The sequence below is a fragment of the Xyrauchen texanus genome, chromosome 38 (assembly GCF_025860055.1).
Source record: "Xyrauchen texanus isolate HMW12.3.18 chromosome 38, RBS_HiC_50CHRs, whole genome shotgun sequence".
NCBI lineage: Eukaryota > Metazoa > Chordata > Actinopteri > Cypriniformes > Catostomidae > Xyrauchen > Xyrauchen texanus.
The window spans coordinates 9,901,488-10,045,666 of record NC_068313.1 but is presented as its reverse complement, the minus strand read 5'-3'; the positions used below and the strand labels follow the sequence as shown (position 1 = coordinate 10,045,666).

At 40.3% G+C, this 144,179-nt stretch overlaps 1 protein-coding gene across 1 annotated transcript; it reads left to right on the top strand.

Moving 5' to 3' along the window:
- Nucleotides 1-39,121: 39,121 nt before the first annotated feature.
- arrb1 (arrestin, beta 1) lies at nt 39,122-121,288 on the top strand. The gene is made up of 16 exons (XM_052109621.1): nt 39,122-39,435; nt 100,190-100,220; nt 100,822-100,882; nt 103,869-103,913; nt 103,998-104,194; nt 104,311-104,370; nt 104,471-104,538; nt 106,096-106,231; nt 107,026-107,110; nt 107,207-107,279; nt 107,362-107,499; nt 107,614-107,697; nt 108,723-108,746; nt 109,120-109,190; nt 119,619-119,670; nt 120,656-121,288. Exons 1-16 carry the CDS (start codon nt 39,416-39,418, stop codon nt 120,765-120,767), a joined length of 1,257 nt encoding a protein of 418 aa, XP_051965581.1. The 5' UTR covers nt 39,122-39,415; the 3' UTR covers nt 120,768-121,288.
- Nucleotides 121,289-144,179: the final 22,891 nt, after the last annotated feature.

Below are 144,179 nucleotides of genomic sequence, written 5' to 3'. Positions count from 1 at the left end.
TGATTTCAAAATTCAATAGTATCAAAAGAAAGTTATATATTTAATTAGAGTGACATTCCCTAATAAAAGGTAACCATGGTTTTACTACAGTAACTATAGATCAACCATGGTATTTGTAGTAAAACCATGTAACCATTAATTTAATCATGGTTACTACATTTGATATTAAAACCATGTGTTGTGGATACTACTCTATTATTGTTTTAAAGCCATGGTTGCTCTATGGATACCACAGTATTACTATAGTAAAACCACATTTACTACAGCCATGGTTATTAGGATATTATTATAGTAAAACCATACTTTCCAGAAAAAAAGCTACAAAATGTAATTAATTCATATTTTATACTTGATATACTGTGCACTAATAAACTAGAAAACACCCTATATAACTAAATATACTGAAAAACAGCAGCAATTTACTAACTATTTGGCTTCATAAAAGCATGGATGCAATTTAAGCAAAAGGTGACTGTGGCTAACTGTAACATTTTTAGGAATGAGAGGATCTATGTGCAAGGTTATTTAATTAAAACTCAGAGAAATAAACAAAGAACTCAAAACATAATCATAGAACAAACAGTTACATCCATACAGGTTAACAACTGACAAAGACAGAGAACAGGAGGGCAATATATACACAACATGGGTAACAAGAAACTGCTGGGTTGACAGTCAGGGAAGGAAATAGGAACAGAGACACAAGAAGGAATACACAACTTCAAACTAAAAGTCTTAGTTCTCCTAGTGACCTCTAGTGGCCACTAAGGCAAATATCCCAAGTGTTAGAGATCCATGTCTGTATTCCCCAGGTCAGCGACGTGCACACAAGAAGTGCCTCTTCAGGGCAGGGTGACGTCATTGGACCTCTGCCCCAACCACAGGCATTTGCTCAGATGGTTCGGGGATGACATCCTGCAGCTGGTGGACCTGAGACAGAGCAACGACAGGGTGCCCTTCAGATAGAACTCCTCAAACCCACAACTGAGACAGGGTTAGCTACAGGTGGCAGTGCCATTTTACTGTGTATATCACTGACAGATCTGAAATAGCACATTATAGGAGCAAGGTTAGGTCCTTGTCCTAGTCGGTTGCCAAAAACTTGCTATAGACATTATGGGGAGACCGGGGCTGGTTTTCACAAAAACCAGATATTGGGGCATGGATTCACAAAAGGTCAGTGTGTGTTCAATAAACTGTATTTGTTTTTGTTTTTGCTGGGCTAAAACAGTGAAAATGTTTATGGTATGTGGCTATGCAAAATATGACTTTCAAAAATAAACCTACTCTGAGAAATATTCACTGGAGTAAAAAGTGTGACAACTAGCCACTGTCTCTGTTATATATTAATGGTTGACCTATAACAGCAGAAGTCTAATATCTAGTGAGCAGGTGGTCAATGTAATGCTTATATATTAAGCCCCAATCACACTGTGCTTGAGCATGCAAAATTATTTCGTACATCGCTACAAACCAGGATATGATGTCACACCCGAGGGCTTCTGGTTTTAATAAACAAAAAACCACAAATAAAAAATATTATATTCAAAATGATAGAATATACTTCTACTCACTTTCCAACAGCAATAAAAACACGTAACTTTGAAATATGTATTCTTTGAATTGAGCCGAGAGGTCAGTGTGTGATGATTCAATCTTCTACTGGTCACACATCTTCTCGTCATCCAGATTTGCAGGTCAGAGTTTGCTAACCTTGAACATTCCTCTTTGGTGCAGTGCAAAACTTCTTCACAAGCTTGTGTTTCCAGTCTCTTATGTTAGGATGCACTTGAATGGGAGTTAATCGAGTAAGAAGTGTAGTCTGGCCACCACTTAATACTGTGATATTGCACACTGAGACAGATGATGTCTCAAATATTTATATATATAAATATATATATATATATATATATATATATATATATATTGAACCATGCATTGAATATTCGAGTTAAGGATCCCACAACTGTGGCAACCACAATGATAACATAATATCTTCTTTCAGTATTTCTGTTTTAAAGCAAGTAAAACTGCAATAACAAGAAAGCTACTTATACAGACAGAGCATGGCCATGAAACGATGTACAGTATAAATACACATTTAGTTTTGTTGTTTATTTAGAAATGTTTCAGGGCAGAGGGCTTCAAATGTGGAAGTGACTGCATCAAGGCCATCTTCAGGTGAGTGAAATAAAACAGGTTGCTATGACCTGTCACTAACCATTCATCAAGATCAGGTTTTTTCACTACTGTCTGTATTGTAATAGGACATGCCAAATCTTATTTGAGATGGCATGTGGTGTAATGCTTATAATCCCTGAAACATACCGCTGTACTCTTGAATGCACCTGGCATCTAAAGCAACCCTCTAGTGTCTCACTGTCTTGACTTTTTTCTCTCGGTCTATGAAGAGGTAATGTAGACTTAAACAGAGATGGAAAATACAATATTGCGATTGTAATGTATGGTGAAAGGCTGTGACACTCACTTTACTCAATGTAAAGACAGCTGGCGAGATGGATTTTATTGGATACTCTTGCTTTCCAGAGTCTCAACAAGTGTAACATCTTGTTTGGTCATGTCTTGTTATCAAATGCTCACAGTGGGTAAGACTCCAAAAATTTTGTAAAGTTTTTTTTTTTACCCATTGGCAAATTTTTGTTTTTTTCTTGTTTTAAGCCTAAATGTAACAATTTTGTTTGGCTTATGCTTAAACAAGAAGAAAAAAACAGTTTGTTAGTTGAATAAAGAAAGGTAAAATTTCTTCAGAGCAAAAAAGGTAGATGAATATTAGGGGAGTAACACTTTTGCCATGATTTAGCAGCATGTTCTCTGATTGGTGGATCTCTCGTCAGAATTATAGGTATAGTTCTTCACCAAGATTGTGATACTTCAACTTAACCACATCTGAGTTCATGGTAGTTCTGTCCTGAAAGGTTTATGCATTTATGTTAAAAAGATTGCACTCTGTTTTGCAGAGAGAATATTTGCTTCAGTTCGCGAGCTGACCACCTCGCTTCAACTGTGTCCTCTCCACCACCGTACCAGTGCTGGATGTGCCAATTCTATGCTCAGAGGTACAGAATTGTCTCGCCAAAGGTGTTATTGAGAGCGTACTGACAGGTGAAGAACAGAAATGGTTTTACAAAATTTGGGGAAAAAGAAGATTTTCTGATCGCCAAAAAGAGTTGTGTGTTGCGACCCATACTGGACTTGAGACCATTGATCAAACACTCAGCAAGTCTCTGTTTAGAATGGTGACTCAGAGACAGATCTTGTCTCATGTCTGGCTTCTGGACTGGTTTATATCAATCGATCTGAAAGATGCATAGTTTCATGTGCTGATTGCCCCTCGACACAGGCCATTCTTGAGATTCCCATTCGAGGGGACTACATTCCAGTTCCTGGTCCTGCTCTTCAGGTTGTCCCTGGCTCCTCACACATTCATGTGTTGATGGGGCACTCGCTCCACTGAAACTGAACGGCATTTGCATATTGGACTACATTGATGATTGGCTACTGCTAGCTCAATCAGAGGCACAGGCATGTAAGCACAGGGATCTGTTGCTTGCACATTTGGAGTAGTTGGGGATCAGGGTCAATTGGAAAAAGTGCATGTTGGTGCCCAGGCGGCAAGTTTCCTATCTAGGGATGAAACTCAACTAGGTAGGTGTCTCATGAGCGTGCACTCTGAAGGAATTTATTGGCTGCAGTGGGTGCTGAAGTGTTATGCCATAATTATATTTACATTTGCATTTAACAACGTCAACTCAGATTTTGGTTAAGCTTTTCCATGGACTGTTTTCACAAAATTCTCAATGGCTACAGACCAGTATAATGCACATTTTAGACGTTTGTTGGAAGGTAAACGTGTTGTGAAATTCGAGAACTTGTAGATTTCAAACTGAGAACATGTATATTAAATATTTGTACAAGCAAGTTACACACATTATGCAATTAAAAGTTTGTTTTTCAAACTTTTAATTGCATAATGCAAGTCACACACATTATGCAATTAAAAGTTTAGACAGTGGTGGCTCAGTGGTTGAGGCTCAGGGTTACTGACTAGAAGGTCGGGAGTTCAAGCCCCAGGACCACCAAGATGCCACTGTTGGGCCCTTGAGCAAGGCACTTAACTCCATGTCGCTCCGGGGGGATTGTCCCTGTAATAGGTGCACTGTAAGTCGCTTTGGATAAAAGCGTCTGCCAAATGCATAAATGTAAATGTAAATGTTTTTGCTTTGTTTTGCGTATTGTGTATCCAAAGGCGAGGTCCACGTATTCCATTTTCATAGAATTTTTTTTTTAATATACCTTCTGTTATTTATAACTGGTGATCAAATAGTTAAAAAGAAACATTAATTCTTTTTTTTTTTTTTTAATTCTTTTTTTTTTTACAAAACAGAACAAAACATGACCAGAGAGCAAGAACAACATATCAAAAGAATATTAAGACAGATGTAAATCAGTATACCTATCCCACTTATTCCAAAGTCTTTCAAATTTGTCAAGTTGTAAATGTAGTCCGAATGTGATTTTTTCCATTTTCCTTATGTCCATAATAAGGTCTACCCATTCCTTGATTTGTAATGGCCTTTTTCCCTGCAGCCAGGAGTATACTCCAGAGATATCCATTGGCTGTGTCCATGGCAGGAGTTTTAAGGCCCAGGTACATAGTTCTGAAATCCAGTAGGATGGGGATATCAAATACAATTTGCAGCGCTTTGTTGATTTCGAACCAGTATTTTTGAATCACCAAACAGTCCCAGAACACATGATAATGATGTGCCTCCTGACAACCACACTTTCTCCAACACTCAGGACTTCCCTGTGCAAAATGAGCGCTTTGACAAGGTGTTATGAAGAAACGAGATAGATATTTCCAACTAAATTCTTTCCAGACATGTGATTTTGTGGTTCTCCACTGTGTTATACTTATATTCTCCCATTCCTCATCAGTCAAAGTGAAATTGCCTTCTCTTTCCCATTTATTTATAATATATTGAGACGAATGTTTTCCCAAATTGTTAAGACATTTATATATTTTTGATATTATTCCCCTTGAAAGTTCTGATTTATATGCCTTAATAAAGATTTCGATCAGAGGATTATAATGGTCATCCTTTTGTTTAATTTCTTGGTTATAGTAACTCCTTGTCTGTAAGTACCTGTAAAAGTCCTGTTTTTCCAAGCCAAAGGATTCCCTCAGCTCATCAAAGCTTTTCATTTGGTTTTCTTTTTCAATTTGGTAAAAAATCTTTATACCCTTTGTGACCCAGACCTTAAATCTCCGGTCGGTTCGGTTCGGTACAAAACCTTGGTCATAAGCCAACCAGTTTAAGATTTTAACATCTTTGTTTAGTTTGTATGTTTTGATCAGCTCTTTCCAGGTTGTAAGTACGGATTTTACACATGGGTTCTCAATTTCATCCAAATGACTCAACCGTTTATCATCTGCCAATAAGGCCTGAACAGGGACCTCCTGTAAAACACTACACTCAGTGTTTTTCCATTGAGCTTCGTATTTTGAATCACACCAGTACAGCAATGCTCTGATTTGGGCTGAGATAAAGTAATCTTTCAGACAAGGTAAACCCCATCCACCTTTTTCTTTTGTAAGTTGTAAAGTTTTAAATCGGATGCAAGGTTTTTGCCTTGCCATATAAACCTTGAGATTGTTTTATTACACTCATCAAATAAGCGATTGGGAATGGAAACTGGGAGAGTCTGGAACAAATAGAGGAATCTGGGCAAAACATTCATTTTAATTGTTTCAATCCTTTGACTTAGATTTAAGTATGGAATAAGAGTCCATTTTTCAAGGTCTTTCTTAATATTGGAAAAAAGAGGGGTATAGTTTTTCTTTAGAATTGTTGATAAATCTTTATGGAGAATTACACCTAAATATTTGAGAGATTCTGCTTGCCATTTAAATGGGTATATCTTTCTAAAAATCAGCGGAAGTCTCCAGTAGGAAAGAATTTCAGTCTTCTGCATATTCAATTTGTATCCAGACATTGGACCAATATCTTTGATTAAATTCATCACATTAGGTGTAGAAATTTCCGGTTTAGTCAAGAACAATAGGACATCATCTGCATAGCATGCAATTTTATGTTCTATCCCATCGATTGTAACACCATGGATAGTGTTTGATTGTCTAATATATTGGGCCAATGGTTCCAAGTATAAGGCAAACAGTAGGGGGGACCAGGCACAGCCCTGCCTCAACCCTCTTTCCAGATTCATTGAATCCATTAAGTGGCCGTTAATTTTGATTCTTGAAGTTGGACCCTCGTAGAGAGCCTCTATATTTCTAATTATTTGGTCATCTATTTGGAATTTGTTTAATACTTTGAATAGATAGAGCCAGTTAATGGAGTCAAAGGCTTTCTCAGCGTCCAAACTGATTATGACAGCTTCATTTTGTTGTTTTTGTACATAGTTCATTATGTGCAGAGATCGTCTTATGTTGTTCTGAGTTTGTCTATTGTTAATAAACCAGAGGGGTTACCAGGATATCATGTTTGGGGGGGCATTTGGCTTGTTTGGGGGGCAACATAAACAATTGAAAAAATCGGCGCAAAATTAAGCTATACTACACACAATCTGTTTTAGTGCATATCTTTTTCTAAGCCAGGAACCCAGAGATAGGCACAGGGCCCCTATTAGACTATAGGGCTTAAACTGGATTTTTGTTGTGTCAGACCTCACTCATCTGCTAGCGATGGAAAAATATGCACAAAACAATCCACTTTTAAATTGTAATTTATCATCAGATGCAGAGGCGTTTCCAGCATTGAAGGACATCCGGGGCTTAGCCCAGACAATTTTATTTTCACACTAGCAACCACTTCTCTGTAGTCCAAAGCTGGTGAGAGGGTATTCTTTGAGTTTTGCTCTGGCTGGGCCTGTTTTACAGTTCCTAAATCTTCCACTCTAGTACTATCCTCAACACCCTCTCTCCTCCCTGAATCATCTGTGATGCAAAAGAACAGATACAGCAATCAGCTTCAAACAACTAATTCATCAAGTGCTACATATGTCAAATTGTAGACCAATACCATTGAAGAAAATGTATTGGGAAGAGCAGATCAGTGGGATTGCCCTAATATCTATCATGATTCTTGAATTTTCATGTACATTAACATAAAGTCATCACAAAAGAGTTATATTATAGTAAGTAAAGTGAGGTAAAAAAAATATTGAATATAAATAATTTATATTTTTTGACATAAATAGTCAAAATGATGTATAAGATCCTAAGTTAAAGCAATACATGAATGACTTTAGTCTAAGTTCATTGACACACTATGGCATCGAACTGTATATAATTCTCATCATCTCTATGAGAATAATTCATCTGTCAAAATCCTTTCATTACGATCATTGAGATAAACAATGTTTCACTTTTAACTTTCTCTAAAGTAAAGTGACTGATTAATTGTTAGCAGTTTCCATGCCTGATTCTGGCACAGCTGCTGCTGCTGCTCCTCAGTCTGTAGCTCATCTTTGCTACACTCTACAAAACCATTTAATCAAATCAAAGTGTATATTTCCTATAAACTAATATCACAAAACAAGTCACACATACATTTTCTGTTAATGCTTATTGTTTATCCTTAGCGAAAACAACACCTGATAAACAAGTAATGTACACTCCGAACGGGGCTCAAACCGCGGTCTCCGGCGTGAGAGGCGACTGCGTTAACTCGGAGCTACTGTGAATTCTTACCCACTGACTTCTTTCGGAAAAATCCCCAAAGCCTCGTTTGCTTAATTTTTGCTGTCTTTCCTGCTAATTGCCATTAACTCGCCACTAAGTAACGTTAGTTGATGTCAACGACTGTGCAAGCTCCTCCTCTACCTGCTGCATATTCAACAGAGAGGAAGAAACGGAGTCGCCCATAGGCTACCGACAGCAAAGGAACTTATTCTATAGGCTAGATTATGCCTATGTCTATTTTTACAGGCTGTATGCAGTATGTGCAAAGCCAAAGCACAATGAAATAAGGCAACTTATGATTTCGGGGTTTACATAGGCTTTTGTCCGGTTTCATATTTGTCAGTCAACTATTCAAAATACATTCGGGGCTACACTCAAAACAACAGATGGACAGATTATTTCTCAAATTCTCAGGGGAGGCAGAGCTTATCCTAGGGGAGGCACTGCCTCCCCCAGCCTCCCCCTAGACAAGCCCCTGTAATAAACCCTGTTTGATCGTTATGTATTAAAGTTGGGAGTATTTGTTCCATTCTTTTGGACATAATTGAGGTGTATATACGATAATCCACATTCAGAATCGAAATTGGTCTATAAGATGCACAGTCGAGTCGGTCTTTCCCTTCTTTGGGTATTAGAGAAACGATGGCTTCTTTCCAACTTGGGGGGATCTGGGCATTCTTAAGTGCCCAATTAAAGGTTGTTAAAAGCAGGGGAGTAAGTGTTTCTTTTAATGCTTTATACCATTCAGAGGTGAACCCATCACTCCCTGGGGACTTATTGTTTTTTAATCTCTTGATTGCATTCTGTATTTCCAGAGCAGTAATTTCAGACCCCAGTTTTTTATTTTGTTCTTCCGTCATAACAGGCAGTTTAAGAGTTTCCAGAAAGGAATCTATTTCATCTTCCTTATCTATTAAAATTCTAGAGAAAAGCTTTTTATAAAAAGATTCAAATATTGATTGAATTTGGTCTTGTTTTGTTAAAATTACACCATTCTGACCTTCTCAGTATTTTAAAGATTGCTCTTTCAGCTTGTTGTTTTCTAATTTTCCATGCTAGTAGTTTAGTAAATTTTGATCCAGATTCATAATATCTTTGTTTGGTAAAGAGCATTTTCTTGATTATTTCCTGTGTGGTCAGCTCATTAATGTCGTCTCTTATCTTTTTAATTTCCTGTAGCAACTGGGGATTTCTATTCTTTGCATGACTGATCTCTAATTGTTTTAGTCTGTCCTGCAGATCATTCAGTTTTTTTGTCTTTGTTTCTTCTTGGATGAGGCTGATGGCGATAATTTTACCCCTCAAAACTGCCTTAGCCGCATCCCAGAGGACGGGTGGAGAAGTTTCACCATTATCATTTTCCTCTAAGTAAATTTTGACGTCATCTGATAGTTTTTTCTTCATCTGAGGATCATTAAGCAGACTAGTATTAAACCGCCAGAGAGTATTTTTACGTTTTTCCTCCAATTCTATAGTAATGTAGATGGGGGCGTGGTCACTCAGGTCTATTGTACCTATGTCCACCTCATAAATTTTTGATCTGTCCTTATTGAAAACAAAAAAGTAGTCTATTCTAGTATATATTGTATGTGGGTTAGAAAAGTGGGTGTATTGGCGGACATTGGGATTCATCTCTCTCCAGATGTCAATTAGTCCTATGTTTTTTATCAATTTGCGGAATTTGTTGTTTATTGTTTTTCCTAAGTTTTTTGAATTTGACACATCCAGTGTAGGCTGGAGGTGAAGATTCCAATCTCGCCACAGATAAGAGTTCCTCTGAGGGGTTTACAATCAAGTCTATAATATGAGTATAGAAAATGAAATCGCTCATAGGAGGAGCATATGCATTTAGAAAAGTAAACACCTCTCCATTAATAGCACCCTTAACGAGTATTAATCTGCCCTCTTTATCTTTATACTCAAGGCTCTGTTCGAAAGTTATTCGGCTTGAAATCAATATTGCAACTCCCCTCTTATGTCTACCCTTGAACGAGGAAAAATACAGTTTATTATAACCGAGTTTAGTTAGTTTTTGATGTTCTGAATCATTTAAATGGGTTTCTTGCAAGTATATAATGTCTATTTTTTCTTTCCTCATTTTCGTTAGTATTCTTGACCGTTTGATTGGGTTTAATATGCCGTTAACATTAAAGGATGCTACTCTTAACTAATCAGATGTCATTGTTTCCCTTGATTTGAATTCACCACCATTAAAACAACGATATGGTAAAGCTCTCTGGTCAGACAGAACACAATAGAACAAGAACAGCAAAAGAAAAGGATTCGTACAAAAAAAAGGTGACGATTCCAAAACCTGATCAACTAAAAGATCAGAACTTGGAGGCGGAGCCATCTCTAAATGAGGGCCCTCCATACCCGGACTTCTGGTGTTCATCCAGTCCATGATAACATAAGTATGCCTCTATGCTCTGCTGCCTTCATTAGTAATATATTAAATTTCCTCAAGCCCAACCCTCCACTTTTATGTATATAACCCGTATATATTTGTTGACACATAGCCCGGCGAAAGAATTATAATTACTTAGCCAATAATAGGGTATTGGATTATAAGTGACCAGTTCCAAAAAAAGTCTGGTAGACCCAAACTCACATACCCCCCATTGGCGGATCTCTTTCAGTCCATCTGCTCAGTCCTGATGCGTTGCTTTGTTGCATTTTTTTCAGGAGGCTCTCAGCTTCCGTTGGCGATTTAAACACGTATTTCTTTCCTTCGTATGTCAGCAGCAATGTTGCGGGGAAGGCGAAACCATGCCTTAGTTTCCTTCTTCTGAATTCCTCGCAGGCCTGTTGGAATTCTGCTCGCTGTTGACAAATGGGATATGGTAAATCCTGGGCAAAGTAGATCTTCTTCCCCTTGTACTGGGTGTTTTTCTTAAGCTTGGCGGCGCGTATGACTCGCTCCTTATCCTGGAAATTCATGAATCTCATTATGAAGCCACACATACATTTTCTGTTAATGCTTATTGTTTATCCTTAGCGAAAACAACACATGATAAACAAGTAAAGTACACTCCGAACGGGGCTCAAACCGCGGTCTCCAGCGTGAGAGGCGACTGCGTTAACTCGGAGCTACTGTGAATTCTTACCCACTGACTTCTTTCGGAAAAATCCCCAAAGCCTCGTTTGCTTAATTTTTGCTGTCTTTCCTGCTAATTGCCATGAACTCGCCACTAAGTAACGTTAGTTGATGTCAACGACTGTGCAAGCTCCTCCTCTACCTGCTGCATATTCAACAGAGAGGAAGAAACGGAGTCGCCCATAGGCTACCGACAGCAAAGGAACTTATTCTATAGGCTAGATTATGCCTATGTCTATTTTTACAGGCTGTATGCAGTATGTGCAAAGCCAAAGCACAATGAAATAAGGCAACTTATGATTTCGGGGGTTTACATAGGCTTTTGTCCGGTTTCATATTTGTCAGTCAACTATTCAAAATACATTCGGGGCTACACTCAAAACAACAGATGGACAGATTATTTCTCAAATTCTCAGGGGAGGCAGAGCTTATCCTAGGGGAGGCACTGCCTCCCCCAGCCTCCCCCTAGACACGCCCCTGTAATAAACGCTGTTTGATCGTTATGTATTAAAGTTGGGAGTATTTGTTCCATTCTTTTGGACATAATTGAGGTGTATATACGATAATCCACATTCAGAATCGAAATTGGTCTATAAGATGCACAGTCGAGTCGGTCTTTCCCTTCTTTGGGTATTAGAGAAATGATGGCTTCTTTCCAACTTGGGGGGATCTGGGCATTCTTAAGTGCCCAATTAAAGGTTGTTAAAAGCAGGGGAGTAAGTGTTTCTTTTAATGCTTTATACCATTCAGAGGTGAACCCATCACTCCCTGGGGACTTATTGTTTTTTAATCTCTTGATTGCATTCTGTATTTCCAGAGCAGTAATTTCAGACCCCAGTTTTTTATTTTGTTCTTCCGTCATAACAGGCAGTTTAAGAGTTTCCAGAAAGGAATCTATTTCATCTTCCTTATCTATTAAAATTCTAGAGAAAAGCTTTTTATAAAAAGATTCAAATATTGATTGAATTTGGTCTTGTTTTGTTAAAATTACACCATTCTGACCTTCTCGTATTTTAAAGATTGCTCTTTCAGCTTGTTGTTTTCTAATTTTCCATGCTAGTAGTTTAGTAAATTTTGATCCAGATTCATAATATCTTTGTTTGGTAAAGAGCATTTTCTTGATTATTTCCTGTGTGGTCAGCTCATTAATGTCGTCTCTTATCTTTTTAATTTCCTGTAGCAACTGGGGATTTCTATTCTTTGCATGATTGATCTCTAATTGTTTTAGTCTGTCCTGCAGATCATTCAGTTTTTTTTGTCTTTGTTTCTTCTTGGATGAGGCGATGGCGATAATTTTACCCCTCAAAACTGCCTTAGCCGCATCCCAGAGGACGGGTGGAGAAGTTTCACCATTATCATTTTCCTCTAAGTAAATTTTGACGTCATCTGATAGTTTTTTCTTCATCTGAGGATCATTAAGCAGACTAGTATTAAACCGCCAGAGAGTATTTTTTATGTTTTTCCTCCAATTCTATAGTAATGTAGATGGGGGCGTGGTCACTCAGGTCTATTGTACCTATGTCCACCTCATAAATTTTTGATCTGTCCTTATTGAAAACAAAAAAGTAGTCTATTCTAGTATATATTGTATGTGGGTTAGAAAAGTGGGTGTATTGGCGGACATTGGGATTCATCTCGCTCCAGATGTCAATTAGTCCTATGTTTTTTATCAATTTGCGGAATTTGTTGTTTATCGTTTTTCCTAAGTTTTTTGAATTTGACACATCCAGTGTAGGCTGGAGGTGAAGATTCCAATCTCCGCCACAGATAAGAGTTCCCTCTGAGGGGTTTACAATCAAGTCTATAATATGAGTATAGAAAATGAAATCGCTCATAGGAGGAGCATATGCATTTAGAAAAGTAAACACCTCTCCGTTAATAGCACCCTTAACGAGTATTAATCTGCCCTCTTTATCTTTATACTCAAGGCTCTGTTCGAAAGTTATTCGGCTTGAAATCAATATTGCAACTCCCCTCTTATGTCTACCCTTGAACGAGGAAAAATACAGTTTATTATAACCGAGTTTAGTTAGTTTTTGATGTTCTGAATCATTTAAATGGGTTTCTTGCAAGTATATAATGTCTATTTTTTCTTTCCTCATTTTCGTTAGTATTCTTGACCGTTTGATTGGGTTTAATATGCCGTTAACATTAAAGGATGCTACTCTTAACTAATCAGATGTCATTGTTTCCCTTGATTTGAATTCACCACCATTAAAACAACGATATGGTAAAGCTCTCTGGTCAAACAGAACACAATAGAACAAGAACAGCAACAACAGTTAACATAGTAAAGAAAACAGCAAAGAAAGTTCGTACAAAAAAGGTGACGATTCCAAAACCTGATCAACTAAAAGATCAGAACTTGGAGGCGGAGCCATCTCTAAATGAGGGCCCTCCATACCCGGACTTCTGGTGTTCATCCAGTCCATGATAACATAAGTATGCCTCTATGCTCTGCTGCCTTCATTAGTAATATATTAAATTTCCTCAAGCCCAACCCTCCACTTTTATGTATATAACCCGTATATATTTGCTGACACATAGCCCGGCGAAAGAATTATAATTACTTAGCCAATAATAGGGTATTGGATTATAAGTGACCAGTTCCAAAAAAAGTCTGGTAGACCCAAACTCACATACCCCCCATTGGCGGATCTCTTTCAGTCCATCTGCTCAGTCCTGATGCGTTGCTTTGTTGCATTTTTTTCAGGAGGCTCTCAGCTTCCGTTGGCGATTTAAACACGGATTTCTTTCCTTTGTATGTCAGCAGCAATGTTGCGGGGAAGGCGAAACCATGCCTTAGTTTCCTTCTTCTGAATTCCTCGCAGGCCTGTTGGAATTCTGCTCGCTGTTGACAAATGGGATATGGTAAATCCTGGGCAAAGTAGATCTTCTTCCCCTTGTACTGGATGTTTTTCTTAAGCTTGGCGGCGCGTATGACTCGCTCCTTATCCTGGAAATTCATGAATCTCATTATGAAGCCGCGCGGAGGATCCGCGTCTCCTCTTCTCGCGCCAAGCCTGTGCGCCCGTTCTATTGTCACCTGTGGAACCTCTACCAGCTCCTGGATCAACAATTCGAGGAAACCCTCTACCTCTGTTGGTTCTTCTCCCTCCGGAATTCCCACGAGTCTGAGATTCTTTCTGCGTCCCCGTGACTCGAGATCAATGAGCTTTCTTTTTATAGTCGAGTTTTCAGCCTTCAACTGAGCGTTTTCCTCACGTATCTGAGCCACCTCCGATTTCAAGGCCTTTAGCTCTCTTAACTCGGGGAGTTCGTCTTCTGTATCGCTGATGCGGGCTTCTGCGGTCTGGATACGCCTCTCTACTCCTCCCAGGTCAGTCCTCAGAGCGACAATCTCAGCCCTCATGTCAGCTCTCCATCTCTCCACACTACGGCACACATCATCCAGCTTCTCAATTACCCTTTCGAGTGTGTTGTCTTTTCGGGCATCCTCAGTCTCTGCCCTCGTCAGCCTAGCAGCGCTAGCTTGGGCCGCCACGTTCCTGGGAGAGGCACAATCCGTTATTTTAGATTGCTTACTTGTTGAGGATTTGCCCGAGCCGGAGTTCTTTGACTGTTTGGACATCTTTCACCGTGTCACAAACGCTTTCGAGAGCACCTCCGCGGTCGGCCACCGGAGATCCGACTCACCTGAGTTTTAATTACCCACATACCGGGCTTTATCAATCCACAGCTGATTCCCATTTCATCTCCCTCTATTTAAGCTACACGCAGTCACACACTCAGGGCGAAGTCTTGTTTGTTCCGGCTACACTACTGAGCGTTCTACTACCATTCCTGTTTGATTATCTGCCTACCGACCTTGCTTTCCCTGTTGACTACGATAGATTACTGCCTGCCTACCTAAACCTTGCCTGTCTCTTCGTGATTGCCCTTGCTGCCTGCCCTGACATCCTGCTTCCCTCACAACGCTCTTGCTCTGCCTACGTTTGCCCTGATTCCCCATTGCTTGACCATTGCTTGCATATATCTGTGAGTTTCAATAAAACACTGCTTATGGATCCCAGCCTACCTGAGTCTTTGTTACAGAAGACTTCGCCAAACATCGATCCAGCGGTGATATCACGTATGGCTGAAGAGCTCACCACCCAAGCGAATCAGCTATCTGCACAACACCATCAACTCGGCCGCCTGACGACCGCCGTGGATGAAATTATGCGGGCTGTACAAGCTCTCAGCCAGCCAGCACCGGCGCCACCGCGCCCAGCCAGCCCAGCGGCTGACGCCGTTCCTCACTACCAACCGATCACCGGCCCTCGCCTCGCACATCCCGAGAAGTTTGATGGTACGCCCTCGAAGTGCAAAGGCTTCTTCATGCAATGCACGGTCTTCCTCTCTCAACAACCGGCACTTTACCCCACCAATGAGAGTAAGATCCTCTTTGTATGTTCCGTGCTCACTGGGCCGAGCTCTCGATTGGGCTACCGCGATCTGGACCAACCAGGGTTTCGCCCAGTCAACCTACGAATCCTTCATGGGCAGCCTGACCACAGTCTTCGATCACCCCGAGAGTGGCAAGAGACCAGGTGAACAGCTGATAGCCCTGCGTCAAGGTAATCGCATGGCAGCGGACTACGCGCTTTCCTTCCGCACTCTCGCTACGCAGACCGGCTGGCCGGAAAGCCCCCTCAAGCTCCACTTTCGACAAGGGCTGAGTGCCGAGCTTCAGTCTGAACTGGCCTGCCGCGATGAAGGTATGTCTCTTGATCAATTCATCACTCTCTTCATACGCCTTGACAACCTCATCTGCTCCAGGCGGTCAACCCGGTGGTTCGCGCCGGCAGCTCCGACTCGCTCATTCCACGAGGAACCCGAACCTATGCAGGTTGGTCGGACCCATCTCTCTCACGAAGAGAAGGAACGCCGCCTCTCGCACAACCTCTGCCTCTACTGCGGTCAAGCAGGGCATCTATGTGCCAACTGCCCGCGACGCCCCCCACAGTCCGAGAGTCCATCCAGAGAGACCAGCCCTCCGCCCTCGAGGTTGACCCCAGTGCCGACCAGGTCCTCGCTTCAGGAGCCGCTCATAGGAGGGGGGTTCTGTCACAAACGCTTTCGAGAGCACCTCCGCGGTCGGCCACCGGAGATCCGACTCACCTGAGTTTTAATTACCCACATACCGGGCTTTATCAATCCACAGCTGATTCCCATTTCATCGCCCTCTATTTAAGCTACACGCATTCACACACTCAGGGCGAAGTCTTGTTTGTTCCGGCTACACTAATGAGCGTTCTACTAACATTCCTGTTTGATTATCTGCCTACCGACCTTGCTTTCCCTGTTGACTACGATTGATTACTGCCTGCCTACCTGAACCTTGCCTATCTCTTCGTGATTGCCCTTGCTGCCTGCCCTGACATCCTGCTTCCCTCACAACGCTCTTGCTCTGCCTACGTTTGCCCTGATTCCCCATTGCTTGACCATTGCTTGCATATATCTGTGAGTTTCAATAAAACACTGCTTATGGATCCCAGCCTACCTGAGTCTTTGTTACACACCGCATCTATTTTCTTCGTATTTAGCGTTTATGTTTGGCTTAAATTTGGCAGAGAGACCGAGTTATGTGACTTGTCACATCCTCTCCAACCGCAGTCTCCAGAAACATTAATTCTAATCATATATTGCACATATGAGGGGGAAAAAAATATACATTTCTCTTTATTGTGTGCTGCGTTCTTTCCACCGTAAACATTTGCACTCTGAGCTGCCAGTTCTCTATAAGAGACAGTACCATTTAGTGCTTGTTATACATATCACTGTAAACTCAATGTAAATCACACATACAGAATGTGTAACAAAATGTAGTAATATAGTAAGTGTAATAAATGTGTAAATACATAAATATTTAAAGGCGTATGCATATTTTATGAAACATTAAAACACTGTAATTCTTAAATAATTTAACGAATAGGCTTGTGCCACATCTATGCAAGGGTTAGGTTGTTGTCTGTCTTGTTTTTGCATAATGCTTTTGATATAATAGCATTTAAATTCTTTATTTTGTTTTATAATTATTAAATAATTGTTATATATGCCGTTCTATTTTTCATTATTAGGTTCCTTGTGAATATTTTGTTAAAAATGTATATGACATTTTAAACAGTGACAACAGCTTGTATCATTATAAAAAGTGCAATTTCATGACATCATATAAATTGAGAGAGTGTGTAATTTGTAAATTTTTACACAAGCTAAAATGTGATTAAATTGATCAAAAGCAAAATCCTGCTCTGTCTGCCCTCGGGGCACATCTTCAAAAAATCACATCTTCGCTGGCCATGCCAGAACACTGACATTCCTGTCTTGCAGGAAATCATGCACAGAACGAGCAGTATGGCTGGTGGCATTGTCATGCTGGAGGGTCATGTCAGGATGAGCCTGCAGGAAGGGTACCACATGAGGGAGGAGTATGTCTTCCCTGTAATGCACAGTGTTGAGATTGCCTGCAATGACAACAAGCTCAGTCTGATGATGCAGTGACACACCGCCCCAGACCATGACAGATCCTCCAAATCGATCCCGCTCCAGAGTACAGGTCTCGGTGTAACGCTCATTCCTTCAATGATAAACGCGAGTCTGACCATCACCCCTGATGAGCACTTTTTGCCAGTCCTGTCTGGTCCAGCGAATGTAGGTTTGTGCCCATAGGCAACACTGTTGATGCTGCTTTACAACAGGCCTACATGCCCTCAGTCCAGCTTTTCTCATCCTATTGCAGACAGTCTGAGCACTGATGGAGGGATTGTGCATTCCTGGTGTAACTTGGGCAGTTGTTGTTGCCATCCTGTACCTGTCCCGCAGGTGTGATATTCGAATGTACCGATCCTGTGCAGGTGTTGTTTCACGTGGTCTGCCACTGCGAGGACGATCAGCTGTCCTTCCTGTTTCCCTGTAGTGCTTTCTTAGGCATCTCACAGTACGGACATGGCAATTGCCACATCTGCAGTCCTCATGACTCCATGCACCATGCCTGAGGCATGTTGACGCAGATGATTAGGGACTCTTTTGGTGTTTTTCAGAGTCAGTAGAAAGGTCTCTTTAGTGTCCTAAGTTTTTATAACTGTGACCTTAATTGCCTACCGTCTGTAAGCTGTTAGTGTCTTAATGACCGTTTCACATGTGCATGTTCGTTAATTGTTTATGGTTCATTGAACAAGCATGGAAAACATTGTTTAAACCTTTTACAATTAAAATCTGTAAAGTTATTTGGATTATTACAAAATTATCTTTAAAATACACTATCCTGAAAAAGGGGCATTTCTTTTTGTTGAGTTTTATATTGTGTGAAGTCATATATATGAGTACTAATGTATATATATATATATATATATATATATATATATATATATATTTTTTTTTTAATATACCCTCTTCTCGGTTTGCTTTATATTTTTTCCTGTTTGCGGTTTACGCTTACATGTAGTCAAAAATCTGGCAAAAAAAAAATTTGCTAGCAATGTTGATTCTTTCTCCAATATGTCTGCTGAGGGTTGTACTCTTAACTATAATATTGTTGCAGCAGATAGTTATATTTCAATTTTTGTCTGCATGTAATATTGTGTTTACGTTTTGATTGAGAATACCATCAGTGTACCAGTGGACAGATAGCTGCGATTTACCTAATTAAGTGGGTATTCCCCTTGCTGAACAAAACAATGCACAAAATTAGATAAGAGTGTAAGGAAAGCTAACAAAGTTGGCAAATATAATAACTACTCTGCGATCAGCTACATAGGACACTGGCGTTTGTCTCTAGCGTTACTGGCTGATTTCAATGCCAAAGTTAGTTAGCTGGCTGGTCGGTGTCTGAGCAATTGTTGCTCCGTTCACTTCAACTTTTGCTTAGGTCCTTCTTTTGGTCTCTGTACTCTCTGAAGTTTTTTTTTATGATTTGGGTAATCATTGAAGCTGATTATTTCTTGCCGGATCTCTATGTAGACTCTTTTTGTAGATCTCTCTAATTTATTTCGGAACTCCGTAGAAGGTTATATTGCAAGTAGAGTGCTCTTTTAATTTGCGTTTCTTGAACACTTTTGAGGTCTGACATTTTTGTGGGTTTTTTATTTTTGCTGTTCTAGAGTAAAGAAGTACTCCTGCTGCAGACGGTAGCTGCCGTTGTTTTTTGGAAAGCTTTAATTGGTGACAAAATATTATCTCGCCCTCTGCCCCCTGACATAATTAGTTGCTGCGTAGAGATCAGCAAGCCTTAAAGGGCCGGTAGAGAGCCAAATTTTCCACCCATGTTGAAAACACGCGGAACAGTTCGAGAATTTGCACTTGCCCAGGATCCCATCCCCAAACCATCTCGGTGGAAAAAGGCTACTATTGCATCAGTTCCAGAAAACGCTGGGTTTGATGGGCGCTGCAGTCACCATCATCCCGCTAGGCTTGCTACGGTTGAGCCTCTCCAGTGCAGCATTAGCCTGAGGGTGACACGTAGTTGGTTAGCTAGAAGAATTGAGGAACACATTTTTATCTGAAAGGTGTATCACTTGCAAAGATGGGCAAATGCAAAGTTGTCACCACACACATGTCCAGCACAGGCTAGGGAGCCCTTTGCATTGGACATCCAGCATTTAGTATGAGTCATGTCTCCTATCTATTCTTGCAACGCACGTCCCCGGCCATCTAAACAGTGGAGCAGATTTATCTTGCATCAGGTTGTCAGGATGGGTGGGGATGGATATAAAATAATTGCAAAATAATTGCATAGGACCACAAAACTGGTGCGATTTTACTTTTTGCAACAATTTTTTGAAAATAAATGTCCTAATAGGGGCTCTTACGATTGCATTGCCAAAATAGACTAGTTTTGTATGCATTTACAGAAAAGGTCTTTGCAAGTGGGAAAATACGCTGCTTAATTTTTTTCTCCCCTTTTCAGAATTCCCAATTCCCTATGCAATCTTAAGTCCTCATGGTGGTGTAGTGACTCGCCTCAGTCCGGGTGGCGGAGGACGAATCTCAGTTGCCTCTACGTCTGAGATCGTCAATCTGCGCATCTTATCATGTGGCTTGTTGAGCATATTACACCGGAGACACGCTCTTATCCGCAGCATCCACGTACAACTCATCACGTGCCCCACCGAGAGCGTGAACCACATAATAGCGACCACAAGGAGGTTACCCCATGTAACTCTACCCTCCCTAGCAACCAGGCCAATTTGGTTGCTTAGGAGACCTGGCTGGAGTCACTCAGCATGCCCTGGTTTCGAACTCACGACTCTAGGGGTGGTAGTCAGCATCTTTACTCGCTGAGCTTCCCAGGCCCCCTGGAAATATGCTGTATTAAAGAAACAAATAGGGTCTTTGAAATTCCAGCCTAAGATGTTGTGCTTTGTTTTAGATGGATTTTTCAAAATGTACAAATCATAGAGTGCTAACAACTTTTATATAAAATTTTGTGAACTCTTTGCATAGCTTTGCTCTTGCATTGTCTCTGCATTGTTGGAAAGTAACATGCTCCTTATGATGCAAGATGAGAAATTAGTATTACAGATACATTTTAGTGCCTCCTGTATATACTGACTCCCTGCATTGGCATACAGTTTCCATGGAGACAGCTAGTCCAGAATGCACAATGGCTTTAATGTTGTTTTTCACGGCTGGATCTGGCATGAGCACTTGAAAGGGGAGAGAGAGCCACGAACAGTAACCTAATGGTCACTTCATCATTTATCAAGGCCTTCCCCCTTCAAAATTTCCCCTTGTGCCAGTGTTATAACTCAACATTTTCCCTATTTGCCCACCCTAGCCATGGACTGGATGCTAAAAACAGTCCACTGCCAATAAGAAACAGTGGATATCACCCAGTCAAATGGCTCACATAGTTGTACAATAGTCATTACACTGTTGTGGCAGGGCGGAGGGCGGGGGGTGGGGCCAGGTTGTGATTATACACACCCGGTCCCTTATCAGGTTAATTAAGCCTCCGAGAGGGGCCCCGCCCTCCACCCTGCCACAACTGTAAAAAGTGAAATGTTCTATTGTTACCTCAAGGAACTATTTCTACCTGATCTGATCCTTAAAAATGACTTGTGTTTGTTTAAACCTGGTGTAACTAATGTAGTCATATAGTTTAAGTAACTTTAAACAACGTTTTCAATATGTTGTCATGTACAAAGCCAAATTAAACAAAACATTTTTTACTAAAAATAAAGAAAATTAATATAGATTTTACCAGAATGCACATGATTTGAAGTATTGAAGAAGATATATACACAGTCAACATTTCTCTCGACACTGTCTGCCATTTTGGATCCTTTTTCTGACTGAGCTCATTACAATGCATTCAGGGATTGCCTTAAATACGAAGAATACATGCAATGCTGCCTTGAAATTTGTCCAAAATTAGGTATCTTGGAATGCAGCATAATCCACGTCTTCACATTTGGAGTAAGCCTACACCCTGATAGCACACATCACCCAGACGTTTATTTGATGTGTGTGTTTACATCTGGAAGACCTATATATTGTTAGATTGTTTGCTCATCTGCGATAGGTCTATAAGCTGTTTCCTCACAGTTGTCAATAAGACGTCCATCAGATGTCTTTGAGATGTTTATGATTGTGAATGTTTGTACATTTGATGAATTTAAGATGTTTATACAGTATGATGTTAAATAGAATGCATTTCTTTTCAGATGAAAGATCTAAAATAGACATCTCTGGGATGTACTGTATGTTTGCTATCAGGGTATGGTCCCTAAAAATGCTGTCTAGGTCGGCAGGCTATGGATCTGGCCTTGAATATCATGTACTGGTCTCAAATTGCCATCAAATCAGATCACTTGCCAGAGGGATCTAGATGGTAAGAGAATCTGTTCAGAAAGACACACATTTGAGTCTCTAGTTATCAGTCAAAAGGTTTTCTTTCTATTCCAGTCTGGCTGGCAGTTACCTGGGAGCTGGTTCTGCAGACGGTGCCATATATATATGAAGTGTGAAAAAAGGAAACTTGGAAAAACCGCTTCCTGGCATGCACAGGTAACTCCTCAGCGTAATAGTAATTCCTTTGTTCTTTCTGTATGCAAATGTTGGCAGCTTGTTTTTTTTTTAACGTATTTTAGTTAATGACTATGGTGGGACTATTACCCTGCCTGTTGATTTAACATGTATTTATTTATTTGCATTTGAAAATTACTCTTTTATATTGTATAGATAACCACCATGGTTACCAACAGATGGTTGCTGCACTTCAAAAACACCATTCTCTTACTCAGATTTTTATTTTGATTGTCTACAGAGTGGTGGTGGCGTAGTGGGCTAAAGCACTAAACTGTTAAGTAGAAGGTCACTGGTTCGATCCCCAAAGCCACCACCATTGTTTCCTTGAGCAAGGCACTTAACTCCAGGTTGCTCCGGGGGCATTGTCCCTGTAATAAGTGCTCTGTAAGTCGCTTTGGATATGATTTTTTTTTTTTAGATTAATCACTACATTTAAGCATTTTTATGAATAAAAGTGCATTATACTAACAAAAAGTACTATAGTTCTACTATGTTGACTTTTGTACATAGTACATTTTTGTTATTTTATTTTTGTACATTTTTGGACATGTAGTACAAATGGAATTATTTTTTTTTACCTCGGAGTAGAATTCACTGGTACATGATTATGGTAATTATTCAGTAACATGGTATATATCAAAGTATCATGGTATTACTACTTGATACTATCACTGAACTACAGTATGGTACTGCAGTACTTAGCCTCTGAAGTATAACTTAAGTTATTTAACTCTTCTTCTTACAGTTCTCCAATAAGTGCAGTGGCTTGATCATTGTCAGGCAAATATGTTGTAAGTGTGGACAAGAGCCGTCGAGCTGTGCTCTGGAGTGACATCTGAGACCAAACACAACAACAGAACATATCAACTTAAGTCACTCCTGGAAATACACTCAGGGATGTCATCAAAACAGCCTCTTTGGGTGGGAAACCTCACAATCCACACTCAATAATAACAAGATCCTTACAGTGTTGTGACAGTCTTTGTTGCTAAGAAGCCTTGTCATTCATAAGCACAAACAGATGTCTGGCAGCAGTGGCATGGAGGTGTCTGGGTTTTGTTATGAAACCTCGTAACAAAAGAATTACTGACGCAGATGGTGGCGAAGCATTTGTAGGTCTTCATTTTGCTTGACTTTTATGTACTGTAATTGTTAGCAACTTTGGAATTTGACCACTCGTTGAACTCTATTTTAAACCATGTCACCAGATATTTCTTCATCTGGGACTCACTACCAAAGGGAAACATGAACTACATGGAGCCAACCGTTTTTAAGACCATTACAGCACACTTATGAATATATGGAAACTCAATCCTGGCACATATCAGCACTATTTTTAGAGAACAAAACCTGAAACTTAATTCTTAATGCCTGCTAAAAGAAAAAAAAATTGTATACTGTAACATTGAAATAACACTGACTCTTTAATGCCCCTCTATATATAAATTATATAGGAATTTAAACAACATTAGGTTCTCTTACGAGAGGTTCTCTCGTATTGCGTAAGCTAGCTTACGCTACAGGAAAGATTCATCTTTTCTGAGATATTGAAGCCAAAAAATTATCCTTAATTTTGTATCCATTGTCAACGCAGTGCGGCAGCTGCAGACCTTGAGCGGGCTAGCTAGTGAGCTCATTGGTTGCTCTGCGGCAACTGCTGCAGCCTATAGACGAGCTTGGGCGAACTCGCATCCAATGAGAGGCGTCCAGCGCTCACTGCATCAAAGCCCGCCAAAAGGGCATGACTAGAGTGCATATAAGCGTAGTTCGTAGGCTGGAACCCTGATTTTCATCTCTTCAGCGAAGCTCTTCGCATCACTGAACCGGAAGCCGTCGCCGCTCGAGGGGCATCAAGCAAGCGTGGACAGCGCCGAAGAAGCCGGCCGTCTTCGCCACCTTCAGCCGTCCTGCGAAGCTACGCCATCCGGGCGACGTATCCTTTTAAAAGCAAGCTAGTTCTTAAAGAACTTCACAAAAGAGTACGAAGCGTCTTTTTAAGATGCCTCGCTCCACTTGCGCCTCATGCCGCGCTCCTCTCAGCACCGGAGACCGCCACATCATCTGGCGCCTCTGCCTGGGATTGGGGCATGCAGAGCTCGCCCGCCGGGCGGATGCGATCTCTGCGAGGAGCTGCCGATGTCGACCCTGCGGGCTCGACTCAAAGCGCCAGGACCGGCCGCCACGCCTTCCGCTCAGCCACAGAGAAAAAGCGCCGCCTCAAAGGCTGCCGGAAACAGTGGTAGAAGCGATTGCCTCGCCGAGCCCATCCCTCGAAAGCATCGCCTTCAACCTCCCCACCCACCCGGACGCCAGCGTTGCCGCCGAGCGGCTGCTCTGCTGCCATCTCGGACTAAGAAGCGGAGGATAAGGGCTGTTCCATCATGGCTTCGACAGCGCAGGAGTGGTCAGGCTCACACGCCCTCCTCGCCCAGGAATCCAGCAGGACCCGCGCCGAGTCGAGCGGGAACTAACACGCCTCTCACACAGGCCGCCGACCGCCTCGGGCTCGAGTGGTCACCGCCCTTGAGCAGGCACCCAACAGACTTGACGGCTGCTTTCTACAGAGCCGCCGCAGCAGCACCCGCTACCCGGCCGCTCCCTTCCTGCCGAACTCCACGCCGAGCTTTCCAAATCATGGAACGCCGCTTCTCGGCCAGGGTCCGATCCCACGCCTCCACCTCTCTTGCTTCGTGGACGGCGCCACTGAGAAGGGCTACGCCCATCCCTCCGGTCGAGGATGCGGTAGCAGCACACCTTTGCCCGCCTCCGCGAGATGGCGGTCTAAACCAGTGCTCCCGCCTAAGGCCTGCAGAACAACTTCCACCTGTGTTGGTCACGCTTATTCCGCCGCGCCAAGCTGCATCTGCTCTGCACTCTATGGCCGGCCCTACAGATCCTCCAAGCTGACCTTCTGCGGAGTGGGATGAGGAAAGCAGGCATCCAGAGGCGGTTGCAGACATACGGAGTGCTACGGACCTCGCCTCGCGCTACCAAAGCTGCAGCCCAAGCTATAGGGAAGTGCATGGTCACGCTGACTGTGACCGAGAGACATCTGTGGCTAACGCTAGCCGACATGGGAGAAGCAGAGCTTCACGCTCCTCAACGCACCGCCTTCCATCCGGTCTCTTCGCCCGCTGTGAGTGGTATCATTGACCGGTTTTCAGAGGTCCAAAAGCCACACAAGCCATGAATCTCTTTCTGCCTCGTCACGCTAGCTCCTCTGCAGGCCGCCCACGTGAGCCTCCTGCACGAGCCTCTTCACAGCCCAGCTCAACAAAGCCAGACTTCTCAGCGCCGACAGGGCGGCCGCCTCGATCAGGCTCAGACAGCCGCCGCGAGACCGCCGCCTCGGGCCTCGGACTAGAATTGCGCTTGAAACCTGAACAACCGAAGTCCTCCTAGCTTTGTTGACAAAACGACGGATCAGTCCCGCTGCGCCGGACCACCGCCAAAGCTTCGCCCCTGTCAGTCCCCTTCCTTCAGGCTACTACAGTGGTAGATTCAGCAGCCAACAAGCCGGTGTTAACGCCGCTTGCTCTGCGCTCAAACGCCGCTTTCACGGCGACCCAAATAAATCTGGTAAAGAGCAAGCATGCCATATGTGTAGAAAATGTGCCCACAACCCAGTGTTCACCTCTACACACAAGCATTACACATCCCGTGTCCATACCAGAGAGCAAACATGTCTTATGTGTAGAAAATGTGCCCACAATCCAGTGTTCACCCCTACACACAAGCATTACACATCCCGTGGCTCTATCACGGCACACTCACATAAAGCGGTTACTGAACCGCCGAGTGTTAGGGTTAATAAACGCATCCACCTAATCCGTCGCGGCGCTCCATTCTCTGGCCAGCTCTGTCACACCGACCAGCCTTATGTGTAGAAAATGTGCCCACAATCCAGTGTTCACCTCTACACACAAGCATTACACGCCCGTGTCCCCATCAGAGCACACTCAAAAGCGGTTACTGAACCACTCGAAGTGTTAGAGTCAATAAATGCGCTCACGAATACGCAGCGCTGCTCATTCTCTGCCCGCTCTGTCACACGGCCAGCAAACACTTCTCTGTATGTAAGTCCCGCGCCTGTGACTATGCTTGCGTGATCACTTAACAGACGTGACTCTTTCCCCATTCACCTCAATCGGAAGTCACTCACAGAACAGCTTGTCCATGCTGTCTGCGAGCAGTCCAGCATAAGCACAGTAAGCCGCCACACATTCTGTTCAGCTGCTGTGTGCGCAATCAGAGCGATTTGGCCACTCACCCTCTAACATTACGCTTCAAAGCGTGGGAAGATATTCCAGGGATATCCGAATGGGTGTTAAGCACAATAAAACAGGGCTATTTGCTACAGTTCGATCGCCGCCCTCCTCGCTTCAGAGCTGCTCGAAACTACTGTGAACACGGAAGCAGCGTGCATGCTTCGCTCAGAAATAGCAAACCTTCTGTGCAAAAGGGCCATAGAGAGAGTGCCGCCTCCCTGAGCGAAGTCAGGGTTTTACAGCCGCTATTTTCTTGTCCCCAAGAAAGACGGCGGCCTCAGACCAATATTAGATCTCAGGGTTTTGAACAAAGCGCTTGCAAAAAGACCGCTCAAAATGCTTACAACCAGCAAACTCCTCGCATGATGTGCCAGGGGACTGGTTTATTTCTCTCGATCTGAAAGATGCATACTTTCAGATTCAGATAAATCCCCGCCACAGGCCATTCTTGAGATTCGCCGACGGCCAGGTTTATCAATACACCGCCCTTCCGCTCGCCTGTCCTTAGCACCCGTACTTTCACGAGCGCATGGACGCTGGCGCCGCACTCCCGCGGAGTCAGGGTTTGCGAATTCTGAACTATTTGGACGATTGGCTGATTTTGGCACAATCACATACGGAGCTTCTGTCTCACAGGACAGTTCTCCTCAGTCATCTGAACAGTTTGGGCCTTGCAGTCAATTGGACCAAGAGCTCACTACAGCCCAGTCAGACAATTTCCTTCCTTGGAATAGAACTAGACTCAGTGGCAATGACGGCTCGCTTATCTACACAGCGGCTGCGGTGCAGCTGACTAGTCAGCGCCATTTCAGATGAACAGCCTCACACCTCTGAAGAAGTTTCAGAGAGTGCTAGGCTACATGGCCTCAGCCGCAGCAGTACTTCAACTGGGTTTACTGCGATGCTCGCTTCAGCATTGGCTAAACACCACGCGCCTCGCCGGGCTTGGGCCACAGGCCGCCAGCCAATCAGAGTGACTCAGACCTGTATTTCAGCTCTGCAGCCCTGGACAGTGGCCGAGTGGTATCAGCGGGAGTGATGATGGGAGCTGTATCTCGCCGAAAGTCATCTCGACAGACGCTGCCCAACACGGGTTGGGGCGCGTCTCGCGAGGGCTCTCCGTTTTTGGCCTATGGTCAGTTCAGGAAAAGCTCCTTCACATAAATTGTCTGGAAATGATAGCGGTCGAGCACGCCGCGGCGCTTCCTCCCGATCATTCAGGGTCACCACGCCCTGGTCCGCCGACAACAGGTCTGTGGTATCCTATCTAAACCGCCAGGGCGGTGTCAGATCCAGGAACCTCTTCCATCTGACCTAAACGCATACTGAGTTGGTCCCAGCGCCACCTGCGCCGCTGAGGGCGACGCGACGTGCCAGGCCACCTGAACGACGGCCCAGACAGACTGTCCAGAGACAATATTCCCCAGGGAATGGTCCCTGCACGCCAAACAGTCCAGACGCTATGGCGATATTCGCAGAGCAGAGATAGACCTCTTTGCGCCAGAAGAGAACTCTCACTGCCCAATATTTTTCTCGAAAGCGAGGACGCCGCTGGCCCAGGACTGGCCCAACCGCCCGCTTTACGCTTTCCCTCCCGCCTCGCTATTGCCACAGGTAATGCAGAGGATCAGGGAACGCCACCGGTGCTCCTCATAGCCCCGCTGGGAGAATCAAACATGGTTCCCGGAGCTTACGCAGCTGTCACTGACAGCCGCGGGCCCATCCCAGTGAGAGCAGATCTCCTCTCGCAAGCTCGCGGAACGATCTGGCATCCCCACCCAGAGCGCTGGGCGCTACACGCTGGGTGATCAACGACTACCCGCCGCTTTGCCAGAAGGAGTAATAAACACCATCATACACGCTAGAGCCCTCCACGAGAAGACTCTATGCGCCAAAATGGTCTGTGTTTTCAAAATGGTGCACCGACAGAGACCTGACCCACGGACATGTGGGTGTCGCCGCTGCTCGTGTTTTTACAAGAGCTGCTGGATAAGGGCAGATCCCCATCCACGCCAAAGTGATGCGGGCGGCCGCCGCGGCGCTCGCTGAACCCCTGCACGCCAGTCACAGGGTAAAAACGAGCTGGTCATCCGCTTCCTCAGGGGAGCTAGAAGGATGAACCCTCCGCTCTCCATCGGTTCCTATCTGGGACCTTTCTATAGTTCTCGGCTATGAAAGCCCCCTTTCGAACCGCTTCAATCCGTGGATGTGAAACACCTCTCACTTAAAACCGCTTTTCTAACTGCCCTATCATCAGTTAAACGGGTGGGAGACCTTCACGCTGCCATCTGTCAGCCATGCGTGTCTTGAGTTTGGACCAAGTGACTCCAAGGTCATTTTAAAGCCTAGACACGGCTACGCCCCCAAGGTGGTCGGTACTCCTTTCAGAGCACAGATCATTTCCTTGTCGGCGCTACCAGCATCTGATAGCTGAACGCGACGCCAATCTCCTTTGCCCAGTCAGAGCACTGAGATTAGTATACTGCGCGCCTCGCGATCTTTCAGAAGCTCCGAGCAGCTTTTCGCTTGCTCGAGGGCGCACCAAAGGTCTCGCCACCTAAACAGACACTGTCCAGATGGATAGTGGACGCTATTGCTGCCGCAGACGCCAAAAGACCTACCATGCCCGCTAGGCATTAAGGCTCACTCCACTAGAGGCATGGCCTCCTCGTGGGCATGGTCCAGCTGGATTTCCATTCACGACATATGTGTGGCAGCGGGCTGGGCTTCCTCCACCTTTGTCAGATTTTACAATCTGGAAGTACCCGCTCTGCAGGCTAAACTGCTAGCTGTTTACACGCTACAGCTCCCCTGGTGAGCTGCATTAATGGGACACAGTCCACACAGACCGCACCGCCGCCTGTCTATGTGCTTATGTACTACACACACACTGGCCCGCGACTCTTGCCGGCCAAATATTAATTCCCCACTCACAAGGGCTCCCCCCGGGCCCCCCTTAATTCCCTGGGGCTCATGCAGTGGATGCTTGGTGCGCACGGCGTTGACAAAGGGTTCCCGAACCACAGACTCGAAGATAGTGTTGAACCCGGAGGTATAGTTTATTGCAGGGAAAAGGGGAGTAGGAGAAACTGAGTGCACAATGACGTGCAACGGAGTGAGTATCAGAGGAGGTTGATGAAGGGGCGATGAAGTAATGAGCCTTGACACACCTGAGTGTTGGAGTGGAGAACTTGGTAGTAAGTCACTGGGATGAATGAGCGAGGAGCCCGGAATGGCGATCACTGGAACGTAATGCAGAGGCACTTGACAATGGAGCGTTGAAACACGCCGGAGCGTTGGAGAGGAGAATATCGTCGAACGTAACTGGAACGAAGGAGCAATGAGCGTTAGAAGGAAGCCAGGAAACGTCTTGGAGAAGGAGCAGGTAAGTGAGTCTATGTTTCACGTATGAGATCAGACAAAGTGTGAATGGAGAGTGGAGCTTTTATGTTGTGACGCAGATTGATGAGGGAACAGGTTTCAGGTGCGGGTGATTAGTACTCTGGAGAGAGGGAACGTGGAGTGAAAGTGCTGGGAGTGTCAGGCTGAACTGTTACATAAGGAACATTTCTATAGTGAATATACATTTTCTAGTTTTCCTCTTCTGCAAAGTAAAAATTGCTCGCAAGCCAAAGTCATTTCTGATTTGTGAACAATTTTTTCTTGGAAACCAGTGAACTTGTGAAAACGGTACTCAAATCGGTCTAAATGATTCAAATTTGTGAACTGGTCTGAATCAAAAAAAAAAAAAAAAATATATATATATATATATAAACATCCAGCAATCTCAAATGACAGTAAAGGTCATGGAAAAGTCATGGAATTTCATTAGTCAAATGGTGGGAACCCTGGATATCATGATAGAATTCACAGCCCGCGGACGGGCCCTTAAATGTACAAAATAAAAGTATGCGATAAACAAAACTGCTGTGTGTTACATTGGTACACATGCCACATATCTTTGGAAAGCTACATTTCTTGATTTTCTATTGATATGAACCATTTTAAGATACAATCACAACAGCAGGTACAATCTATATCTTTGTCAGACCACCAACATATAAACAACCAATAACAAAATTTAGGCAACTCACCTATGCAGCATCATAGTATTCCACTGATCCATAACTTCCCGACAAAAACGGTGTTGTTTCATTGTCAAATGTCCAAATGATCAAATCAAGTAAAATGTTTAGTCCAAATCACATTATTACATCAATAAATATCCACAGACTCTTGTTGCATCATTTCAAAGCACCTGGCAGCTGTACCTAAACTTTCACATATTATCGGTAATAACTTCAGTTCAGATGTAAACATTTCCTATATCCGGTATCAAAATGGAAGCACGCACTCTGACCTTTCGATTGACACCTCATTTGACCCAATAGGAGCTTCCATGTCCTGTCCAAAGCCTTCAATACCCAACCACAGTCTATGTCGAATGTAAGGGCATACCCACTTTCCTTTGTTTACTGATCAAACCAATCACATCGAAGAGTGGAAATGACTGACGCATCGTATAGCCAATGAAATTCTGAAAACAGTGATATGCGGCTTTAGTGGGACGATTAGAGCACGGTTCTGAAATGTGTGTGCGCAATGTTGCCTTGCCATTACTCAGTGTTTTGTGCGTCCGTGCGTAAAACCATTGGAGTGTTGTTTTGGAACTGTTTACACATTTGGCGATTTAAATATGGTGAAACGGACGCGAAAAACAGGATTTTCACCCCAGGATGTGATTTAAGAAGGCATTCATTGTGAAAATTCTGAGTTTGGAGATGAAATTTCTGAAAACAATACGGATGATTCGGAGGCAGAGGAAATGTTTATGGAGAGATGAGACATTGCTCTGGACAAGTAAGTGTTTTCTTGTGTTTTATAACATATATTACTGTATATTCTGCATAAATAAGCTTTAGTTTGAATAATGAATACACATTTTGTAATTACCCTTTGTCGTGTGTTTCCTCAGTGAGTGTTTGAACCGTTTGTGCGTGTGTGAGGTTTTAGTTTATTGTTTGTTTCAGATCTATTGACATGCTATATAGATGTTTTGTATATTTACTGTAAATATATATTTATATATATAAATGGACGCGAATATATATATATATATATAAATAAATCAATAAATATAAGTTGAAAATAAGAATATATGTTGTGTTTGAGAGTCTATTTGTTACAATGCTGAATTCATGGGGGGAGGTGTAGGCCCATCTATTTGTTCCATAGTACATTGGCAAAGTATACAGTATTTACAGTAAATATACATACAATAATACATATTTACACACTCGAAAAGAAAAACTATATATATATATATATATATATATATATATATATATATATATATATATATATATATATATATATATATATACAACATTTAGTTTCAAGAAGGGAAAAGGCACTCTAATGCGTTTATGCATCAGTTACTCTGTGTCAGCAAAACTAATAGTGGATCTGGATATGGAATATGATAGCTCTAAGTGTCATCTTTCATTAGAGCCCATAATTATGACTATACGTTGAAGCGTTCAAAAGTAGGAGCCTTTTTGTCCTAGGTTACCAAAGGGTCCTTTTGGAGTATCCAAAAGGCACTTTTGTAAAACGCCTGGGTGTACCCTTAGAAAAACATGTGTAAAATATTCATTTTTTATGGTATTGTTATAAAATTTGAACTTGGACTAGGTAAGGCTTCATGCTGTGATCCCATTGTGTTCTCAAGCTAATAGCTACAAGTTATAGTCATCTGCAGGCATCTGTATGCAAAAAAAAATTCCAGGCGGAAAAACAAACTTCTATTTCATTGTGTTCAAACTTCTATCACTCAAAATCAGTAGCACTTACAGTAATTCTGACTACTGGGGAAAAAACTTCAGAGTGTCCCCTTTCAAATGTGACCAAAACCATGCATGTACTCAAAAAGGTTCAAGAACAGCTTTAACTTTACTTTGGGTATGCCTTGATTAGGCGTTTTAGGCTAATAGGCTAATTTTACAGGATTGGGAAGAGGATATACAATTCGATTAGTTTGAATAGCAAAATTGTGTACCAGGAAATTATAGGATGCCATAGCACTACAGATTAAGGAACAAAACCAGTGAGTTTGACAAAGTATTTAGGAATGCAAAAAATTTAAACAAACAGTGCCTGTTGTTGTTGTAAAAGGCACTTTCCAAGAATAAGGTACACAATATGGCCTGATATTCTTCCTTTAAAAATGAAATAATTTCATTTTCAATGAATGGTCAGTGAAAGTTGTTGTCAACCTTAGGGAGGTCAAACTAAGTTGATTTATTTTCTTTTCACCTCTTACAACCCTATTACCAAAATTCTGGACAAGCCTAAATAGAATTTAAACCCCAGATTTGTTTGATTAAATGTATTTACTAGCAATAAAAAATTAAATAGACGCCATTTATGAAAAAAGAAACATGTCAGAAATGTGACAGTGTGTTTGAAACAGGCTACTTTTCACGCTACATTAATTTTATGTCATTACACGTCTCTCTGGATTTCTTGATTCTGATTGGTCAATGGGCCATCTAGCTGTCTGATATATCTGATTTACAACCACACGTCCACATATCAGACCAAACATCCTGGTATTGTGTGCCATCTTTTCTACTTCTCGGATCACTGCGACTGCTACAAGTAAGCTTATAAAATAATTTAAACACAAATCAATATTTCATGTCCATTTATTGATTTATTTTCCGAGTTTTGAAATAGTTTGGAAACTAAGGAGTGAGACAGTCATTTGCACAGAATAAACACCAACAGAACTCTGGTGCAAACCAGAGGTGGATTTCAGCTGTTCAAGGATTTATTTTTTCTCACATAATTACATAATATCAACACAAATCAATATTTTATGCCCATGTGATTATTTATTTTGTTATTAGCAATGTAATAAGCGGGATAATATACAGTCAGCTGGTTGTTATTGCAAAATAAACCCTTCAGGGTTTGATCAAACTGCTGACTGTACATTGTCCCTTATTTCATTGATAGTTTACCTCAAACATATCTAATATTTCAAAATAGCTCAAAACATAACATATGGGATATGCCTTATGTTTTAAGGAAAAAGTAACAGGACAACCTAAATTAAGCTCTTACTCAGTTGGGGATAACTTGTTGGGGACCAAATGTTGGTATGTAGTTACTGATAAGGTCACATTTCCCATAAATTAAAGATAAATATTTGCTTGAACATTTATTCTTGCAAAACCTTGGTAACAGGGTAGATTGGTTGCACTTCATGAATGCAGTCAACATAAAAATATGTGTAAAACTTAAAGGTCAGCAGGTGTTTAAAACAGGCTGCTTTTCATGCATTTCCTTTTAGAATTAATTAAGAACATGTATTAACATGTCTTTTTGACAGACTTCAGTTTTAGTGTTACAATTTTAGTGTTAAATATGTTTTGCCATAACAGTCGGAGGTAATGATGCTATGGTATTGCTGTCCAAATGTGTTATCATATGTGATTTTTAAACGCAGTACAAGAATCCTGATGCCACCATCTTTTAAAAATGACATGATAAAAACACTAAAAAAGCATCAGGGATGCTTTTCCAAATTAGTAAAACCATGCCATCCATGCTTCATGCTGTCGAATATTGATTTATTATGTCCATAGTTAATTTGGAACTGAAATGTGTATTATATATTTATGGCCAATGCACTGAAAGTGCGGAGACCCTTTTGTACATCTAAGGATTATTTATTAGGGCCCAAACACTGAAATAAAATGGTCTGCACTTATATAGAGCTTTTTTCAACCTTAGAGGTTACCAAAGCGCTTTACACTGTGTCAAATTGCTTGACATAAGAGAGGGGGACATCTACAGGGAGTCGAATTTTGTTGAATGAATTTTGGATCAAGGCATAGATATAATGGGGTCAGAGACAAATAATAAAATATTATCTGCATAAACCAAAAGCTAATGTGCCATACCTCCTGCCATCACCCCTGGAAAATCATCCTCCTTTCTTATCACATCTGCTAATTGTTCCAACTTAATCCATTCAATAAGTAGTTCCAAACCTGTATATTTCCAAAATCTTAGAAAGATAATCCCATTCTACCATATCATATGCCTTTTCAGCGTCATGTGAGATGGCAACGACCAGAGTCTGATCATTCGCCACTGGCCACTTGATATTGATGAAATGCCTAATGTTATCTGAAGAGCTGTGGCCCCGAATAAATCCCAACTAATAGATATGTATGAGAGATGTCATAAATTAAACGATTAGCCAAAATTTTAACATCTAGCTGAATCAGGGAAATTAGATGGTAACTATTAGACATGCTTGGATCTTTGTTCTTTGTGAAGACTGATCCAGGCTTGTGTCATGGTTGGCAGAAGCTTTCCATTCTTTAATGATTCTGTAGCATAAGATTTTAAAAAAATCAGCAGCAAAGCCTTCTGGCCCTGGAGCTGTGTCTGAAGTTAAATCTTGAATTACCTCATCAAGCTCCTCCAAAGTTATCTCAGAATCAAGATAATTTTTTTGCTCAGTTGTCAGTTTAGGGGGATCTAATGATTCCACAATGTTTCTAATATTTTCATCAGTTGACGAAGATGTGGAACTATAAAGATCAAGATAGAATTCTTTAAAAGCATTATTAGTATCAATGACCGAGGTATATATAAATATTTCACCACTAGCAGTTTTCACTGAGGGAATGGTAGAAAAAACTCTCTCTGCTTTATATATCTAGCCAAAAGCTTCCCTGCTTTATCCCCCGACTCAAAGTAATACCGTCTTGCCCTGAGTAGCCAAAACTCCACCTTCCGTGTCAAAATAGTATTATATCTGTATTTCAGTTGGGTAAGTTCTCTGAGGCCATCAGATGACATTGGGCACTTCAGCTCTGCCTTGGCATTTTAATATTCCTTTCCAACTTCACCAGTTCTTATGCTTTGGATTGTTTGATGAATAAGGCATACCGTATGATCCGACCCCTAAGACGTGCTTCCCAAGCCACGCTCACAGAGGATACTGAGGACCAGTTGGTCTCCATATACATATTGGTTCCAGCCTTAACATTTGTTGGAATTCATGATTTTGCAAATGGTATACATTAAAGTGCCAACTATATGATTTATTTCTCTCCATATGTGGCAACACCTCTAAACTCACCAGGGCGTGATCTGAGATTAAGGTGTTTCCAATTGAGCAATCAACAACAGATGAAATGTGAGACAAAAATAAAATCTTATCTAGAGTAAATATTTTGGACTGATAGTCCATAAAATTATGGAATGATACGCAGAATAAACACAAAGAACGTGTAGATTAATTCACAAAACTGTCCCGAAGGTGAGTTCCTACACAAAACAAACTCCATCCACTAGCGGAACCAGCACACACACACAAAAAATATATATAAATAAAAACAATCTGTTCAGTTTCCTTGAACAGTCAAACGAATGTTCAGTGAGCCAGCTGTTCATGAGTGCAGCAGATGACCTAATCCTTCCAATGTCCTACCAAAAATACTCCACAAAACAAACTCCAGCCAATAGGAGGCATAAGCACAAAGAACAAGCAGAGTCATCCACAACTGTCCAAAAGGAGTATTATTCCACAAAACACACTCCAGCCGCTTGGCGGAACCAGCACAAAAAGAAACACGAAAGGCGCCCAGCTTCCTCAGACAGTTGGAAACATCAGCGATCCCCTGTCGATGTTAGAGTTCCTTGAAGGAGTTTTACTACACAAAAAAACTCCAACCGCTAAGAGGAACCAACACAAAAAGAAACAAAAAGGCACCCAGCTTCCTCAGACAGTCAAGTGTATGTTTAGCGAGACAAGCTCACTTGGGGGGGTGGGGACAAGCAATGTCTCTATGAAAGACATTGCTTGCTGTGGGCATGTAAATATTTTGCAGCCATCCTTAGGATCTATTCTCAATTTGGCTGGAAACATCAGACCAAAAATCAATTCCTTTGATGTACAAGTTTTTTGCATTCCTTGAATCGATCACATTTCTCTCTTTTCGAATTCACAAAGTCTGGGAACAAGAAAATGTTGTGTGTCTTCCAAGAAAGATTTCCTTTACTCCTCGCCTCACGTAACACAAGATCTTTATCAGACGATCTCAGAAATCAGAATTGATTGAGGCATGGCACCATGTGACTCACTCACAGTGGTGAGTTTAACAACACTCAACACATGCAACAACAGCATCAGCAGATGTCAAGCTATCCATTGTCCAGCTTGTCAGTGCATCCATGTTTAAGTTTGTCTGTGTATAGTTCAGTAACACTTTTCCAAAACATGAACCAGCAAATTTTAGGTGAGTGCATTTTATTGCATCATATTCAATCAAATGTATTATGCTAATGTGCAGTCAAAACTACAGGCTTAAAAAAAATGTCAAAGCTGTTACACAAGTGATGTCAATTGTAGTGCCGCCTAGAAGATGGCCATGTTTGGGGGGCTCTGTAGCACATTCCTTTCGAACAAATTTACCACTGACAGTCATAAGCTCAGAAAGTTGGCCATTTTGGATTGTTTGAAAAATTCATGCTCTGGAATTTGAAATTCTTCTCCTAGGGGTTTCATGTGTGAGGTACCAAATGTGGGCGACATCATGCCAAGACACTAACAATGCTAAATTTCGAACAGTGTTGCCATGGTGACGCGATTACATAAAAAAATGGGGAAAAGTACGTGTCTCATATCTTCATTGTGTGATTTACATAAAAATGTAACCAAATGTTTTGCCTTGTGGGCTGATCACACTGATGTGGCTATTGTGGGTCACAGTTGTAGCTCCACCAACTGGCGGAAGGAGGTGTGGCACTTTTAACAGACTTTGACATATCCCTCTTATGTTTAACTGAATTGATTCAATTTTTTTTTATGATGTCAAGACAGTACATATTTTTAATTCTGAAGGGATTCTTGATACCTCAAATAGTGTTGCCAAGGCAATGCATTAAATGTCATATTCCTTTTTATATATATTCAAATGTTTTTGAGGTACTTTGATTCTTCTACGGTCACCAATCTTGCTACTTGTTCTCATCAAGCCAGACAACTTTCAACATTACAGTCATTAGCTCTGCCCAACAGAAAGTCTGCCATTTTGGATCAAATGTGCATTTTTGTTTAAAAATTGCAGTCCCTGAACGTTTGAATACTCCTCCTAGGGAATTAATGTGATTATCACCAAATTTAGGCAATATTATGCAAATACATTGAAGATGCTAAATTGTGTACAGATTTTTTAAATATTGAATGGTGTTGCCATGGTGAGGCAATAAATTAAGGGCAAAAATGAGAAACAGGAAGTTCCTTATATCATCTGTGTGCATTGTATGATTTTGATGAAAATTTATCAAAATTGTATATTTGGTAATGGAGGTTGATCACATTTATGTGGCTATTATGTATCATGGTCATAGCGCCACCAACTGGCAGCAGGAAGTACAGCTATTTTAACAGATTTTGAAATAGACTTCTTATGTTTACATGCATTGCTTCAAAATTCTATAGAATAATGTCAAGATACTGCTGATGTAAAATTGTAGAGGAATATTTTATATCTTCAATACAGTAGCCATGGCAATGCATTAATTGTTATTATTCCTTTCTTCCTAAATTAGGGTGTTTTTGAGGCACTTGGCATGCTTAAAATTTCATGAAATTTTGCACACACATCAGAGTCGTTGGCCATTTGGGCTAGACAAAAAGTTACGGGGGTGGGGTAGCTCTGCAGTGCCCCTTTAAAATGGGCATGTAAGATGGCCTCTGTAGCACCACATTTTCACCTAGTCATCAAAATTGGTACATATATAGTTCTCGTCAAGCCGGACAACTTTCATAATTATAGTCATTATGTCCGCCTAGTAGGAAATCGCTAATTTTGGATTTTTTTGTAGTCTCTGAACTTTTAAATACGCCTCCTAGGTGATTCCTGACATTGTCATTATATTTAGACAACATTTTGCCAAGATATTGAAGATGCTAAATTGTGAATCCATTTTGATATATATCGAACGGTGTTGCCATGGCGAGACATTTAATTAATACAAAAATGGGAAACAGGAAGTGTCTTATATCTTCTGTGTGCAATGTATGATTTAGATCAAAATTGAGATGTATGTTTAGTCTTGGGAGCTAATCACATGGATGTGACTATTTTGGATTACAGTCATAGCACCAAAAGCACCACCACCTGGCTCTTACAACCGAATTTAAAATAGTCCTCTTATATTTACTCAAATTGCTTAAAAATTGTTAAGAATAATGTCAAATGCCAAATGCATGTATCCTTGCAATGCAAGGTTGCATATGTAACCTTGCATTGTTTTCCGAAAGCCACCAGGTGGAAATGGACCAGTTGTGCTTGGGCACGTCATCGCTGCTTGCAGTGATATTACATTATTGTTATTGTCTCTCCAAATGTGGAATGTTTTCCAAGCAGCACAGTTATCAAGGGGAACAGCTGCATATTTTTTAAAAACACACCCACTTTTTAAAAAATAATCCATAATTCTTTTATCCATTTTTTTTTTCCATTTCTTTGTTGAATGGATATAAGTATTGATTTATTGTGACGTTAGGTAGTTTGGAACTGAAATGTGACACCACTTTAATGATGTCAGTGTTAAGATGTAAATAATGCTCCATCCATCACAGATAATGTGTGTTTGCTCATTTCATGGCCCCTGAGAATGATGACGAGCAGAGAATATTTGCTCAGCGATGGAGAATATCACCCACTCACCTCTCCTGCACACATACCCTCACACATCCAGAGAGGAGAGAAGAGAGAGAGAGACAGGGAGAGGGAAAGACAGCAGAAGGGAGGGTGGTTGATCTGGTATACAGACAGTGTGAGGCAGTGCTTCTCACTGGATAGCAAACGGAAGCTATCGCCACTATAGGATTTTCCCAACAGCCTTTAATTTTCATACGTTCCATCTGAAGGACACTTTATTAAACCGGTGCAAGGCAGCCAAGGAAGACAACAAAGAATAACAGTCTATTGCTTGTTTTATTTGGGAAACGGGGGGTTTACCTTTTGGCAAGCGGCCGTGGAGATGCTCCTGTAATTGGATCCACTGGAAAGCGCTCAAACCTCTAGGAGAGCTGCTTAAGTTACAGCGGATCTCTTTAGAACACAGACTGAGAACATAGTAAATAATTTTTCTCTCTCTCTCCATTTTCCTTGGCTCTACCTTCCTTTCTTTAACTCGGCAACCCTTCTCCTAGAAGAGTTTTTGTGGAACGTCTGTCACAGGCGGATCTTCGCAATGGGTGATAAAGGCACAAGGTAAGCAATGTGTTTCAGATGGATTCGCTTGTGCAGGAGAACTGGAGGGCTTTGCAATATTTTGATCTGTGATGGCTCTTCATTTTCTGTAGCTTGCTGTATTAATAAGAAATGCAACTGGCCATTTAACAGCACTGAGACTCAACGCAGTGAGTATTGCATTCCAGTGCGCATCAGTGTGCATAGCAGCTTTGAGAGTCCCAGACTACGTTTTGTTTTACTGTTATTGGTGTCCACTAGATAACTATATTGTAGTTCTACATGTCTGTCATTTTATATGTAATTTTCTTTTTTATTTATGACAACATAAATTCAACATGGCTAACGAAAGTGGTGATGCACCTCTGGAAGTACCTCTGTGATATATACTATCTGCTATTGCAGTGGGCATATGTGTAACTCTCTCTCATAAAAAATATTGGGAATGATTATGTAGTATCTTGAGAGTTTTTGTCTTGTTTTCCAGTAAAAATATCTGAACATTAATTTGAGAAGCAAAAGACACAAAGTTTTGTCATGTTTTCAGGGAAATCTAACAAAATGTGGTAACATTTATGCTCACATCAGTAAAAAATATTTTCCAATTGGGTGAAAAATAAAAAAGTATACTTGAATGTTTTTTTTTTCTTAATTTAAAGGGAGAACAAGTTTATTTTTATTACCCCTTGTTTTAAGCACACACACCCCACCAAATGTAGTTATTACTCTGAAAACAAGACTTAATATCTCATCGTTCTGCTTCTCTTGTAATTAATCAGTTTCTTACAAAAAATACTCTGGAAGAAAATAATAATATTCATTCTAGCTTTTTTAGTATTTTATTGATGGGCTTTGTGTGTTTAATTGAAATTATGGTATAATTGGATAGAAAAGTGGAGAAAGTAAGTGAATGGGATTAGGACATGGCACAGGCAGAATTTAAACTTGTTTCCCCTTGAGCGCAGGTATTGCTGATTACTCCATGACTCTTACTTAGAGTTCACCTTTAGATCAGTGGTTCACATGTGGTTTTGCTTCAGGATCCCGATCCAACTTTACACCATTGCGCAACACTGTACCAAAATAGTTTTTTATACAAAAGTAAAACCTGGTCTTATAGAATAATGTTACTATACTTTTGTGAATTCATTTTTACACATCTCATTGTATATATTGCGGCAGGTTATTGGTGAAATTAACTCTAGAGACACTACAACAACAATTACTTTTATTTGCTGAAATGTAAATCACAAGTAATCGACAGATTCTTTGTTCATAAACACGTATTTATCAACTTGTAAGGTGATAAATTGTAATGTTTGCATAATGAACAACATTTACAAGCTTGTTTGAGTGCAATCAAATGATGTGTTATTCCTGAAAAGCACACCGACATGCGAGCTGAACATTTTATTGAAGCACTATAAATTGACATGGGTGTTTGAGCAAATTTTTCATCTCACATTTGCTTTTATGACACTATTGGTTAGGTTTAAGGTTTAGGGAAGGAGGTAGGTAGGTTTTGTTGATTTCAAACTTATTACAGCATTAAGCTACATTAACACTGAGATAAGCCAAACCTCATCTGTTTTTCATCTCACATTTGCTTTTATCGATTAGGATTAAGGTTTAGGGGAGAGAGATAGAGCATTAACCTTTAAAACCTCATCTGTTTGAGAGAACAATTAACTCCTTTTAAGTGCCACATTACACCTTGGAACTGTCATGATACGTGTAATGAACCACGTAATGTCATTTTGCTAAAAATAAAGTCTCCACAGTCTTGTCATTTTTATGAGATCAGGCTGCATTTTTGGCTTCTGTCTAATTCAGCTTGCTTCTACCAGGTGATAGATAAATTTAGCCAAAATACCGTAGAGTTTGGACACACTCTCTTTGACATATAAAAAAATATATATTGGATCCATGTTATCTCTTTATTAAGTTAATACAGCTATTTATTTTACTTTTCTTTTTTTTTATTTTTATTTTTTTTTATTAACAGACAGACATACAAACCAAAATAGTGCATTAACGAACAATATAGTAATTCCATAATTCCAGAAGTGAAAATAACTGTGTGTGTGTGTGTGTGTGTGTGTGTGCATAAGCAAAATAACCATTTATTATTTATTACCATCATCATTACCATCACCACATAAATATATTACCATCATATTTATTTTACTTTTCTAACTATGCATGTTATTTGATCTCCTACAAATATTGTGACAATGGCAACACTTTCACAAATTGATATTACATTCATCCTCACATTTATCATGGCAGTTCTGAGGTGAAATATCCTTGGCATGGTGCAAAAAACTAACGAAATGTTCTCCTAAACAGATTTTAATCCAAAAGTTTTTATTGGTTTTCAGTGACAGTACAAAATAAGACATCATAAACAGTGGACAGTAAAATATTGTCCATTCTTAATCCCTTACATGATCTCCCCCCCCCCTCAATCCAATAGCTCAAAAAAAAAAAAAAAAAAAAAAAAAATATATATATATATATATATATAATAATTACATTCTCCCTACAAAGATCCTTCTGATAAGCGAAAATTATGTACCAGTGCCAGTTACAGGTGCACAGGGTAAACCCTTAATGTAATTTAAAAAGGGATCCCAAGTCTTGTAAAAGGATTTAAGTGAACCAGAGAGTGAGTATCTTAACTTTTCAAGTCCAATACAGTAGAAAATGTCCTGTATCCACCTGTCATGTGTTGGAGGAGAAGCATGCCTCCACTTAAGAAGGATGGCCCGTCTGGCCAGGACTGTAGTAAAAGCGATGACTTTACGATCTCGGGCAACCAAATCAGGCATAGAGGAGACCCCAAATAAGGCTATAATTGGATCAGGGTCAATATTAGTGTTGAGAGCTTTATTAAGCGTCTGGAATACATTAGACCAAAAGGTTACCAGCTGCGGGCAAGTCCAAAACATGTGTAGATGGTTGGCAGGTGATTGTTTACAACGATTACAGGCAGCACTCTTGTCTGGAAACATTTTTGCCAATTTGGCGTTGGTTAAGTGCGCTCGGAATAGTATTTTACATTGAATTAAGCCATAGGTCGGCAACATGCGGCTCTAGAGCCACATGCGGCTCTTAAGCGCCGCCCTAGCGGCTCCCTGGTGCTTTATCAAAAATATTAAAATGGAAAAAAAAATGTTTTAATAGAATTTCTGCAGGAGGAAAAACATGACAAACATTCTTAAAGTTTTTCAACGTTGTAAAAATGTGTGTAATAAATATTTAATTTCAACATTTCTGTCAACGAAGAATTTACGTCATAGACTGCGACACACATTTCTGTCAGATCGGCGTGACAAACAAACAAACAAACCGGCGGGTGTGTCATGGGCCATGGATCCCAAGGGAAAAAAGAGAAAGATAGCTGAGGAGAACAGAGGATTCAACAGTTCTTGGACCGAATCATTTGCTTTCATTGCCAATGCGGAGGGATTGCCTACATGTTTGCTTTGTAATGAGAAGTTGTCAAATAACAAAAAGAGTAATGTGGAAAGAATGCTACATTTGCAGTCAAGTACCCAGTTGGGAGTGAGAGAAAAGTGCGATTGCATTACTTCTGGAGAAATTAGAGGAGCGCAAAGATAAATTTAAGAAGTGGATTGCATCGCCAAACTCCACTACTGCTGCTAGTTTTGTTGCAACCCGGGAGATAATAAAGCGTGGGAAACCGTTCACAGATGGTGACTACATGAAGGATTCATTCATTAAAATATCAGAGCACCTATTTTCAGACTTCAAAAACAAAACCGAGATAATACAGAAAATTAAAGACATGCCTCTCTCCGCAAAGACAGTGAAGGAAAGGGCCATTAAAATGGCAGGCAACATTACCAATCAGCAAATCCTGCGTGAAGATTAAAGTTTCTTACATGCCCGATGTTGAGAAGCTGTCCAGTGATGTCCAAAAACAGAAGTCACATTAAACGGGTTAGCTAGCACATAATTAGTAACAAAGTGGCTTTTTTATAAAGTGATTTCTTATTTTTGTCAGCATATTTGGAATGACACATAGGGATATTATTGTGTTTTGTTGCTCAGGTCCGAGGATGGCTGCATTATTGTGCGTGTCAAAAGGGAAGAGGATGATGCTGCATTTTACCCTTGCACTTACGTGGCATTTGCTAAAGAGATGGGGACAATGCACAGAAATGGAAGTTAGACTGTATTATTTTTGTCAAGGGCATGACTGGGCTGCTTTTATGTTTTTAGTGCGTTGTTGTTTCGAATACTAAAGTAAAAATGACATCAAAAAATCTGATTTCTTTATTGTATTTCTTTAATTTCATAAATGCAAGGAAACATAAAACATTAAAATTATAATGGAAGTGAAACTTAAAGCACCACCGTACAGTAGATTAGTCACGTGGTGCGTCATTCTTCCAGGATGCGCTGCAGGAACATAAACATTTAATCATGAATGCTCATTATGTATTTGTAGCCTACTTATCATTTTGATACTAGGTGGCAAACAAAGCTAATATAACACTTACAGCATGCGTTGCATTCATTATAAGGGTTATATAAGTCTTTTAATTTTTTGCGGCTCCAGACAGATTTTCTTTCTTTTTTTTTTGTCCAATATGGCTCTTTCAACGTTTTGGGTTGCCGACCACTGAATTAAGCCATGCCTGGCACATATAGAAGAGGTATGTACCTGGCTCAAGATGTTATGCCATAGATCCTCTGTAATAGTAACACCAAGGTCTTGCTCCCAGGTATCTTTGAGAGTGTCATTAAGGTCTGAATTCATAGAATTTATTAAATTATAAATGACTGAGATTAAATGCCTGTGGCTGGCCTTTAAAGCAAGAAAGTGATAAATTTTTGTTTCAGGGGGACGATTGGGAAAGTAGGGGAACGGCTTCTGTATGAAGTGTCTGATTTGAAAGAACCAAAATAGGTGATGACTGGGTAGGTTATACTTTTTAGATAAAGAGGAGAAAGAGACAAATACACCCTCCTCATAGAGGTCACCAATCTTGAGAAGGCCATTAGATGACCAGAGGCGAAATGCAGGGTCTGAACTAGATGGGGGAAAAGAATAATTATTGAGGATGGGCATATAAGTGGAGCCTCTATTTAAACCGTAATGTTTCCTAAATTGGACCCAAATTTTAAGGGAGCTAGTGACTACTGGATTATCTGAAACTCTGTTTACAACTAAGGGAAGCTGAGAACAGACGACCGAATAGAGAGAGCTTTTCATTGATGACGTTTCCGTATGCACCCAGGGAGGACTGTCGGAGTGGATATCTTTGTTCCAAAAAAGAAGCTTGTTGATGTTACAGGCCCAATAATACTGTTGAAAGTTGGGAAGTGCAAGGCCTCCTTTAGCTTTAGGAAGTTGTAGAATTGATTTCTTAAGGTGAGCGGGTTTATTCCCCCATAGAAATGAACGCAAAAGACTGTCGAAGCCAGTAAAGAAAGATTTACCAATACAAATTGGTAAGTGTTGAAAGAGGTACATACATTTGGGCAGAATAACCATTTTGACCAAGTTTATGTGACCTACAAGGGATAAAGGGAGAGAGGCCCACCTGGACATATCTAGTTTAGACTTGTCCACAAGCGGTTGAAAATTTTTTGCAAATAGATTATTATATGTATTTGAAAAGAAGACCCCCCAAGTATTTGAAACCGTCAGGCGCAATCTTGAAGGGTACGAGTGATAGTGGAAGTTTTTTAGCTTCAGAGTTAACAAAAAAAACTTAACTTTTTTGTAAATTTATCTTGTAGCCAGATAATTTACTAAATCTGTCTAGGATATCTAAAACTGGGGGAAGAGAGGAAGCAGGGTTTGAGACATACAATAAAAGGTCGTCAGCATAAAGAGAGAGCTTGTGAACTAAACCCTGGCGAGAAATTCCCTCAAAGCCATTGTGGCTGCGGAGCCAGATTGCTAAAGGTTCTATGGCTAGATTAAAAATCAAGGGAGAAAGGGGGCATCCCTGTCGTGTCCCACGCTGAAGCGAGAAATAGGGTGATCGTATGCCATTAGTATGTACTGATGCCATAGGAGAGGAGTATAGAAGTCGGATCCAGGAGATAAAATTAGAATTGAACCCAAACTTTTCAAAAATAAAAAACAGGTAACCCAATTCCACCCTATCGAAGGCCTTCTCAGCATCCAGATACACAATAATTTCGGGTAAATCTGATGGGCGGGAAAAGAGAATGTTGAGAAGCCTTCTAGTGTTAAAGAAAGAGTGTCTTCCTGGTGTGAAGCCTGTCTGGTCATGAAAAATTAAACATGGTAATACCCGTTCAAGGCGAAAACATAAAACTTTAGCCAGAATTTTAAAATCTACGTTCAGAAGTGATATTGGTCTATAACTACCACAAGAGGTGGGATCTTTATCCTTTTTAAGGAGCAAAGAAATAGAGGCCTCGGATAAAGTAGGAGGGAGGCAGCCCACTTTAAAGGAGTCATTGAAAAGCTTTGCTAAAGTAGGAACTAAAAGGGGAGCAAAAGCTTTATAAAACTCAACAGTAAAGCCATCAGGGCCAGGAGATTTTCCCGGTTTCATAGAATTAATTGCTACCTGTATCTCTGATTCTGTGATTGGGTCACCTAGATTCTTAGCAGAGTTTTCATCAATTGTGGGGTATTCAAGCGAGTTGAGAAGATCTAAGTTTGTACTATTATTGGGAGGGCTTTCTGAAGTGTACAGTCTAGCATAATAGTCTGAGAAAACCAGGTTAATTTCAGCCGGTTCCATTACCAATTCAGCTGTTGGGGATCTGATACCAGAAATCCACCTTGAAGTGCTAGCCGATCGAGCCTGGTAGGCCAAGAGTTTACCAGCCTTGTCTCCATGCTCAAAAAAAAGCTGTCTACATTGCCTAAGCTGTCTCTCTGTTAGGTCTGTCAACTGAAGGTTGAATTCTGAATGTAACTGAACTCTTTTAGCATAGAGGGCAGGCGAAAGTGAAGAGGCATAGGAGACATCTAACTTAGACAGTTCGTCGGCTATTGTAGCTAGTCTAAGTTTTTTGGCTTTCCCCACATGTGAGGAATATGAAATTACCTGGCCACGAATGAATGCTTTGAAAGCCTCCCACAAGGTGTGACTGCTAATGCCTGGAGTCTGATTGAGTTCGAAGTAAAAATGTATCTGCGAGGAAAGGAAATCTTTGAATGCGCTATCTGAGTCTAGAAGAGTTGAATCTCCAGGGTGGGGGCGACGGTCTGTTAGGTGGCAAAGTTATGTCAATAGATACTGGGGCATGATCAGAGACCACTAATGTGTGATAAGTGCACGTTGTAATAGAGTGTAACAATTTATTGTCTACCAAAAAGAAATCAATTCTAGAAAATGTATGATGAACATGAGAAAAGAATGAATAAGCCTTGCCTTGAGGGTTTTTAAATCTCCAAGGATCCGAGAGTCCCAGTTGTGAGGCGTTGTTAGCACCACATTGGCTGATTTTGTTAGAGTAGACTGTTTAGAGGAAGACCTGTCCATGGATACATCTTGAACCAAGTTAAAATCCCCTCCGATAATTATATGATGTTCATCTACTTTGGGTAAGCTTGAAAAAAACTTAACGAAAAACTCATCATTGTCCCAGTTGGGGGCGTATATGGAAGCTAAAATTACTGGTATGTTACGGAGCTTGCCCGAGACCGTAACAAAACGGCCATTTGGATCTATAATAGTCTCAGTGTGTTCAAACATAACTCTTTTATGAATAATGATAGCAGCCCCACGAGCTCTCTGAGAGAATTTAGAGTGAAACAGGTGACCCATCCATGATCTCTTGATATGGAGTATATCTGCCGTTTGCAGGTGCGTTTCTTGTAGAAACATAATATCTGCCTTAAGATCCCGTAAATGCGGTAAAATTTTACTAGCTTTGATGGCACTGTTCATCCCCTTGGTGTTCCAGGATACTAGGCGCAGGTTCCCATCCCCTAACATGTTGGTATTAACCATTCTGAGAGGTTAACGAAACAGGACAGCACTGAACTGGTAGAAAGCATCCTGGATCCAAACATAGGAGAGAAAATGAAAAAGAAAAAAAAAGAAAAGAAAAAATAAATACAGAAAAAAAAAAAAACATTTAAAAAATGAAAAGGGAGACCAAATTCCCCAACACCCCCCGTCCCACAACTAACCACCCCCCACCCACCTTCAACATCTGACTTGCCTGAGCACTTAGTCTCGACTTCCGCTACCACTTCTATCCTTCTGGATCTCATTCCGCAGTTCCAATAGTAAGCCCTATAAAACTTGAACAGATTCAAAACATAACTTTTTATAGCATAAAAGTACAAAAGAGAAGAGCCCCAACACACCAAAATAAATAAATAAAAATAACTTGAATAAAATAATTCTATATAAGAAAATAATAATAATAGTTTTTAAGGAGCAATTGCCAGCTACGAAGCAACCAAGTTATTTTGCAATAGGATAGTATGAAAAAAAAAAAAAAAAACCTGAAGATAAATAAATAGGCTAGTCTCAGCATACACGTGGACATATAAAAGTTGGCCCTCAACTAATTCCAGAGAGTAAAAGAGACGAATGTAAAATGATATAGTTTAACCTGAAAACAGAACAACAAAACTATCAAAACTGTGAAAAATAATAACAATGCATCTGTATATTCAGGCTTGCATGCATAAATACGGCAAGTCATCGGAGTAATCAATGCAATTTGCATGTCTTCAGCCAAAACGTCAAACAGACAGTTACCAATAGTTGGACCTATTGGGCGGTTAGAAGAACTAGTATGCTTTCCGACTCTCTGGTGTGACCGAGAGAAGGAAAAAAATTAAATAAATACAATACAATACAAAGGGGAAACAATTGAAATAGTTCCTGCAACTTGCATCGATTTAACCGCTAGAAAACTGCCAACAGCAATATTAACCCTGGCCACCGGCTGGTTGATTGTCGGACAAGTTATGGCACATGATCCGAGGAGCGAGCAGCTGCAACAAAGTTCTCAGCCTCCGTCACCGAAGATAACATCTTCTTACCTCCGTCTTTGGTCCAGATAGAGAGCCGTGCAGGGAAAAACAAAGTTGGTTTATATCCAAGGTTATATAGTTCTGCCATTACGGACCGGTATTTACCGCGTTCAGTGACCACTTCAGGCGCGTAATCCTCGTAGATGGCAACTGGGTTGCCTTGGTAAACCAGTTTGCCTCTTTTGGCTCGAGCCTCACGGACGATCAACTCTTTTTGACGGTAGCGGTGGAGCCGGATGATGACTGGCCTTGGTTTCTTCCCGGTCGATGGTTTACTAACGAGAACTCTGTGTGCCCGGACATTTTACGAGAAGGTAAAATGTCTTGTCCCAGAATGTCGGCGAGTACTTGTGCGAAAAAAACTGAAGGACGCGGCCCTTCGAGCGATTCCGGTAAGCCCACGATCCGAATATTGTTTCGGCGGCTGCGTGACTCAAGGTCCACAACTTTATCTTGTAACTTCGCGTTACACTCAGCCATTGTGGCACAGGTCGTTTCCAATGCCCGCACCCGTTCGTCTAGATTGTTGGCACTCGATTCGAGCGAGGCAATTTTATGTTTGTGATCCGACAGCGTGGTCTGAATGCGATCAATCTTCTCCTCGAGTGTCGAGATTGCTGTTTTGAATTCGCCCGATAAAGCCATGTTAAGCTCGCTAGCAGCGTCATCTGCAGAGTCCGTTTTCGTTTCTTTTTTGCTCTGCTTAGCCGATTTAGAAGTCATGTTTAGACAAAATTATAGCGTGCGTGATAGATTTGTTCGTTTTGAAACTAAATAAACGATCAAATGGGATTAGAATGTTGGGTTAAACTGAAAGGTACGGGAGCAAGAGACAACAAGTCTACTCCATTAGCCCTTTAACCGGAAGTCCCCAAACAGATTTTAAAGATTACTGCCTGGTTGATTTAAAACTCTACCTGGTTTTAAATAAAAAAACAAGTCTTAAGCACATAATATTTTTAACAAAAACATTGTCTTAAGATGGTTATTTATATCTTTAGCTATAGTGTGTCAATAGGTAATATACATGTTAGACTCCCAAACATTCCTTCTGCAAATAGAATAGAAGAACATGTAGCCCTGTAACAGATGGCATGGTCCCACAGAGACCCCCAATGAACATCAAGTCAGTCTGGGATTACATGAAGAGTCAGATGCAATTGAGACAGCCTAAATATATTGAAGAATTGTGGTGAATTCTTCAAGAAGCTTGGAACATCCTATCTGTCAACAACCAAGAAAAACTGTATCCAGGTGTCCCTAGTAGAATTGGTGCTGTTTTGAAGGCAATCTTGGTCACACCAAATATTGATTAAGCTATTTTTATGTATACTAGACTTTGGATGATGTTAATTGAAAAATGAAAATTAATTATGTCACTATTTTTGAAAAGAATCCTCAATATGCAAATTGTTTTACAAGTACCTAAAACTTTTGCACAGTACTATACCTCCATACCTTAAACCTTAGACCTAACGCTCATGGATAATGTCATAAAAGAAAATGTAAGATTAAAAACACAACTGCTGAAGCAACCGTGTCATTTTGTGGCACTCTTGATAGTTTCTGCTCATGCGTGGGACATACCTTGGGACATTGCGTTGCAAGAAAGGTTTTTATAGTTAACTGAACTGAAACTAAAACTGAAACAAAATTCCAAAAAACAACCTAGAAATTTAAATTACAACTAAAATTTTTGAAACTGTCATGCATTGCTTAAATACCAACTATAACCAAATGATCATGAAATATTTTGTTTTCGTTTTTAATACTTTGACTTGTGCATGTAACAAAATTGTTTGTTTCTTTAAACGTCAAAATGTGTGCTCACATTTTGTGTTCTCAGTGATTTTGTATTTCTGTAATTGCTGATCTCTTGGGATTGTCATGCACAACAGTCTCTAGAATCTTTCTCAGAATGGTGGCAAAAACAAAAAACATCCAGTGAGCGGTAGTTCTGAGGAAGGAAACTTCTTGTTGATGAGAGAGGTCAACAGAAGCTTTCTGTTCTTGGCTGACAGAAGTGGAGCCCGACAAGGTTTTCAAGAGTCGGTGTGTTGTCCATTCCACAGAACTGTAGCTGCTGAAATCCCAGAACATCATAAATTACAGAAATGCTCAAGCCAGCCCGCCTGGCACCAAAAATCATGCCATGGTAGAGATCACAGAGATAATTATTTCCCCATTCTGATGGTTGATGTGAATGAATTAAAGATTCTGATGCATATCTGCATGATTTTATGCATTGCACTGCTGCCACACAATTAGCTGATTAGATAATTGCATGAATATGTAGGTGTACAGGTGTACCTAATAAAGTGGTCTGTGAGTGTATCTCCACATTTGTGAGTCCATTTACTCAGCTGTGTTAACTGAAATAGAAATACAAATAAAAACTAAAATATATTGATAGACTAAAATAAAAAAACACAGTTGTTAAAATAACTGAAACTGAACTAAATAATATTTTGAAATTGAAAACTAAATAAAAACTATAATAATCTTTCAAGTGCAAAACTGTATCAGTTGAGCTACAACACAATTTGATCACACCCAAATAAGCTTGAACAGTAAATGTAGTTGATTATGTAATACAAATGCTAAAATTTATCACTAAACTACTTTTCAAAAAGTTTAAATGCAACACATTTTTTGACTCTACCTTTTAAATGTGACTTGAAGGTGCTGTCATTAGACAGACCTTGCATATGCTAATCACACAAAATACGCATGACATTTTGCTAAGTCAATATTGTGACCCTGAGGTCAAAAACATCTGCTCTGCACTAACTGTTATTTTTCCACAATGAATTTGCATAGGACCTGCTTTTGACTATTTTGCTATTGTCCATAAAGGGCCCTGTTTTAAGTGTGCTAATTTAAGTCATACACAGTCAGTGGGCATGGCCATGAAGTTTTGGTATTTTCGTTCAAGCATGCACTAAGTCTTACAAACAAGTGGGTTTGGTGAAATTGTGTGCACAAAGCGCTAATGGGCTTGGTCAAGTGCAATTTAATTCTGAGGTTTTCTTTGGTTATTGCACGTCTGCATCCGATTATATAGTCCATTCCCTCAACTTCACAAGAAGTTGGTAGTGTAAATGGACTAAATGCAATTAATTCAATGAAAAGAAATATGGACTTACGTTCTTTTGTGCATTAACTGTGTCGTTTGAATGTCAGGCATATTTTGTTGACAGTGACATGCTCCTTTTATATGCACAGAAAATGTGGTTCATGAACATGAAGGGAAATTTGGTTGTATTAATTTCCTTCTTTAAGAGACTATTAAATCTGATCCTCCACACTGACCAAAAGTTTGTTAAAAAGAGCTAATAAATTGTTGAGAAAAATGTTTATCTTAGAAGGAACACTAATCTCTATGATGGTGACTTCACTATAAACACTAAACAGCATGGGTACCACTAAAATGAACGGTAAGCACAAGTACAACCCTAACCACAACAACAACTATTTATGCTCCACATAAGCCCCAATACCGGCCCCTTACATAGACTCTATTTAATAGATTGAATTGCATAAGGTGAACCCTTGCATCTCTAGATGCAGGCTTGATGTTATTTAGAATTGTAGCCCACACTCCCTCCTCAGAGTAATACTCTGATGTCTCATGACCTCTTCCAAAAGCAGTAATCACCACCCCAAGAGTATCTGCCACTTTAGGGGGGTGTAAACTACTCCCAAAAACAGTGGTGAGAAGGTGGCGCAGCTGTAAATCCTTACAGAACTGAGATCTGGGAATCCCAAAATGTTGAACCAAATTTTGAAAGGATCTCAAAACTCCACTCTCATATAGGTCACCGAGAGTAGTAACCCCCCTCACAATCCACTCTGACAAGTAAAAATGTGACTTGCTGATACATAATTTGGGGTTCAGCCATATGCTTGGGGCAACATTTAAATAAATGTCAGAATTAAACAATCTGGACACTGTTGTCCACACCGAGTGCAAATGCGAGACAACAGGGTGCAACTTAACTTCTCCGGTTAGTTTGATAGAAAGGTTTTGCAATGGCAATATAGGAGCCAGAACTTCCTGTTCAATATAAAACCAGGGAGGGCACTCTCAGGAGGAAGAGACCAATGAGCCATATGTCTGAGACCGAATGCATAATAATAAAACATGTCAATCGGCATGTATAATTTATTGAAAAGTAATCTGGGACCCTTACCATTCCAAAACTACGCTATGCTATCAAATTGCTTGTATGTATTGAAGCCCACCTGCCCACATTGCACGAAAACCTTTTTATTAAGGGGTCAAAATTTATGAAATTAAACAAATTCGCTGGGAATAAAATGCCCAAATACTTAATGCCCTGTTTGGGCCACGGAGCGCCCGGCTGAAAAGCTGTTACTCTTACGCTGTCAGAGCCAAAGCTTCAGATTTAGACCAATTTACTCTTTATCCTTTATCTTTAGAAAAGGAATTAATATTTATGTGGAGGCAAGGCATAGATCTAGTGGGGTCGGAGACAAATAATAAAATATCATCAGCATAAGGCAAAAGCTTATGAGCCACACCTCCCGCTGCCAACCCTGTAAAATCATATTCCCTTCTTATGGTTGCTGCTAATGGTTCCAATGCAATACAGAACATTAATGGGGAAAGAGGGCAACCCTGCTAGGTGCCCCTATCCAGATAAAAATGATCTGAAATGAATCCATTTGTTTGTACTGTGCTGCCGTGTGTATATAAAATAATTTAATCCATCCAATAAATGTATTCCCGAACCTGTACATTTCCAAAATCTTATAAAGATAATATTGCCTTTTCAGCATCAGTTGGGATGGCAGCAACCAGAGTCTGATCATCAATCTGGTCAATTCACTGAGGCCATCAGACGACATCCGGCGCTTCAGCTCTGCCCCGGCACTTTTAATATTCCTTTCCAACTCCACGAGTTCTCGTGCTTTTGACTTTTTGATGAATAAGGCATACTGTATGATCAGACCCCTAAGAACTGCCTTAAGTGCCTCCCAAGCCATACCCACAGAGGATACTGAGGACCAGTTGGTCTCCATATACACACTGATTTCAGCCTTTAACATTTGTTGGAATTCAAGATTTTGCAAAAGGTATGCATTAAAGCACTAAATATATGATTTATTTTTCTCCATATGTGGCAACATGCATGATCTGAGACTAAATGTTTCCTACTGAGCAATCCACAACAGATGAAATGAGCGACTTAGATATTTAAAAAAAATCTATTCTAGAATATATTTTATGGACTGATGAAAACATTTTATAGTTCCTACCAAATGGTTCAAAAGTCTCCAAATATCTTTTTTTTTTTTACACATTCTGTGAAGTGTCAATGTTGCTCTAGGGGGCTTACACATGCTTGATTATTGCTTCACTATGATCAAGGACTGAGTCAATCAATAGATTAAAGTATCCTCCAAATACTATATCATGAGGGGTGCCAGCAGCTTACAACATCCCTTCATGATCTATAATAGATAATTAGATACTTACTTATCAGTGTAATGACTCGCCTGCTCTTAATTGAGCCAACACTAAAGAAAACATGTCCACCCCATATCTTCCCACATTTTAAGCTTCCTGCAGGGAAAGATGCATTTCTTGAAGAAACACTATATCATATTTTTTAAGTTTAAGAAGAGAAATAACTTTCCTTCTATTTATGGGGTGCCCCAACCCATTCACATTCCACATGGAGAGAGACAATACACTCAGATTAACATTTGACATTTTGACATATTAAAAAAAAACTTTTGATTGTTGGTCAAAAACAAGATTATAAAGACCACTTTCCAACATTAGTGCAACAATCAAACCTCTAACCTCCTTCAGCACCAAACAAACAGAAAAAAGAAAAACGTGCGCATTAACCCCGCCAACAGGCATCCATCACTCTAAACTTAAAAAGTTAATGTACGCCTACGAGAGTCCCTGTGACAACTTTGCCATTGGATCGCTCAAGTCCATTGCATCTATACAACTTTTGTGAGCCAGAATTACATAACAGAACAAAATCTATAAAACAAACTCCAGCCAATAGGCAGAATAAACTCAAAGAAAATGTAGATTAATCCGTATACTGTCCCAAAGGTGTGTTCCTCCCCAAAACAAGCTCCAGCCTCTAGCAGACTTAACACACACACACACACACACACACACACACACACACACACACACACACACACACACACACACACACACACACACACACACACACACACACACACAAAGCAGATGACCTAATGACCTAATCCTTCCTAATCCTTCCAATGTCCTGCAAAAAAATATTCCACAAAACACACTCCATCCAATAGGAGGCATGAGCACAAAGAACAAGCAGATTCATCCACAACTGTCCCGAAGGACAGTTCATCCAGACTCTAAGTGGAACATCACAAGCAGAAACAAAAAAAGTTTCATCATAGCTTGGCCTTCCTTGTTCTCAGGAATTCCAACAATACGGACATTGTTTCGGCGATTGCAATTCTCAAGGTCTTCCAATTTTTTCTAGACACTACAAATCTGCCTTGGTTGCTAGCAGATTAGCAGCTAATTCCCTCTCCGATGACTCCAGATAATCGATCATTTCTCAACGTCCAACAATCTTGTAAACAACACAATTTTGTCTCCATCGCCATAATCGATCGACGTATTACAGCAAGATCCTCCAAGTCTGCTACGACCTTCGTCAACATCACAGATATTGAAAGTTGAAAGTTGACGTTGAATTTCTCACACTGCACCATCCAAATTAAGTCCCTGGTCTGCGCCTTGTCAGGGGTATCAGCTTGAGCACGCAAGTGTCTTTTAATGTCTCCAGATCCCGAGGATTTTGGATTCTTTGACATGTTGTCTTCATTGAACAGTTATGAAACAGAGTGTATCGAATCTCACCGGTTTAGGACACAAAAATAATTAAAAACTAGCAAAGTGCACAGACCTCGCCATTCACACATCCGACCCTCGCATGGCATCACGTGACTCAATCTTTTTTAATTAACTTTAAATCATTTAAATTAGTATGTTAAAAGGTCAGAGAATACATTTTAAAACACTGTATTATTATTGAGTATAAAAAATGTAATGTATAAAATGAGCAAAATTTGATAACATGCAATTTACTAAGGTCCAAATTATCTTATTTTTCAGTGTGGTAAAAATGTTTCTGTTCTTCAATGATTTAAGGACCCTATGATTGTGTATCTGCTCGTTTTAACCTCCTGGAAATGTATCTAGTGGGGTACCTTTGGACTTGCACTCCAATCAGTCCAGAAGCTACTCCTCAAGCCAGACTGGCAGTTGAATTCTCTTTAAACTCAGAGTTGATTTCTGAGTTGCAGTGCATTTAGCATGTTTTTACCTTATTTTCTGTCTTTAATAGTTTATGGTAACTATCCATAGCTCCAAAGACTTCATTTCTATTTTGCTGTTATGTATTTACTGTGCACTGATTTCATGATTGCCATCCATTGTCGCACACTATACCTAAAATAGATTGTAACAGAGTTCAATGGAGAGGAGACGGGAACCGGATGAAGAAATGTTTTTACTAAACTTAAACACAAAGACACACAAACTTAAATGCATACAGGGCAGCTGTCTGTAGCTCTCTCTCTCCCGAACTGCTGCATCTCGTTGCACTTATCCCTCTCCTCGGCTGTTTAGCCCGGTTGGGAGTTGGGCATGCGTAGTCACTGTAGGCCCCGCCCTCCTCCTTTTCACAAAGATTTAAAATGCTCTCCAATTCATTCATAATTTGTAATGATTTTATGCTATTGCATTTGGCTGAGTGTCTTTGTGTGGGGCTCTTTAGTGCCATTTGCACTACTGTCATCTCCCCTGCCAATCTGATGCATATGAGATGTGCCACTTGAATTCCAGTTTCATTGTTAAGAAGGAGTTCTCTTTTGTCCGTGATCTGTTAAGAGATAGCTGCAATCAAATTACATTGAATACAATAATAAACAGCAATTGTATTTAATCCCACAAAGCTTTGGTTTGATTCCATTTACTGTAGATAAAAGTTCCTCTCTCTAATATGGCAGAATTAACCGTTCATGTTGCCTTCTCATTACCTGACAATTCTTAGTGTTGACTTTGAAACCTTAATTTTTAGACTTTGATTCTACCTAGTGGCACACTTGCCTTGATAAGCAAATTGAAATGAATGCGTCCAGACATGTAAGCTTTAACCCTATCCTAACCATGGACAAGTGATAAAAAGTTATCTGATTTATGTTAATATATCATATCATATGTCCTAATCAGCCGCAACTGTGAAACCATCAAGACATTTTGTCATTCGGATATTGGGCTGGGCAATATAGCTAAAAAAATTATATCTGGATCTTTTTCAGCCTTTTGATATATTCAGAATATTTCAATATTTATGTATTTGCTCTGAAATGACCTAAAAGGGTGTTTGTTTTCAGTTTTAGAAACCAAAATTCAACCAAACAGTATCTGTTGTAAATTACATAAAAAGAAAATGTGTAATGCAAGAACCACAGTTATAATCTAGTTTAAAATTATTAAGATTTTTCACACTACTGTATTTTTCACTAAATTAACACTATGAAGCAAGGCTGAAGTGGGACTTAAATTCGGCCTAGGAAAAAGCTAGCCCATCCGGCTCATGGACAGAAAAAAAGAAGAAGAAAAAAAAAAAGGCAGAAGCCAATAATTATAGTGACATTTTTACTGAAATGCAAATTAAGATCATTTTTGTCACATAGAAATGCACGTTTGACAATAAAGAATTGATTTTGAGTTGGGATGCAAATATGAATTTAATAATATTAACAACAAATCAATATGTAAAAAGTTATTTCACATACTGAAGGGCAACAATCTCTATACTTCCAAGCAAAGTGGAATCTGAGTTCTGGGTCTGTTTTCTCAGAAGAGAAAAATCGGTCAAATGTAATAATTTTTTTAATTTTTTTTGTGGATTAGTAGCAAGCATGAAATCAGGTATTTGCATCAAAATATTAATGTACACTGTAAAAACTTATTTGTAATTTTAACTGAAGCAGAAAAGAATGTATAAATGTGACAGTAGAAGCATACTGTATGTTATATTACCATATGCGGTTAAACATTCAGTACTATTTAACAGGACAACGCATGTCATAAATGTATCTTTTTTAGGACTGTAAGTTGAAATTTTTAATTTAATTAATTACATCACATGCTAATTAAATAAACCACAATTAATCAGATATATCAATATTTGCTGATAAAGGCCCTTAAATGAAAATAATTCATACAGTACATAGCCTATACAGTGCATTATATTATTCACATTGCACTATTGTGACATACGAGTAAAGTATTGATTAGACAATTAACAAAACATGGATTTAAAAGTCAATATATTTTTTATTTGATTCCCTTATAACAATAAGCCTGGCAGTGACAGAAATCTGTTTTGCAATTAAGCTGGTCATTGTGTCCTGTTCTCACAAGATGTGCTCTTGCGTTCCATCCAGGGGCAAATTATGACTAGCAAGGGCCCCGAGGGCCAGTTTTCTTTTTGGGCCCCCCGGTCCAATTATCTTTTAAAGTTGAGATCTACGCAATCGATTTTCATTGATTTAAGTCTCCTTTTTTATACCTGTTATGTTATTTACAGTCAGATTAATTAAAACCACTCATATAAAAGAAACCACTCAACCAAAACACGTTGCTGAACAGCCACTGTTATTAAAGAGATAGTACCATTGTTTCTTATACATAATGTAAACTCAATGTAAATACTACAAATTCTGCATACAAAATGCATATATTAAGGGGGCCATAATAAATAATGTAATATTTTATTTTCATCAAACACTTTTATTGATGAATTTAACAAATACATTAGGCTCCTACAGTATCTATGCATGGGTTTTGTGAAATTCGGCAAAGAGTTCAGGCAGTTCTGGCTCACGCTGTGATATCTTTTCTAGCTCATCTAAATGATGGGCTCAAAGTTAGTGGTCACTTGGTCATTTTTTTAGGGAAATTCTGTTTGGAATGGCCCTACCTACCATTATTATTCCTCCATAAAAAAACCCTGCTAAGCCATCATTTAAGCCTTTTCAAAGTGTCCAAAAAAAACCTGGACTACATTACATTGACAGAATATTTAAATGACCTACGAGTCTGTTTTGGAATGATTGTAATTTCAAACTTCAGCTGTCAAAATGTTCACATAAGCACTTTAAAGATGGTATAAGTGATTTTACGTGACTGAGACGTTTAATTAGCCACACCCCCTCACCCCAAAACCCCACCCTCCAAATATAATTTTGAGACCAAAACCGAACAAAAGAGCAGCATTGTTTGTTTCTGTAGCTGTCAAATTCAACAGTGGCACAATAGCGCCCACTTACATTATGAATCATATCCTCCGCTCTCCACAATGCTATGAGAATGAGCAAAATGATTGGCAGGTGAAAAGTGTCAATGTCAGTGTTATGCAGACATATTTTTGTTTGCTGTTTAAAAAGTCTACAGCTGTCATAGAGGCAGATATCTCAGGACACTTATTTCATTAATATATTTTAAGGGAGTAAGAAATATGTTTTTTTGCTTACTTTACCATGAAAAAATTGCTTGCAGCACCTTTAATCTGCTTTAAGAGGCTTTCTTTCTTTCTTACTGGTAAACCTGTAAACATTACTAACTTCAAGTATTTCAAACTTTTTATTTTTATTTTTTAAGTTTCAGACACAGTTTTGTCAGACCAACAGTATAGTTTGTCTCAAACTTTACATATAGTCAGTAATTTTGAACCACACAAAGTAAAATATAAATATTTTATTTTTCCCAACCACCTAAGCCAAGATATTTTTTGTAATGTAGGGCAAACATACAGTTGTAGCAATGAATAGTATAATAAATGTTTTTGTTCAACATCACTTTTATACAAAGAATAAAGCTCTTAAACTCTTTAAAGCCTAACATGAATTAATAGTCAGAAAATTGTATGTTTTAAACCTGTTAAATATCAAAGTGTAGAAACATCTAAAAGATGATCCAGAGTAATGAGATGCGCATGAGCTAAATTCCAAGTGTCATAGCAAAGGGTCTGAATACTTATGTCAAAGTGATATTTCAGTTTTTTATTTTCAATAAATTAGCTAAATTAGCAAAAATATTTTTTTTTGCTTTGACATTATGGGGTATGGAGTGTAGATTGATGTGACAAAAAAAATATTATAAGCATTTTAGCATAAGGCTGCATCATAACAAAATGTGAAAAAAATGAAGGGGTCTGAAAACTTTCTGAATGGACTGTATACTTAAGAGTATAATGCATTATAACACAAGCAACATCCAATTTTAACATCTGATTTAAAAAAAAAAGATCTTGTTGTACTTTAATCTGTTTTGTATCCGATTCTGATGCTAGTGAAACTTTGTAATATGGCACTTTTCGTTCCACTGTTTACTAAAGATGATTCGCTTATGTTTTCCTCTTTTTGTAAGTCGCTTTGGATAAAAGCGTCTGCCAAATGAATAAATGTAAATGTGATTCGAGTCCACCTGTGGAAAATTCAATTGATTGGACATGATCTGGAAAGACGCACACCTGTCTAAATAAGGTCTCACAGCTGAAAATGCATATCAGAGCAAAACCAAGCTATGAGGACAAAGGAACAGCCTGCAGAGCTCAGAGACAGGACTGTGATGAGGCACAGATCTGGGGAAGGCTACAAAACAAATACGGCTGCTTCGAAGGTTCCCAAGAGCACAGCGACCTCTTTAATTCTTAAATGGAACAAGTTTGGAACAACCAGGACTCTTCCTAGAACTGGTCGCCCAGCTAAACTGAGCAATCAGGGGAGAAGGGCCTTGGCAAGAGAGATGACCAAGAACCTGATGGTCATTTTGGTTGAGCTCCAGAGATCATGTATAGAGATGGGTGAAACTTGAAGAAGGACAACCATCACTGCAACACTCCACTGATCTGGACTTTATAGCTGTGTGGCCAGACAGAAGCCTCTCATCAATGCAAGACACATAAAAAAGCACCTAAATAACTCTCAGACTGAGTAACAAGATTCTCTGGTCTGATGAAACAAAGATTGAACTGGCCTCAGTTCCAAGCTTCATGTCTGGACGTGTATTCCATGTTGTGTGTATCGTATACTGTACATTGTATATTATTATTTGTATATTGTGTTGAGTAATTATGTTTATATTAGTTTAGTAAATTGTGTCTCATCACTGTCATGACTGCTATGTTGCTCAGAAGTGCACCCAAGACTTTCACCCACTGTTGCACTTGTGTATATGGTTGAGTGACAAAGTGATTTGATTTGATTTGATTGGAGGAAACCAGGCACTGCTCATCACCTGCGCAATACCATCCCAACGGTGAAGTATGGTGGTAGCATCATGCTGTGGGGGTGTTTTTCAGCAGCAGGGATTGGGGGACTGGTCAGGTTTGAAGGAAAGCTAAACGTAGCAATATACAGAGATATCTTTAATGAAAACCTGGTCCAGAGTGCTCAAGACCTCAGACTGGGCCAAAGGTTCATGTTCCAATGTTAGGACAATGACCCTAAGCATACAGCCAAGACAACAAAAGAGTGGATTTGGGACAACTCTGTGAATGTCCGTAAGTGGCCCAGCCAGAGCTCGTACTTGAACCCAATCGAACATCTCTGGAGAGACCTGAATGGCTGTCCACCAACAGTCTCATCCAACCTGACAGAGCTTGAGGGGATCTGTGGAGAAGAATGGCAGAAAATCCCCAAATCCAGGTGTGCAAAGATTGTTGCATCATACCCAAAAAGACTTGAGGCTGTAAACGCAGGCAAAGGTGCTTCAATTAATTACTGAGTTGAGGGTCTGAATACTTATGTCAATGTGTGTAACAGTTAAAGGCTGGGCAAGGAGGAGGCAGGAACCAGCTGAACAGTCAACGTAAAATTTTATGGTAAAACTCAACATAATACAAACCTTTAAAAAACACACATATTCAAGAATCCCTGTTGTATCACATTGTCATGATGATGTACAGGTTTTTCTACCCATTCATCCCTCTTAGAATGGATACTGACATCCAGATAGTCAGGAGAATGAAGACTTGCATATGTAAGACCGACAGCAGTAAGCATGGCAGTCATGCTTAGCGTGCTAAACAGAGAGGGCCTGTCATCTCTCCTTTCCGCTTCCTCCCCAGTCAACTCCCACCTGCCTCGATCCCACCCATGCTCTTTGTTCCTGGACTGCACATCCTGTGTCTTCACTGTGGGCTCTGAGGCTGGAGACTGAAGCCTGTGATGAAGAATATGTTGAACACTGAAGATGAACACTGATTTAACCTGTTCTAAGACGTAATGGTAGTGTGGAATGGGTTTTGATTCATATTGTATTCAGTTGGCATATGGTTTTATAGAAAGCTACTTACAGTGCATTCAATACATTTTATTCACTTTTAATCAAACTTATGACCTTGGAATTACTAACACACTGTGTTGGAATGTGGAGCTCATACTTGATGCTGTTCAAATACATGTAATAACTTTAAACAGGTAAAGACAATGTTCTGTAGGAGATTAGGGCATTAACCTGCTAAAAAATAAATGCAGCATATCTTGTGTTTTGGATGCTTTTTGCTTCTGGTGAGTAGGTGCCTGCCCAGGATTCTTAACTAGCTTAATCAGCTAATCTTGCTCTGTATTCATTGTAAAGCAATATTTAACTTATAGAGCTCTTTCACATTATCCTTAATTTTCATCACTACATAAATATGCTGGTTAGCTCTAAAGATAGTCAGTCTGTTGATATCTTAACAGGTTTACACATAAAATCATGGATGGACTGGCCATCAGGAGCCCTGGGACTTGCCCTGGTGGGCCGGTCAGTCGATCAGTGGTCTGATGTGAATAAAACATAGTGTGAGTAATCCATAAGACTTCAGTGGTTAAATCCAGATCTTCAGAAGCAATGCAATAGGTGAGGTGAGATACAGATCAAAATATAAGTCCTTTTTTTTTTTTACTCTAAATCTCCACTTTCACGTTTGTATCTTAAAGTCACATGTGGTGCCTGTTTATTTTCACTTTCACATTTGAAAGTGAAATTTAAAGTGGATATTTAGAGTTAAAAAGGACTTAAATATTGATCTGTTTATCACCCACACATATAATATTACTTCTGAAGATATGTATTTAACCACGATGGTTTTATGGATTACTTTTATGTTTCCTTTATGTGATTTTTGGGGCTAAAAAGGTCTGATCACCATACACTTGCATTGTATGATCCTACAGAGCTGAGATTTGTTTTCAAAATATTTTCATTTGTGTTCAGCAGAAGAAAGTCCTATACGTCTGTGATGGCATGAGTGTGAGTAAATGATAAGATCATTTTTAATTTTTTCAGATCAAAGATGTCCTGAGTGAAGCACTCAGATGCTTCACTGTTTGTATCACTCTGCTTGTATTCATGCTGTTATAAACTAAAGTGTAAGAGCAGTGCAGATGTGTAAAAAGCTAGATATTTACATTTATTTTTGTGACATTGCAGAAATTAGCCTACAGGTGGCAGCAAAATAAATATTTTGTGGCTCACGCTGTTAAGAAGTCCTACTGTCAGAATGTTATAACATAGTATTAGCCTTATATAAATTAGGTTTTAATGAACTTTTTTTTACAGAATTTGTTGTTGTTAATATTTGTAAATTAACATCTGTATTCAAACTCGAAGCTTAACTGTCAAATGTACATTTCTGTCAAAAAAATAAATAATATGCAATAATGTTGTTATCTGCATTTGCAATTTAAAAATAATAATAATAATAATTATTATTATTACTAATATTCTATTCGGTTCCCTTTGTTAATGGTTTATAAAGGGATTCATTGATGATTAATAAGTCATTTACGAATGCATTAAAATGCATTAAAAAAAATATTTATATACATTTATAGCAACATGCATGAAAGGGTGACTTTATCCAATGCCTGCCAAATAATGAGAATAAATAATGAGCTTGTTATAATTTCTTCAAAATATAAATCCATAATTATATTAATAAAACATAAAATGCTCCAAATGATGACTTATGTCACAATGTCACAAAAAACGATTATAGTGAGATTAAAAGAAAGGATTATGTAATTTTGTTACGGTCAGCTTTGCATTTTCATTAATTACTGTAATGACTTGTTATCACTATTCTTATCATGATGTCAAATGAATGGTTTTAATTTGCATTACCTAAAGTCCTCTGCAAAAACACTTTTCAGGTCTTCATGTGCATTCTCAGTATATATCACGTAATAAAGGAATGACCATTAACCATACCATAAACACATAACTTTTATTTAACTTTGAAAAGATAAAATGGCAAGTATTGCATGAAAGTCACCCTTTTATGCACGTTCTTATGGTATGTCAATGACTTTTTTGTCATTAATTATCCTTTAACAAAGGAAACATTAATGTAACGTGTTACACTAAACAGTTCGAAATGAAAGACTTTAAACATCAAGTTCACCTCAAAATAAATACCCTGTCATCATTTACTCACCCTCATGTTGTTTAACAACTGCATTACTGTTTTCTTCTATGGAACACACAAGATGTCTTGGGTGAACTTTTCCATAAAATGAATGTCCAAAATGCCCAAAAAAATTCCAGTATATTCTAAATCTTGTGAAGTCAATAGTTTTGTTTGAGGTACAGATTAATATTACATTTTTTATTCACTGAAAATTATTGTGTTAATATATTTTTTGATATGCCATGTGAAGACCTGTTGTGTCAGGTTTGATATCAGTGATGATGACCCCACTTATTGTCACATATAATTGATTACAATGTGGCAAATTTGAATACACAGAAGTGCAAATGAGATATGAGAGCTATGACGAAATGTAAGATTTTCAATGAATAACTACTTACATTTTTGGTGTTTTCCTCATAGAAAGCCATCGTAAATTGCATGGGCTACTTCATGGTGCTTTTTTGTCAGCTTGGAGATTGACAGTGTCCCGATACACTATCATTGTTGTTTTAAACCTATATGACTTTTGTTCTTCTGTAGAACAAAAAAGGAGAATTTAAGTAGATTATCCTAGCTCCTCTCTTCCATACAATTTAAGTGGGGGTAAACACATTCTAAGCTTCAAACAAAATGGCATAAAAGTAGTCCATACAATTTGTTTGTTTCCATGTCTTCTAAAGCCAGCATTGCTTTGTGTGACCGAAAAACTGAAAAAGCTAAGCTAAGGCTTTAGAAGACTTGTAATATACTGTATCATATGTAATTTATCAAAGTTGCATGGACTAAGTGCTTGAACCAGCATTCAGAAAAAATAAAACCCAGAACATAACAAATTAGCCTCTCTCACAACAAGCTACCCCACAAGTAGGAAATAATAACCAATTTAGACAACATAAAAACATTAAATATTAATAACTTATTTAACTACTCCAGTAGCCAGGGTGTAGTGTTTTTTTTAAAGCACAGATTGCCTGTGCTTTACTCTTGCGTGCACTTATTTAAAAATTCATACATACACTTTGACATCACTTAACGTATGTTCCCCGGCTACTAAAACTTGGAGTGAGAAAGCACATTATGGCCTGAGAGCTTCCTGAAGCTCATGGTGCCTCTTAGGTTTAATTTCATGAAAACCTTTCTCTGTCGCATGTTCATGTTAACACATAATTGAATGTTTTAATGGAAAGTTAGGTGCCTATATGTATACAGTCAAAGTGGCCATTTTAAAGCTTGTCGGGTACATAATTGCTTACAGTTTTGCATCATGCTTACATATAAACATTTCTGATACCAAAATATCAACATGAATTATTGCTACGTTCGAATAAATCTGTCACAAAGTATAAGGTCATTATTCATACGTTTGCTATGCGTAGAAGATGTATATACTGTATTTGTATATATATATACAGGGTTGGGAGAGATTACAGAGATACAGATTACAGAATACATGTAATTTGTAACATATTCTGTTAGATTACTCAAATTCAGTTACTTTAGATTACTTCTTCAGCACTGCTAGATTTTTTTCACTTGTTTTGACTATAAAAACTCTGTCAGTACAGTAAGACAAAATACACATGTTAAAAATACATTCTCTGAAAAACCTAAATATCATATGCAGTGTTGTTTCTAAAACAAGATAAATCAAATTGATCTTTTAGATAATTTTACAGGAAAACGGTACACAAATTATTATCAAAAATGCGATTTGTGCCCTAATATCAAAGGTTTTACTAGAAAAAATTAATCATGATCCAATGTGAATTTTCTTGATAAAAAAAATATGATTGTGTCTGATAACATGTGCATGTAAAATGGCTAGAAATAGCATTTTAGCTTAGCGTAAAGCTGACAATTTACAAAAGGTCTATTTCTATTTTCTATTTCTTCTGCTCCAAATTTACTAATTTACTTCTCTGTCTGCTCGTATGAATGTAACACATCATAAGAAAGTGTTTCACCGCTGTTCAAATATACTTTATACATTTAATTTATATGGATTTATTTTCCATCTGAAGGGACAAAATATTAAATGAAACAAATGACAATAAAATGCAACATTATCTCTTCAATAATCAAAATACTTTTTAATGTAACTGTATTCTAAATACCAATGATTTAAATTGTAACTGTTGTAGAATACAGTTACTTATATTTTGTATTTTAAATATGTAATCCCATTACATGTATTCCGTTACTCCCAAACCCTGTATATTTATATATACAACAGTTAGTTCCGGTCCACGAATCTGATTGGACGAGATATGTTCTATGAGTACTGATATCTCAGAACATCAGCACTCAGACGCTTCACTGTTTGTATCACTCCGCTTGTATTCATGCTGTTATAAACTAAAGTGTAAGAGCAGTGCAGATGTGTAAAAAGCTAGATATTTACATTTATTTTTGTGACATTGCAGAAATTAGCCTGCAGGTGGCAGCAAAATACAATTTTTGTGTGTGAATGAGTCAGCTGAGGTGACCGGCATTTCCAAACAGACAGTATTTTCATTCATCAGCACTCATGATTTCTCGGATTACTACTACTCTACTAAAGCTGTGAAAAACAGTTTTAAGCTAACAACTTCAGCATTAAGGCTCATCACAGCTGAGAGACACAACAGACTACTTAATTACATAAACTCAAGGTGCTCTTACTGGAGTTTCCACATTGGAGAGGATATACTGTTCAAAATGGCCATTATGGTTTCTTTAGTGAATGATTCTTGAGCACCGGCTACCACGAAATAGGGAGGAATACCCCAATCCACAGAGAAAATATAATTAATTTGACAAAAATGACATTATCTTCAGAAAGCTGACTTAAAAATAACAGCATCTCTCCTTGGGAGTGGCAACAGGTGATCACACACGCTCCATATCTCTCTCTCTCTCACTCTCTCTCTCTCTCTCTCTCTCTCTCTCTCACACACACACACACACACACACATACACACACAATGAAATCTACTGTACAGTGCTGACTTGTGCTTTGATTTTTACTTAAGCAGGTTACAGGAGGTACTTGAATAGATTTGATGACCTCAAAATAAATATATTTAAATATTTTAAATATTATTTTAATATAAATGAAAGAAATGTATTTAGGAAAAATAATTTATTTAATGTAATAAATTCATAAAAAATACATGAAAAAAAAATATTAAATGAAATGTATTACCAGTGATTCACATTGTGCAATATCAGTAAAATTTTGTCACACTTTGTCACACAAGTAAACCTTTTGACCTTTTCGTGCTCGTTCATTGACTTGTTTATGCGTCAAGCCCACACATGTTTTTATGAACACATTTTAACACAGGAAATGAATGATGGGAATATCTCTCAAACCAAATTTCCTCTCTCCCAGATCACTTAGGGCTTTATGGCATAACAGCGTTATGTGCTCTGCTAATATGATCATTAATTTTTAATTCCTTCCTGGTAGAAGCTGTCTTTAGCTGTCAAACAAACACAAACAGACGTACATGTGAACATATAGTATAAATTCACATTTTAAATGTATTATACATATGCATAACCTAAGTAATGTACATAAAAGTACCTCAAGTCAGTAACTGTAATTTGATTGTAAGAATTTAAACACTACTTTTTTTCTTTCTTTTTTTTTTTTACAGTAACTAAATATATTGTAATCAGATTGCTCCCAACACTGGTCACAAAGCAACACAAATATGCATGCACTATCACACTAAGTAGGGATATCAATAGATCAAAATTATTATTCAATAAAACCTGCATGATTTTTTTGTGTTAAAGGGTTAGTTCACCCAAAAATGAAAATTCTCTCATAATTTACTCACCCTCATACCATCCCTAATGCTTATGACTTTCTGTCTTCTGCTGAACACAAATTACTATGTTAAGAAGAATTTCTCAGGTCCTTTGGTCCATACAATGAAAGTGAATGGCTGCCAAATTTTGAAGCTTCAGAAATCACATAAAACAGCATAAAAGTAATCCATACGACTCCAGTGGTTAAATCAATATCTTCAGAAGGTATGGCAGGTGTTGGTGAGAAACTGACCACTTTCACATTCTTCTTTTTGTATTTTTGGTGATTCACATTCTTCATACGTATCGCCCCCTACTGGGCAGGGTGAAGAATTTCAAGCAAAAATGTTACCAATTGTATTGGTCTTAACAATTACAATAGGCTTTTAGCGCTAAGCACTTGAACCCCTAATTATAATGCATTCGTCAGGAGTTGAGAAAACACAAATGCAAGCACACCTACAATTGCTTCTTTAGATTTGATGTGGAATTGTTTGCAGTGGATAGGATTTACGATTTTGGAAGGTAGGGCTTGCATTGCACAGTAATGTTTGTGCCTCCTTTAAAGATAAATTATTTTTGTAAATCAATATAATTACAAGTGCTTTAATTTTGTAATCTGATTATGTTGCCCATGTTATCTGTCACTACCAACACCGGAGACTGGAATCAGAGAACCAGCAGCAATCAGAATCATCATGGCACAGGAAAACTGTGACCGTACATTAGCAGAATTCTATATTAATACATCACATATATAATTGGCAGCCATAATCAATTTGATAGCTACTTAAGAGAAAGAGTTACCTATTATAATTAACAATATTAATAAATATTGATGAACATCAGTGTGTTTTCTCATGTTGCAATTTCTGCCTTTTTATAAAAAGCAATTAGCCACTTAATTAGTTTCAGGTTGATCTCACGGTGAACTTGGTAACAGAAGGTCAAAATTCCATCATTCCATATTTATGAATAAAATTGCCACCAGGAATGCCTTTCTCTGAAAGTTTCTCATAATTTTATGAAATGAGAGCCCAGCAATGAGATTGTTGTGTCTGAGTATTGAACATGGACACCTGTGCTATTCTGCGATACGCATTGAATATGTTATACTATTCCGACCAGTCTTTAGAAAGAAGACTGTATGAAAAAGCCCTTGAAATAATCACAGCCCATTTTATCCCATATCCTGCCCTTTCCTCATAATGAATAAATCTTTATTCCACAGCCGCAGCATTTCCTATTGATCTCATCATAAAACCACCTAGACAAGCTGGGCGAGAACAGAACATTTGATGCTCGGTGTAAAGCAGAACATTTCTCACTGTAATTGCCATTAATGTATGTCATTAGTGCACTGTCTGTGTGCGCCTCAACCACAAGAGCGTAATAAGAGGTTCCACTGCATTAGATCAGAGCAATTTGACTCTGGAATTGCCAGAAAGACCAATTGAGCTGTTAACTCTCTACACAGGAGCATACGCATGATATATTCAGAAGTTCTGTAGCTGCCAACAAACTCTTTGCCAGCAGATACTCAATACTGAGAAATTTTAAGATCACATTTTAAGTTCAATCTGCTGATTTATTACTGTATGCTGAGTCTTGTTTTATTGTTGTTAGGGTGGCAGAGTACTGAGAGTGAATGTTTGTATTTCCCAATATATATGTATTTTTTGTTTTGCTAAATTGCATTACATAGTTCCTTACACGTATTGGGAAGTTTAATGGTCAAATTTCCACTAAGTGGTGTTAAACGCGAGTTAAATGTTCACCCAAACAGATGAGATTTTTCAGGTAAATTTGATAAACCACGTTTTAAATAAACAAAACCGATCATCCTTCTCAAAACTTTAAACTTGAACAGAACCGTTAGTGTCCAAAAATCAAATGAGACATGAAAAATGTAATAGATAGAGCAACCATGTAATTTTGTAGTGCTTCTATGACCCTTTGGATCATGTGATATTAGTGTGCTCTTCAGAACTTATACCATGGTAATGATTTTTACTGAACACGCTGCAGTGCTCACAGCTTCACAATAATGTCTCACAATAACAAATCTACAACTTCACGATAACATCTGTTCAAGACCCAGACTCTCTCTCTCCCTTCTGCTGGTGGTGTGGGTGGTTTTATCCGCTCTCCCCGTGCTCACTGGAATTAGAGACAGGTGTTAGTCATAATTTAGCTCAAGTGTAAGTGCCCTTACTGCTTTCTCTCGCTCCGGATGGCACTTGACCACTCACCCGCTGCCACAGTCATACAAAGTCCAGTAAACATAAAAAAAGTCAACTGAAGAAAATCAATATTCGGTGTGACCACCTTTGTCTTTAAAACAGCACCAATTCTCCTAGGTTCACCTGAACACAGTTTTTCTTGGTTGTTGGCAGATAGGATGTTCCAAGCTTCTTGGAGAATTTGCCATAGTTATTCTATCTATTTAGGCTGTCTCAATTGCTTCTGTCTCTTTATCTCAGACTGACACAATGTTCAGTGGAGGGGTTTTGTGGGGCCATGACATCTGTTGCAGGGCTCCCTGTTCTTCTAATCTTATCTTTTCTATTTGCAAAAGTAATGTTTGGGAGTCTAACATTTATATTTCATTTAGATTTTAGTTCTGATTTTATTATTATCCATGTTTTTCTGTGGTTCATAAAAGAAACAATGGCATACAACATATCTACCTCATGTAATCATTTGAACTGGAACTTTGAGTTTCTTTATGATTTTGTCACATTGTGTGACTATGTGCTGCATTTGGCCTTGTGTGCTTTGTGTTTCTTCTTGCTTTTCACAGATATGGAGGCACCACATTCCATCAAGATTATCAAGAAGGCCTCCCGTCCTAGAGGAGATAGCACATATCCGTTGCAATGTCTAACTCATTCAATGTATGGATTGGCAGAGTCACATGTACATGGCACTATAAACATAGTCAAAAACCTCAGAGGATTTTAATTATTTTCCTTGGTATCTTTTGGATAGTGAAAGAGAAGTGGTTTTAACTTATAGTTAACTTGTGACATGCACATAAGTTCTGTAAAACCAATGATGGGAACTTGAGTAATGTTATGGCTAACTAATTATTGTTTGCATGAAGGTTGAAACAGACCATATTTGTAAAGTGCTAAGATGTTTGAAGTAATGGACCTATCAGAATCTTGAAAGTGTTGTACTGTGACACCACTAATTCAATTTGCATATGACCATAATTGCTTGTGAATGTTTTTGAATGGAGAGCACTTCTTTTTCTTCTGTCTTTCTGAACAACTAGATTCCATTGAGTTGTGGTGCAATTTTGAACCGCAGAGAACAATCAGTAGTCTCTCTCAATTGATTGCAAACCTGAATCCGAGTTTTTATTCCTCAACATTCATATCGGGGACCCAACTTTTACCCCCAAAACAACTACCATTTCATGCACTACAGTAAAAGTGTTTAGATATCATAAGATAGCATAATGTAAGGAACAGGTCAAAAAGTGTTTATGAACTGAAAATCTTCCATATTACTTGGAATCTGCCACAATACGTACAAGGAGGAACGTTTTTGCAAAAATGTAGGTACGTTAACATGATTCTGTGGGACCAAGTTGCAAATTTAATACAAGAGGTCTGAGTGCTACAATTGTAACACTTGAAAATAAATAATTAGTGCACATCAAAGATTATTTGTGCATAAGGGCACACATTAGTGATATTACTAATAGCATTTCTTTAATACTTATTAATATTACTTAATTATATTAATAACTTATTCTAAACAATAACTGTTTCCATTCAGCTGCAGAATCTAAATACAAATGTCATTATTTAGTTTCAATTGACTCCAACCTCAGCCAGGATAAAATCGTCTAGGTTACGTATGTAACCTCCGTTCCCCGATGGAGGGAACGAGACGTTGTGTCAGAGAAGCGACACTAGGGGTCTCTCTTGAGCGCCGATATTCACCTCTGAACTATGAAAAAAGGCCAATGAGAGTTGGCAACCAGTATTTGCATGTCCCGCCCCCAGACATACGGGTATTTAAGCGACGCAAATACGGGAGTTCATTCAGGATTTTTCTGAGGAGCCGAAAATGGTCCAGCCACAACAGGGGCTTGGCTCAGCGACGTGGCAGGGGAGACACAACGTCTCGTTCCATCCATCGGGGAACGGAGGTTACATACGTAACCTAGACGTTCCCCTTCTGTCGCTCTCTCCACGTTGTGTCAGAGAAGCGACACTAGGGGTCCACTTAAAAACAGCCATGCGCTGAGCCGTGTACGTGATCTGCTGATACAGGAGCGAGCAGGTATTCCTACGTGCAGAACGACCAACTGTATCAGGCTGCACGTACCCTTCCCCAATGCCCCATTTAAGCCATCAGGATTCCTTATCGTTACCCTGGAGGGGGGAACAAGGTGATGGCCGCCAACATGGGAATGGGCCAGCCTGGCTGGGCCTCTTTTCTCTCTATGTTTCTTGCATAGAGCAACTACGGCCGGGGCCCTTACACACATTGAGGGAAGGGGTCTTAGCCCTTATTAGGGCGGAGAAGACCCTGCGGAGGCCACACCTACCCGGGAGGGGAGGCAAATTTTGAGTGGCAAATACATCGCATGGCCTATACTTAGGTCTTATGCGGAAAAGTAGTGCGGTGGTAGATCCAGCCTCGCAGAGGGAGTTAGCATACAGCAACCGAGGCAGCTGTAACTGCCTAAGGGAAACACGGAGTCAACTCGTGAGGGGACAGAACCATGGTTTTACACACAGGGGGAGTCCGAACAGGAGGCCTTACCTGTGGGGCACCTATACCAGTACAGGGTAGCTTGCGGTACCCGCAGTGGTTTGGGTTGGCGAGTTCCTCCACAGAACTGCGACCCACGAGGGCTAGGGAGGAGTCAACCAGTGTCTCAAACCTGGGATCTCCTGGGAATGAAGGCGCACTGTTTCCCCTGGTTAGGGGGAAGGGCGCTGGGTGCAACCGATTCACCTGGTCAGATCGTGGACGTGCCACCGAGTTCTACGGGCTCGGTACCTGAGAGAACACGGGACGATACTGACTCAACTCGGAGATTGTAGAATCTCGCAAAAGTGTTAGGTGTTGCCCAGCCTGCTGCTCTACAAATGTCTGCTAGGGCAGTGCCCCTAGCCAGTGCCCACGAGGATGCAACACTCCTGGTGGAGTGGGCTCGGACCCGCAAAGGGGGGGCATGGCCTGGGTGTGATAAGCCAGGGAAATGGCGTCGACAACCCAGTGGGCGAGTCTCTGCTTGGAGACAGCATTCCCTTTCTGCTGTCCCCCAAAGCAGATGAAGAGCTGCTCAGAGCATCTGGTGCTCTGTGTGCGGTCCAGGTAAATACGTAAGGCACGTACTGGACACAGCAGTGAAAGGGCTGGGTCTGCCTCCACCGCTGCGAACCAATCTAGATGCCGGACGCCAGATAAAATTTGTTTCTGGGTAAGCATTTTGAACGGAAGTTTGGACAAGGTCCGATTGAAAACTCGCAGGTCCAAGATCGGTCGTATGCCGCCGCCTTTCTTGGGTACAACGAAGTAAGGGCTGTAGAAACCCTTCTTCGTTTCGGTCGGAGGGACAGGCTCTATCGCGTCCTTGATTAGAAGGGAGGCGATTTCCTCGCGCAGGGAGTGGGCATGTTCGCCGTGCACTGAGGAGGAATGAACGCCCACGAAGGGGGGCGGAGACCTGGCAAACTGAATTGCGTAACCGAGTCGGATGGTCCGGTGCAGCCACCGTGACGAGCTGGGCAGTGAAAGCCATGCCTCTAAGCTCCGTGCTAGGGGCACCAAGGGGACGAGTATTTTGGACGTACCCGGCGAGGCTTCGCAGCGGTGTGGAACAGGTAATGCGGCTCTGGTGCTGAGAATAAACTCAAAGCACTTACCTTGTTCCGCGCTCCCGGCAGGGGGCGGGTTCGTGACTGAGGAGGAGGTCTGATACTGGCGTCCTCTGGACTCGTCTGAACCGGCCGGCCGGGGAACAGTCGTGGGGCTGAGGGTGGGAGCACCGCATCCTGGGCGCCGAGACTGTTGAGGCCTGAAAGCACAGTGCCGTGAGAACGGCATTTGCGGGCCATGTGATCCAGAGGTAAAGGAAATAGCTCTTTTATTGAGAATTTGGGTACCGCAGCCCCCGTCAGGGGGTGCGGCAAATGAAAAAACAAAAGATTCTCCTCCTGGCCCTCCACCGGGGGACAGAGCGGTCTTACCACCTCCGGAGCTAACTTCTTGTCCTCTGGGTCCGCTGTCTCAGGGACGCTTGGGAGCCTTCCGGGTCCTCGAAGGGGTCCGTGAGGCAGGGGGCGTACGCTTCCTGCGGTTTGCTCGACGCCGGGGCTGAGAGCTGGGCCCAGGTTGGGGCAGAGCAGAAGGTCTTCTGGCCGCGGGAGGACGCCCTCGGCGAGCAGGTGGGGCCTGGGCCGTGGCGGCAAGCTTGCGGCGCGGCATGATGTGCGAAATGGCCTCCGTCTGCTTCTTCACCAGGGAGAACTGCTGGGCAAAGTCCTCAACAGTGTCGCCGAAGAGGCCGAACTGGGAGACAGGGGCGTTGAGGAAGCGAGTCTTGTCAGCTTCATGCATCTCAACCAAGTCCAGCCATTGCTGACGTTCCTGGACCACCAGAGTGGCCATCGCCTGCCCGAGTGCCTGCGCTGTGACCTTCGTCGCTCTCAGGGCGAGGTCGGTCGCTGAGCGCAGTTCCTGCAGTGTGTCGGGATCAGGACCACCCCCGTGCATGTTGCGAAGTGCCTTGGCTTGGTGGACCTGCAGGAGAGCCATGGCATGCAGGGCGGAAGCAGCGCGTCCGGTAGCGCTGTAGGCCTTTGCGGTGAGCGAGGATGTTGCTCTACAGGACCGGGAAGGGAGTACAGGGCAGCCCCGCCAGGTGGTAGTGCTTCCGGGACATAAGTGGAGCGCAACAGCTCTATCCACCTGGGGGATCTCCATGTACCCGTGGCGCACTCCGCCGTCGAGGGTGGTGAGGGCGGATGAGCAGGTGGCGGTGCGACGAGTGGAGAGGGGTGCTCTCCACGAAGACGTCAGCTCATCATGCACCTCCAGGAAGAAAGGAACCGGGGGGGGCGAGGCTGTGAGCAGCGCCCAACGCCCAAGAACCAATTGTCCAGCCGTGATGGCTGTGGGGAGGATGGAGGGTTCCAATCCAGACCCACGCTGTTGGCTGCCCAGGAAAGCATATCGGACATCTGTGCGTCGGCCTACTCCTGGGCGTGCAAGCCCGAAGGCGGCAGCCCAGAGGAGCCCTCAGCATCAGAGCCCACGCCCTCCGATGTCGCGGTGAACTCATCTGCTTCCATCGCAAGAGGGTAGGCAGACTGGCTGTGAGGCGAGTCGCCGCCACCTCGAGCGGGGACGGGAGTCAACGAGCGTGCCGGGGCGCGGGGGGTCCGAGGTGGCATACCCGGCGGAGCTGCACCCGCTGCCATCCCCGAATCGCCTCCATCGCCAGCCGCATCGTCCTCAATCCCGTGGGAAGAAGGAGCGACGCTGGGCGGCTGGAGTGGCCTGCTTACGGTTGTAAGCAAGCCGCGATCGCTAACGTTGTCATGGTCATGTTCTCGCAATGAGAACATGAACCATCCACAAACGCAGCCTCAGTGTGATCGCTGCCCAGACACACGAGACAACGCCTGTGGCCGTCGGAAGCGGAGAGTACTCTACCGCATCCAGGAACAACACAGGGGTGGAAAGTCATCTATCAACCGCGCTGTGTTTTTGCTCTTTTAGAGGAAATTACTCTTTTAAATAAAATCACTCTTTTATGAATGAAAGAACTCGTGAGAGATCTTTCTTATCTGCAACTGTCGATGCGCTCAGGGGCAGGAAGTGCACAGCCGTGCAAACAGGAGAAAGCTGCTGTTGTGCGCCGTAGAATCCAACAGCATGCAGCAGAGGATAGCAGGAACTCGGTGTGTAAAACGCAGCAGTCTGCAAACACGACCATCGGCTCCAAAGAAATTTTCTGAATGAACTCCCGTATTTGCGCCGCTTAAATAACCGTATGTCCGGGGGCGGGACATGCAAATACTGGTTGCCAACTCTCATTGGCCTTTTTTCATAGTTCAGAGGTGAATATCGGTGCTCAAGAGAGACCCCTAGTGTCGCTTCTCAGAAACAACGTGGAGAGAGCGACAGAAGGGGAACTAATGGTAGCTGACAGCAACAGTGTAATTTTCCATAAAAAATTTTAACCAACAACCTAGAGATATAGTACAACAGTTAAGTTTAAGTTATGATTAAGCACTCTTAATCAACTGTAAGCCTTTCTAATCACCATGGGAGTTTTCCTCATTTATTCTGGTGTGTACATGCTGCCACAAGCATGCTGCCATAGTTGGCTGATTAAATTGCAGATGCAGAGCAACAACACTCAGAATCTCTTATCATTATTTTGGTTAGTTTTTAATAAAGTAAACCTCACACGTGAACTGCCAAAATAAAAACAACACATCAGAGGGCCACCAGAGACAGACATTTTCTGGGCCACTGCTACACCACTGTAAAGGATGTATATCACTCTGTCCCATGTGCAGCTTTAGGACTCTCTGATCCCTGTCTGGTTCATCTTCACCTGACCTACAAGCAGGAACTAAAATCAGCTAAACCTGTAGTAAAGACTGTACAGAGCTGTACTAATGAAGCAGAGCTGGAACTACAAGCCTGGTTTGACTGCATTGATTGGAGTATTTTTGAAGCTGCAGCCACAGACATGGATGAGCTCACAATACTGTGACATCTTATATCAGTTTCTGTGAGAATATGTACATCCCTACTAGGACATTTTTTATAATTCAATAATGATAAACCAGGTTTACAGGAAAACCCAGACAGCATCATCATGCCAAAGAGAATGCTTATAGAATTGGGGATAAAATATTGGACAACCTTGCAGAAACACACTGACTAAGGAAATCTGAGTGGCTAACAGAAGTGTAAAGGGATCAATGGAATGGAGGAGGTGAGAACAGGCTTTTCAATATAAATAATGGTTTAATAATAAACTTAAAAGACAAACACACATGACGGACATGTCCGTAAACTATCTCTCTCTCGTCGCACCACCATCTGTCATCAGCCTTTATCCCTCTCGTAGGCTTAATTTGCCCGATAAGGGACCGGGTGTGTATGATTACGACCCAGCCCCGCCCTCCTCCATGCCACAATAAGCTACTCTGAAAAGCTGAAAAAACTTTTTTCAGCCAACGATCCTACCTCTGTGTGGAAAGGCCTGAAAATCATTACCAAGAATATGACACCACCCCCTTACTCTGTAGAGAATCGACAAATGGCTGATGTACTGAATGTGTTTACTGCAGGTTTGAAAAGCCCCTCACACCCCTCCTCCACTCTGTTATTCACTTCACACACACAACAACACCTCCTGGAACCCCCTTCCTCCCCCCTCCTGCTAATCAACCTGCACATACGGTCTGCGAGGAGGATGTGTGCCAGGCCTTTCAGAAATAAAAGACTAGGAATGATTCAGGCCCTGACGGTGTCTCGCCTGCCTGTCTGAAAGTCTACACTCACCAACTGGCCCTCATCTTCACACATATCTTCAATAGATCACTGGAGCAGTGTGAAGTTCCCTGCTGCTTCAAATGCTCCACCATCATTCCAGTCCCCAAAAAAAAGAAAATCACTGGACTTAATGACTGCAGACCTGTCGCTCTCATGTCTGTGGTCATGAAGTAATTTGAGGACAGGTTTTTGACTACCTGAAGGACATCACTGGACCCCTGCTAGAGCCCCTTCAGTTTGCTTACTGAGCAAACAGGTCTGTGGATAACGTCATCATGGAATTGCATTATATTCTATAACACCTCGACAGACCTGGGACTTATGCAAGGATCCAATTTGTGGACTTCAGTTTAGCCTTCAACACCATCAAGCCTGATCTTCTCTCAACCAAACAAATCCAGATCTCCATGCCAACCACCATCTGTCGATGGATCAACAGCTTTCTGACAGATAAGCAGCATCTAGTGAGACTGGAGAAAATCACATCCAGGACCCTCACTATTAACACTGGTGCTCCACAGGGATGCGTTCTCTCTGTACCCACTCCCTTCTTGAACTGCTGACCTCTGGCTAGCTCTACAGAGCACTCAGCGTCAAGACAACCAGGCACAACAATTTCACATTTACCAAGTGGAATAATGTATAAATATGTCATGTACATACGTAAATTCACTCCTATTTAATTTAATAACTGTACATGCACCTACCTTGCACATATATTACCACTTGCACATGCACATATGCTATTCTATGTTATATGTCTTATTTTTTTGTATGTCTATTTGTACTCTTACCTTGTTTTAAATTCTGTCTCAATGTAATGTTCTATGTGCACTTTCTTGCTTGTTTTTCCAATCATCAATCAAAACAATTAAATTGTATATTGTGTACGTGAGCACAATTGGCCATAAAGCTAATTCTGATTCTGATTCTGAACACTAGAGGCAATTATCAGTTCATAAACAGTTACTTTTCACCATGTTTCTCATGTAATCCCATTTTATGACATCAAAATACTTAGCACATGAATTATGAGGTGATTTTATTGTATGCATTACATAACCAACTACATTTACAAGCTTGTTCAAGTGTGATCAAATTGCACAGTAACTCAACTGATAGAGTGTTGAACTCATAATACAAAAGGCAGGCGCATGGATTTCGAACAGTACGCGAGTCAGTACGATACGAGAACAGTATGATACTTGTTTTTATTTTAAACTGTAAAATAAATGTGTAGGTTTTGTATTAAAGTTTTCAATATTTAGAGAAGGCGGGTAGTCAACAGGTTTTTGAAGAATGGCAGAGCAAAGCGCACACATTGACATCAATGTGAATCTCGGACTAGAAAATGGTCAATTTAGTGCTAAGAAACCAACTTCTCAAGTAGGAGTAAAAGTGCTAACATAATTACTTGAGTAAGAGTAATAAAGTATCCAATTAAAAGTGTACTCAAGTAGTGAGTATATGGTTACTTTCACAAATTACATGGATGTTAACTCCCCTCTATTCCATTTAATAATACACATTTAATATGTATTACAGAATTATTATTTTTATTAATGGATATTCATCATTCAACATCATGTTGTTCCAATCCTTTCTTCCATGTAACACAATAAGGAGATTTTAGACAGAATGTATCCTTGGTCACTATTTACTTTCAGTGAATGTGTTGTTTTTTTCTCCATATTTTGAAAGTGAATGGTAACTGAGACTGTCAGTCTCTAACATTCGAACATCTTTCTGGTTCCCCAGAATACAGAAGGTCATACAGGGCTGGAACAATATGAGGGTAGGGAAATGATGACAGAATATTAAATTAGGGTTGAGCTATAACATTAAAGGTATAGTTCACCCAAAAATGAAAATGCTCTCATCATTTACTCACCTCATGCCTTCCCAGATGTGTATTTCTTCCTTTCTTTTGAAGAAAACAAATTATGGTTTTAGAAGAATATTTCAGCACTGTTGGTCAGTACAATGCATGTGAATGTGTGCCCTTTTGCATTTTATGGAACAAAAGAGCTGAGAAATGTTTCCAAATATTTTCATTTGTGTTCAACAGATTGAAGTAAGTCACAGGTCTGGGATGAGTAAATGATGAGAGAATCCCTTTAATGGCTCTTGTCAGATCTGGATGAATTTGTCAATAAGAAGAGAGGTCACAGGGTAAATGTGTAAATACTGCTCATGAGCATACTGCTCATCATAATGTAAATTATGCGGGACGTGGGACAAAGCGCACTGCAGATTTAAAAATGTATTCTTAATAACTGATGACACAGAGCCCATATTTACAGAATCACCCTGAATATGGCATTCACCATAACACAGAAGAGTCTGCATTATCATTAGATCCACAACTTACCTTGCCGTGCTGCCTTAAGTTGGAGCTTCAATTTTTTTATTTAAATATATCAGTTTGTCTTGGTGTTTAATGAAGGCATTGCATGACAATGTTTTTCACTGTACGGAGGGAAGAAATTGTTTCACTTAGTTGGAAGAGTTTGATGCTGCAGAAAGTCTGTGAAAGTGCGTGCTGCTGAGTGAATTTCTGCTGTCGTAAATGTCTAATTCAATAATCTCTCAATAAATTACGCATTAATTAAAATGAAAACCAGTAATGTAACGACAGGAACGCCGGCCATTTTAATGAAGTAAAAGTAAAAAATGTCATTACAAATTTACTTGAGTGAGAGTAAAAATGTACCCATGTTTAAACCTACTCTAAAAGATTTTTTTTTTTTTTCAAAAAGTTACACAAGTAAATGTAACAGAGTAAATGTAGCTCGTTACTACCCACCTCTGGTACAGATTGAGTTAGACTAGGTTTTGCCCTAGTAGCTTATGTTGTGGTTGATTGTATCATAACTGTCCAATTCAGTTTTGTACACAGTTGCACATATCTGCAGAAAATGCCATTAAAAACCCTTTAAAGATATCCTCTAATGCTGAAGCCATAAACAACCCACAGATTTGTGTTTTTGAAGAGGATTGTGGTTCATTCTCATTGCTTTAACAGTACACAGTGTTTTGCTAACTGCCTGAAATATATCCAGCACTGCACACTTTTTGCTTTATTGTACCAAAATGCTTACTCTGAGACCATAATGTCCATTAATGAGAACGCTTCTCTAATAAGGATATAATGTCCATTAATGAGAACACTCCTCTAATAAGGATATAAAGTCAAGAGGATATGCTGGTGTCCATTGGGATTCGTGGAGACACCACGGCTAATTTACATCAGCATTAGCACTTAACAAAGAGGGAAGCTGGCTAATTTAATTGAAGCTCTTTAACTAGAACAATCGTGGCTGCAGGCTATTACTACATAGGACACTGAAAAGACTTTCTTTTCTGAAAAGTTTCTACAATGTTTGAGCATTCTGCAATCTGAGTTATTTAGCTAATTTAGCTTAGTCTTCATGAATACAATTGACACTTTGGCTTAAAATGCTAATACTAATCTGAACAAAATGTTGTCAGTGTTGCCTTTGACTGATAATCCATCAGGCACTTTAACTATATATTATGAGAATATTATAGGCACTTGTATGGAATGTTCATAATGATTTTTTATGATTGAACAACAACAGCAGAATACATGTACTGTATGTCTTTAATCTATACATCTATCGCAACAGAAATATTCAGAATAGTATACTAGTTGTACAATCCAAAAAGTTGAGACAGTATGGAAAATTATTTTTTAGAAAATATACTGTGGCAGTGCGGAGGGCGGGGCCAGGTCGCTTGATTAGCCTGATTAGTGGCCGGTGTGTGGAATCACGACAAATAAAGACCAGGCTTTTCAGAATCACTGGAGGCTTCACCAATGTAGGTGTTGTTCAGCTTCACAAATAAAACATTTACTAAGACATGCCAGTCACTGGTTGTGTCGTTCTCTCTCTCCCTCACTGCCATTCTCGGCGGCCTTTTCAAGCCCATTTCCATCGCCACTGTAACGAGACACAGGTTTTATGTATCATTAAATCACCAGGGGATGGCTCTTAACGCTTCCTCTTGATTTAATCCCCAGCAATTCACAAAGTTTGTGTAGTGTGCGTGAAATGAACGTAGTGCCCTGGTAGGTGAGGATTTCTTTCGGAATCCCCATCCGGGAGATAATTTTGAAGAGTGCCTCCACAACACTGTGTGCTGAGATGTTACGCAGGGGCACTGCTTCCAGATATCACATTGCATAGTCCACCAGGACTAACACAAACCGATATCCGCATGCTGACCATTCTAAGGGCCCCACGAGGTCCATGCCAATTCTATCGAAGGGGACCTCGATTAGTGGTAACGGGCGCAATGGCACTCTTGGGATGGCCGGTGGATTGACCAACTGACATTCGCGGCTTCACCATCTGCGCACATCCCTGCGAATGCCCAGCCAATTAAAGCGGGTCATTAATGGTGCAGTGTTCTTTCTTGCCCTAGGTGACCCGCCATAGGAATGTGATGAGCCGCCTGGAAAAGTTTTTCCCGATGGCTCCTCGGGACTAATAACTGGGTTGTATATCATGGGTTTGAGTATCTTGTGTCACTCGATACAACCGGTCCCTAATAATTGAAAAATACGGAAATGTGAGGGCGACATCATGCTGGAGCTCCTGGCCATCGATTACTCTCACTTAGTCAAAGGCGTGCCTAAGAATTTCATCACATGACTGCCCTAGAGAGAAGTACCCCTCTGGGAATTCCCTAAGGGCAGGAATGCCGGAGGATTCCCCACTTGCATCACTCTGACGCTAACCAGATGCGGACGGCTCGGCTCCGCCTCTCTAGCCATCGCGTTACACATCACACACCAAATATTTTGGTTCGCAGGACCCATCCACACACAATGCTTTTAACAATCTTTTAAACCCCGGCCAATTGGTTCCCAGAATCAGTGGATGGGTGAAGGGAATTAACCGCAGCCTCCACTCTATGCTTCCGAAATTGAATAACGGTGGTCACATCCTGGATATTCGTGAATGTCCCCATGCACATACCTCACCAATATCCTGTGATCTGTACCCAAAGCATGAACCAAGCAATGGTGGATCGAGGTTTGGTTGTAACCCAAATCCACCAGGGCTTGGTATGTGTGGCTGTAAAGCCCATGCCTTATTTGTGAAGCTGAATGCTTGAATAAAAGCTGTAGTAGTATGTGATATGTCCCAGCTTGATCGGGGGTGGCCTGTGGTGTGTCGGGAACCCAGATCCACGTCCCGACTTCCATTACCGGACACCGATCCTGGATGTGTCCCGGTTCCCTGCAACTCTAACAGACTGGCCCAGGCTCCCTGACTGCACCTGTGGCAGTGGAGACATCACCCTGGGAAGGACGTCGGAGAGGGGAAGGGGGCGGCGTGTAGTTTAGCCTGCAGAAGCGGGTGCCGGTTTGGGCAAATACATCCCCCATTTCAGGGGGACAGGAACAGGACTGGAGGGTGGAGAGGGTGGAGCAGGAGGGGAAGTAGCAGGGAGAGGGAGAGAGACTTGGACTGCTCGGCGGCTTCAGGGTACGCCGCCATGTGGGCTTCGGCAAGCTGGACGGCATCCTCCACGTGGAGCGCTGGCACTGGACCCATTCCACAGTTTTCCTGGGCAGTCGAATGGTCAGCTGCTCCAGCACCATCAGCTCTATTATGTCCTCCACACCACAACTTTCCCCGGCTAGCACCCATTTTCGGCAGGTGTCTCGGAGCTGTTGCACAAACGCAAATGGGCAGCCAACTTCACTTAGTGTAAGGGAGCAGAATCGCTGATGATGTTGTTCGGGGGTGCAGCTCACCCATTGCAGGACAGCGGTCTTCAGTTTCCGGTAGTCCAGGCGGTCCTCAGCTTGTTGCGCCACGAGTTGTGCCTCCCCGGAGAGCAGCGGTAACAAGTGGAGGGCCCACTGGGCTTGAGGCCAGCCGGAGGTGGTGGTTGCATGTTCAAAGAGGCCCTGAAACACCTCCGGGTCATCCTGAGGGCCCATCTTGGTCAGGAGGAGTTGCAGCTTCATCACTGCCTGGAGCTAGCCAGCCCCGTAGAGCCTGCCGATCCTCGGCCTGGACCTGGAGGAGCTCCTGGAAATGCATCTCCTGGGTGAGCAGGGCTTGGTGATGGGTTTCCTGGATGCTAGCCAGGGCGCTGATGACTTCGCTCAGTGATGAGGTGTCCATGGCGACCAGTCATCCTTCTTACTCCCAGGTTTGGCACCAGTGTAACCAGTTTGAGCAAGAAGGGAGCGGGACAGCCCTCCAGGTACTACAGCTTTTATTCAAGCATTCAGCTTCACAAATAAGGCATGGGCTTTCCAGCCACACAAAAATACAAGGCTTTTCAGCTTCACTAGAGGCTTCACCAGTGTAGGTGTTGTTCAGCTTAACAAATAAAACATTTACTAAGTACATTTTAAGCCCGCTTCTCTTCTCACTATATATGCTGCCACTGGGGGCCATATTTGAGAAACATAGAACATCATACCACTGTTACGCTGACGATACACAGTTTTATCTACCGGCAAAAAACGATATGTCTTATCCCCTGGAAGCCCTGTGTGACTGTTTTGATGAGATCAAATGCTGGATGGCAAACAATTTCTTACAATTAAACGAAAGTAAGAGCGAAATTTTGATTTTAGGCCCACCTAGCTCCTCAGCTACTTTTAATTTCGGTTCCTTCCCTGTCAGTGTTCGACCTCATGTAAGGAATCTTGGATTTACATTAGATTCGGTACTTAACTTTGAAAAACAAGTCAGCTCAGTGGTAAAAGGCAGTTTCTTTCAATTGAGATCTATTGCAAAAGTAAAACAGTTCTTGTCCCCAAAAGATTTAGAGACTGTAATCCATGCCTTCATTACATCACGACTGGACTACTGTAATTCCCTGTACTGTGGTCTGCCTCAATCTACAATCACTCGTCTGCAAGTTGTTCAAAATGCTGCAGCGAGACTTCTGACTGGTACAAAAAAGAGAGATCACATGTCTCCTGTCTTAGAAATTTTACACTGGCTCCCAGTTAAGTTCAGAATTGATTTTAAAATTGCAGTTTTGGTGTACAAAGCGCTATCCGGTGCTGCACCAACATACATATGTGATTTACTGACTATGTACACTCCCCAAAGAAATCTTAGATCATGTAATCAGCTTCTTTTAACTGTTCCACGCTTTCGCTGCAAAACCAAGGGTGGTCGGGCCTTCTCTGCCGCTGCTCCTAAGCTCTGGAACAGTCTGCCCTTCGCTGTGAGGTCTGCTCCGACACTAACAAGTTTTAAATCGGCTCTTAAAACATATTTATTCTCTAGTGTTTTTAAATAAACTGCTTGATTGATTGTATATGAATCTTTTGAATGAATTATATCAGGTGCTATATGTATAAACCTGTGTTTTGCCTTGTCTATTTCAATGCTTTTAAATTGCATATTGTAATATTGTACAGCACTTTGGCACAGCTCTGTTGTTTTTAAATGTGCTATAGAAATAAAATTTGACTTTGACTTGACTTGACTACTAAGACACACCAGTCACTGGTTCTTGTGTCGCTCTCCCTCTCCCTCACTGGTGTTCTCAGCGGCCTTTACAAGTCCATCTCCATCATCACTGTAGTGAGACAGAGGTGTTATAGTATGTATCATTAAATCACCAGGTGCTGGCCCTTACCGCTTCCTCTCTCCCCAGCAACAGACACATGACCACGTCCCACTCCACAATCACCATTTTTCCTAATAACACTTTTTAAGGGTTTGGGCACTGAAGATACATTTAAGTTTAATAGGTTTGGAAAGATACATTTTCCTCCATTCATCCATTATGCAGGTCTTCAGCTGCACAATTGTACAGGACCTTCATTGCCATATTTTGTGCTTCATAATGCAAGGGAAATCTTGCTTGCTAAACTTAACAAACTTGTTCATTCAGTGCCCAAGTGCTAAATAAGTGTTATTAGAAGAAATGCTGCTGTTACACAATGGTAAATGTTCAACGGTCCCACTTTAAATTAGGTTTCTTTAACTTCTATACTAACATTAAAATACATTCAATACAATGTATTTATTGTGTATCTACATGATGTTCTGCATTGATACCTAATTGTTATCACTTTCTTATTATATTAATATACTGTATATTGGATGCACCTTGTGACTTCATAGCTGGTTATGGCCACGATTGCAGCTAAGGTGGGCTTTTAATAGCTGTTTGGTCATTTTATATTCCCATAAGATTTCAATATTTACTCAAATTTAAAATGTACTAAAATAAATAAATATATAACGGAGGTGCAGCAGACAGTGATGCCCGGCAGGTTTAAGACATCTACTTGTGCATCTGATTAGTATTCTGGGAGACAAGTGACTACTGTGAATAAAGCAGTTGGAGTCCAGGTGAGACTGAAAGACAGTTAGAATAGACTGACTGACTGCAGGAAAGTCTTCTCAGGGGTGGGCAGGCTTGTTACCTTATCCACATGTCCACATACAGGGGACACCCTGAATAACTATGAGCATAATACAGGAATAACAGCCCGATGGTCTTCTGAGAGGTGGGATTGAAGATGGGCCAATTAGAACCCATTTTATGGACTTGTCTGGAACGGCCATGGAAAATGAGCAAAGGATCCTTGGAAGATGCAGTTGTGGTGGATGAGGGTATTGACATCAAGGAAGGATGAAATCTGGTGGGAACAGCCAGACTCAAACTTGCACTGCAGTAGCAGGACAGACAAGAAGGATACAGAGCCCTGTTGAGTAGCACAACACTAATGAATCCACTGTTGTGGAGGGTTTCCAAGAATAGCAGTACCACTAGCAGGACAAGTCAAGTCTGCAAGGTGAGCCACAGGAGGATTCAACCGTCAACCCACAGAGGGAAGGGAGGCAAGACAATGAGAAGGAGCATTGTCTTGCCTTTCCTGTTTCAAGACAGGTAAGGCAAGACAACGAGAAAGAGCCATGGAGAAGGAGATTTATTAATTGACAAAGTAAATTTTTCATATTATTCATTGATAATGAAGCATGGAGCAGACTAGCTCAGTACCTGTGCTCCTCCTTGGAGAATGAACTAAGTGGAAGGGTTGAGGCCAAGCTTAACATGTTTAGTGACATTGTTTATGAAGAATGTATTGGTAGATTTGGTGACGCATCAGTGTAGAAGAGTGGTACCAGGGTGATGGGAAGGTGAGAGAAGGAAATACTTCAGCTGGTGAAAGAGCGGAAGAAGCTCTGCAAGGCATGGAGAAGAGCAGATGAGCATAAGTTGGAAGCATAAATGTTTTGTAGGATGGCATAAGGGCTAGGTTATGGGTTATGAGGAGGGCAGAGATAATTTGACAGTGGAGAAGAATGAAGGAGCATGACAGGGTGAAGATCATCAAGGATCCTTTTAAGTTTGCCAGAACTAAGAAGGCAGGTGTACCAGTTTGTCCTGGGTCTGTGGAGCATATGTTAATAATATGGGAGCAGATACATTCTGCCAAGAGAGACAAGAAAGTCCTCCATATAGTTTGGCTGGACCTGGCAAAAACCTATGGATCGGTTCCACACCAGCTCATCAGCTATGCAGTGGAGATTTTCCATGTACCACAGTGTATTAGGAGCCTTGTAGACAGTTACTATGGGGACCTGAAAATATGGTATGTCATGCAACACAGAATACAACTGGTTGGCAGTTACAGGTAAAAGACATTGTGATGGGATGTTCAATCTCTCACATCCTGTTCACAACAGTATTCAAGCTCATCCTAATTCATGCCAGACAGATGGCCCAAAAAATCAGTGCACAGTCTGGGGTAAGATTTCCAGTGCTGTGTAACTATTTGGACGATGTCACAAGCACCCTCCAGACGGCTACATGTACAAACAGGCTAGAAGAGCTTTTGTCATGGACCAGGATGAAGATTAAGCCAACAAAATCATGTAGCCTCTCTATTCTTAAGGAAGTTAGGAGCTACCAGATATCTTTTGAGGTGGACAGGGAAATATAGTTTCTGTTCAGTTACAATTTATACAGTTTCTGTTCTCCGTATCTCTTTGGGCGATGGCCTCTTCATCCAATAAAATCATCTTATGCCTCCCTAGTTTCGTCATCACCATCTCCATTGTAGCTGGTCATCCTGACCCAACTTGCTTCAATGGTGGAAAAAGCATGACTATTTCATTCTATATGCATAAAACATACTGTAATCACTTCATATGGTTACAGATTTTATATTGACTAACAATCATTACTTTCTGCATTCATTTGATTAGTATATTAAATGATTACCCTCATTAAAGTCATTGGTTACACCTAACCTTCCTGTAAGATGGAAAAATGTGTGCACACCCACATCCACAAGTTTAATCAAATTTCTAGCACCAGGCAGTGCCTAACTCTGCTCTAATTAAAACCATTAGATCATCCTTTTAGTATCAACACACACACACACACACACACACACACACACACACACACACACACACACACACACACACACACACACACACACACACACACATCTTCTTGGTCATTCACAGAAAGGGTCATACACAGAGTGGCTGTAATTCTCCATAGAGAATTTCAGTTGCATTTTTCCATTGATTTGCACTTTGATTATTATTCAGATATTTATTATTAGATATTTTATCAATAAATTAATGATAAAATATCTAACATATTGAATAACATTCATAATGTAGTTATTCATAGTACATTGATTACATATTCTCATTTTAGATCATTGCATACTGCATACATATTAATTCAGTTATCAAAAATGTATTAATTGAATAATTAAATGAAAATATTCCATATATTCCCCCCTATGGGGCTTATACAAAATCCACTAATTTAGCCTAATTCAAGAGTGCTACTTCACAATACAGTCCCTTCACCCATCACTTTCTATTAACCAATTAACTGGTCACACAGTCTCTCTTATCAATCACCAAACCATGGAAAAGCACTCCTGTGGAGCATCAGGACTAAACGTCTCCCCCTATGCTTAACAAGAGAGGAGTAAAATATCCTGTCTCCCTTAACCATACACTCAAGAGAGAACAATGTTTTATAAGCTTGAGCATGTAAATGGTTCAGCACTTGACAGTTGTTTCACAGTTATATAGAATGTAACAGAAAACACCATTGAAAAACATAACATTTTGATTAAAGTAGCATAACAGTACATTGGATATAAAAGCATAAAGAGCAAAGTGAGTAAATATATCAAAGACATAAAAAATGGTAGAAGTAAACCAACACTAAAAAGTAATTTTCTATCAAAGATCCTGGTGACAAAAGATCTTCAACCCAGTTATTTTGCGTAACATAGAGGGCCACCACTGGGGAGAGGTTAGGCTAGAACTTACATCTTAGGGCATGGCTCATCATTCATCTCCTCATATATGTATATCTTCATTGGAGGAATCAATTTATTCCTAATTTGTTTTGTTTTTTTGTCATTCTGTGACTCTAATCCGGCCTTTATTTAATATCTAAACTTATGTTCATTAGGTATACCTCTAGGCTGACCTATGGAGTCTAAATATACACTAAGGTCTGGTTTATAAGATCTTTTAGCTCTATTTTTCTTCTAATTTCCCTTAATAGGCAGTCCTGGTTCCCATTCCACTATGTTGATCTCCTGAACAATCCGTACTCTAGCACATATTCCTTTCCATTCTCGCAGTAAGGATGCCATAAGATGCCATCTTTTTCCACAGACCCAAAATAAGTCTGATCTATATACAACTCCAGTGAAGATAACACTATAGTTTGATTTTTACACTGTTCTGGGGTTATTTCCATTTCCTTGCTTACTCCTGGAGCTAGCTTAACTGGAGCTTTGAGTGGTACACCTGAATCCCAAGGAGTATCTTTAAATATGTACCAAACAGTAGCACACCTTCCTTTGAATTTTTACAAATCATAATTTCCTACATTCTTTTTATAGCATTTATATTCTTACCTATAGCCTGTTTTGTTCCATTCTGGGATTTCCACCTCTTCTTCTGCTGTTTTAATATGTTTAACCATGTCCCAATTTCTACACCAATCTCCCCAAACTGGTCTATAAAAGTGACTATTTTAAATCTGACTGTCTAAATAAGCTAGACATTCAGTCGGACAATATGGCATCATTTCCTTACTTAGATGACAAACGTTTCTGAAAAACTTAGCACATTCTCCATAGTCATGTGGATTAGGGACTACTAATACCTTACTCAAGTGTGACGTACACACAATAGACAATTTTCCTTCTATGCCTCTTTTGCTGTATACTGAAGGTTGTTTTGTGCTAGTTGATTTATTTCTCCATCATCATTATTCAGACTAATGAATCTTTTAGACTGGAACTTTTAATTGTTAAACTTTTTTTCAAACCTGGTTCTGTTTGTGTTACCTTGAGATCATTCTTGAAAAAAATCCAGGTCTACGAAGTGAATTGTAGGGAATTCTGGTTCTTCTCTTGGTTCTTGGGGGTCGATGTGGCTTGGACCTTCGGTGTCTGTTGAAGCATGTATGTTGTCCTGTTTCAGGCACATTACCAGACTCATCTTCCATCTCCTGATGGTCTGATGGTCTACTTCCCTCTCCACTTGTAGTTTTTTCTTGGCCTTCTTCACCTTGTACATTTCTTTCATCATCATGTGACCCTTCTCCTGATGTTTCTGGATCTTCAGTATCGCTTCCTTCAGATTCCTCTTCAGGCCTGTCTCTCACTCTGGGTACTCTGGTGCAATGATTCAGATTGTACCATGTGGTGCTGCCTTCCACTTGGACTGCTGTTGGCATTACTCTCAACACTTCCTAGGGTCCCTCGCTCCTGGGCTCATTCCACTTTCTCCTGAATACTCTCAGATACACCTGATTACCTGGAACAATTGAACAAGGTACTTCTGCTTTACTAGGCTCCTTCCTTTTTTCCTGCAAAAAGATAGCTTTGTGTACTGAAGTTAGTTGTTGCATATATGCCTTCAGTTCCATTTGCAATTGCTCAAGCGAGGGACCTTTATAAGGACATCTCCAGTTTGACACAGGCATGGGTCGGCCAGTAAGCATTTCATGTGTGGTTAGATGAATATTTCTGTTAGTTTGCAAATGATAGCTTATTAAAAAAGAGGCAAAGCATCAAGCCAATTGAGCTTAGTGCTCATACATATTTTATTAAGTTTGACCTTGAGGTTACCATGTACCCTTTCTACCATTCCAAGTGATTGTGGATGATACACACATCATAGTCTCTGTTTTATTCTTTGTTGTTGCAATACCTTCTGTACAGTTTGATTTATAAATGCCAATACATTGTCTGAACTAATTTATGATGGTGTTCTGAATCTAGGTATTACCTCTCTTGTTAGAAATTTGATTGCTGTTCCTGATCCCTGATCTGCTGATGGTACTGCATCCAGCCATCTGTTAAATCTGCATACTACCACAATCATAAAGAGATTTCATTGCACTCTCTTTATCATGTCCACATAATATTTAATCAAATGTTTGAATGGTCCTTCTGGTACTGGTATGTGACCTATGTTCTTATTATACGTTTTCTGACATTGTTCTGAGCACAGACTCATCAACCTTCACTTGCAAAAATGGAGACCAAAATCAAATTTCCTTATCACTTCCCCCTTGCGCAATGATCAAAACAATGCACATCGGAAATAAGAACATTGAGAAGCAAAGTTGATGCAACAATCTTTCCTTCATATGAATGCCATATACCTTGTGAATCTTCCTTGGCACCCCTTTGTTCCCACATAGTGTGTTTGTATGGGTCTGCTTCCTGTTGAATTTGAATTATATCATCCAATTGAGGTTGTGATTCAATAAGAACCATTGGTGCAGCTACTTGACAGCCAGAAGTCTTTTTGGCTTCTAAATCTGCTGCATTATTTCCCTTGATGACAAAGTCATTGCCCTTTTTGCCAAAATTGTGGACTTTACATTTAATGATAGAAAATCTTTTAGGTAACATCATTGCAGAAATCAGCTGTCCAATCTGTTCTGCATGTTGAATTGGGGTTCCATCACTTTTTCTGAAACCTCTGTTTCCATACAGCTCCAAACAGGTGACAAACACCATGAGCATAAGCTGAATCAGTGAAAAAGTGAATTGTTTGTATTTTAGCTAACTGACACACAGCAGTAAGAGCTTTCAATTATGCTAGTTGAGCAGAACAATGTTGTGATTTTACTGATATAAAGTCATCTCCATCTTGTTTCACAACTGCATATCCTGCCTGATTTCCCAAATGATACTTGAAACAAGAACATCTACGAAATAAGTGCCATCTGCTTCAGAGATTAGTCTAGATTCAAGATCTGGCCTCAACCTATTGAATGCTAATGAATTAGCCATGCAATAATACCATGTTCCTTCATGGGCTAAAGGAATCATTTCATCTGGATTAACTGTATTACATAGCTTGATGGTGACATCAGGATATGTAAGGAGTGATGCGTATGTTAGAATGCGAGCTTGAGTCAAAATAAATATACCCTGTTCAATTAGTTCCACAGTTTTGTGATACACACCTGTTTTTACTGGATATCCCATAGTTCTTGTTGAAGCTTTCTCATATGCATAATGTACAGCTGCAGGACCCTGTTGGAAACATGGCAGGTAGCCCTGAGCTACACTATCCAATTTGGTGTTATAATAAGCAATGGGCTGTTTTTTCCTTCCACTGCATGTTTCTTGCATCAACACTACCGACACATATCCATCGACCCTATTAGCAACATACAAATGAAATGGTTTAGTGTAGGTAGGTGCTTTTTGGAGTTCTTTCTTTATCAACTGAAATGCTAGTTAATGGCATGTTAATGGCATATTCAAATTCTTTAATCCTGATTGTTTCATAATACGTGAAATTGTGTAATTTTTACTGCAAACTCCTTTATCCAGTCTGCACTAAAACCAGTCATTGACCTACTGTTTGAGTCAATGGTGCTGTACTTATGCCTTCCAATTGGGCTGGAGATATGGCTTATATTCCATATACCAGTCGTCCAAATTATTCAACCTGTGGTTTACAGTACTGCACTTTATTTTTTGAACACTTGTGGCCTCCTTGAGCCAATATTTTGAGCACTGCGATAGAATCTCTGTGACACTGCTCCAACGAAGTGGAACAAGTCATCAGATCATCCACATATTTTAGTAACGTACTGCCTATCACAAGATCTTCCAAATCAGCCTTAACTACCTAGTTGAACACATGTGGCAAACATTTGAAACCCTATGACATTCTGGTATAAGTATACTGTTTGTTACCATACATATATCGTTACCATGTTGCCACATATTGAGAAAAAGAAATCATACAGCTGGCGCTTTAATGAATCCCTTTTGCAAAATCCTGATTTCCATCAAATGCTAAAGACTGAAATCGATGTCTATATGGAGACCAACTGGCCCTCAGTATTATCTGTGAGCATGGTTTGGGAGGCACTTAAGGCAGTTCTTAGGGGCAGGATCATACAGTATGCCTCATTCACCAAAAAATCCAAAGCCTGAGAACTTGTGGAATTGGAAGGGAATATTAAAAGTGCAGAGGCAGAGCTGAAGCACCGAATGTCATCTAATGGCCTTAGAGAACTGAACCGTTTGAAATACAGATATAAAACTATTTTGTCAGGGAAAGTAGAGTTTTGGTTAAATCAGGGAAGCTTTGACTATATATATATATATATATATATATATATATATATATATATATATATATATATATATATATATAAAGCAGAGATAATCTTTTTCTACCATTCCTTCAGTGAAATCTGCTGGTGTTGAAATATTTACCTCAGCCATTGATAATAATAATGCATTCAAAGAATTCTATCTTGATCTTTATAGTTCCACGTCTTCATCTACTGATTAAGATATTAGACATTTTGTGGAACCATTTGAACTCCCTAAATTGACAACTGAGCATATAAATTTGATTCTGAGATAACCTTTGAGGAACTTGATGAGGTAATTAAGGCCTTACCTACAGGCCAGATGGTTTTGCCGCTTTATTTTTTAGATCTTATGCTACAGAACTGGCTCCAGAAATGTATTTGAAATCATTAAAGAATGATTCTTAAAAAAAGAAAAACTGTTTATTTGGGGTCATAGATCTTCTGCTAATATTAGGTGTTTCATCAATATCATGTGATCAGTGGTGAATGACCATGCTCCAGCTGCTGCCATCTCACTTGATGCCAAAAAGGCATTTGATATGGTAGAATGGGATTATCTTTTTAAGATTTGGATTAGGAAATGTATGGGTTCGGGAGTACGTTTATTGCATGTTACTTTATAAACACCCTGTAGCAGTGGTACAAACAAATTGATTAATTTAAGATTATTCTACTCTGAATAAGGGCATCTGGCAGAGTTGCCCTCTCTCCCCATTATTGTTCTGCATTGCCCTGGAACCATTAGCAGCTGCGATAAGAAAGGATGATAATTTTCGAGGGGTGGTGGCAGGAGGCGTGGTGCATAAGCTTCTGCTATATGCAAATGGCGTTTTATTATTCATCTCTGACCCTAGAAGTCTATGCTTTGCCTACACAGAATTATTAATTACTTTTCCATATTCTCAGGATACAAAGTCAACTGGTCTAAATCTGAAGCTTTGGCTCTGACAGCGTATTGTCCAGTAATGGCCTTCCAGCCAGGCACCTTCCAGTGGCCCAAGTAGGATATTAAGTATTGGGTATTTTATTCCCAACAAATTTGTCTGATTTAGTAAGAGTTATTTAATAAAAGGTTTTCAAGCGATGTAGACAGGTGGGATTCATTACAGTTATCGATGATTGGGAAGGTTAATGTTATTAAAATTAACTGTATTCCAAAATTTAACTAATTGCTACAGTCTCTCCCGGTAGATGTCCCCCTCTATTATTTCAAGCAATTTGAGAGCATAGCGAAGTCTTTTATTTGGAGTGGTAAGTGCCCCAGATTACATTTTATCTGCATAGGCTGATTGACAAAGGTGGGCTAGGCCTACCCAAGATTTTGTTTTATCATTATCATTCAGTCTCAGACATTTGGCTCATTGGTTGATTCCACCTGAAAGAGCCCCTCCCTGGTTCTGCATTGAACAAGAATTTCTTGCCCCTATTTTGCCATGGCAAAGCCTTTCTGTCAATCTAACCAAAGAAGTTAAATCACACCCCGTTATCTCACATTTGCACTCAGTATGGACAAAAGTATCAAAAGTGTTTAATTCAGATATTTATCTAAATGCTGCCTTGAGCCTATGGCTAAACCCCAAACTATGCATTAATAAGTCCCCTTTTTGTTGGTCAGAGTGTATTGCGAGGGAGGTTACTACACTCAGTGATCTATATGAGAGTGGAGTGCTGAGATCTTTTGAAAATTTGGTTCAACATTTTAAGATTCCTAGATCCCAGTTCTTTAGGTATTTACAGCTGTGCCACCTGTCCTGTTACATTTTTGGGAGTAGTATACGCCCCCCTAAATCGGCAGATACTCTGGACGTGGTGATTGCTGCTTTTGGAAAAGGTCATGAGGCATCAGTGTATTACTCCCTGCTAATTCAGAGTCTGGGGGACGGAGCTTCAAATTCTCTCAAGAAATTATGGGACAAAGATTTAAACTTGGTATTGGAGGAGGGAGTGTGGGCTAGGATTCTAAATAACATAAAGTCTACATCTAGAGAGGAAAGGGTCCATCTGATGCAATTTAAGATTATACCACAAAGATTATAATGCTAATAATGAATATGCACTGCTAAAGGATAATAAACTAATACCCAAAAAGGAAAGTACTGAATTAAACTATAAAACAAATAAATTATTTGAACACAGAATGATAAATGCAATGCTGTTGAGCTGAATGTAGCAATGGGAGAGAATTGTTTTGGCTCTGGCAAAATGGTGATAAATAATACTTATTTATCATTAAACAAATAATATACCTATTACATGTTACATGTGTAACAAGCTGACCCCAGGTAACTGTTATCTAAACAAGTTAGAAAGACATATGCTGCAGGTTTAAACTAATGCCAAGGTCTCTAGAAATAGGTTTGGTAAGTTTATATTTACATTTCACACAGTCGGGTGATCAGTCCGGCAGTAGAGACATCTTCCACTGGTGATGCAGGTAGCATGTAGTGGGAAGGGCACGCTGGGCAAGAGGATGCTGAACGTCAATTGCGCCAAGAGGGTCCTTGAAGAGTGGACCGGGCAGCTGGGTCAGTTGAATCTTCACAGGGTCCTTTGCAGGCTGGGTGTGTCACTGAGGAGCCGTGTGGGACAGGCAATGTCTGTCGATGCAGAGGTCCTTTGTGGACTGGGCTGCGCTGCTGGAGGGGCTGTAAGGGTTAGATAAGGTCCCTCAATGCTTGGGCCCTTTTTCAGCTAGAAAGCAGCAATATAGCAATAAAGCAATATAAAAGGTTTTGCTCGCAAAAGCTTAACATCAACTATCTTGTAGCCTCTTTCCTCATCAGGTCAGAAACTCAGGATGTAGTGTGTCCGCTAATGTCTCCTTCACCGTAGATTTGGAAATGCAGGACAAGGGTGGGTCTACCTGGGGGACATATTTATCCCTTTCTAATGAGGAGGATATTGAAATCTGGCGCCTTTCCGATCCTGGAGTTTGATTGTCCATTGGTGTCTGAAGTTGCCACGGTGTTGCACACCCTTGTGTGGAACTCATTTGCATAGCATAAAGTACAGTGTTAAAACAGTGACTTTAACATTTTACCCATGCATTATTTCTTAACCAAACCTCTTTCAAATTATTAAAGGCATCGTCTTGAACAGACAGAGACCAAACACAATTAGAGAGTTAAGTTATCATCCATGTATTTGCTTATCTGTTAATTGGTCTGTCCTGTGAACTGTGGTGTTAACAGTCAACAACCATTAACATAAACTGTGCTTTGCATGAAATGGAAAATATTAATTTAAGGCCAAACATAAGGTATGAATAGATCTCTGTGATTTTAAGGAGGTCCAGAAGGAATTTATGACAGTTCTTGCCTAAACATTAGAAATGAGTTGGTGGGGGCAGAAGGTCATGTTTGTATGTTTTTATGTTTGGAATCAATACAATTGTTAATAAAAAAAAAGATTAAATGAAAATATTCCATACTGGCTAATACACAGAAGAGTCAAAATTTCCAGACAGCAGTGAGGTAGGAACACAGTGATATTCATCCATTCTGTGTTCAGGCCTGTGCGCACATCCATGAGAGTGAATTAATTCATGAAAATGCTTGTTCCATGTGATTATTAGAAGAATGAGCAATATGATCAACATGTGCTAAAATCGTGAAATAACCTGCAGTGTACTCATCAAGCATAATTTATCTTCTAGCAAAAAGGCATATATTCTCAAGTGCAGTTTCTCCATTGCTCTGCAGTAGTCAAATGGGCATGGAAAAACCTCCCAGAAAAGTCCTGGCAATAATTACGACTTAAGATTGGCTATTTCCCCCATTTTTCACCACTCCATCATTGTTACGATTGATGAACTTCTATTGCCAAAATCCATTAGCAATACCTGCTAATTTGTTGTTTAGGGCTGGACTTGTTTAGACAACAAACATGGATACGGTAATGGCTGCTGTTGTTGCTGCTCCTCTGTGTTCCGTGTCATGAAAGAAACGGGCTGAGCACATTCTAGTGCATTCTTAGGTGTAATGATGCGGCCAGCATGGCCTCTAGAGACAGAAATAGGAATTGAGGGGAGTGAGTGTGTGTAGTTAAAAGATAAACTCCACTTGAATGCTTGTTTGCAATCTCTGTTTCTTGAGCTTCACTCTATTTCCATTGGCTGCTCACCGTATAACTTTAGATTTAAGTAATGGAGCATCGTACACTACATCATTTCCTCTGCAGTCATGGATAGTCAGCTCAAAAATATCAAACATGTTTCATATTTCATGTTTCAATCTAGAGTCTGTACTTATCATTTACTATGTGATTTTGTCAACTCCTACTAGAGCCGAGAAGTGTCAACTAGCGCCAACAAACACAGACACGGCCTGACTGAAATGTCAGGCTAAAATCTGTGTTAAAGTCATGTAGTGCAATCCAGCCTTAAGGGAATGAACAGACCAGTCTTTAAGTGGTTGTCAAGCCCAGGTCCAAACAGGCCATGTTGCCGAACAGGAGGTTGTAAACAGGGTGGTTTCAAGGCTGAAGCATCAAGAGATTGTTGGGAGAACCCAATCATGTAGAGCAGGCCTTGGAAATGGGTGGCTCCCAAACTTGTCTGTGACCTCTAGAAAACAGAAGAAAGAGGTGGTATTGATGGAGGTATATAAGATGGAAGAGGAAAGCAATATGATTTGAGCAGTCAGCCAGCAGCAGAAAGGACAAATCTTCGGATGGGCTGACTTGTGGAAGATACCCCAGGCAAGGCCACATTTTCTAATAAGATCCACCTATGCCACTCTTTCAAGCCCTGGAAATTTGTGTCTGTGGTATGGCAAAGAGGAGAGTTGTCCCCTCTGCAAGGTCCCAAGAGCTAATCTTCAGCACATGTTGGCTAGGTGCAAGACCGTCTTGGCACAATGATGGCGTCATGGCGTCATGACCAGATCCTGCAAAAGCTGGCGGAGATACTTGTGGTGTGTAGAATAATTCAAACAAAGGTCATAATGCTCCTCAAAGGAAATACATTGTGTTTGTTAAAAAGGGAGGTGCCACAGGACACAAAGGGTGGTGGCGAGGCACCAATGGACACAAGGTCAATCCTTGCGCTAGGAAGCGATTGGTCAATTGTTGACGACATTGGCCAGCAGCTGAAATTTCCTTCTGAGGAATTGCTATTACCTCCTTGAGGCCAGATATAGTGTTATGGTCACAGGTAACAAGCAAAGTCCTAATGATTGAGCTTATGAGAGGCAGCTTATGAATGAATAGCAAGGTGAATAACAAGATGGCGCCGGGTATGGATGCGAGCTCTGACCCAATGTTGCAGTTTTTTGTTTGTATTGTCTACAATTCTTATGTTTTTCATCTTGGATGTCATCTGCCTTATTGCCTACAATAGACAAACACTTTTGGACATTTGATCTTCAATCACACACTGAAAACCGGACTTTAAATACCTCAATTCCAACCCGCTGATTTAAAACACGACAGCGGAACCCTTTGTCTGGATTGCCCGGCCGCATTAAGCGTAAGGAAGGAGAGCCGGCATTCTTGTAAAGCTAAGACATTGTGCAAACTGACCCCCACTACCCTGCATTCTACTGGCAAATATCCAGTCTCTGGACAACAAGCTCTGTGAGCTGAAAGTGTGGATCTCTTTCCAATGAGAGACGAGGGACTGCTGCATTATCTGCTTTACAGAAACTTGGATGTGTGTGGAGGTTCCAGACTCAGCCATGAAACCCGTGGGGTTCTCAGTGTAATGCGCAGTCAGCGTGAAAGACCTCTCAGGTAAAAGCGGTGTATGTTTTATGATCAGCAAATCCTGGTGTGATCATTTACATTACTTTTATGCATTTGGCAGACACTTTTATCTAAAGCGACTTACAGTGCAGTTATTACAGGGACAATCCCCCCAGAGCAACCTGGAGTTAAGTGCCTTGCTCAAGGGCCCAACAGTGGCATCTTGGTGGTGCTGGGGCTTGAACCCCCGACCTTCTGGTTAGTAACCCTGAGCCTCAACCACTGAGCCACCACTGCCCCTTCTCTGATGATACAACGGTGGTAGGTCACTGACAATGATGAAACTGGTGTCAGTAGCACAACCTCTCCCTTAACATCTGTAAGACCAAGGAGCTTGTGGTGGACTTCAGGAGGAAAGACAGAGAACACAGCCCCATCACATCAATGGAGCACCGGTGGAGAGGGTCAGCAGTGCCAGCACCTCTTCTTCCTGAGACGGCTGATGAAGTTTGGAATGAACCACCGCATCCTCACTCTGTTCTACACCAGCACTATAGAGAGCATCCTGACTGGTCATTCAAAAATAGCTGTGTATTCTGATCAAATTATTTATTTAATTTTGTTTGTCAACATATAAATTGCAAAAATGTAATGTACATTATAATAGATGTTTCACCTGTGTCCAATTTTTGGAGGTCTCTTAACAGAGAGAAATAGACTAGTTTTTTATATAAATGTTTTTTCTTTGACTGCTGCAAGGAATTTTGATATCCAACTTTTTCCTGAATACAGATGTGTTCCACTATTTATAAATTAATCCTGTTTCATGATTTAAGTGGACAATGTGATTTTTAGAGCATTCAATTTGTGAAAATTGCCAAAAGCATGTGGCTCCATATACCATTGACAGTTTTTTGACAAATTGTAAGGAGAGAGTAAATTACATGATGCGATGGCCAACTTTGAGTTCTTATGAGAGCAGACAACTGCACAAATTGAGCCTGAACTCATTGTGACTCCAAACACTTAAAATTGTTGTTGTTTTCCATCTGGGTCGCTCATTTCTGTAGTTTTTACAGTGCTGTCTATGGAGACATGAACCAGAAAACAGTCCAACTGCAATCAGAATCATCAGCACCTGCCTGTGTTTAGTCAGGAAAACTGTGGATAGAGTGATCAGTCACATGGCAATTATTGCTCAGATGATTGTTTTAAAAGAAATTGCTCTATGAGTGCCCATAAAGAAGAGAAGACAGCACCCAGGTTGCATAATTTCTGTGTTGCATGGGCCAGCTGAGCAACTGTCATTAAGATTAATCAGAGTGCTAATTGATAGCTCTACCCAGTTAAATTAAGCCTCTTTGAATTACATTGCCCAGTACTGTCACAAGACATTAATACTTTCTCAAAGACCTCTATTTCAGTTATACCTGTCAGGTAGTATGACTATTGTGTGCATGCTAGTCCAAAAAAGTAATAGCACCTTTAACTAAATATATCTTATCTTATTTAAAATTTAGCATATTTCATCAGCTCATATGTCTCTTTTCCTTTTCCACAGGGTTTTCAAGAAGGCCAGTCCTAATGGAAAGGTAATATAATGCCAATTTTTCCTGTCTTTAATGACTATCCATACTGTGAGTGTCAGTTGTTTTGAACCTGATTCTACAAAGGTTTTCAGTCAGTGAATTCCCTCAGCACAGTCTGTTATGAAATGTAATGACTGAATAATCACAAACATCGAATGACAAAGTATCTCTTGTTCCTTAATTTGATTTGATACACTGACACTGTTAGCCAGACTGATGGGAAGCCAGCTCACAAATGGTTATGCAGTGAGCATTTACTGTAGCCATGAGACTTTATGTTGATTATTAACAGGGAAGCCTATGGTGCACTGCAACTGTACTTGAGCACAGGAATTAGGCGTGGGGTGAATATGGGGTTTTATCAAAACTCAGCACAATACAGCCTCTGCATTTATGGGCTTATATCACATCGTGTTGTTCAATATGATGTTCAATAATATGGAAATGGCACAAGCACTATTGTGACTTCTTAAGCCGATTTGTGTTATATCTACTTAATTATTTACTTGTTTTCCACTCATTTAGGGGCTTTTCTTATTAAATATTGTTGTATGTGATAAATTGGTATATTGTGTAAATAATTCATAATTGTATGCCTTTTCAGCTAACTGTGTACCTTGGTAAGAGGGATTTTGTTGACCACGTGGACCTTGTGGAGCCTGTTGGTAAGCAATATGATATGCCATTTATTTAAACTTATGGTCACACTTTACATTACAGTGATCATATTATATTGTTGTGACATTGTAAGTACTGACTAAGAACATGCATTCAATGTGTTATAACTACGTGAAGCAGCTTGTAAATATGTAAATATACCTGGTTAGCATTACTATTCTGTAATCCATTTAATTATATGTAATATGTGCAACATAAACACTGTACTACAAAACTTTATCTGTATGAAAATATTCACAATAGAAAGTATTTTTTGTTATTATACATTAGTTTGTTTACACAGAGTTTGATGTATAACCGGTTTTAACCCTTGTGCTGTGTCCATTTTGTGTTAACACATTTTGTGTTCCTGATCAAAAATGGCCAGCCCACTAAGATTGTTTATAAATCTCTCATATTGCATATATTATCACAAGATATTGCATTAGATATTTTTATCAACTTAGTTTTAATATTTTAAATATAAAATTTCACTGCAAATTTCTTTTCACAACAATTATATTCAGAGTTGGTAAAACCATAAAAATTATGAGATAGCCATGTGTTATATATTGTTGTAAAGTTCTCAATTAGTAGAATGCAATGAACAAATTTGTTTCACTCAGAGCCCAAGCTGCAGTGAGTATTAGTGCATGAAATTTCCACTGACACACAAAAATACACATGTGAGTCCAAACAAGACACAAAAAGTGGGAGTTTGAGGTGAGTATTTGTAGTGTCTTTGATGAGGAGACTAATAAAGGTCAGGTAGAGAGGGAGACTGATGAGGGGCCTGACAAATACAACATAATTTGATAAGTAGATCTTGAAATATTCCTCAAAGAGTTTACATGGAAAGACGATGCACAATAATGCACTAAACACACATTGTGTGTGTGTGTATACATATCCGATGACTTTGTGTGTGCAAACACACATCCACATATGTGCTCATCTAAATGATTGGGACGCTCCTTAAAACTTAATATTTCTGTATTTTGTAGTCTAATTAATTTATTTCCAATGGCCGGTCATTTTTGACCAGGAACACAAGTGTAACATAGTGAAATAAAACCCCCAAAATGTATAAAATTTTCCAGGAATTTTATTCCAATTGGTTTAAGTATAAACATTTTAAATAAAAAATCCTAAGAAAAAAAAGTCTTCTGGGTCAAAATGACCAGAAAACAACGTAATGGTTAAAGGAACAATTAACCCCCAACATTTCTGTCATCATTTACTTAATTTCATGTCATTCCAAACTTCAAAATGAGAAAAAAAGTGAATCCAGTCTGGTTTACTAAGCAACCAAATTGGCCTGGTTGCTAGGGAGGGTAGTCACATAGGGGTAACCTTCTCGTGGTCGCTATAATGTGGTTTGTTCTTGGTGGGGCGCGAAGTGACTTGAGCGTGGAAGCTATTTCTCCATGGCAACGCGCTCATCAAGCCACATGATAAGATGGGTGGTTTGACGTTCTCAGATGCGGAGGCAGCTGGGATTCGTCCTCCGCCACCCGGATTGAGGCGAATCACTATGCGACCACGAGGACTTCAAAAAGTACATTGGAAATTGGGCATGCCAAGTTGGGAGAAAAAGGGGAATCAAATAAATTTAAAAAACACCATAAAAGTATCACAAAAGTAGCCCATAAGTAGTCTCTTCAGTGGTGTAGTGGTTAATGAAGAGGTTGGCAATCAGCGCTGAAATTGCGCTTCATCTTCAGTATTAAATTGTATTAAATTAAGTAATTGTCATTCCTCTTAGCACAAACACACCTCCGTTCAATGTAAATTAGGCTTATTTTAGAATGCAATTAATTTAACAAACATTATGCTATTTGCCCGGCACAATTTACATCACGTTATTACCACCTTTTGAAAGCAGGTGGCAAAACAATATATATATATTTTAAAGAGTAGCTTGTATAAATTTTTTATTTATCATAGCAGCAACATTTCATAAATGTATGGTCAAATGACAAATTTATTCATATCAGTCATATATTAATAATATATGTATTCAGTCATATATTGAGATGCCTAGTGCAGGCAAGCGCACTTTCGGCATGTTAAAGAGATAATTCATGTTTCCGGATCACAGCAGTACAGTGATACCGAACAGTCCGGGCAGAGCTAATCAGATCAAGGTGGTCTGCTGCTTCCTTTTGACATAGATAAACTGAGAGGTTATTTTAACTCTATCAGATTTTAATCTTTATGTGCTCTGACAGAATCAATCAATGTTGGTCAAGAAGGTAAACATTCTTGTTAAATTAAAAATTACTAGAAATTGAATCTGTGCCAAACAATCTCCAGTCAACCAACTCCGGTCTTCCCTACTCTAATTAAGGAAACTTACTTATACATAGGCCTACATAAAATAATACATAATGAACAGTTTAGATTTATATAGATAATATGAGTGTAATGATGTTCATGTTAACTATCTAATATTTTAATTGTATGCTATCATTAGCTTTACTGTGTTTAGTAGTGAAGTTGTTTCCATAAAAAAAAATTATATCACAAGAAAAAAAGGCACCACTGACAGCAATAAATGAAAAAACAATTCATATAATTATGGAACAACTCTTAACTTAAACAGCATCTTTGCAGAGTACCAAAAACTGGCATGGGTGCAGTCAATATTTACACAAAGTTAGACTACATAACTGGTCCTCTTCCCCCTGTGAGAAACAGTTGATATTTACTTAAAATCTGCTTTGTTTATGGTGATTTTGGTCAATTTGGAGCTTAACAGGCCATGTTCTCATTCACTTTCATTATGTGGCCAGAATATTCAAAAAATAAATACATTTTTTGTGTTCCACATAAGAGAGAAAAGGTTACATGGATTTGGAAAAACATGAGTGTGAGTAAATGATGACATAAATAAAAAAATGTGGGTGAACTATTCATTTAAGGAACCACAGTTGCTCATCTGAGGTTGTTTACACTTGCCCTTTTACCCATTACATCTCTTTACTTTTGCAGATGGAGTGGTTTTAATAGACCCAGAGTACTTAAAGGAGAGAAAAGGTGAGGACGATTTTGAAGATAATATTATTGCATAAAATAACCAACAGACAGTCATGGCGCAGAATCTTTTTCATCCACACACAGTTTTTGTGACCCTGACATGTGCCTTCCGCTATGGACGGGAGGATTTGGATGTTCTTGGATTGACGTTTCGAAAGGACCTTTTTGTGGCCAACATCCAGGCATTTCCTCCTGTGCCTGAGGACAAAAAGAGCTTGACACGTCTACAAGAGCGACTGATAAAAAAACTTGGAGAACATGCTTATCCCTTCACCTTTGAGGTAAAACTTCTTACTTTTTTATTTACATAATGACACAATTATCTTGGAGATTATTGGATTAAAATTTGGTCCCATTGTCATTTCTTAAATTTAAATGTCAAACCTTTTTTTAACAGATTACCCCGAACCTCCCCTGTTCTGTCACGTTACAGCCAGGACCAGAAGATACAGGGAAGGTACATTTTCCTTCAAATATTTTTTTTCTCTTTATGATATAGGCTTGAATACATCTAAGAGAAAAAATACTTGCTTTTCCCTTTTTTCTCATCTGCAAAGGCCTGTGGGGTCGACTTTGAAGTCAAAGCTTTCTGTGCAGAAAATGTTGAAGAAAAAATTCACAAAAGGTACAGGATTCCACAAATGCACCCAACTGCGTAACTGACAAAAAGCAACACACAGACTGATTGTATTTGTATTTTTTGGAACACAATATTTTAAACAGAGGAAAGCTGATTCTTTATGGAATGTGCAGGGCAAACATTGTTAACTTGTTTTGTGATTTCTATAAATCCCAAAGTCTAAGGCCAAGTCCACACTAATGCATTTTTGTTTGAAAATGCATTGATTTCGCTATGTTTATGCCTCTCATCCACACAAAAATGCTGTTTTTCTCCACTGAAAGTTGATTTTTTCAAATTAAACAGATAAGTGTGGACATGGCCTTGTATTAAACATTGATGCAAACTGTACTTGGACATGAATGATACCTCAAATAGTGAGGCTTGGTCAGGAGACGTGTGCTATTCATTTTCTAAGTGATCAGACTTTGATTTTTTCCTGGCAGATGATAAAGCACACACAAAGCCCTTAGACTTGCATTGGAGGGACAAAGCCACTTAAAAAAAAAAAAAGATTCTGTGCTGTAGTAGATTTAATGAAAATGAAATACGTAAACTTTATTTAATTTAATTTGTTTTTATTTTTAATTTTTTTACAAAATCTTAGTAAACATTATTTATAATGTTTGAATGAAATGTACTCATTTTTGTAGTTAAAAGTATAATAATTTTGTTTTATTAATTAAAAATGAGGGGATTATTAAGTGAAACCAACTTAATTCAAATGAGAAGTTTTACCTAAATTTAGAAGCATTTTCTGTCTAAATGCGACTTTTGCACGCAGTCCCAACTTGATCAATCCAGTTTTTCCCACTTGGAAAACTGCACATGGCAACTGTAAAGCAATGTGCCAAAAACTCTCAGAACACCTTGGCAACCTCATAGTAACACCATGGCAAACTCTCACAACAATGAATTGATGATCCGTACCAGAGACTATTTAGCAGAGATGGGTCACTTCTATTAAAATGAATGGGAGAAATTGGAACACCCAACCAAGGAGCTCTAAGTGTCCAACAGTCAACGGATGTAGAAAGGTGGTCCTGCCTTACAGGTAATAGAGCCAATCACTGTTTAGATACAGACATCGCCTGTCAATCTACTTGAGAACACGCATTAGCTATACAAGATGGGGAAATTGCATTTTTAGTGTAATATGAGGTAAAGGAGCACAATTTATGATTACAGTGTTCAGATTTTACTGCTGATTGGAAATATGTTCTTGGATCGTAATCTTGACCAGCCATTTTGGAGATTTCTGTGTTTACCCATTAAAGTAGGAGCTGCACAGTCATGACTGGAAATAGCCTCCCGAGAACATTCCAAAGATGGCCAACAGTGTATTGTCTTACTAGAAAGACTTTGTCCACACTCAGACTTTTTTCAACTTCTGTTATTTTCTATTACATAAACTTTAGGGGAATAGACACACAACACCCTTGCATTATGCCGGAAAATATTGTTACCCACAGATTGTTGTCAAATCTAGTAATGCTATCTCATAACCTCATTAAATGTTACAAACTATATAGCATGTTTCTCTCATTATTTGCCGTAATGTAGGAATTCAGTGCGCCTTGTTATCAGAAAAGTGCAGTATGCTCCAGAGAAGCCAGGCCCACAGCCGATGGCTGAGACCACAAGGCAGTTTCTTATGTCGGACAAACCTTTACACCTAGAAGCCTCCCTTGACAAAGAGGTAAGACTCTCTGGAACCTCAGCTGGTCATTAGAAGCTTCTAAATTCCTGACTATTGAGTGAAGACAACATCAGTAGGTACTGATGACTACTAACAGAGACAATGATAATGAGTACATCTAGTGTTAAAAGTAGAGCATTGCAACTGAAATGCTACAGATACAATGTTATGCAAAATTGAACATGTAACACTCCTTTTCTGTTGAGATTGACTTCACTTTTCCATTTGGTGTCCTAGAAGCCCCATAAATAATAACTATAATAATGGTAACTTCAAAATTTGCCTATTATAGCTAATTGTTTTCCTTTCAAATTATTGTAATCTCTGACCTAATGAAAACTCAGCAGTCTATGAGATAGTATTTAAGTTGTATCTCTCTGTTAAATAAAGCAAGTGAAACAATGAAACAAAATAAAAAATGCAAGTACTGCTAAAATGTGTGTATCGATTCAAAGAAATCAGGACGATGAAAATTGATAACATTTATTCAGGTTTTAAACCTGGTGAGTGCAGACCTAACCTATGTGACACTTGTTTGGAGGGCACTGTGAAAAAATAATAATGAAAAGATTACACACTCCACCTTTAAAACTGTGTTCATAATCAGCTCTCATAAAATTGGTAGAAGTCATGAAGTTATCTGATAGTTAAATGTTAATTGTGTTAATTTGTTAGGAATAGATATGACAGAGTTCCAGAATCTGATCCGGAAGTCCCCTTTCTTTAGAAAAAGAGATATATTGACTTATGCTTCCAGTAATCATTTTTTTTTGTTGTTGTTTGTTGTCTTTCAGATTTACTATCACGGTGAACCAATCAGTGTCAATGTCCATGTCACAAACAACACAAACAAAACAGTAAAAAAAATGAAGATTTCAGGTTATTCATTCATTTATATTGAATGGGCTATGCTTTTTCTTAAATCAAAAAGCTGATGGCAATAACACTTTTTATTGTTGTTATTATACATTGCAGTGCGTCAATATGCAGATATTTGTCTCTACAACACTGCCCAGTACAAGTGTCCAGTAGCAACGGAGGAATCAGAGTATGTAATCTACAAACCAAGCCACAGTATAAGAACACAATCTGCCTATTTAGGCTACTGACAGTTTTGTGCCCTTTTCTAGTGATATTGTGGCCCCCAGTGCTACATTGTGTAGAGTATATACTCTTACCCCTTTCCTCGCAAACAACCGAGAGAAACGTGGCCTGGCTCTGGATGGCAAGCTCAAACATGAAGACACAAATTTAGCCTCAAGTACATTGTAAGTTTTATCTCTCATTCTTCATTTGAACATAGTTTGTGGATTGTGTGATGGCTGACACAGGTTTTGGGGGGTTCATACATTCATGTCTCCATGGCTTTATTGTCTCTAAAGGTTAAGAGAGGGAGCCAATAAGGACATTCTGGGCATCATTGTATCTTATAAAGTGAAGGTGAAGCTTGTTGTTTCTCGTGGAGGGTAAGTCAGTAGTTTGATAATTTTGTGTTGCCTCTGACTCTTTAATCAATGTTTAAATTTAAAGGAATAGTTCACCCAAAAATTCAAATTCTGTCATCATTTACTCACACTTATGTCATTCCCGACTGATCTCACAGTGAAATTGGAAACTGTTGGTTCAATTTTCTTTAGCCTTTCTGTCTAAAATTGTTCTTACCAAAATGCAAAAACTGCCCCTAGTGGCCAAAGCAGTAAGTGTGGTTGGGTGCGTGAAATGTCCATGGAGGGGCACTAAAAGCGAGATGTGAAGGGTGTTATTTTCAGCCGTACAGGCTGTAGTTCAGTGAAGAGGATTGCATATTTTATAAACTGTAACTCCCAACCCAAACCTAAAACTAACAATCAGTGGAGAACACATTTGAATTAAGAAGGGAAAAAAGTACTATTTCTTCTGCTGAACACAAAATAATTATTTACAAGTAGCATGTCCATCTTGCTCTTTTTTATACAATGAAAATGAATTGTGACCACAGCCATAAAGCATGATTTTCAGTGAATAACAGCTTAAATTCCAGTCTTTTCCTCACAAAGCTTTTGTTGGCTTCAGAAGACTTGTAATACAATGCATTAATTATTTGGACTACTTCTATGGAGCTGGTTTGTGAGCATTGTGAACATTCTTCAAAACTTTTCTTTTTGTGTTACATGGAAGAAAGAACTTCATATGGGATTTAAACAAGCCCCTAATCCTAAGAAATAAATATGGTGCAAAACTGCACCTTTTATGGACATGAATGATACCACAAATCATGTGTCTTGTGGAGTAGGTTACTTTTCTTAGCAATCAGACTTTTTACATGGTGGACCATAAAACAGGCCAAATATATTAATACATTTTCTGTAGAAAATGCTAAAATCTAGCTAGCATTATTAGTGAAACTGTTCGAAGCATTTATTTTCTTTTGAGGGTAAAATAATTGCCAGTAGTCTAATTCAATTATGCCTTATTGAAATATAATAATATAATGTCTTTTTTTTTTCTTCAGGCTGCTGGGAGATCTTGCCTCAAGGTACCTGTGATTGCGTGTGTGTTTGGTTAAAACTTTGCTTTGGTGAATTTCATTGACTGGGATATACCATATAGGCTTCCTGAAAAGATTGTTTGCATTGTGCCAATTGTCAGTTATGTCAGTATCAGTTGTAAACATTACAGATTCCTAAAATACTAAGCTTTTAGCCAGAGATACAGGCAGGCTAAGACACCAATTACAGGACCATTTGTGCTGATCCTTTTAGGCTATTTTTTTCAGCAATTATAAGTGATGGGATAAAGGTGTGCGTAAAGCTTATTATAAAAGGGTAGAGTACTAGGTTTTATTTGGTTATTGGTTTGGTTATATTCACTGGATGTCTTACTCTGGTGTTTTGTGTTTCTCTATCAAGTGAAGTTGCTGTTGAGCTCCCCTTTACATTAATGCATCCCAAACCACTGGAGGAATCAATCTACAGAGATGGTGTGTGCCAGAATGCCTTTAGATCTACTTCCGTATTACTGTGGTGAACTAGTTTAAACCTATGATTTGTTTTCAGCAGGTGTGTCACTTTGATATTTTTATGATAATAGTGTAACGGCCACCCTGTTACAGATTGTGTTTTCCCGACCACTAGGTCACCTTTAAAGGGAAATGCCTATATAATGCTTCCTTAAACATAGATTAAGAGTGGGAAAAGCATGGTCAGAGCAGTTTGCCTGTTTTGCTCATCTTATGATGTAGTCTCCACACACCATCTGAGCGTTACGTGACAGCCCACAAAGGACTTTGTAAAGGTGTTGTAAAAAGCTAGGACTGTTAGTGTGCTGAAAATAATTTCCCACAAGCCTTGCCTATTTGGATTACCTTTTTGAATTGATTCTTTCTTAGATTTTGGATTTTCATCACAACATTACCATCTGGGACATTTCAAAGCTCCTTTCCTCATCAAACATACAGATAAGTAATTTGATTTATGGACTATGTATATTGTCACTATCCCTTGTTGTCTGTCTCGTGTTTTCTGTTTCACTTATCACGTTCCATGTCACGATCCCTTTGTTTTCTGTCCCGTGTTTTCTGTTTCACTCATCAATGCCGTCTCTGTGTTATTGTCCGCACCTGTTTGTTATTTTGTCATTATCGTGTCTGTTTATTTAAACCCCGCTGTTTTTCCTTTCCTTTGTCGATCATTGACGTTACATGTTCATTGCTAACCTCTCTCCCTGCTTTGCACAGTTAATGTTTCCTTGCTGTTCTTGTTCGTCCGAGGATTACCCTGCTGTTCTTGTTCCCCTCTGTTAACCCGTTCGAGGATCTCCCTACCCTTCGTGGATGTTCGCTAACTGCACCCCGTCTGTGTCTTATCTAGTATTTTAGTTTCCTTTTCCCATCGTGGACCTTTTATTTGCTCCTGTGTTTTGTGTCCTTTTCTTTTGCTTGTTAAATAAACTGCGTTTGGATCCAAACCTTCCGTCTGCCTTCCCCTGCATTCCTCACAATCATAACAGAACGATCGACCAACAATGGATCCAGCAGTTCAACGAGCAAACTTCCAACTACTCTGCTTTAAGCAAGAGGACCAACCAGTGGAAGACTACATTCACGACTTCCTCGAGCTGGCGAACGTCTCAGACTTCCCGGACTCAGCCCTGGTGGTCTTCTTCAGGGGCAATTTGAACGCTTCGCTGAAGGAGCGGTTGCCACAGGCGACGCGCGGCTGGACTCTCCGCGACTTCCTGGAGGCGACTTTGCTGGTCTGCGGCTCGCCGTTCACCGTGCGCGTCGCTGAGGAGGACCCTACCTCTCCACCCATGGCGGTGACTCTCCAGTCATCCCTAGCGCCCCCGGTCACGCCAGCCCCACCGGTCAGTGAGCAAACCCCCACGCCAGTCGCTTTCCATGAGCCAGCGCGGTCAACTTCCTCTGCCCGGAGGAGGAGGAGAAGACAGGCTTCCGCCTCCCGGCCCACGCCTGTAACCTCAAACGTCCCTGAGCCAGCGCCTGTAGCCTCGACCGTCCCTGAGCCAATCGCCAGTGACCTCAACCGTCCCAGAGCCAGCGCCAGTAGCCATGACCGTCCAAGAGCCAGCGCCAGTAGCCGTGACTGTCCAAGAGCCAGTGCCCCTCGAGCCTTCCAGGGCTCCGCCTCTCGAGCCTCCCGAGCCTTCCAGGGCTCCGCCTCTCAAGTCTCTCGAGTCTTCCAGGGCTCCTCCTCCCGAGCCTTTCAGGGCTCCGCCTCTCAAGTCTCTCGAGCCTCCCAGGGCTCCTCCTCTCCGAGCCTCCCATGGCTCCGTCTCCCAAGTCTCTTGAGTCTTCCAGGGCTCCTCCTCCCGAGCCATCCAGGCCTCCTCCTCCCTAGCCTCCCAGGGCTCCGCCTCTCAAGTCTCTTGAGACTTCCAGGGCTCCTCCTCCCGAGCCTCCCAGGGCTCCGCCTCTCAAGTCTCTCGGGCCTCCCAGGGCTCCGCCTTTCAAGTCTCTCGAGCCTTCCAGGGCTCTGCCTCTCGAGCCACCCAGGGCTCTGCCTCTCAGGTCTCTCGAGCCACTCAGGGCTCCGCCCCTCTAGCCTTCCAGGGCTCCGCCCCCCCAAGCCTCCTACAGCTCTGCCTCCCGAGCCTCCTACGAGCCTCCTACGGCTCCGCCTCCTGTGCCTCCCTCTGCTCTGCCTCCTGAGCCTCGCTCTGCTCAACCTCCTGAGCCTCCCTCTGCTCCGCCTCCAGAGCCTCCCTCAGCTCCGCCCCCTGAGCCTCCCACGGCTCCGTCAACCACGGCTCCACCCCCGGAGCCTCCCTTGGCCCTGCCTACAGAGCCTTCTATGGTTCCACCAACCACCACTCCGCCTCCGGAGCCTCCCTCGGCTCAACCTCCTGAGCCTCCCGAGCCTTCCTCGGCTCTGCCTCCAGAGCCTCCTTCAGTTCCACCTCCTGAGCCTCCCTCAGCTCCGCCTCCAGTGGCCCCCTCAGCTGCACCTTCTGAGCCTTCTAAGCCCTCGCCTCCCTCGGCTTTGCCTCCAGTGGCTCCCTCAGCTCTGCCTTCTGAGCCTTCTATGCCAGCGCCTCCCTCGGCTCCGCCTACGCCTTCCACGGCGCCGCCTCCCAAGCCTTCTACGGCTCTGCCTCCGAAGTCCTCCTTGGCTCCACCTATCACGGCTCCGTCTCTTGAGCCACCTTCGTCCCCGTCTCCAGAGACCACCACAGTTCCGCCTCCTGACCCACCCAAGGCCTTACAACCTGAGTCTGCCACGGCTCTGCCTGCCTCTGCTCTGTCCTCAGAGTCTCCCACGGCTCTGCTTGCCTCTGCTCTGCCCTCAGAGTCTCCCACGGCTTGGCCTGCCTCTGCACCGCCCACAGGGTCTCCTGCGGCCCTGCCTATGCCTCCTTCGGCGCCGCCACCCAAGTCTTCGACTGCTCCGCCTCAGAGGTCCTCCTTGGCTCTGCCTCACGCGGCTCCGCCAGCTTCCCCAGTGGCCACTCCTCCTCCCAGGCCCCCTGAACTGGCCCTTGCCCTATGGCCACCTCCTAGGCCACCTAAACCTGTCCCTGTCCTGTGGCCACCTCCCAGACTTCCTGAACCGGTCCTTGCCTTGTGGCCACCTTCCTGGTCTCCTAAACCCGTCCCTACCTGGTGGAAGCCCCCAGGCCACCTGACCGTCTGGAATCCGGTCCTTTTGAGGGGGGTTATGTCATGATCCCTTGTTGTCTGTCCCGTGTTTTCTGTTTCACTTATCACATTCCATGTCTCGATCCCTTGTTGTCTGTCCCGTGTTTTCTGTTTCACTCATCACTGCCGTCTCTGTGTTACTGTCCGCACCTGTTTGTTATTTTGTCATTATTGTGTCTGTTTATTTAAACCCCACTGTTTTTCCTTTCCTTTGTCGATCGTTGACGTTACATGTTCATTGCTAACCTCTCTCCCTGCTTTGCACAGTTAATGTTTCCTTGCTGTTCTTGTTCGTCCGAGGATTACCCTGCTGTTCTTGTTCCCCGCTGTTAACCCGTTTGAGGATCTCCCTACCCTTCGTGGATGTTCGCTACCTGCACCCCGTCTGTGTCTTATCTAGTATTTTAGTTTCCTTTTCCCATTTTGGACCTTTTATTTGCTGCTGTGTTTTGTGTCCTTTTTCTTTTGCTTGTTAAATAAACTGCGTTTGGATCCAAACCTCCCGTCTGCCTTCCCCTGCATTCCTCACAATCATAACATATATATTGCTTTCTTTCCATACTGAACAGTTGGCCTATATTTCATCCCCCTTTTTGCATACTGTTGTTTGTGTTACAGCATTTCATTTACCAGTTCATTGAGTTTCTCAATCAAACAACGTTTCATGTTTCAGTGCTTTATTTCACGAGTTGTTTATTGTAACTGTTTATTTTGCTGATTTATGTATTTTGTTGATTTGATTTACAAGGGTGCTTAATGCTTAATGAATGGGTCATTAGTTTGTTACAATTCATTTTCAATACAAATAAGTTTTGTTTAATTCCCATTGGGGCCCAAGTAGCTCATCAAGTAAAGATGCTGACTACCACACCTGGATTTGCAAGTTTGAATCCAGGGCGTGCTGAGTGACTCCAGTCAGGCTTCCTAAGCAACCAATTGGCCCAGTTGCTATGGTGGGTAGTGTCCCATTGGGTTAACCTCCTTGCTATAAATGTGGTTCTCGCTCTCGGTGGGGGCACGTGGTGAATTGTGCGTGGATGCCACAGAGAATAGCATGGGCCGCCACACGTGCTACGTCTCTACGGTAACGTGCTCAACAAGCCATGTAATAAGATGCACGGTTTGATGGTCTCAGACACGGAGGCAACTGAGATGTGTCCTCCGCCAACCGGATTGAGGCAAGTCACTACGCCACCACGAGGACTTAAAGAGCGCATTGGGAATTCCAAATTGGGGAGAGAAAAAAATGCCCCTTCAATTTATTTAGCCTACTGCCTGTGGAAATAGGTGAGCTGTTTATATAGTGATGGCCCATATGGGGGAGATATTTTCATTCATAGGTTGCTGTTTAATTAAGAGTCTTGTATGCCATGGCCGACCTCTGTTCAGGTACAGATGGTGGGTTTGAGCCCAGTCCAGATTTCACCACTGGCCCATTCGTTACTAGGAGAGAATTGTAAGAGAACTCCTCACTACATTCAGTGCCCTTTTATATAGACTCTAATGGAGACCAAGATTCAGAAGGTGTTAACTGTGAAGTGGATTAAGTAGATGATGACTTCCTCCACCACCACCACCATCAGATATAGACACAGAGCAAGCTATTATTTGTCCATATGTTTTCTCATTGGGCCTCTCCGGTAGTGCTTGTACCAAAAAAGGATGGATTTTGTTGATTACAGGGGCCTCAATGTTAAGACATACCTGGACTATCCAATGCCTTAACTCCTAGAGATCCTGGAGCCATTGCATAGAGCTTGGATCTGAAATGTGGACACTGGCAGGTGGAAATGGAGCCAGGCAGCATTCGTTACATCCTCACGTCTTTATGAATTTCTTCATCTCCCCTTTTGCCTGATAATTGCTGCTGCCTCTTTCCAAAGATTGATGGAGATGGTGCTGAAAGACCTAAAGGAAAGCGTTGTTTTGTCTATATAGACAACATGGTTTACTCCAAAGTTGAAGTCAAACCACTCTCACAAGTTTTCAGCGGTCTTCAAAAAGCAGGTCTGGCCCTTAACCTCAAGAAATGTAACCTGATTCAACAATCACTCATTTTCTTGGGGCATGTTGTGTCAGCAGAAACTGTGAAGATGGATCCAGCAAAGGTGAGAGCGAGTTTCCAACCCCTCAATTATTCAAAGATGTGGAGCGATTTCTGGGCCTAAGAGGGTGTTATCACTGATTCATCCCCCGTTTTGCAGAGAGAGCAGCGCATCTGCATGCATTGAAACAGAAATGATCCATGTGGGTCTGGTCTGAACACTGTCAAAGGTCCTTTACTGACATAAAGAAGGCACTGCTCCTGTTATGACTCCTCCTGACTTCTCTAGACCATTCAAAGTTCAGACTGATGCCATCCAAGTTGGTCTTGGAGCTGTGTTGACCCAGGAGACTGATGGTGAGGAATGTGTTGTAGCCTCCAGATTACTTCATGGTGCTGAAAGGGCATACTGTGTCTGAAGTGTCAAGTAATTGATATCCAAAGCTACAGCTCAAAATAAATGTGACCCCAACAAAGTAAATTACACCTTGGGAAACGGATATCCATATGGGCCACCACTAAATAACCATCTCACCTATTTCCACAGGCAGTAGGCTACATAAATTAAAGGGGGATTCTAACTGTATTTGGTTGAAGTATTAAATAACCATGAGAGTCGTAACACAAACCAATGAGCACATTCATGAAACAAAGCACCCTTGTAAATCAAATCAGCAAAATACATAAATCAGCTAAATAAACAGTCACAATAAACACAACTCATAATCATGAATTAAAGTATTGAAATATGAAACGTTGTTTGTTTGAGAAACCCAGTGAACTGGTAAATGAAACACTGTAACACAAACAACAGTATTCAAAAAAGGGGAATTAAATATAGGCCAACTGTTTAGTATGGAGAGAAAGCAATACAGTATATACACAGTCCATAAAGCAAATAACTTATCTGTATGTTTGATGAGGAAAGGAGCATTCTTTAAAATGTCCCAGATGGTGATGATCTGATGAAAATCCAAGAAAGAGTAAATTCAAAAAGGTAATCCAAACAGGTAAGGCTGGTGGGGAAGCGCTTTTAAAAAAACTAACAGTCCTTAACAGTCCATGATTTTTACAAAGTCCTTTTGTGGGCTGTCTGCAAACTCCAAACAAGTATAAATTAACTCGTATTCAGACACACAAAAGAAAACATTCTTCTTCTTCTTCTTGTTTTACGGTGGATCGCAGACATATAAGTGTATTACCTATAACCCAAATGGACCATTGACACCAATCTACATACAATCACCCTTAATTCTTAAACCCGCAAAGAGGCTGAGGCTTCGTCCGGCGCTGCGTGTTCAGCTCCTCTGTTCCCACACTCAGCCCCCATGGAAGGGTAAAATAAATGAAAATAAATTAATAAAAAATAAATATAATAATAATAATAATAATTTTTCTTACATACTTGTATACATTTGTGCAAACCTGTACTTCCCAAATACTGTAACAATAATGAAGTTATGTTTCTACCAAGATTTAATACATTTTTAATAGTAAACTGCTCACCCTTATTTACTAGTTCATGCTTCCACTCATTCCTTTCAACAGTATATTTCCTACAGTGCATTAAAACATGTTCAACTGTTTCATTAACACCACATATCTCACATAGACCTGTTGGATGTTTGCTTACTAAGTGCATTGTGCTGTTCAGCCTTGTGTGTCCCAATCTTAATCTTGAAATTATGTTCTCCTCAAATCTGCTCCCATCTGAAACTCTTCCCTTACCCACTACTGACTACCATAGTCATACCATACAAATGTCTACCTTTTTTGTCAGTGTCCCAAATACTGTTGCCATAATTTCACAATATACTTTTTGATTATTGACTATTTCTGACGTACTAAAAGGAATCTGGATATCTATCAACTATCTCTCTCTCTCTCTATGGCCTTTTTTGCTAAAACATCAGCCTCTTCATTACCTCTCACCCCAATATGAGCTAGTACCCACAAAAACTGTACCTTTATACTATTTTGGTGAAGAGAATATAATTCTTGAGAAATCTCTATTATCATATCTTGTCTAGTTTCTGACTTTTGCTCATTAAGACTTAGAGCTGAACTAGAATCTCAGCATATTATTGCTTTAGATATTTTAACCTCACTAATCCACCTTATTGCCATAATTATTGCAAGGAATTATAGGAGCATATCTGAATTCTTCCAGTCTCATACCTTTTACTAATTTCCCCACACTCCATCCAAAACTATTACACTCTTTCTTCTCATATTCCCAAGTAGGCATCAGTACCTTTTTTTGTAGGGTGATTCCCACTCTGACCTCTTAGATTTACCCAATAAGAATCCATTAATTGTTGTCTTCTTATAATCAAAAGCATTTCACACATCTGTACTTGAAGAGCTGAGATTGGAGAAGTCAAATATGCTCCACAACAAATTCTTAGGGCTTGAGACTGAATTCTATCCAATTTAATTAAATAAGATTTATTTCCAGAACCACACACTATGCAAATATAATCCAATATAGATCTTATTATAGATGTATATATAGTTTTTAAAGCCAACCTATCTGCACCCCCATTCCTGTCCTGAAATACACCTCATTACATTCACTACTTGCTTACATCTTCCCACCATATGTGCTCTCCAGGTTAATCTACTATCAAACCATACTCCTAGAAACCTTATTATATTAACACATTCCAGTTCTTGTTTATATAATTTTAATTTAACATCCACCTTCCTCTTCTTATTAGTAAAAAAATTAATTTTTGTCTTTTTCACTGAAAACTTGACTCCATTATCCCCTGACCTCTTTTCTACTTCATTTATCGCACATTGCATTTTCTTTATATTATATTCTATATTCTTTCCTTTAAACCAGAGTGCCCCATCATCAGCAAACAATGATTTCACCATACTTGTATGTATTCTTGAGAAAACATCATTAATCATGATGATAAATAAAAGTGGACTTATTACACTGCCCTGGGGTGTTCCATTATCAATCATAACACTAGAGGATATAAACACGGTAACCTTCACCCTAATTTTCATCCCGATTAAAAATTCTTTAACCCAATTATACGTTCTTCCTTTTATATTAATCTTTCCCAGCTTTATTAATAATCCCTCCTTCCACAGCATATCATACACCTGAAGAAAACAGCTATGACACTTTCCTTATTTATAAATGCCTTCCTTATATCAGCTTCTAAAGATACTATTGGATCCAAAGTCCCTCTTCCACACCTAAATTCACTTTGATAAGGAGCTCTCTTTTTCCAAATGATAAGTCAATCTATCTGTTCCCCTCTTCCTCTATGCTCAAAGAAGCATAATATAGGCATTTCCCTTTAAAGGTGACCTCTAGTGGTTGGAAAGATAAATTACACAACCTGTAATAGGGTGACCATTACAGTAGATGCGATAAGATGTACAGTCAGTAAAAATTAATTCTGTAGTCCAGTGTCAAAGAGCTTTTTTTTTTTTTTAAAAAGGCAATTAAAAAAGTTACTTACAATAACACATTGAATGAATGTTACAGGTTCAAAACTAGTTAAACTCTATGAACAGCATCTTCCATTACAAGCCGTCAATTTACACATAAAATAATTTTAATGTGTCCCTCAATTTGTATAAAGAAGTAACAATTGTGTTCAGAGGAATGGATTTACTACAAAAGCATAAGGGGCAAGTGTTTTAGGGAGATTTCGTTTTGTGTTACTGTTTCTTGTTTTGTGAAGCTGAAGTTATTTCTGTTGGTGGATTTTTTTTCCATGTACACTAAAAATGTGCTTCATTGGAACATCTAAATAACTACTTTGATTAAAGTAAAAAATATAATTTAAAATAATATTCCGGGTCAGAGACTGTTTTGGAGAGATGGGCCACTTCTATTCAAATGAATGTGAAAAATTGGAATGGTGAACTAAGAAGCTCTAGCACCCAATGGTCAACGGATGTAGAAAGGAAGTCCTGCCTTACAGGTAAAAGAGCCAATCAACTTTAAGATACCGACAACGCCTGTCAATCATCATGCTAACGTGCATGTGCTATATTAGCTATATGAGCTGGGAAAATTGTGTGTTTTAGCATAAAATTAGTTAAAGAAACACAATATATGATCCAATATTATAAAACGTTATTGCTGATTTGAAATAATGTTCTATAATCGAAATCTTGACCAACAATTTTTTTGATTTTGGTGTTCCCCCATTCAAGTAGATAGGAGCTGCACTGTCATGACTGCAAATAGCTTTCTGAGAGTGTTCCAAAGACGGCAGACATTGGAATTAGTTGCTAGAATGACTTTGTCTGGGTTCAATACAAGTTAAGCTCAATCGACTGCATTTGTGGCACTATGTTGATTACTACAAAATTTATTTTGTCTCGTCCCTCCTTTTCTTGAAAAAAAAAGCATAAATCAAGGTTACAGTGAGGCACTTAACTGTACAATGGAAGTGAATGGGGACAATTTTAATATTATTTAATATTTCTTTAAAATCACTGAATCAACCTGAATACAATATGTTACAGCAACAAAACATTTTTATTGGTTACATCCAGAGGCATACTGGCCATCAGGAAAACCAGGACTTTTCCCGGTGGCTGGCCGTGAAATGGGGCTGTGATATGCAAAGTGAGCCGCAGTATGGGGCCGTGATATGCCAAAGGGAACAGTGAACCACCCCCCCCCCCCCCCGCCCCCCCGGTTGACAAATTGACACATTTTCTCCAGGGCCAATTTTAGTTCTCCGTCCATCCCTGGTTAGATCATGGAGAATTAGCTCTTTGCTTTACAACTGGTCATGACAACAGTTGTAAAACTGCATATAACATTCAAATACATGGTAAGTGCTAACTTAAGTCTAATGGCTATACATTTGAAACTTATTGTACATATTTTAATGATTACCCCAATGCAATGTCTTGCCATATAGCCCACTGAGCATTGCTACAATTTTGCTTGTTTTTACAAACTGAGGGGATAGTCAGAATTATTGTCTGTGGTAATCTACAGCATGTCACAGATTTTTTCAGTAGAGCTTAATGTGTAAAATTTTGCCAATTCTGAAGTTCGAAACTGAATAATAAAAATATCTTTATGTGCAGACACCTTATTAAAATGAAAGTTCTTTAATTCACATTAAGTCATTTCCAAAATCAGAAATATAGTATGAGACATGAAAAGACTGCCACTACAGACTGTCAATATTCTTCCTTGAACTTGTTTGTTTCAGTCCCGGAAAACGATGCCCCCATTGACACAAACCTCATTGAATTCGACACAAAGTAAGTCTTTTATCTTTTTTATTGGAAAAGCTAATGATTTACTAAGCTGGAGCTTTTTGGTTTGCCAGTAATGCAAAGTACTCAGCTTACACAATTATTCCTATAGGAATTTCTGATAGCACTTTATTTTACTGTGTGTGTACTTCCCAGGAACATGGGAAGTACACACCAATAGCAGTAGAGAATTAAATATATTTGTTTTTGCTTTTAGATTTTGTACTGGCATTAAAACTTGTCACATGCTTTTGCAGGAATTAAAAAAGTGTTATCAGTCCTAACTTAAAATTACTTTCAAGTTGTTGCAAGTTTGTTGCAAAATTATAAATGCTGAATGAAAAAATTTAATGATTGATGACTTCATAGACAGCTGTTTGTACATTATAAAATGACATGCTTAATGGAACTTCAACCATTTTTTTTAAAATTACAGATAGAGATTGGTCAACATTGTTTATGACGGATACTAATGTCAGTTATTTGTGGTCAGATGAAGATATGCAATAATGTTTTATTTTTGGTCCTGCTCAATATTAACTAAATTATCACAAGACTTATGCAAGTTTTCTTTTTAAATAATGAAAGCAATAACAACAATAACAATAATAATTCTATTATAATTTTGTTTGTCTGCAATTTTGTTTTATGAACAAAATGTTATATAATTTTTTTTCTTTTTAGGGGTAGGCCTATGTCTTGCTGTTAGGCTTAAAATGCTATGCATTTCTCACTTGAGAATGAATGGCTGTTATCAGGGTCAGAAATTTAGAGGGCAGAGGGCAAAAATGCTACTGAAAGTGACAAAAATTTTTTTTTTTTGGTGCACAACATTGAAGAACTGATGAGATATTTAATGAAAAAGTGTGAATATCTGTAAAAATACCTGTCAAACTGATAATTGATGTATAACTTTTCTTTTAAAGCTAGTAATACACACAAAAAAGTGACTTTAGGGGTAAAAAAAACTTTTTTTACTATTTGTCCCTAGTGACGATGACATCATCTTCGAGGACTTTGCTCGGCAACGACTGATCGGGGCAAAAGACGACAAAGATGAAGATGAGGAGGGTGTCGATTCGCCCAAGCTAAATGACAGATAGACTAAACAAATGAATGATTACTGTGTAATGATGTATAAGAGACCCTTTTGAGATAACCTGGGAAAGTGGGACACCCTTTAACACTCACAGTAGTGCAGTTGCTGTGTTCTTGTTCACATTTGTCTCTTCCATCCTGAAAGGGTTTAAAATAAAACTTAAGTGTAGAAAAATGTGACCCTGTATCTCAAAGAGATTACAGGGTGAAGTTCTAGCTGGTAGGCCAACCACGTAGTGCCTCTGATAATTGATGGTCTTTTTAGGTTAAGGCAAAGGCTTTTCATCATAGCTAAATCAAATCAGTGGTTTCATGACTTTTGCTGTTGCTTTTTTTTTATATTCTTCCTTTGATTAGAACAGGGGAGGAGTTTGAAGGTGTCTCTTAGTATTGAAATCATCCTTAATCTGTGGAATTTGTTCTGTTTTAATTACTGTAAAAGTAACTGGATTTACTGCCAAATTTCAACCTTTATAATGTATCATCCCTCACTGAATATTTAGTATGTTTTTTTTAACCTGTCATTGCGGAAGTTGACTGAAAACATTTTTTTTTTTTTTTTTTTTTTTTCACTTTTTCAAGGCTGAGTTAAAAAAAAAAATCATTTAGATCAAAAGTCATTTATACACTACTGATAATAAGACTAAAAATCCAACCATTTAATTTTTTTTCCCTCTTAACTATATTCAATCGTTTCTAGAAATGGTTTTCTATGAAATAATGTAATTCTAAACCATACCTATGCCTTTGTGGGTCTATATATTGCTACAGGATATTTTTACATAATTTGAAGCTTCTCTAAAAGAGCACCTTGGATAGACATGTGCAAACATTCCAATGACTATTTTTACTGTATATTCTGAACAAAGAAAATGTACCCTTAAATCTTCTTTGGACAATTACATAATTGTCCAACTTTTAAGGACTTTTCCAGCAAATGTCAGAGCTGAAGGACCACTCAAATCAACCACTCAAAGAATACACGTGATTGGAAATGTAGCCATTTATACATTGCAAAGATGAACTGTTTTCTGTTTGAATGAGGACTTGAATTATGTTTTGTGAATTAAACATTTTGAAAAGAAAGAAGGAAAGAAAGAAAAAGGAAACTAAAATTGGTTGACCAATTATCTGAAACATTATAAGCTTCCTGTGTGGAATACACCACGTACAATAAATGAATAAACATTGATTATTTACATACATACATGAGGCAAGAAAACAATATTGATGAATTAATGTACAATGTAAGAGAAATGAAAATGTATTAAAATACATGTATATATATATATATATATATATAAATATATATAGATATATATCAAATTCTGTGGCTCTTCTTTATATTAATTGTGTATGCATTTGCAATTAGTATAAATATAATTTGTGTATAAAATGCCAACCCAATAATGATATTTATTATGGATAATGATTTATCATTATTGGCTGCAATTACTTCATGGTATGCTTAAAAGAAGTGTCAGTACTTTCCTTAAACTTTCCTTGCTCTCTTTTTAGTGCTGGAAATGACTTTGGGCATTTTGCTAACTTCCACAAAATGTAGTCGCTGAATTAGTCCCGCCTCAAATACATGTCAAACCCAAATGTGCAAAAAAGTTGACAGGCAAAGAACAGTTCTGATTGGCTAAATTTGTATTATTATTATTATTATTTTTATGATTAACATTTTTTTATTTGAACACAGAAAAGCAAAACATAAATCTCTACTCCCAGTTCCATCCCTAGATACAGATTTGACTTTTTTTTTTTTTTTATCATAGCCCACACTCCCTCCTCCAATACCAAGTTTAAATCTGTCTCCCATAATCTCTTGATAGAAGATAGAGCTCCATCCCCCAGACTCTGAATTAACAGAGAGTAATACACTGATGCCTCATGACCTTTTCCAGAAGCAGTAATCACCACTCCCAGAGTGCCTGCCGCTTTAGGGGGGTGTATGCTACTCCCAAAAACAATAAAGAGCAGATGGCACAGCTGTAAATACCTGAAATCTGGGAATCACAAAATGTTTTTTTCACTCAAGGCATGGTGTTACATGGTGTTACATGGTGTTTGTACATAAAATGTGAAAACAATTTTTTACATGGTGTTTGTACATAAAATGTGAGTCAGCATTGTGTGTACACAAACACCCTACACTGTTAAAATTGCACCCTCTCCTCTTACTTATATTTCTATTAATCAAAAACAGTGTGTCAAAATGAATGGTTTTCGTTTCTAAGGTGATTTCTATACCGAATGCATAATAATAAAACTAAATCTTGGGTATTCCTAGCTCAACTTTGTAATTTATTAAAATGTAATCTAGGACGCTTACCATTCCAAATGAAGGTCTTCGCTATGCTAACAAATTTCATGAAATGAGAGGGGGACATCTACTATTAACCTTCCCAATCATAGATAAATGTAATTGAGCCCACCTGCCCACATCGCTAAAAAAACTTTTTATTAAGGGATTCAAAAAATTTTTCTGGGAATAAATGCCCAAATACTTAATGCCCTGTTTGGGCCACTGGAAGGCACCCGGCTGGAAAGCCGTTACTGGGCAGTACCAGTACCAGGTATTTTCTCAGTGGGCTGACGCACTTTGGTCATCGACAGAACCAAGCGGGCCGGTGGATCGACCACGAAATGGGCCGAATGGGCCGCGATAAGCTAAAACGAGCCGCCGAGTTAAGTAGAACAGACCACAAAATGACACCGCGATATGCCGAATAGGACAGCGTATCTAGCTGGTACAAGCTGGTCATGAGCTGGTCTTTATATCCCAGCAGGATTGTTCTATGTAAAAAGTACAGTGTAGCTGTTTGAATGTGTGATTGATCATGGGGAAATTAACATTCACAGTTACAGCAGAACACCTCGCATTTTCACACGTCGCACAAAGAAATGGATTGCTTTTTTCCGCTCGTTTTCTACAACACATTTTGTGAGGTGGGATGGGATTTCTAACTTGTGCTGACTGACAGAACGACAAAGAGAGCAAACGCCAAGCACATGACGTCATTGCCATGGTAACCTAAAAAGACTAAAAATGAAAGTATCTTGTATCATGTCAAATCTATGTGCGAAGCAACAACATTTATTTTCTTCTCTGCAATAGCGAGAAGGACAATGGGGATATTTAATTTAAGAAAAAATCAGTGACCCTTCCAGCTAAAAACGGGACATAATTACATTTTATAGAGAACCCGCACTGGTCACTCTATCTCTAAAGTAATATTCAAGTGTATTGATGGGTAAGCCCGTATGCGTGGTTATGTGTGTGTGTGTTTGTGTGTGTGTGAGTGTTTGCTAACACTGTGAAACAAACTTTGGCTGCATCTATGACATAGAGAGTGCTACAGCTGCATGCAGACAGAGATGTTCGGAAAAAAATCCAGAGACTGAAAGGCTCAAGTATATGTCATGACTGAGGAAAAATTCATTTGAGTCCGTGACAAGTCCAAGTCCACTAAAATTGGACTTGTGACTTGGATTCTAGTCGGAACTTGAGTACCCCAACTCTACCACAGTTGTATACTGTATTTACATAGGTGAGGAGAAAGGAACTTGCAGTTGCAAAGTCCAGGCACATTAAAGATGCGATGAAGCAAAGACAAAAGGCTTTTGCAGAAGCATGGTAAAATATTGCTGCGGCAGTATTAGCAAAGAGTTTGGTAAAGAGTTTGTAAATAATAATAAAATACTTTAGCAATAATTTGTACTTATACTACGTTAAACCATCCATATCCATTTTCAGATTCACACAATTAATTTCCCAGTACTTAAAGTTGTATTCCATATTTTATCAAATGTCTCTGATTTTCTCTTTACATTATACACATTTATTTTTCTGGTCAACTATATGATAATAGTTCATTGTGTTCACAGACCCTTCCTACGGTTCACGTTCAACGGTCAGGCATATCAGTACAAGGTCCTCCCCTTCAGCTTGTCCCTGTCCCCTCACGTCTTCACGAAGGTCGCAGAGGCAGCCCATTAAGGGAAATGGGCATTCGCATACTCAATTACCTCGAGGACTGGCTGACTATAGCACGCTCTCGAGAATTGCTGTGCCCTTCGGGCCAACTGGGAAAAGAGCAACCTCTTCCCAGTTCAGAGCATCTCTTTTCTTGGGATGGAATTAGACTCAGTCTCCATGAAGGCGTGCTTCATGAACAAACTCGTGCAGTCGGTGCTGAATTGCCTGCGTACATTCAGGTAAAACACGTTGGTCTCACTGAAATCTTTTCAGAGGCTCCTGGGGCATATGGCATCCTCAGCGGCGGTCACGCCGCTCGGGTTGATGCACATGAGACCACTTCAGCACTGGCTTCGGGTCTGAGTCGTGAGATGGACATGGCGCCACGGCACATACCGTGTGCTCATCATGCGGGCCTGTTGCTGTCTTTCAGCCCTTGGTCTAACCTAGCATTTCTGCGGGCAGGAGTTCCCCAAGGCCAGATCTCCATGCATGTCATGGTTTCTATGGACGCCTCAAAGTGTGGCTGGGGTGCTGTGTGCAACGGGCACGCAGCCGCTGGTCCATGGACTGGCCCACGTCTGCATTGGCACATCAACTGCCTCGAGTTTCTGGCAGTATTACTTACCCTGCAGAGGCTTTTGCTGCTTTTCCGGGGAAAGCATGTGTTAGTCCGGACAGACAACATAGCGACGATCGCGTACATCAACTGCCAAGGCGGTTTACGCTCTTGTCGAATGTTACAAATCGCCCGCTGTCTCCTCCTCTTGGGTCAGCAGTGACTCTAGTCATTGCGAGCCACACAAATCCCAGGCAACCTCAACAGCACAGTGGACATGCTACTCAGGTACTCAGGAGAGAGTGGAGACTCCACCCTAAGGTGGTCCAGCTGATCTGGAGTCGATTCGGTCAAGCACAGGTAGACCTGTTAGATTCCCAGGAATCCTCCTACTACCCGCTCTGGTTTGCCCTGACGAGGCTCTGCAGTGGTAGACATGATCACTCAGACCAGGGCCCCCTCAACAAGGCGCCTGTATGACCTGAAGTGGCGTCTGTTCGCTAAGTGGTGTTCTTCCCGACACGAAGACCCACAGTGATGTGCAGTCAGATCAGTGCTTTCCTTCCTGCAGGAGATGTTGGAATGGCGGCTGTCCCCCTCCACCTTGAGCGTGTATGTGGCCGCTATTTCGGCACATCATGATGCAGTGGACGGTAAGTATTTGGGGAAGCACGACTTGATCCTCAGGTTCCTGAGGCGTGAGGAGGTTAAACCCCCCCATGGCCATACCTTGTTCCCTCGTGGGACCTCTCCGTGGTCCTTCGGGGCCTGCGGGGAGCTCCATTTGAGCCCCTAGAGTCAGCTGAGTTAAAGGTGCTCTCTTTGAAGCCCTCCTGACCGCACTCACCTCCATCAAGAGGGTAGGGGACCTGCTGGCATTCTCTGTCAGTGAACCGTGCATGCAGTTCTGTCTGGATTACTTTAACATCGTCTTGAGACCCCGACCGGGCTATGTGCCCAAGGTTCCCATGACTCCTTTCAGGGATCAGGTGGTGAACCTGCAAGCGCCGCCCCAGAAGGAGGCAGATTCAGCCTTAGCGTTGCTGTCCGGTGCCTGCTTTGCAAAACTGTTTGGATCACACGCAGAGCTTTAGAAGCTCCAAGCTGCTCTTTGTCTGCTTAGGTGGGCAGTGGAAGGGAAACGCTGTCTCCAAAACAGAGGATTGCTCACCGGGTCATTGATGCCAACACTATGCCATATCACACCCTGCACATGCTGCCCCCTGCTGGGCTGCATGCCATTCTATCTGGGGCATAGCGGCCTCTTGGTCTTTGACCAACGGTGCCTCTTTAGCAGACATCTGTACAGCAGTGGGTTGGGCTACACCTAACAACTTAGTGAGGTTTTACAACCTCAGGTTTGAGCCAGTTTCATCCCATGTGTTATCAGGTCACACAAACAGCTACGTAAGTTCGGGACAGCTGGCTGGTTGTACCACTTGCGCATAGTGCCTTTCCCCTTCCTTGAGGTGAAGACATGCACTCCTTTCCCAGTCGTGTTCACAAAAAAGTGTGAACCCTGGACGTTCTCCTCCTTAGCCTAGTGGCTGGTGAGTCTTCGGAGATGCTCACCATCAGCCCATTATGTGTGTCAACTAGGCCCTGTACTTAGGTAGGTGCTACACATGCTCTGGTTATCCTGTTGATAACCCAGTGTCATGTATTTTCAGCAAAAAGATGTCCCTGTTGGTAAACCGTGTCTACCTTTCCAGAGGCTCCTCTGCCTCCGGTCACCGTGTCTTGTAGTAACTCCTCCCCCCTTGGGTAGGATCTACCTCAGGACTACATCTACAGCTGGTCCAAAATATTTGAGCAGTCAACTTGTCCCTGCAGGGGACACCTTTGATGCCTAACAATGCATTGGGGTTAGTTACGTGACGGCCTGGTGCGCTGCCTATGAGGCACACAGAGCTCTCCCCGTCTCGCACCGCCAGTCCACGAAACACAGTTCAGTAGTTGTGGCGTTTTCCATAGGGACCCCTAGTGTCACTTCATTGACACAACATCGAGTGAAAGACAGAAGGGGATTGTCTCGGTTACTAAAGTAACCTCCGTACTCTGATGGATAGAACGAGACGTTGTGTCCCTCCTGCCACATCCCTGAACTACCCGCTGAAATGACTGGGACCTTGTCTCAGCTCCTGGCCGTTTCTCAAATGATCAGAGATGAATGGCGCTCCCAAGAGCGACCCCTACTGTCAATTCATTGACACAACGTCTCGTTCCCTCCTTCCGGGAATGGAGTTTACATCAGTAACCGAGACGTTTCATAATATACACATCTTAGCAGCAGTAGTAAACACCAAATCAGTCTTACTTTCCACATCAGCTTCACCTAGTACACTTAAACCACCCAATAAAACAAGTCAATGATCCATTACTACTGAATACTTTAACGTTGTTGACATTAATGCAAATATACCATTCCAAAATGTTTCCATTTTTTTACACTCACAAACATATTCATTATTTCTGCATTCAAAAGTCTGCATCATTGACATCCGAAAATATATTTGATGTAAACTATGACATTTTGTAGGGAGTGTAATATGTGCAATGTATTAGTAAGTTAAATTGTAGTAGTTTATGCTCTGTACTAACTAGTAATTTCTGAGGATTCATTAATGTTTTCCCATTATTTCACTGAATATTCCCATTCCATCTTATTTTACAGAATTATTTTTCTTTGTTGATAATTGTTCCCTAGTTCAGCATTCAAAACTGGATACATCTGGGAAATAAATCCTTTAACAGTTTTTCTGGTATACATCACTTTTTCTATTACAGTGCATGTTAGAACTGGAAAGATTTTAGCTGATTGAGTTACCAAGCGTCAAACTTGTAAATATTTAAAAACATGATTATCTACTATTTATTTTTTAAACTTTCAAAATGTTTTATCTTATTTTTCATTACATAAATCACCCACCATGTTAATGCCCATGGTTTGCCATGTCAATGTAGTAGGCTACTATCTATGTGGATATATGGTATTCATACTTTATCCCATAAAGTGGTATAAATTGTAAAAATGGTCAAATCCAAATAGTTTATTACAATTTCTCCAACACATATATGATTGGAGAATAATCAGATTTTTAGACAGTTTACATACTTCCTTTCAGGATTCTACTGTATATGCAAAATGGACATTTGTTGTTCGACATGCACCCAAAAGGGGAAGTGTCATTAATTTTAAACCAAACTAAAAAACTACATTTTAATACCAAATGTTACAAATCTGACACACAAAATAGTACAATTAAAGTTTTATAAATGTAAACCTCTTTTTTCAGATGGGGATTTCAAAATTGACAATTTTACTCTGGGTTGATTCTTTTCCCAAATAAATATTCTATCTAGTATTTTAAACATAACAGCAGAAAATTTACAGCTTGACTGGAAATGAAATCCCCCAAAAATATTTTGCTTACAATTAATGTTTACAAGTATTATTACAATATATTACAAGTAATATTTACCTTGACTTTTCTTTGTTTTCTTTATCACTTGTCTCATGTGTAATCCACTTTTGTTGAATTTGTTAAGAAGTACACTACATTTTTAGAAAACTTTATTAGAGGCTAAATTGGTTACTGAGGAGGAAATGATGCCATAATTGTGGGACAGCCATCTTTTTTTTAATTGGTAGAAAAATGTTTCACACAATAAATAATAAAATAGTTTGTTTATTTCACTGTAGGTTTAGATGTTTTAAACATGTCATACTTTTTTGCTTTTTATAATGGATATTTATATATTTATTGCATACACAATACATTTCTGTGAATTCACTATTAAAGGGATAGATCACCCCAAAATAAATATTCTCTCAAGATGTTTAGTTCCTGTTGGTCCATACAATGCTAGTGAATGGTGGCTAAAAGAGAGAAGTTCCAAGAGTACTGATGTCACAGAACATTAGCACTCAGGCGCTTCACTGTTTGCATCACTGCGCTTGTGTTGTGGTGTTCTAAATTAAAGTGTAAATGCAGCGCAGATGTGTAAAAAGCTAGATATGTCTCTTTACATTTATTTTTGTGACATTGCAGATTTTAGCCAGCAGGATTTACCAATCCTGGCATATGTTCTTGCCATTCTCAATGAAATTGTGTGTGATCAGAGAAGTGTTGTGGGAGGAGAGGAGGTGGTGTGTATGCTCATCATTTACTCAACCCCATATCATTCAATGACTTTTTTTCTGCAGAGCTCAAAAGAAGACATTTTGAATAATGTTGGCCCTTCTTTTTAATACAATGGCAGAAGAATCACAACGTATCCAAAAAGTAGTCCATGTTGCTCAAGCATCATATTCCAAGTGTTTTGAAGAGATACGATAGGTTTGGGTGAGGAACAACCCAAAAACTTAACCCTTAAATGCACTCCATTGGGTCTTTAGTAATTCTACCTCCTTTATATTATGCCCCAGCTGTTTAGTATTCCTTAACTTTTCGATTATGAATCATCAATTTGGCAATAATTAAAGGCCAACATTTCAAACTAATATGTATTATAATTGTTTAATTACCAAAAGTGTATCAGGTCTTTATTTCTCCAAGATATGTAATATGTATTTCCACTTCTAAAAATCATATTTTTGTAATTATTTCATTTCTATTTAAGTTTACATCACATGATATCTACTTCTTTGTTTATTACAAGACAAATGAGTGCCATATTCATACAAATTACTTCTACATCATGTTGATTTTCTGTGCAATGGTGGTGAATTACCAGTATCTTAAATGCATGTACACATGCTATTTCTTACTCAAGGTGGCACTGTTGTTTCAGTGATTGACTTGATTTACATTTGACATTGCTATTTGATGAAGCAACATGGAAGTAAACTATACAGCACATGAACAATGTATGGCTATTGACATTTGGGTGTACTACTGAAATTCTGTAAGATTTATGTCTGTTAAAAGTGCCTGAGTAAATACACAAGTGTACATTTTGTGTAACTATTGTGTTAAGTGTAGCTCAAAATGTGTCATAGAGCCAGTTGAGTCTCATAAGATGTTCAGCTTGGAAACAGTGAATCCTGTTCTATCATTTGTTGCATCATCTTTTTGATGTATGAATACATAAAAATAAAACAAAACAAATACAAAATGTAACTGAATATATTCTATTCTTTTTACATTTTGGCCATGCATTTAAGGGTTAAGTCATTATTCTGTGAAAATCTTTACATCTGTGACATCCAGTGGTGCAGAACCTCTTCCCCACCACTAGAGGTCTAGTTACTGCACCAATGAATGTTTCCAGAAGTCTGTGTCAATACTCAGGTGAGGTCTACATCTGGTGGTGTAGTCGAGGTACTGCACCACTGGATGTTACAACGTCCATTGCACATTGCTCTTTCTCACAAGGCACACATAAAGCTTGCGAGAATTTGAATTGCTTTTATGGAAGATCTGTGTTAAACAAGTTCTCACATGAACATGCTAAGCTAAAAGGAGGCCCATGTGTAAATTATATTATCTCATGCACTCTCATGCCGTGTTTGCCTGCATGCAACCTGTTAAAGGAATAGTTCACTCAAAAATTTATATTTGCTGATAATTTACTCCCACTCAGGCCATCCGAGATGTATCTTTCTTCATCAAAACAGAATTTAAGATTTTTAGGATATCATTTCAGGCCTCTTCCTTTAAACAATGCAAGTGAATGTACTTTTTTGATGGTCCAAAATGCATAGGGTGCATCAAAATAATCCACACACCCCAGTCAACAAATAAAGTTCTTCTGAATACAAATAATTGATTATTTTTAGAAACAAAACAATACTTATATAATTTTACAAATGTTCACTTCCGTACATCTCTGTGACGTGCATTCATGAGAGAGATGATGTAAGCTCGTTGGTAAGGTGATGTACATTGTATTAATACAAATATATATATATATATATATATATATATATATATATATATATATATATATATATATATATATATCAAATGTACAGTAGTGTGCAAAAGTTATATATAATGTACAGTATTGTGAAAAGGTTTTAGGCACTTGGGGAAAATGTTGCATAGTGTGGATGTGGATAGTTTTTATCAATTAACATCATACAAAGTCAATTAAACATAAAAAAGCTAAGTCAATATTTGGTGTGACCAACTTTGCCTTCAAAACAGCACCAATTCTCCTAGGTACACCTGGATACAGTTTTTCTTGGTTATTGGCAGATAGGATGAGGACATGCAGGAGTAGATACTTTTCAATCTTTTAATCATAAATGCTGGAGTGGAAGAAACTATAAAGCTTAACATGACAAAATAACAACACAATGTAACACTTCAAGGACTGACAGTGAATGAACAAAACAGGAGGGTATTTATACAAACAAAGACCGATGATCAAAAATAGAGGACAGGTGAGGAGGATTTGGATGTGAAAGATGGAAGTGATGAGTAATCCAGTGGATTATGGAAGATGTAGTCCAGGGGAAAACTTCAAACAAAATAAGAGTCCTTGAAGAACGTGAGGGAAACAGACTATGACATTACACCCCCCCACCCCTAAAGGGCAACTACTGTTGCCCAAAGACGGATGAGGAGGGTAGGCGCTGAGGGGCTGAAAATTGATCCAGAGGCCTGGGAGTTGGCCACAGGGCAGGGACTGGGTCAGGAAGCATGGGAGACAGCTATAGGGCAAGGACTGGTTCAGAGGGCAGAACAGCAGTAGGAGGAGTCTCTGGGAGAGTGGGCAGAACCACTGGAGAAGTCGTGTCTGGGGGCGGAACCACTGGAGAGAGAGAGACTCTGAGGGCGGAGCCAGGAGAGACTCAACGAAGGCAGGTGGAGCCGTAGAATGCTCGAAGGGGTGGAGCCGTGGGAGGATGATCCAGGGAAGGTGGAGTCATGGAAGGCTTGAGGGCCAGAGCCAAGGGAGAAGGAGCCATGGAAGGCTTGAGGGGCGGAGCCATGGGAGAAGGAGCCATGGAAGCCGGAGCCGTGATAGACTTGAGGGGTGGAGCCAGGGAACTTGTTTCCCGGAGAGTAGCCGATGACTGGAAGGGTGGAGCCGAAGGTTCGGAAGACTGAGGTAGCGCCGAAGGCTCGGAGGACTGAGGCAGAGCTGGGGGATCTGAGGACAGAGGTGGAGTTGGTGGGACTGAGGACTGAGGTGTAGCCGTAGGGAAGGAGGTCCCCGGTGAATCCAGAGGCTCAGGAGAGCCAAGGCAGAGCCAGTTGACCAACTGACCAAGGAGGAGCTGGAGGGACGAGGGACCCCTTGAGAGGGCTGATTGGCTGAAGGACCACGGTGGAGCCAAAGGGACATAGAGCCGAGATGGGACAGAGGGAACGAAGGGTCAAGGCAGAGGAGGAAGGACCAGAGTACTGGACAGAACTAGGGTGTCCATGATCTTGGTCAGAGCCAGCGGAAGAGGAGTACACTCGGTGGGTATACAGGTGGGAATGGAATCAAAGTCAATACGCTCTGTGAAAACAGGCTCTGGGACAGATGGGGCTACAGGTACTGGCTCTGGGATGGTCGAGGCTACAGGCTCTGGGACAGTCGAGACTACAGGCTCTGGCTCTGAGACGGTCGAGGCTACAGGCATTGGCGCTGGCTGTTAGACCGTGGCAGGCGTTGGCGCTGGCTCATTGACCGTGGCAGGCTTGGAAGGAGGAGCCATGGAAGGCTTGGAAGGAGGAGCCGTGGAAGGCTGGAGGGCATCCACTGTAGGAGGAGATTCAAAGTCCTCATCCTCCTTCCCCACAGTGAAAGGAGAGCCGCAGAGCTGCAAAGCCACCTCCACGTAATCGGCAATCGTACAATGAGGATCCGACGGAGGCAAAAGCTCCTTAAGTGCACTATTCAGGCCAGCCCTGAAGAAACTCACCAGAGCGTGGTCGTAGTGCATCAAATTCATGAGATGGAGAAACTCACGCACGTGATCCACAACTGGATGTTCTCCTTGTCCGAGGAGGAGGATTTCTACTGCCGGTATAGCCATTTTGTTAGGTCAGTCCTTCTGTAATGCTGGGTTCTTGGAGAGGAAGAGAGGAGATCCAATCTTTTAATTATAAACACTGGAGTGGAACAAACTATAAAGCTTAACATGACAAAAATAACAACACAACATAACACTTCAAGGACTGACAGGGAATGAACAAAACAGGATGGTATTTATACAAACAAAGGCCAATGATGAAATAGAGGACAGGTGAGGATGATTGTAAACAGATGGAAGTAATGAGGGCAGTGGATTATGGGAAATGAATTAAGTCATGAAGATACACTTTGTTTAGCTTATCCCATTTTGTAAAAAAAAGATTGGCAACTCTCAACTCTTCATTTCCCATCTCTCCCATCTCAAGTTTCTTACTATCTTGCCTGTAAACACGCTAAGTAGCACTCAAGGGGCACTGGCTTTAGATTAGAGTGGACCGAGAGAAGTTTAAAATCACCAAGGGCCCAATTATGTGAAATCCATGCTAATTAGACTTTGTTTGACCACCTATTATCACAAGTGATGTCATATCTGTATGTGGAAAAATAGCATCTGTTTACAATTGCTTGACTGCTCAGTTGTTTAAATATTTTTGTTATTGTTTACTTTTTAATCATTCAAACTGTTGCTTTCCATGTAATTGCATTTATCAATGGTGGTTAAATGGAATTACATTTCATATTTGGGAAATCTCTGGGCACAACAACAAAGTTGCTGGTGTGTTGATTTAGTGCACAACATTAAGACAGTACAGAACATTGAGTGCAGAAAGCTCTAGTCTTGTCTTGTCTAGACAGCAATTTGATGTTCAAGTACTTGCGTAGAGTATGTTTAGGCCTTTAGTGTCCCAGCTATTTCTCCTGAAGGATTATTATGCCTGTAATTTCATTGCAGGAACTAATTAATCTGGACCACCTAATATACCATGACCCCCCCTGTCCTTTTCAGACCTTTAACCCTGGCTTGTTTGGCAAATAATCCATGCCTCCACATTCACATCCAGGTTTTACATAATAAATGCCTCAAATAATACATTAATAACACAATGTATTCTGACAACAGTGTTAAAAAAAAGTAAGTAAGTACACCAAATTTACAGCGTACATTTTGGTAATAATAGTGTACCTATAAATTACTTACATGTAGGTATAAGGGAACAATAAGCAAAGATTGGGGAATAAAGGGGTAACAAATTACTACTTTAAATTACAACCCACAGATGTTGTACTTACTCTGTAACTACGTGTTCAAGGGGGTATATTTGCCAATAATTTAATTAATTAATTAATTAATTTAGTTTTACCAGCCTTGAAACAAGGAAGACCAAACTAAGTCAGATGCACTTTGCAATCAAAACAACATATAAATTATAGGCTAATGTATACTGTATATGAAGTAAGATACAAATGTTGTGTTGTATCATGTTATATTTGTATTTTATTTCCTGGGAATAGCTGGAAAAGGTAAGCTTGTTTTCCACTGCATCGCACTGGACTGCAATGCCATTCAAACAGAATAGCAGAACATGTTATTTGGTGTATGTAACACATCAGGTAGGTAGCCTTTATTTAAGTTTCTAAATAAAATCATAGCAAAAACTTCCATCATGTATACTGTAAATATAGAATATGTACCCCATAGTTAAAAAATACCTAGTCCTATATTTATAATATAATACATATTAATAAAAAAAAAAATTATGCAGTGTATGTTCTTTCTATATTTCTCCCAAAAGATAGTTTTTTGCATAGTAGGTCATATACCATGTAATATCTCCTCCATCATCTCAAGTTAAGTCAAGTCAAATCACATTTATTTATGTAGTGCTTTATACTACAGGCTACAGATTGTTTCAAAGCAGCTTCACAGTAATAAACATACAAATAACAGTAATGTTTCAAAATGCATCAATTATGAAAAATACTTCAATTTTAGCTATAAAGCAGCTCAAGACTGCAATGTAATTATTCAGCTCAGTTCAGTTCAAGTTTTGTGTTCAATATGATAGTGTCAATACAGTTAGCTCAATAATATTTTCTGAATATTAATAGTAATTTAAGCCTCCAATGAGCAAGCAAAAGGCAACAATGGCAAGGAACCAAAACTCCATCTGATGATAGTAGTGAAGAAAAAAAAAAAACTCATGTATCCTGTAATAATAGAGTATGTACCCCGTAGTTAAAATACAGTAGCCTATTTGTGTAAGTACAATATAATCACAAAAAGGTATGCTGTGTATGTTCTTGCTTAATTGCTCTCAAAGTAAGATTGTTGTTTAGCATAGTATAAGGTCAAATACCACGTAATATTAGAATAGTTACACCTTAGTTATAAAATACTGAAACCATTGTACATACACTGAAAACACTGCATCAGGAGCATTACGTGCTGAGGTTGAGCTAGAAAAAATCTTTATCCATCACGCTCATGGACTGAGTTGTAAAATTTTCATCATGGCCTATTTATATCTGTCACACTTGTTTTAATTTTAGAAGTACTCGCTGATTCTTGAGAGAAGGGACAAAACCTGTTTTAAATCTTAGTTTTTATTTATTTTTTTAACTAATTTAATTTGAAGTACTTGTAATTGTAGACTAAGGTCTCAGCTAACAAACCATGTAAGGGAACAGGTTTTTATAAAAACACTTGTTTTCTGAAAATTGCCATTTATTCACATAATTTACATCTTATTGTAATTTGTGTCAAATCTATCAGACACACTAAACAGTGAGCTGTTTTAATTTGATCCATCAACAAGAATGTAAAGTCTGTAAAGAATATACAGTTATCGAATTATGGTGTTCAGTAAAAGAGATAAGTGATACAATATATTCTATTAAATAAAATTCTGTTTACACTGTATTCTGAAAATTCTGACAGAGTTGACACAATTTAATATTTTTCCATCTTAACTATGTGTTGTACTTTGGAGCCATTTTGTTTTAGTTTTTTCTTTAGTTGAAGCTGCCTCTATATCTTAAACTAAAATGCCAAAATTATTCCACATTTCTTAATAGAAATTATCACAATGGAATGATGGTGTTGACATGTTGAAGCTGTGACTGCAATAACAGGTAGAAAGAACAAAAGTCTTACACAGGATTAATTTAAAAACGATTTAATAACTAGTACATTGAAAGTTGTAAAATACATTTAAGCAGTTAATGATAATGACAAATACATTATATCAGTGGTTGCTTTTATGAACCAGGAAAGAAAACAATAATAGCATTTAAGTAAATATAATAAGCATGTAATGAAATCTCTCCACTTATTAAGATGTGATTTAATAAAGGCTAAATCAAGTGTTTAATTGATGATTGATTTACTAATTGGATGATAATTATGAATGGAGAAATGCAGTAGAATGGGAGCCGAGCTGAATAAATATTCAGTTACTGCATTCCTGACATGGGCCAGACACTAAGTCACCCCTCAGATAACATTCATATTACTTGTACATATAATACATAAAAATAAAGATAATAAGAAAATATTTAATCATCATCAAAGAATATTGATTAGCAATAAACGAGGGTAGTAAAAAAGAGAATATGTAAATCGAAAATCTACCCCTTCACTAAACTCACAAAATGTTAGTTTGTAAGCCAGAGTACAAAATGCATTATTTTAATATCACAAAAAGTGGCCAAACCCAGATTTTATTTAAATACATTTTCTCAACATTAATTTCTTCCTAGACAATTCAACAGACAAATTAATATACAACAATAATACAACAAAAAGCAAAAATATAATACATAATAATTCAAATTAATAATAATAATAATAATAATAATAATAATAATAATATACCAAATTATTATAATATGAACATTTTATTTATACATTAAGAATATTTGAGAATCTGATCTGGAAAAAAATAAATATCTAGGTGCATTTTAAGAAAAAGCTGAAAGTTACCCTTTACATCACTTCATAATCAGGTAGTGGCAGTGGTGATATATTATATTAGTGTGAATTCAAGCATAATTGATGACATGAGAACATTTTAGACCCCTGATTCACTTCATAATTAAAAATGTACACAGTATATATTTTCAAAATGTCATCTTCAATATATATATATATATATTGTTTTTTCAGCAATAATATTTTACCCCTTTATGAGACCCCTTTAAGCATAATGCATGTGTTCACTTGCTGGTGAACAGTTTTGACAAACCTGCTTTGAGATAACTCAGGGCATCTTTATTTGCTTCCTCAGCTATGGCAACTTGCCTAAGGTCCTCCAGTTCCCTGACCCAGTTATCTTTACCAGCAACAACAATTAACAACAATTGTGTTTGGCACAAGAAAAACATATTTCATTCAACAGCATATCTGCTTGAAGACTACACTACCTAAGTGTAAGAATCTGCATATGGAGTACAGAGTTTAGCAGGTCACAAATCTTTTTAAAGGTGCACTCACAATTTTTTTTTCATGTCAGTAGTTTTCAGTTACATTTACATTTACATTTATGCATTTGGCAGATGCTTTTATCCAAAGCGACTTACAGTGCACTTATTACAGGGACAATCCCCCCGGAGCAACCTGGAGTTAAGTGCCTTGCTCAAAGACACAATGGTGGTGACTGTGGGGATCGAACTTACCAGTACAGTGCTTTAGCCCACTATGCCATTTGACATTGTAGAAATTACATTATTCACAATCAGCCATGATACATTTTATCCAAAAGTGAAAGTTACTGAGATTAAGTGAGTAGTATTTAGCTGATCATGTGATACTAATATGGCTGCCCCCATGAGGGTACCCCTGCCCTATGTTGAACAACAGCTTTTATAAGGTTACTGATATAATGCTTTTATAAGGTACCCTGATCTGTTAAATTAATACTTTGTTTTCAGATTTTCAGCCAAAATTTCGGTGCATCCTTAAGACTAAGTTAAAGCTGAAGTGTGTCATTTCTGCAACACTAGCACCACCAAATGGAATTTCAAAAATATTTTCATAGTGCCACAATCACACAATGTTTTTAGTTTTCGAGAAATTTTACTTACAAATGGCTTACGTATACTTGTCTCTGCATAATAAACTGGGATAGAATGTAATTTAACACCAATACACCATTCATTTACTTTCACCCAATAAATCCTTATTTCACCACACTCTGTTTACACTTGGATTCAAAAATCTATAATTTGTCTACTGTCATGGGTATGCCATTACATCTGATGATACTCCACTGAATCCCCAAGTACCTATGAATTAAAAAAACATGTATGATGGAGAAAAAAAGACTGTTATGGAAATTGTACAATTCAATCTGTTAGAGTGACAGATAAATATTTTTTCTAGTGCGACCTCTGGTGAGGAGGCACTGAGTGTATTCCATCCATCCATCATAGAGATGCATTTACTTTGGCTTCCCTCCAGCATATTTATTCCTCTTGAAAACCCACTGCAAACACATTTCATGATGAGCAGCCATTCACAGCTGAAATTATTTGCTGATGTAATTTGGCTGTTGGTGACAGTTTTTATTTATTTATCCAAAAATAATTATTATATGATAGAACTTATAAGAAAAGTGAGCAGAATTTAAACCTTCTTAATTGGAGTTGTAAATATGTTGTGTTATTGTGCCCCTAGACACAGTTATGACTAAATGTGATGAAATGAGTTTCACTGAGTTTGAAAATACAGGTTAATTATTTAACATGGACTATGGGCTCTATTGTGAAAAACAATTTAAGTAAACTGATTTATTTTTCTTTATTGTTTTAACCCACATTAATGCTTTAGTAAAGCACCCAACATAGTCCATGTGACTTGTGCATTATATACCAAGTTCCATTTTGTAGGAACTCTATGCTGTGTATGTGTCATGTTCACTGTTGTCTTTTGGTTTTGTGCTTTTATGTTTAAGTTTAGTTTAGTTCCTGTTTCCTGTTTGGTTTTTGTAGTCCTTTGTAGTTTCATTTTATGATTGGTTCTCCCCTGATTATTTCTCGTTCCCTAATTGTTTTCCCAGGTGTTCCTCATTCCATTGTTTGTTTCTTTTGTGTATTTAAGCCCTTAGTTTTCTTGTTTGCTTTGTTAGTTCTTGCATGTGTTATTATGCTCTGTGCCAGGTTTCCTTTGTCCTGAGTTTTCCTGTTTTTACTAATAAAAGCTGCACTTAGATCCGCATTTTCTGCCTGCTTCGTCACAGAAGAACTAACCTCATTATGGATCTAGCAGCCATCAGAATTCTCCTCCTCAGGCAAGAGGACCGTCCAGTTGAGGATCACGTTCGTGAGTTTTTAGAGCTGGCAAATTTTGTGGACTACCCAGAATATTCCTTGGTGATTTTCTTCAGGGCAGGTCTCAGTAGTTCACTAAAGGAGCTGTTGCCTTCCGGTGAATCCTCGCTGGACGCTCCGAGTTCGTGGAGGAGACTCTATGGGTTAGCGGCTCGCCGTTCACTGTGGGTGTAGTGGAGGAGAGCTTTACATCTCCTCCCACAGTGGTCACCCCCCAGACTTCCATTGCTTGTCCCCCCATGCCTGCCACGGCCAACAAGCCAACGGCCAACGAGTCAACGGCCACGCCTGCCATGGTCAACGAGCTGGAAGTCTCGTCCGTCCCAGAGCCAGCATTGCCAGCCTCGTCCGTCCCAGAGCCAGCGTTGCCAGCTTCGTCTGCCAGGAGGAGGAGGAGAAGAGGAAAAGCTTCTGCTCCCCAGTCTCCGCCTGCCACGGTCAGCGAGCCAGAGCCCACGCCTGCCACGGTCAGCGAGCCAGAGCCCACGCCTGCCACGGTCAGCGAGCCATCGCCTGTAGCCTCGACCGTCCCAGAGCCATCGCCTGTAGCCTCGAGCCTCCCAGGGCTCAGCCTCTCGAGCCTCCCAGTGCTCAGCCTTCCACGGCTCCGGCTCCTGATCCTCCCAGGGCTCCGCCTCCCAAGTATTCCACGGCTTTGCCTTCCACGGCTTCGTCTCACAGGGCTCAGCCTTCCACGGCTCCACCTCCCAGGGCTCCGCCTCCCGATCCTCCCAGGGCTCCCCCTGTGGCCTCCTCCCAGGCCCCCTTACCCGGTCCCTGTCCTGTGGCCTCCTCCCAGGCCCCCTGACCCGGTCCCTGTCCTGTGGCCTCCTCCCAGGCCCCCTGACCCGGTCCCTGTCCTGTGGCCTCCTCCCAGGCCCCCTGACCCGGTCCCTGTCCAGTGGCCTCCTCCCAGGCCCCCTGACCCGGTCCCTGTCCAGTGGCCTCCTCCCAGGCCCCCTGACCCGGTCCCTGTCCTGTGGCCTCCTCCCAGGCCCCCTGACCCGGTCCCTGTCCTGTGGCCTCCTTCCAGGCCCCCTGACCCAGTCCCCATCCTGTGGCCGCCTTCCAGGCCCCCTGACCCAGTCCCCGTCCTGTGGCCGCCTCCCAGGCCCCCTGACCCAGTCCCCGTCCTGTGGACTGCCTGTTTGCCCCTTGTGCCCCCTTGGACTGCCTGTTTGCCCCTTGTGCCCCCTTGGACAATTTATTTTTTTTTTGCTTTTTGGAGCATCTGGAATCCGTTCCTTAAAGCGGGGGCTCTGTCATGTTCACTGTTGTCTTTTGTTTTTGTGCTTTTATGTTGAAGTTTTGTTTAATTCCTGTTTGGTTTTTGTAGTTTCATTTTATGATTGGTTCTCCCCTGATTATTTCTCATTCCCTAATTGTTTTCCCAGGTGTTTCTCATTCCCTAGTTTGTTCCTTTTGTGTATTTTAAGCCCTTAGTTTTCTTGTTTGCTTTGTTAGTTCTTGCATGTGTTATTATGCTCTGTCCCAGGTTACCTTTGTTTTTCTTTGTCCTGAGTTTTCCTGGTTTTACTAATAAAAGCTGCACTTAGATCCGCATTCTCTGCCTGCTTCGTCACAGTATGAACTCTATGGAACACTGTCAGTCCGAGTGTCATGTGGTCTGAAACCCTTATACAATCACGTTAATTTATTGGCTGATGGCGCTTAAGCGACAACCCCTAGGGAGCTACTTCACAGGCTCCATAAAGGCACCTCACTTTGCACCATCAAGTCCGATTTTCAGTTCTTCAGTGAATGAATTCATCTGGCCCATGTTGTACTAGTGATAATGCGAGGATTATTATTTCACCCTTTTGAGGGAGGATATATTTATGAAGTGCTTACCTCTATGTACACTGTTCATCGTCTGTGAGGATTCCCATGACATGCGTGTTTCCTGCCAGGGGTATTGCCACGTTGGAGGGTTCTGTTTAGTCGCAGTGTGATCTAATGAACATCAGGACGATTGACAGAGGGCTTGCCTCCTTTGGAATTAATTCTGTCAAACCATGTGTTCGGTCTGGCTGTGTGCCTGACAGCGCCACACGGTCATGTGACTTGTGGGGGTCAGCACAGATGCCGTGGAGATGGGAACTAAGATGTAGACCGACCTTCGGTTCTCTGTTACTCCCTCTTAATTTGGCTTGATGTTTTCCTGTGGAGTTTACATGTTGCATTTCTGTCCAAGCCCTGAGGCCCACATAGCGGTTTCCTTCCAAGCTTCTGGCCACAGATATACATGGTATTTACTGGTGATGGAAGAGACACATGATCCTTCAGAAATCATTATAATATGCTGATTTTTGCATTTACTAATTTAACCTGAACACATATTTGCAAGCACAAGCTTTGTTGATGATAATGAGGCATTATAAACACGATAATATATAATCTAAACATTCATATTATTTTTATATCATATCATATTACATACCATATTAATATTATACTGCATACAATTTAAATACCTGCTTTAGCTGAAACAGCATTCAAATGTAACTAAAACTAGCTTATTAGGAGTCATATTTCAAATGGCAATACTCTGAATCCTGTCTGGCAAGTCTGGAAACAGTCCTACTAGTAAAATATGTACATGTGTATATAAAATAGCATGTCAGCTAATGAAAAGTAAATGACCTACTCGTCCGAAATTGTATCCTCGGCTGGATCAAGTCTCTCTTCAAAATACAAACGTTCATCGGAGTCCCGCTCTTCTTCTGAGGAAGATGTTAACTCTTCCTTAATGTCCAGGAGATTCCTCGAATGTGTATCATTACAAACACACAGAAAAGTTGAGTTGTGTTGTGTTTACATTAAACCTCCCAGTCGGGTGCGTGTACATTTGCATTGATCGTCTCAGCACATTAGCGTATGAATGGCGCACTCTGCTGGTGGGTGTGATCACATTAGCTATAATGAGCTCAGCCAGCTGAAACATGTACAGATTACATTGCAGGAGAATATTTGTTTTAAATTTGAATTGTTTTATTTAAAAGTAGACATTTTAAGCTTTCTTTAGACATATGTTTCATGTTTGTGTGATAAAAGTAGACACTTTATAGTCTCTAATGATGTCTTACACTTATCCGTATACCCAAAAATGACGGAGTATTTGAAATTGTTTCTGCTGTAATGACGAAAATATCCAGCAGGACGCGTCGGTGCGTCTGTCGACCCCAGAGGGTTAATCAGTGATCACATCTGCTCTGTGCTGCCCACCTCTCTGGACCCATTGCAGTTTGCCTACCGCAACAACTGCTCCACTGATGATTCCATTGCATCTACAATACATACTGCTCTCTCCCACCTGGAAAAAAGGAACACATATGTGAGAATGCTGTTTGTCTACAGCTCAGCATTCAACACCATAGTGCCCTCCAAGCTTGATGAGTAGCTGGATCCTGGACTTTCTGTCAGGCAGAAGTCAGGTGGGTTAGAATTGGCAACAACATTTCCTCATCACTGACCCCCAACACTGACCAGACAAAACGTAACCCACACAACCTACGGCCGCTTTGCACTTCAACACCTGCTCCACTCTCATTCTCAGTGGGACTCTGGAACTGCCAGTCTGCTGTGAACAAAGCTGCCTTCATTCCAGCTTTCGCCACACAGTCCACCCTCAGCATCCTGGCACTGACGGAGACATGGATACATCCTGAGGACACAGCAACACCTGCTGCTCTCTCCAACAACATCTCCTACTCCCACACCCCTCGACATACTGGTAGGGGTGGGGGAACAGGTTTGCTCATTCATAATAACTGGATTTTTTCACCACAGGCTTCACTATGTAACAATACGTCTTTTGATTTCCATGCCATTACTACAATGCAACCCACAAAATTACATGTTGTTTTCATCTATCGCCCTCCAGGTCCGCTGACAAGCTTTCTTGAGGAGTTGGATGTCCTGCTGTCCTCCTTGCCAGAGGATGACAGGCCACTTGTGGTTCTTGGCGATTTCAACATACACCAAGACAAGCCCCAGGCCATTGATCTGAATACTCTTCTGGCCTCATTTGACTTGGAAAGACTACACACCACACAAACTCACAGATTGGGCAACCATCTGGACTTCATTTTACACGTAACTGTACCACCTCAAATATTCTTGTTACACCTTTACATGTCTCTGATCACTACTTTGTTCAATTCAGCATTATTCTCCCATCCATTGTAAAACCGACTCCACCTTTGGTTTCCTTTTGCCGTAACCTCCGTTCCCTCTCACCCCCTCGCCTTTCCACTGATGTCTCTGCCTCTCTTCCCACAATACATTTATTTTCCATGCTTGATGTAAACACTGCCAAGGACACACTTAGCTCTACTTTAACAACCTGTCTAGACAACATCTGTCCTCTCTCCTCTAGACCAGCATGTACTACACCACCCAGCCCCTGGCTGTCTGACGTCCTTCGTGAACATTGGAATGATCTCAGGGCAGCTGAGAGGAAATGGCGGAAATCTAAAGATCCAGGCGATCTAGGTAAATATCAGCTTCTGCTTGCAACTTTTTCAGATAACGTTAAAGCTGCAAAAACTTCATATTACCAGACCAATATCAACAGCACCACAGACACTCACAGCTTGTTTAGAACATTCAACACACTTCTCTGCCCTC

Coding starts and splice junctions, on each gene's coding strand:
- arrb1 (XM_052109621.1), top strand. CDS start 39,416: ATGGGTGATAAAGGCACAAG. Junction 107,500..107,613: donor AATTTAGCCTCAAGTACATT/GTAAGTTTTATC, acceptor TTGTCTCTAAAG/GTTAAGAGAGGGAGCCAATA. Junction 119,671..120,655: donor CTCATTGAATTCGACACAAA/GTAAGTCTTTTA, acceptor ATTTGTCCCTAG/TGACGATGACATCATCTTCG.